This window comes from Lathyrus oleraceus, chromosome 5 (genome assembly GCF_024323335.1).
Source record: "Lathyrus oleraceus cultivar Zhongwan6 chromosome 5, CAAS_Psat_ZW6_1.0, whole genome shotgun sequence".
NCBI lineage: Eukaryota > Viridiplantae > Streptophyta > Magnoliopsida > Fabales > Fabaceae > Lathyrus > Lathyrus oleraceus.
The window spans coordinates 237,287,744-237,431,922 of record NC_066583.1 but is presented as its reverse complement, the minus strand read 5'-3'; positions in this window follow the sequence as shown (position 1 = coordinate 237,431,922).

Here is a 144,179-nt window from a genome sequence, read left to right as displayed (position 1 = left end):
AACTCCTCTACATCTGGGTTAGGGCATCTTCACAAGGATAAGGCATTTTTAACTCCAAAGCTCTCTTCTTCACCCAAAAAATGTAAATTTCCAAAGCTACACAATTGCACGGACCAAGCTCGGATCTTCCTTTCCTATGCACATTATGCCAAGCATGCACAATCTTCTGCTTCAAATGTTGGGGATCTTTACCCTCTTGATAGAAAAGACCTTCTAACAACATGTTATTAGGTTTGTCTCTCAAGGGGAACCCAGGTTAACGATGATCCAAAGCAGGGTTGTAGTTAATTCCTCCTTGTGTGCCAATGAGAGGCACATTAGAGAATTCACCACAACTATCAATAATCTCCAAACTGCCTAAAGACGGATCATACCAAACTATATCATCATTAGTGAGAGACATAAGTCTCTGAGACCACCGTAGACATTGTTTGTTCTCCACAAAAGCAGGCGTCTGAGGCAAGTGTGAAATAAACCACTTGTACATAAGAGGAATGCAACAGAAAATCGTTCCACCACCTTTAGAATTCCTTAGATGCAAAGAGAAATACATATCACCCAACAAAGTAGGCACATGATTTCCAATCAAGAAAAGTCTAATAGCGTTAACATCAACAAAACCGTCAATGTTAGGGAACAAAGCTAATCCATAGATGAGCAATAGAAAGATAGCTTCAAAAGCGTCCATACTACCAGCTTGAGCAAAAGTGGTAGCTTCCTTGGTGAGGAAAACAGATGGCAACCCAAATAATGCTCCTTTCTTCACCCAATGAGCCTCTATCTCAGACTTCTTCAAGTGAAGAGCTTCAACAATAATACAAGATCGGGGAATCTCCTTCAATCCACTAAAAGGCACTCTAATAGAAACAGGTATCCCCAAAAGATGAGAATACTCCTCCAAGGTAGGCACAAGCTGAAAATCTGGGAAAGTGAAACAATGGTAGAGAGGATCATAGAACTGCACTAGCACGCGCAAAAGACCTTCGACCTCATCAGCAGACAAAATGGACAGAAGCTTCCCATGACGATGTTTGAAGTCCAAGGGATCTAATACAAAAGATGCTAGCTTCCTTAACTCTTTCAAGTCGGGACATCTGAAACTGTACTTCTTAGTGTTCCTTCATCCATAATCCATGGTCTGAAAATATTTGCAAATAATACCTTAGTTCCTTGAAATTTTTGTGTGATGAATGTTATGATGTGTATGAATGCATGGATGCAAGAATCACAAATAAGGGATCATACACAAGGCAAACAAAGGTCAAGGGATGAATCAAGTCATTGTCAAGATCAATAATCCATTTTGGTGGATTATGGTTTACACCTTATCAACACCCAAGTTCCATTGATATTGACAAGACTTTATTGGATCAACCAAGAACCAAGGGTTTGTTGCAAATCACGAGCATGGAGTCTGGGTAAGAACCATCCCAAAGGAGTGAACTAAGGATAAAACCTGTAGATCACGTTCTAAAAAGTTCCTAAAGTCTTAATTTCTTCTAACGAATATTACAGGTTAAGATAACTGACTCATTGACCCATAATATTCTCAAGAGAAACTCGTCTGAGTGTAGTATCACATAACAACTGTTATCAAGTCTACACTTGAATAGTGTCTGCACTACGTCCTAAATAGGCCAAGATGGGTTAAATGTGCTAAGGTCCCTAGCTTCTCAGACCCAATTAGAAATAGTAATGCCTAACCACAAATACTTGTGTGACATTTCCAAATCCAAAGGAGTCTCCACTGAGCAGATGGATCTCAAGCAAACTTGTTAAGGACTACTCCACACAAGTCGAACATGACTATACCATCCTCCTATCTTAATTGCACTCAAGTTCGGGTTAAAACTTATCTCACCACTCAGAGATCACCAAGCACAACAAGCAGATTATATCACATATACATATATACAAACATCACATATATACAAATATATTCACACAAAAAGTAGGCTAAACCCACTGGAGACTACTCCCCAGCAGAGTCGCCTCTTAACTTCTGTAGCGGGAAATTCAGGATCATCAAGCTATTGACAAGCTAGAGATCAAATAAAAAGAGTCACCACCGCGCTTTTATTGTTTCCAAGGGAAAAGGGAAAAAAGTATGAACAAAACCCAAAAATTAAGAAGTTTTCAAATAAAAACTAATAAAAGTCAGAGATCACGGGTAAGGGGGTTGGTTACACAGAGGGAAGGTGTTAGCACCCAAAATGTCGTAGGTACTCCTAGGGAGCCCATTTTGTGTGCATATGTACTTGGCATGAAGTGTTGTTTACCAACAAATAGAATGGGGGGATGAGAAAAGAATTCATTAATTGTATTTTTGTGTTTGACAAGACCTTTGGTCTTGTGCCTACGTACCAACATAAAAATGAGGGATCAAAACCTCGTAGTTCGTGATACAAATTTCAAAGTGGATGCATTGATTTTAAGAAAATTTAAGTTTTTAAAGGCATAAAGGCCTAAAAATGGTTTGAATGAGTTAGTTCTTTTTGGCTTTTTGAAAGTTTAAGTCAAATATAGTTTAGTTTATTTACAAGTTTGGTTTAAGAAAAAAAGTTCGAAAATGAAATGGAATAAGGCCAAAGTTTCTATCTTTTTTGCAAAAGTGGTCAAAGTTTAAAACAAAAGTAGTTCACACAAAGAAGATTTTTAAAAATGGAGGGAGAGATTTTGAAATTAAAGAAATAGGGAGAAGATGAAGAGACTACCCTATGTACAAAAATTAAAAGTTTAGAGTTGAAAAGATCTAACCAAATGTGTATTAATCCAATAGACAAGTGTGTCAATAGAAACCCAAATTTCCCTTGGACTTTTTAGAATCAAACAACACACAAATGCACAATTATATCATCTTGAAGAGCAAGGCATCAAATAAAGATGGCCTCATCCATGCTTTATCCATTCCATGATCTTTTTCAAAATGGCCCATGCAACAGATGAATACCACAAGTCACAGATTCAAAATAACAGCTTCACAATGATCATGTTGTAGATGAATCTTAAAGAGATCTTCAAAGGTGTATCAGATGGATTTTAAATTGCAAGCACTTGGTTCTTCAACAAATTGGCATTGGCCAAGTCCATTAGCTTAGGGAGGTTGCCTAGATTCTAAGTCCATTTATCCAAGATCGGGCCAACAATCCACTCAAAAGTTTTTTAGGGTTTTTGTTATTATTATGTGCATTAATAGTCAAAGACCACACAATCAAGCAAAGTATACATAAACAAAATATATCACACAATATGGTCCAAATGAACAAAGTGAAAATTGCATTAACATAAACAATTAGAATGATATGAATAATGGCAAATGAAATAAAGTGCTAGAAGTAAATTGCATCAAAGTAAAAGCTTGAAATTAAAAGTTAATAGTTAGTAAGTTAGAAGTTAGTTTGATTTTACTTTTCATTTCAAGACATTCTTTGGAGAACACTCAACCCACTTATCACAAGCATGGATCCTTGAACCAAAATATCTTCCAAAGGATGGAAAGAAGGCCAAGTTTCCACACAATACCATGAAAGAGGGGAGACTTACAATCTCACTAACTAGAATGCTTAGTAGAAGTCACAACTATTTGAGATCGGGCAATAGAATGTCATAAATTTAGCGCTATGTTAAGCAATCGTAATTTGACTTATGTAGAAGTCACAACTATTTGAGATCGGGCAATAGACTTTTGGTTTTAATACATGTTGGAGACATAGTATTATGAACTATGCTCATGAAATATACCACACACAAAAAATATGCAAAAGGTGTGGTCTAATCTCATCCATACTCATGTCAATTTTTCAATCAACTAGCATTAGGACTTTGAGATGTCATAGGCCAAATGGAAATGAATTAATGAATAAGAGGAATGAGATGAAGTGGGAAGGGTATGCATGAGATCACAAATTGGTCAAAGGAGGACTTTTACCAAATTAATATCATTCATTCATTTTGGGAGATGGAATGTACATTTCATCAAACCCCTAATCCAATTATATTAACTTGACAAAGTCAAATCAACCTTGACCAAGGCCCAACAACAAATAGTAAACCCAAACAAGTCAAATACAAATGGTCAACAAAATTTAATTGGCATTTATTCAATTAGAAAATAATAAAATAATGCATTAAAATCAAATATGTTTTGTCCAATTCCTAAAATCTCATCAAAACACCAAAGAAATGGCCATGAGATTTATCATAGGTCAAACAAGGTCAAAAGACTTTGGAGAAAAAATTTCATAATTTTTGGACACTTAAAAATACTTTTAAACAATTAAAAACAAATTAAAAATCAATTATTTCATGAAAAATATTAATAATGATCCAAAAAATAATTTTAATTAAGAATATGAAAGAGAAAAATATTTGAAATTTTTTGGTGAAAGTCCCATATTTTTTTGGATCAATATTAAATTTAATATGAATTATTGAAGAAAATGCAATTAAAATAAAATTTCAGAAATTCTAAATTATGTGGACCATCAGATCTCCCTCATTAATTGAGGTGGCAAATTTGATGATCCAAAGCATGCGTTCCACATAGACATGATTCAATTGCGTGGCAAATGGGTAATCAACACCAACGCTCAGGATTAAAACATGAGAGAAGGATCATGTGGTTCAGAGGTTGGCCAAGTCATCGCCGGAGCCAGAGTTCTGGTCATCTTCTCCGGTCGACCTCACCGGACTGGTCAACATGAACTATCAACAGAAAGAAAAACAAGGACATGATCTTGAAGAAAAAATGGCACTGAGCTCGAATCTGACCTCCATTCACTCCAATTCCAAATATATTGAGAGATATGTGAAATTGAAATTTGAGGTACATAAACTGAGTTACTTCGATTTGACCTCAAAGCAACTCAATCTTTTTGCCTACATTGGTAGGACTTTAGACAACCAAATAACTAATAGAATTGAGCAAGAAATTTAGAGAATCAAATAGTTTAAAATTTCTACAAATTACCTTCAATGGAGGTCTGAACTCGATGGATCTTGATCTTGCTTGTGCTTGGACTCACTATACTTGCTTGCAGGAGAAGGATTAAGTGGTTTAAAAGCAATGGATTCCTGGAGAATTTAATTCCCAAACAGTGGAGATTCAAGCTCAAATTCAAATAAATTTATCAGGTTTATCCTATCAGAGATGAGGGTTTGCAACGGGGGATAAAATCGGGCTATGGTGTGTGTATTTATGAGTAATTGAAGCTCTATTTATAGCTGAATCATGTGATATTTGCACACTCTCTTTCACTTTCTAAATTTGGCAAATGTGATATAATGCTGCATGTGCGTGCATAGGCCCATGAAATGATGGCTTGGAGTCTATAATTGAAGATCATATGTGTTGAAGTAGGCTTGGATTGCAAGGCACATGTACACTGTTGCTTGAAGATTGATCGATGCCAAATGATATCAGCCTGTCTAAGCCATGCGCAGCCTATGCACTTCTCATCCAAAGTGAATGAATTTGAGCTCTTTGGAAAGGTGAGATCAAGAGGAACAACTTTGATGTTCAACACTTTTTCATTTGGAACTTGGAACTTGGAGAAATTTGAGGTGGAAGTTTGGAAAAATTTGATATATCAAAAATTTTCTAAGTGTCAAGCCATATGTCTCAATATTCCAACTTGCTTAAGTTTTTATATGAGCTTCAAGTGAGAAAAGTGTCTTCATCAAAGTTTTATCTCTCTCAAAGACCTTCAAAGTGGTCACCAATTTCATGTCATTTGGATTTTAAATGATAGAGTTATGCATTTTTGAAGTTTGGAAAAATCACTTGATCAATGGTATAGGTCAAAAGTGACCTATAATGTAAACATCAAAGGTGAAGTAGACACATTGAATTTGATTGTGCAACTTGGAAATCTTTCATCTCATAAAAAATGAGCAAGTTATGGCCTTGGGAAGTTGACTTTAAAATTAGGGTTTAGACAAAATGACCTATAATGTTTCAACATAGAAAATGATTTTTCAAGCAATCTAGCTCTAGGTCTCAACATGAAAGTTGTTTGTAATGTCATTTAGACTAAGTTTGCGCTTGGAATCATTTTCATATGGTGAAAATTGTAGGAGATAGGGTCTAGGAAGACCCATTTTTTATCAGATGAATCTAGGGGTGGCAAAACGGGCTCGGCCCGCGGGGCATGCCCGTTTTGCCCTCACTTTTGTGCGGGGTGGGCCAACGATTTAGGCCCTCACCCTCAAATGTGTCTGCCCCGCCCCGCCCCATTTTTTTCGCGGGCTTTTGCGGGCACGTATATTTACATAAATTTTTGTATTTTTAGGCTTAAATAGTGCAGTGCCCGCGGGCTTTCCCTGCCCCGCCCTCACTTTTTTGCGGGGCGGGTTTAAGTTTTAGGCCCACATCCTCAACTATGACCGCCCCGCCCCGCCCCATTTTTTTGCGGGCTTTTGCGGGGCGGGCCTAAATGGGGCGGGCATGCCCGTTTGTCACCCCTAGATGAATCGATCTGGCCAACCACCATCAACCAACTTGCTAACTTCTAATTCTCTTGACTTTCTTGGCTCATGGTAGATCATATATGCATAAGATGATTAATTTTGAAGTATCCCTTGAGAAATTTGATCAATTGGTGAGATAGCTTTTTGGAGAAGTTACTCAAGATACCCAGTCAAACTAGGATTTCCAAGGCAAATCACCCTCAAACTCTTGAAGAAAACTTGATCAATATAACATGTAGAGATCATTGGGACTCATATATGATGTTAATAACCATTGTTGAATCAATTATTGGTTGTACTCTTTGTTCATGAGGGTCTCAAACCCTAGATGTGATCTTGATGAATCAATGAGATCATGCCCTACCTATAAAAGAGTTAGTCAAATACAAAGACATATTTTGGTATTTTGGTTAGTGAAATGATAAAATACAAGTATGATATAATCACAAAGTGCTTGCTGATCTCTCCTAAATCAAACCCAATGAAAGAGGGGTAAGGAGGATGCAAAGGTATGATCCCAATGCTTATGCTTATGATGGAATTGCATGAGGGATCTTAGGGTCAAAATTGGGGTCTTATAGCTTCACCCAAATCATTGAATGTGAGGATACTTGCACTATTCAAACCCATGTGCCACCTCAGAGGGGCACCAGTCAGACTGTCTTGGAAATAATGAATCAGTAACTGATCATTATCAGTTTGCGTTGACATCTTTCTAGCATACATGACAAGATGACTGAGCGGACACGTGTTCCCCTTATACTTTTCAAAGTCAGGGACTTTGAACTTCATTGGGATTTTCAAATTAGGAGCCAGGCAAAGTTCCGTAGCACTCTTATCGAACAAATCTTTTCCCCTCAAGATCTTCAACTCCTTTTGCAACTCAAGGAATTGGTCTTACATTTCGTCCATATTCTTATACACATCCTGACCCTCAGATGGCTCAGAATGATAGATGGTGTCCTCGACACGGGGTAGAGTGTGAACAACTGGTGGTGGCACAGGCATGGCAGGGCTAGATGTCGGTATGGAAGCGAAAGTAGGCAAAAAACCTTCAGGCATGAAATTGGGCGGCATTCCCCACGGGAATCTGGCAGGCATGGTAGGCGCATAGTGAGCAGCACTAGCATGAATGGTAGAGGTAGCAACCTCTGAAATGACCATCCTCTAAGGAGGAGGAGTTGCAGGCGTTGGAGACGATTGACTTTGAGCAGCTAGGACTGACTCCATCATGGCAGTTAGGCGGGTGATCTTGTCCTTCAAGTCTCTGTTCTCTTGCTCTAGATGTTCCATGATTCTTGAGTGATTGGCGCGGGTATTGTATCGATGAGTCAACTTGGCTGAAGCACAGAAGAATAACCAGTAAGACATCTGGCGAAAGAGAAACCTGTTATGCAAATGATGCATGAAATGTAATGGTTGATTGTTTTTATTTTCAAGGAACTTACTATTTTATTTGCAAATATATATATATAACAACAATTGTAACAACTTGATTGATCATAAAAATCTCTTTTATTTATATAATTGGAAGGATTACATTGAGTACAATTTTAGAAACCAAAATAAAAAATACAAGAGGAAAGGAGACTAGTCATCCTAAGGATCCCTAACAACACTATCAGAAGATCGGGCCGCAGGCACGTACTTCTTTCGGATGCGTCAAATCTCGGACTCAAAAGAAGTCTTCATCCGAGTCTTCTCAAGGACAAGCTGATCAATAATCTTCTTCCAAGCAACAAAATGCTGAGGTATACTAGAGGAAGATGAAACCTTTGGTTCTCTCTGTCTCTTCATTACTCGGTCTTCAAGAATCTCAATAAGTGCATCCTTGTCCTTAGACTCAAGCTACAACTCCTCATGCTTTCAGCACAAAGCATGAAAAGGCTCTTCCCACATATCCTTCCCTTACTTCATCTTGGCGAGTGCATCTTCCAACTCCTCTACATCTTTGTTCGGGAGAGTTAATGGCTCAACCACAACCATAGACATAAGTCTCTCACAAGAATAAGGCATCTTAAATTCCAAAGCTCTCTTCTTCACCCAAAGAGTGTAAGCTTCCAAAGCTACACAATTGCACGGACCATGCTCGGATCTTCCTTTCCTATGTACATTATGCCAAGCATGCACCATCTTCTGTTTCAAATGTTGGTAATCTTTACTCTCTCGATAGAAAAGACCTTCTAACAAAGTGTTATTAGGTTTATCTCTCAAGGGGAACCCAAGTTAACGACGAGCCAAAGAAGGGTTGTAGTTAATTCCTCATTGTGTACCAATGAGAGGCACATTAGAGAATTCACCACAACTGTCAATAATCTCCAAGCTACTCAATGAATAATTGTACCAAACTATATCATCATTAGTGAGAGACGTAAGTCTCTGAGACCACCTTAGACATTGTTTGTTCTCCACAAAAACATGCGTCTGAGGTTAGTGCGAAATAAACCACTTGTATAGAAGAGGAACACAACACACAATAGTTCCACCACCTTTATAATTCCTTAGATGCAAAGAGAAGTACATATCACCCAACAAAGTAGGCACATGAATCCCAATCAAGAAGATTCTAATGGCGTTAGCATCAACAAAACCGTCAATGTTAGGGAACAAAGCTAAACCATAGATGAGCAACACAAAAATAGTAGCTTCCTTGATGAGGAACTCGGAAGTCAATCCAAACAATCCTCCTTTCTTCACCTAATGAGCCTCAATCTCAGACTTCTTCAAGTGAAGAGCTTAAGCTATGATATAAGATATAGGAATCTCCTCCAATCCATTAAAAGGCACTTTGCTAGAAACAGGTATTCCCAAGAGATGGGCATACTTCTCCAACGTAGGCACAAGCTGATAATCTAGAAAAGTGAAGCAACGGTAGAGAGGATCATAAGACTGAACCAACACACTCAACAGTCCTTTAACCACATCAGTAGACAAAATAGACAGAAGCTTCCCATGATGTTGCTTGAAGTCCAAGGCATCTAATACAAAAGATGATAGCTTCCTTAACTCTTTCAAATCTGAACATCTGAAACTGTACTTCTTAGTGTTCCTTCGTCCATAATCCATGGTATGAAAGTATTTGCAAATAAGACATCAGTTCCTTGAAATTATTTCTGGTGTGATAAATGTTATGATGCGCATGAATGCATGAATGCAACAATCACAAAAAAATGATCACACACAAGGAAAACAAATAAAGGTCAAGGGATGAATCAAGTCATTGTCAAGATCAATCATCCATTTTGGTGGATTGTGGATTTCACCTTATCAACACCCAAGTTCCATTGATATTTACAAGACTTGATTGGATCAACCAATAATCAAGGGTTTGTTGTGAGTCACGAGCATGGAGTCTGGGTAAGAACCATCCCAAAGGAGTGAACTAAGGTTAAAAACCTGTAGATCATGTTCTAAAAAAAGTTCCCAGAGTCTTAATTCCATCCATTGGATATTACAGGTTAGGATGACTGACTCATCAACCCATAATATTCTCAAGAGTAACTCGTCTGAGTGTAGTATCGCGTAACAACTATTATCAAGTCTACACTTGAATAGTCTCTGCACTATGTCCTAAATAGGCCAAGAGGGGTTAAATACTATACGGTCCTCAGCTTCTTGGACCCCAAATCAGAGATAGTAATGTCTAACCACAAATAACTTGTGTGACATTCATAACTCCAAAAGGGTCTCCACTGAGTAGATGGATCTCAAGCCAACTTGTTAAGGACTACTCCACACAAGTCAAACATGACTATACCATCCTCCTATCTTAATTTCACTCAAGTTCGGGTTAGAAGTTATCTCATCACTCAGAGATCACCAAGCACAACAAGCAAATTATATCACACAAATAAATATACATACATCAAATATACAATTATATACACACAAAAAAGTAGGCTAGACCCACTGGAGACTACTCACCAGCAAAGTCATAGCTTAACTTCTGTAGTGGTAAATTCATGACCATCAAGTTATGGATAAGCTAGACGTCAATTAAACCAGAGTCGCCACCACACTTTTATTGTTTCCAAGTGAAAAGGGAAAAGTACGAACAAAACCCAAAGATAAGAAGTTTTCAAATCAAAACTAATAAAATGCCAGAGATTACAGGTAAGGGGGTTGGTTACACAGAGGGAAGGTGTTAGCACCCAAAATGTCCTAGGTACTCTTAGGGAGCGCTTTCTTGTATACATATGTATTTTTGTACAAAATGATGTTAGCAATAAATATAGTGGAGGGATGAGAAAAGAATTCATTAATTATATTTTTGTGTTTGACAATACCTTCGGGCTTTTGCCTACGTACCAACATAAAATGAGGGATTAAAAGCTCGTAGTTCCTGGTAACATTTTCAAAGTGAATGCATTGCTTTTAACAAAAAATTAAGTTTAACAAAGGCACAAAAGGGCTAAAAAGGTTTGAATGAGTGTTAGTTCTTTTTGTCTTTTGAAATTTTAAGTCAAGTATAGTTAAGTTCATTTACAACTTTGATTAAGAAAAGATTTTAAAAATGCAATGGCATAAGGCCAACGTTTCTAATTTGCAAAATGGTCTAAGTTTAGAAAACAAACACAAGCAAGAAGATTTTAAAAGGAAGGAGAGATTTGAATTTAAAGAAGTGGGGAAGAGATGAAGAGACTAATCCTAAGCAAACATTAAAAGTTAAGAGTTGAAAAGGTCTGACCAATTGGCTGCAATCCAATAGACATGAATGTCATATAGAAACCCAAATTTCCTTGGACTTTAGAATCAAGCAATATCAATACACAAATAGCAAGGTGAAGAGAAAGGCATCAAATAAATATAGCCACTTCCAAGCTTAGCAACATCATGATATTCTTCATAATTTCCCATGCATCAGATGAATTCAAAGATAGGCACTACGCACAGGTTCAAAGTAACAGCTTTATTCAGACCATGTAGTAGATGAACTCAGAGGGGATCACAATACTTGCTTCAGATAAAGTTTCAAATTACAATCACTTGGTTTCATGAAAGTTGGAATTGGCCAAGTCCTTTTGCATAGGGAGTGTTGCCTAATTCTAAGTCCAATGTCTTAAAGCAAACCAACAATCCACCCACAATGTCTTTCAGGGTTTTTGTTGTTATTATGTACCTTAAGGTCAAAAGACCACAAAAACAAACAAGTAAATACAAACACAATATATTCATAAAGTATGGCTCAATTGAGCAAAGTAAAAATGGCATCAAAGTAAACAAATTAAATGGTATGAATAATGGCAAATGAAATAAGACTTTAAATTAAAGTGCATAAAAGTAAATGGCTTGAAATTAAATGTTAGTTGTTAGTTGATTATAAGTTAGTATTGCTTTTGCTTTTGTTTTGTTTAAGACATTCTTTGGAGAACACTCAACCCACTTGTCACAAGCATGGATCCTTGAACTAATATATCTTCCAAAGAAAGGAAAAAGGGTCGAGTTTCCACACAATACCATGAAAGAGGGGAGACTTACAATCTTACTTACTAGAATGCTATGCCTTTTTGTGTCAACAATTTAGCTCTATGTTAAGCAATCGTAATTGAACTTATGTAGAAGTCACAACTATTTGAGGTCGGGCAATAGAAATTTTAGTGTTAATGCATGTTAGAGACATGGTATTATGAACCATGCTCCTAAAACATACCACACTTAAAAAAGAATATGCAAAAGGTTGGACCTAATCTCATCCACACTCATGTTGATTTTTCAATCAACTAGCCTTAGGATATGGAGATATCATAGGTCCATGACATGAATGAATAGAGAAGGGGATTGAGATGAAGAGGGAGGGGAAATGGAATCAACAGAAATTGGTCAAAGGAGCACTTTTATCAAATTAAAATCATTCATTCATTTTGGGAGATGAAATGTACATTTCATCAATCCCCTAAATCCAATGATTTTAACTCAACAAAGTTAAATCAACCTTGACCAAGGCCCAAAAACACAAGTCAAACTCAACAAGTCAATATCAAATGCTCAACACAATTTATTTTGCAATTAAACAATTAAAATCAATTAAATAACGCGTTAAATTAAATTATGGTTTGTCAAATTCCTAAAACCTCAACAAAACAACAAATAAATGGCCATGAGATTTATCATAGGTCAAACAAGGTCAAAGGATCTTGGAGAAAAAATTCGTAATTTTTGGAAACTTAAAAGTATTTTTAAAAAATTAAAAATACTCACAAAATCAATTAAATCATGAAAAATATTAATAATGATCCCAAAAATAGATTTAATTCAAAAAATGAAAGAGGAATTTATTTAGAGATTTTTGGTGAAACTCTCATATTTTTTGGATCAATATTAAAATTAATATAAATTAATGAAAATAAACCAAATAAAAGTAAAAATTAGAAAATAGAAAAAACGTGGACCACTTGATCTCCCTCATTGATTGAGGCGGCATATCAAGTGGATGCTAGCGCGTATTCCACCATGGTCTTTAGTCAACGCGCAACACAAACGGTAATCCAAACCAATGCTTGAGATTAAATCATTTCAAATGGATCATGTGGTTCTGATGAGTGACAACACATCACCGGAGCCAAAGCTCCAGTCTCCTTCTCCGGTGAGCTTCACCGGACTGGTTCACTTACAACCATCACCAAAATTAAAAATAAGGACATGAATGTAAAGTAAAAATGCCCATGAGCTCGAATCTGGCCTTAATTTATCCTAACTCCAAGTATATTGAGAGATATAAGGAGTTGAAATTTGAGGTGCATGATCTGAGTTGCTTCGATTTAACCTCAAAGCAACTCAATATTGTTGCCTACATTGATAGGACTTCGGACAACCAAGGATCCAAGATAATTATGGAGAATTGAGTGAGAATCGAAGAGATGAAAATTTCTGGAAAATTCCTTCAATGCAGGTCTGTGCTCGATTGATCTTTCTCTTGCTTTCTCTTGATCTTGTTCAGGACACTTGATGGAGTAGAATTGAATGGATGAAAAGCTCATGACTCTTGGAATTTCGATTCTCAAAACAGTGAGATTCAAACTCAATTTCCAATGGAAATTATCAAGGTTATCCTTTGAAATGAGAGAGTTTGAAGATGTGGATTCAAAGCTGGCGCGCAGGGTCCTTCCTTCTGATGCATAAAGCCTCTATTTATAGCACTATGGTTTGATATTTGCACACCTGAAATGAAATCCAAAAATAACAACGTGCATTGCATGGGTGCATGGGCGTGTGCAGGCCCATGAAATCACTTCTTCTAATCCATAATTGAGTACAAGCCTTGCTGAGATCACATTGGAATGTTAGGCAATGGTGCATGGATGTTTCAAGTTCAATCTTGCCAAATGAGGATCCAATGTTCAAGCCATGCACATCCCATTCAAATCTTGTTCAAAATGGATGAAACTAGAGTTTTTGGAAAGTTTAGATCAAGAGGAACAACTTTTATGTTGGACACTTTTTATTTGAAGCTTGGATCATGATGAAGTTTGAGGTGGAAGTTGGGAAAATCAAACATGTCAAAAACATTTCTAAGTGTCAAGCCATATGTTCACTTATTCCACCTTGGCTAACTTTTTGTGTGAGCTTAAAATGAGAAAAGTTCCTTAATCAAATTTTTTACTCTCTCAAAGTTCTTCAAATTGGTCACAAATTTGACCTCATTTGGATTTAATATGAAGGAGTTATGAATTTTTGAAGTTGAGGAAAATCACTTGTTCAATGGCATTGGTCCAAAATGACCTATAATGTATCCTCATATCACATGCACATAAAAGTTGAATTATCTATTCCTACAAACATATAAGTTGTAGTAACCATATTTAATTTTATTGTTCAACTTTGAAATATTTCTTCTCATAAAACTTGAGCAAGTTATGGTCTTGGGAAGTTGCCCTCCAAATTAGGGTTTAAACAAAATGACCTATAATCGTTCACCATAAACAATGACTTTACAAGTAAAACTAGATCTAGATATCAACATGAAAGTTGTTTGTAATGTCATTTAGGGTAACTTTTCTCTTGGAAGAATTTTCATATCACAAAAATTATAGGAGATAGGGTCTATGGAACCCCAATTTTGATTAGATGAATTCCTCTGGTCAACCACCATCAACTAACTTGCTAGCTTGTAATTCTCTTGACTTTTGGGACCCATGGAGGATCATATATGCATAATTTGATGAAATTTGAAGTATCCCTTGAATTTTTGATCAATTGTTGAAGAAGCTTGTTGGGGAAGTTGCACAAGATACCCAAACGAACTAGGGGTTCTAAGGCAAACCAATTCCAAACTCTTGAAGATTTCTTGATCAAAATAACATGTGAAGATCATGGGGATTAATATATGATACTTAGAGCCATAGTAGACCACTTCTTGATTGATCTTCTTGCAATGAGGGTCTTAAACCCTAGATGTGAGCTTGATGAATCAAAGGTGAAAACATGCCCTACCTACAAAAGTGTTAGTGCATACAAAGACATATTTTTGGTATCTTGGTTAGTAAAGATGAGAAAATACAAAGTATGATACAATAAAATGGGTATTGGTGATCTCTCCCAATGCAAACCCAATGAATAAGGGGTAAGGAGGATGCTAAGTTGTGATCCCAATGCTTATGCATATGATGAGATAGCATGAGGGATCTTAGGGTCAAAATTGGGGTCTTACAAGGATTTCTCCTTCCTGAGGGACCAAGGTAACCTTTTGTCAATTGAGTCTAAAATTGTACTTGTTTTGCCTTACCTTGAATCTTTCTTAGAATCTAATATATTCTTGTATGTTTTTTGTAGGGGTTCCCACCAATCCAAAGGTATCGACTATTGGTTCTAAAGACACCAACACTACTAAAATTTCAAAGGTAAAAAATATAACCTTATTTTCTTTTAGTCTTTTCTTGTCAATGCTTTGATCCATCTTGTCATTTCATGGTCAAAAGGCAGCAAATATGTCTACTACTGCAGGACTATCAAGTACAATACAACTAGGCGATGACATCGACAATTCCTATGATGAAAAGATCATGGTTTATACCTTCTACTCTACTATGATATTGTCGAACCGTGTTAGTCTCCTCAGAAAAAGAGTGAGTTCGGTATCAGTGATGATAGCCTACAATCTCCTCCTCCCAATCGTCCAAAACACCAAATAAACATAAACATCCATATTGTTAAGGCTAAAATTACTCATCCAAGGGCAAACAAACCCAACGCCAAAGCTTATGATCTTGGAAAGAAAAAGAGGGTCAGGTGTGATACTGTCATAGTGTTTGAGGACAACGTGACTGAGGAAAGTGAACTTCCACTTATGAACAAGAGAAAAAGAGTGGCAACACCTCTTAAAAACCAACTTAGAGCAATGAGAATGCTTCTTCAAATCCTCTTCCAACCGTTGACAAGGTAACTTCTTTCTTTTGCATTTTTGTCTTTTGAGCTATGCGCTAATCCAAAATACTCCATTTAGGTATCCTGTCGATGCCAACCCTGAAATCCCTCACCATAACCAGAAGCATGATGCAGTCGTGCAGACTACTCAAGCATCAATTACACGACGCCTTCGACAACCACTTCACCATAACTTACATAGTGACACTAGAAATGGTAGACTTGTAGACCTGTCAAACAAGGACAACGATCTAGAGGGGGGGGGGGGTTAATAGATCACAAATAAAATTTTCTTTGATTAAAATTTTGTTTTGAAAATATTTACTAATGCATTCGGAAGTAACTATGGATTGACATTCGTCTATCCCAAACCGTTATCGGAAGAATAAGATATGTATTTAAACTGTAACAAAACGTATACCACTAATGAAAAAGTAAATAAAAATATGTTTTACAAAGAAAGTCGTTTGAACAATGTTACACTTTGCAATAAATTTCCAATTAAATATAATACAAAAATTAACAAAGACAATTTATCAAACACTTGGTGTGCAATAAACACCAACCTGATTTTCCTTTGTTTTGAAGATATGAAAAATCAATTGCATTTGTGTAGATTGCAACTATCTTTACAAAATAGTTTAATTTGTTCAACACAAATATAATTTTCAATTTATCAAATTGCACACTAAGTGTATTATCAAAATGTAAAGAAAGTGTGTGTGTGTGTGTGTGTGTGTGTGTGTGTGTGTGTGTGTGTGTGTGTGTGTGTGTGCGTGTGCGTGTGTGTATGTGTATGTGTATGTGTTCGTGTGTGTAGGTGTGTGTGTATGTGAGTGTGTGTATGTGTGTGTGTGTGTGTGTGTGTGTGTGTGTGAGAGAGAGAGAGAGAGAGAACACAAGGATTTGTTTAGGAAGTTCCCCAATTATCCTCACTATGAGTACGTATGCCTCCAATTCCAAATAGAATTTAGATATGTAATTAACTTTGGAAAAAGTTGGATACAAGAGAAAAAGTAGCAATCTAAACCCCAAACCATATGTTTGATGTTGATCCTAACTTCTTCTCTCCCCTTGATCTTAAGGAAGATCAAGTGACCAAGATTTCCAATTAGATCCTCTGGTTACCGCTACTCCTTTGACATAATATTTTCTTCAAAGCTTTCACTCGGCAGAATCCTCGTTGCAAAATATTGTCTCAAGCCTTTCAAATGATCCTCCGGTTACCTCTACTCCTTTGACTTGCCCCTCGTTCTTCGAAGCTTTCACTCGGATGAATCCAAATGCAAAGACTTGTATAAAACCCCCAAATCAACCTTGATTTTGGAAGAAAACCCCCAAATCAACCTTGATTTTGGAAGAAAACCCCCAAATCAACCTTGATTTTGGAAGAAAACTCTTAAGTGGTTTTATCAATGAAACCTTCCAAGAATAATCAACCCAATTTGATTACAACAATCTTAAATTGGACCTTATCAATCTTATCTTGATGACACTGAACAAAAATGATTATGTGTAGTTTTTAAATGTATGCAAAGAAAGGTTGAAGATGATGAGAAAATTTTATGTGTGTTCTTGCTTTCAATGTTGAGAAATGACGTATGAATGCATATTTATATGTATGTGTGTATTGTAGAAATATAAGAAGCAAAACATATTTTTAGCAAAAATTACAAGTTTTGTAAAATCGAACAGAATGTATTGACTCCAAAAAATTATGATTCAATACATAAGCCTGGGAGTCGATATGTAGACTCTAGGAGTCGATACCTTTAAGGAAGAAACATTTGCTTGAAAAAATATCCAGTAGGAGTCGATTTCAAACACGACAGAGACGACTCATAAACACTATGTATCGATCCATACTACCTATGCATCGATATATTTAAGGAATGATTGTTATTTTGAAAAATATTTTAGTTGGGGTCGTCTCTAAATATGAATGAGTCAACTCATACGCATTATGTATCGACCCATACCACCTATATATCGATACATTGAAGGAATAAATGTAATTTTGAAAAATACTCTAGTACGTATCGACTCATAAATGTGAGGTATTGACTCATTCACATATTTTTCATAGAAAGTCAATTCCTTCAGCATGTATTGGCCCATAGACTTGATGTATCAACTCATAGACTTGGTTTTCATGCAAAATCATAATTTTGACTTGTAATGGCCTATCTAATTTGATTTTACGTGTCCTATTATGATAATTCACATTTATACATAAACAATAAGATCCATTGTGTCGCAACCTGAAAAATATAGTGCGCGAAAAAAAGAACCGGCGAAAGAAAAAGACAGAAGAGTCGCCACCGTGCGTTATTCATCCCAAAGGAGGGAAAGGAAACGCTCGAAGTAAACCTGAAAAGAGGAAAGGAAAAGACAAGGTCTCGCAACCAAATCTTGGGTTCGGGAGTCGGTTATGCGAAGGGAAGGTATTAGCACCCCTACGCATCCATAGTACTCTACGGGATCCACTTTTGTAGTTCTTGTCTAAAGGGTGTGAGTTTATCTTGTGCTGTTTACCAAAAAAAAAAGGTTAAATGAAAATGACTCGCGTGGATGTCGCATCCACTGCATACGTATCTCATCTGAATATGAGAATCAGAGTCTTCGTAGCTCGACTGACCTATGGGTTGGGGGGATGTGTGCTCGCTAAGACATCGCGTCTTATGCCTACGTATCTCATCTGGAATGAGAATCAGAGCAAGCCGTAGTTCGGCTAACTACGGGGTTATGGATTGGGTTTTGGACGAACGACGTCACTACGCAATCTACCGGATGCTCGACCTTTGGAGACTTACTCGCCTGTAGTAGAAGGAGTAAACGTGTTGCTTTGGGTTTTAGGGTTTGGGATGCTCGAGGGCAAACAGGCAGCCCTTGACGAAGGAACCGCGCTACATGTGGGGATATGAATACAAAACACAAAACATGTATCTCAAAGTAAAATGCCACCAAGGGGCTCAAACATTGCCTCCTATCGAGGTCTTCCAGCTAAGAAAGCGATAAAGTATGAGAAAGGGAAAAAATTACCACACGGATAAAGATCCGAAGTTACAGCAATTAAAGGAGTAAGAAACCCAGGGATCTTCCAAGCTAATGCCATCAAAGAAAAGTGAGTCAGTACAGGTAATCAGAATGAACCTCCAGGGGTATCCCACAAATAAAGTGGGAAAACCACGCAAGTTATCCCTGCAAAAGTCATGTGCCTGATTGGAGAGCTTGATTGAAATTGAGTTGCACCCGTGAGGTTTACAAGTTGAGTTCCCTTCAGGGTTTGGAGGCTGCTCTGAACTCTGTTAGTTCTTCTCTCACTATCTTTTTCCTCGGGGTTTTGTTCCAAGGAAACCTCAGAGTACTTTTGCTTCTCTCCCTTTTTCTCAAGTGAATCTCCCAGTGTAACTCCAAGTGTCACTTCTCTACTGAAACTTCAGTATTTATAGACTGTTTTTCGTGGGTAATGGGCTAAAATGAGGGAGACCCAAGTCTAAAATAATTTGTTATATTTTATTTATTTATTTAAATAATTAATTAATTAAAAAAATTTTTTTTTCGTTTTTTTTTTTTTTTCGTTTTTTTTTTTTTTTTTTTTTCGTTTTTTTTTTTCGTTTTTTTTTTGTTTTTTTCAGGAAAAATGAAGGGTAAATTTTGGGGTATTACAGCTGCCCCTATTCAATCAACTGGAGACCCGAAAAGAAGATGACAACTGCTTTCGTGCTTTCGAGGTATCAAGGGATTGAATACAATAAAAGCCCAAAAATTTGTATTGAAGTGAAGTAACGATGCCTGTCAGAATCGACAAAGAGGTGGTCTTGAAAGAAGAATCCGTCTGGTACGGTGAGAGTCAGTCTGAATATCGAAAAAGAATTTTAAACTGGATACCAAAATAAATGGTAACACAAAAATAACCATGGCCTGAATGCCGCTCAGCAGTCTGAATACTAGAAAGGATTTCGATATGAACATCGGAAAATTGGCCTGAATGCCACAAGTCGCATCGACCTGAACGTCGGAAACTTCTTCGATCTGAACATCGGAAAGACTTGGCCTGCATGCCACAAGTCGCATCGACCTGAACGTCGGAAACTTCTTCGATCTGAATATCGGAAAATTGGCCTGAATGCCACTTCGGTCTGGATACCGGAAAACTGGCCTGAATGCCACAAGTCGCATCGACCTGACCGTCGGAAACTTCTTCGATCTGAACATCGGAACACTGGCCTGAATGCCACTTCGGTCTGGATACCGGAAAACTGGCCTGAATGCCACTTCGATCTGTATATCAGAACACTAGCCTGAATGCCACAAGTTGCATCGACCTGAACGTCGGAAACTTCTTCGATCTGAACATCGGAAAACTTCATGTCTGTCAGCATTGGCAGAAATAGGGAATGATAATAGAGGCGGCGCATGGGCCAATGACACTTGCTGGGGATAACAAAGGTAAGTCATGAACAATCTTCAGTCTGAGTACTGGAAACAACTTCTAGCTTATCACTTGGGATACCGAGAATGTTTTATGCTTACATGCGTATGTTTGAATTTTTCAATGGCGTAATGCTCCATGAAAATGGAAATGCTACGCGATTTGGAAGGATGCAATGCAATATGATTCTAATTGCAGGGATGCGAAATGCTGGGTAGAATGCCAAGCTAAGGTAAGGGGATCTGCTGGGGAAGTGATCACCATCTTCTGGACCATGGCAAGGCTGTTGGAGATGCACAGCGCAAAGAATTCTGTGGGGAAATGACCCGCCACACGGTGTTCTAGCAATGACGAAATACCGAGATTCTGACTGGGGAGAGAACGACACTGAACACCTGCTGTTGGGGAAAGCGATAGTGGTTCTGGCAACCACGATCTGTGAGAGATGACTCAACAGGGGAAGCAAACACTGATACGGTACCGAGGTTTTGCTTCAAGGGAAGAAACCATGGATCTGGCATTGGGGTTATCGATCTGGCCTCGAACTCTAAGGAGCAGCCACTTCTGCTGGGAAGATACAGTCTGACACTGTCAACTCCGCTGGGGGTATACAATCTGGCACTGTCAACTCTACTGGGGAGTGTATATTCTGAAACAACCGCTTGGGGAAGTACGGTGGTGAGAACCTGCTAGGGATTGAAGAATCCAACACTCTGATCAGCTCTGCAGGGATAAGACACCGAATTCGTCTGTTGGTGACCTCACTGGGGAAGATATTCACGACCATCTGCAAGGGGATTTTAAGGAAATGCCCCGAGGGTATCTGTTCTGAATAGACGATCCAAAGCACTTAAAATATACAGCAATTTTAAATGTTTATTGAGCATGTACCTGTAAAGCCCTTATGTGTCATGATGCAATGTTTATCAAAAATTCGGACGTCATTTTTGCAAACAAAACAGTAAAATGAAAATGAAAACAGAGATATACTGAATAACATGATTTTATTGATTGAATGGCCTCTGAATAGGCATTTACATTAAGAAGCAATCCCTGGAAAGAGGTAATCGCACAATAGATAAAAATAGAAATTAATCTAATGGCAATGTGAAATGGATTTCTATTGGGTTCCAATTCTGCTATGACTTACCCGTCTTCAAGATCCTCCAGATGATCAGCTTTCTGAAAGAGTGATTGGATTGTTTCCTATCCTTCAAAAATTTCCAGTCATTGGCACGAGATGAGATTCAGAACTACTCAGAACGCAGCCATTCGCTTAATCCCTAACTTTTGCCTAGATCGCCCTTTTCGGGTTTTCGATCCACCGGGATACCCATTTTTGCCTAAGATGCCTTTTCAGGTTTTCAACTTACCGGGTGTACAATCTTTTTTATTTTTGATCCCTAATTTTTGCCCGAACCTTTTTATTTTCTTGGTTCGTCGGGATGCCCATTTTTGCCTGGACTATTCTTTTTACTGTCCAGCGGGTCTATTTTATGCGAAGTATTTTTTAACTGCGTCTGAGTTCACAGGGGAAGTGAAGTTTTCACCATCCATAGTTGCAAGCATTAAGGCCCCACCATCAAAAACCTTGGTGACAATATACGGTCCATCATAGTTAGGAGTCCACTTGCCCCTGTGATCTGTCTGAGGAGGAAGGATCCTTTTCAACACTAAATCTCCGACTTGGAAACAACGAGGACGCACTTTCTAATCAAAGGCTCTCTTCATCCGACTCTGATACAACTGCCCATGACAAATGGCTGTCATTCGCTTCTCTTCGATAAGACTCAACTCATTGAACCTTGTCCGAATCCATTCAGCTTCGTCTAGCTTGACATCCAACAAGACTCTTAGGGAAGGAATCTCCACTTCAACAGGTAGGACTGCTTCCATACCATACACAAGGGAGTAAGGGGTTGCCCCGGTCGATGTACGCACCGAAGTGCGGTACCCATGCAAGGCGAAAGGTAGCATCTCATGCCAATCTCTGTACGTGACGACCATCTTCTGCACAATCTTCTTTATGTTCTTATTTGCCGCCTCAACAGCGCCGTTCATCTTAGGGTGGTAAGGGGAAGAATTGTGATGCTGAATGTCGAAGTTCTGACACAACTCCTTCATCATTTTGTTGTTGAGATTAGAACCATTATCAGTAATGATTCTTTCGGGAATCCCATAGCAACAAATGATTTCTTTCTTGATGAAACGAGCAACCACATGTCTGGTGACATTCGCAAATGACGCTGCTTCGACCCACTTGGTGAAATAGTCGATGGCAACAAGGATGAAGCGATGCCCATTGGAAGCAGTCGGCTCAATCTTTCCAATCATATCAATGCCCCACATGGCAAACGGCCACGGCGAAGACATCACATTCAGAGGATTTGGCGGCACATGCACCTTATCAGCATAAATTTGGCATTTATGACACTTCCGAGCATATTTGAAGCAATCTGACTCCATGGTCATCCAATAATAACCCGCTCTCAACAATTTCTTAGCCATTGAATGTCCGCCGGCATGAGTACCGAAGGAACCTTCATGAACTTCCTGTATTAATATGTTCGCCTCGTGTCTGTCCACGCATCTGAGCAAAACCAAGTCGAAGTTCCTCTTATACAGCACATCGTCTTTGTTCAAGAAGAAACTGCCTGCCAATCTTCTCAAAGTCTTTCTGTCATTGTTGGATGCCCCTGCAGGGTATTCTTGATTCTTCAGAAAGCACTTGATATCGTGATACCAGGGCTTGTCATTGACTACCAGTTCAGCAGCAAACACATACGCGACCCTATCAAGGCGCATCACATCGATCCTGGGAGCATGGTTCCAACGAATTACCTTGATCATGGAGGATAGAGTAGCAAGTGCGTCTGCCATCTGGTTCTCATCACGAGGTATATGATACAATTTTACCGTTGTGAAGAAAGTCAAAAGTCTTCTCGTGTAATCTCTGTAGGGGACCAGAGTGGGCTGGAGAGTATTCCAATCACCATTCACTTGATTGATCACCAGAGCTGAATCTCCGAAGATGTCCAGAGTCTTGATTCTCAGATCAATGGCTTGCTCAATACCCAAGATACAGGCCTCGTACTCAGCTTCATTATTGGTGCACTCGAAAGTCAGACGAGCGGTGAAAGGCATGTGGGCACCTTTCGGAGTTGTAATGACAACACCAATTCCACTTCCTCTAGCATTGACAGCCCCATCAAACAACAAAGTCCACTTTTCGTTTGGATCAGGTCCCTCCTCAACAACTGGCTCTTCACAATCTTTCATCTTGAGGAACATGATGTCTTCATCTGAAAAATCAAACTTCATCGGCTCATAATCATCAATCGGCTGCTGAGCAAGATAGTCTGACAAAATACTCCCTTTGATGGCCTTCTGTGACGTGTACTGAATATCATACTCTGTTAAAATCATCTGCCAACGGGCAACCCTTCCGGTGAGAGCTGGCTTCTCGAATATGTATTTCACTGGATCCATCTTAGAAATCAACAAGGTAGTATGGTTCAACATATACTGCCTCAGTCGGCGAGCAGCCCAGGCCAAAGCACAACAAGTTTTCTCAAGCTGCGAATATTTGACTTCACAGTCGGTAAACTTTTTGCTAAGGTAGTATATGGCATGCTCTTTTCGACCAGACTTGTCATGCTGTCCCAATACACACCCCATCGAGTTCTCGGTCACTGACAGGTACATTATCAGAGGTCTCCCAGGAACTGGAGGTATAAGGATCGGAGGTTTCTGTAGATACTCTTTTATCTTCTCGAAAGCCCTTTGACAATCTTCATTCCACCTGATAGCCTGATCTTTCCTCAGCAATTTGAAAATTGGCTCACACGTGGTTGTTAGGTGAGAGATGAACCTTGCAATGTAGTTCAACCTCCCTAAGAAACTACGGACTTGCTTCTCTGTTCTTGGCTTTGGCATTTCCTGTATTGCTTTCACTTTGTCAGGATCCACCTCAATCCCTTTTCCGCTAACAATAAAACCCAGCAATTTTCCCGATCTCACCCCGAAAGTGCACTTGTTCGGGTTAAGTCTCAGTTTGAATTTCCTCGAACGCTCAAACAGTTTCTGCAAATTCAATAAATGTTCTTCTTCTGTCTGAGATTTGGCAATCATATCATCCACATAAACCTCGATTTCATGATGAATCATATCATGGAACAGAGTTACCATAGCTCGTTGATATGTTGCTCCGGCATTTTTCAGACCAAACGGCATCACCTTGTACTAGAAGGTTCCCCATGGGGTTATGAAAGTTATCTTTTCCATATCTTCTGGTGCCATCTTGATTTGGTTATAGCCAGAAAAGCCATCCATGAAGGAGAATACCGAGAACTGAGCTGTATTATCCACCAAAACGTCGATGTGAGGTAATGGGAAATCATCTTTAGGGCTAGCTCTGTTCAGATCCCGGTAGTCGACACACATCCGTACCTTTCCATCCTTCTTAGGTACTGGGACGATGTTTGCAACCCATGACGGATAATTGGTGACTGCTAGAAACCCTGCATCCAACTGCTTTTGTACTTCTTCCTTTATCTTGACAGCCATCTCTGGTCTTGTTCTTCTGAGCTTCTGCTTGACCGGAGGACAACCTTCTTTGAGAGGCAAGCGGTGTACCACGATGTCTGTGTCCAGCCCAGGCATGTCCTGATAAGACCAGGCGAAGATGTCAACGTATTCTTGCAGCCATTCAATCAGCCCTTTCTTCACATCATCTCTCAAAACAGCCCCTATCTTGATTTCTCTCTTGGCGTCCTCGGTGCCGAGATTAATCACTTCAACAGACTCTTGATGCGGTTGAATGACCCTTTCCTCTTGTTTTAATAACCTGGTAAGCTCTTCAGGGAGTTCACAGTCTTCATCACCCTCTTCTTCAGCTTGAAAGATTGGATTTTTAAAGTCGAAACGAGCCATAGCAGAACCGTTATCAATAGGATCCGGTGATGTGCATCTGCATGAGTGATGGTATGTGCTTATGAGTGTGAACAAGAAGTGAAAACTAAACGAAACATTGCCATTTTTTTATTTTGAAAAACTGCAAAAATAGAAAGACAGGGAACGAAATATTTGAATGCAAAAATACGTCCTTTATTTATGATAAAAAAATGCAAGTGTCACATAGATGGGCCCTACAATGAGTCATTACGCCCTGGGCGGAACGTAAGACTTGGATATGCATGAATAAACAAAGAAAATTACTCTTCAAGAAGAGTGACTTGGATAATCTCTTCAGAAGATCAATTGTTGATGACTTCACCCGGGATCCTCGGACGCACCCAGTTGTCGATGTCACAGTCACTATCCCCATCTTCATTGTTGACCGCAGAGACTAATTTGACTTCTCCTTCAACCATGTTAACGTTGGCTCCACCATGTTGGGGCATGGGATTGTTAACGACATTAGGAGTTGGTGCAAAGTTAACAGCCTTTGAATCAATGAGGTCCTGAGCTACGTGCTTAAAAGCTTTGCAGTTCTCAATATTGTGGCCAGGTGCCCCAGAGTGGAAGCTACATCTAGCGTTGGCGTCGTAACCCACCGGAAGTCTACCAACAGGAGGAGCCAGAGTGCGCAATTGCACAAGTTGTAGTTGTTGAAGACTAGAAAGTAACTGGGCGTACGACATTGGAAGGGTGTCGAAACGCCGATCCATCATCCTTTGCCTCTGTTGATAAGCGGGTCTGTTACCCAGTTGTTGCTGCTGTTGATACTGAGCTGGTTGACGTTGTGATTGTTGTTGTTGTAGTGGTGTTGTAGCTGGAATGGTCACATCCGCAACATACGGTTGCTGATGATAATTTTGAAAGTTATTCCTCCGATTATCCCTGTTCTGATAAGAAGATATGGCACTTGCATCCCCTTCTCTCCTCTTCTGTCCCTGAATGAACGGTTTCTTCACCCCTGATGAGGATCCACCTCCACTCTGGATCTTGTATGTCTTTAGGTAATTCTCCACCCTTTCTCCAGTAGAGACCACATCAGCAAAGTTGGAAGCATTGCAACCTACCAGACGCTCTAAGTAAGGTTCAGGCAGCGTATTCATGAACATGTTGGCCATTTCCTTTTCCAACATAGGAGGCTGAACACGGGAAGCTGTATCCCTCCAGCGTTGAGCGTATTCCCTGAAGCACTCATTGCTTTTAAGAGACAGATTCTGAAGTTGAGTTCTGTCCGGAGCCATGTCTGCATTATACTGATACTGCTTCACGAAAGCCTCTGCCAAATCCCTCCAGCAACGGATGTGGGCTCTGTCCAGCCTCATATACCATTCCAAGGATGCCCCAGCTAGGCTATCCTGGAAGAAGTACATAAGTAGCTTCTCGTCATCAGAGTATGCAACCATTTTATGGAAATAGGCTTGCACGTGAGTTTTGGGGCAAGAGCTGCCATTGTATTTGTCAAATATCGGGACCTTGAATTTCGGTGGCACTCTCACACCTGGGACCAACCCCAAGTCAGCAACATCTACTCCCAGAGGATTCTGTCCTTCCACTGCCTTCAACCTTTCTTCCAATCTTCTAAACATGGGGTCCATGCCAAAGTCTTCCTGAAGCAAGGGGAACTGATCATCCTGACCATCCTGAATGGGTTGTTGACCGGAGGTGACATGTAGGATTGGGATAGGCCCCGGTCCATTGGGACCATTAGCCTCTCCAGCTGGAGGATCAACCAACGTCTCCGGTTGAGTAATAGGGGGATCCCTCTGCACCAATAATCTAAGCTCCTGTTGTCCTTGAGCCACCCCTTGAACCAAATCCATGAATTGATTCATGCGAATCTTCATCTCGGTGAGCTCTGCCTGTAGGCTTTCCATTACTCTCTGTTGGTTCCTCCGGGTACCATATCGGTGAATGCCTGAGTCAGCTATCCTGCTAGTGGGACACCAAACAAACTGAGAACACTGCAGCGGTACCTGTTATGCATGACATGCTAATGGATATGCAAATGCAATGACATGTTTATCAATTCCAAAGGTATTCTACCCCCTTGATTCCAGTCTCTCAATAGATAAACGATGTAAAAAAAAGACTAAGCCGTTGATGAGAACCAAGAAAATTCCGACTAGAATCAAGTAGAAGATATAAACCCCACAGAAATGGATAAACATGTGTGAATGATATGAATGCAGAATGATGTGATGCAATGATGTGAATGCAATGCAGTGGTATGTCAATCAGGATTGCTGTATCTGCTTGAACATCTGTCAGGTTGCACTGTCTGGAGAGAAATTAAGAGTACACCAAACAAAGGTCATGGGGTGGATCATGTTATCCTTAATATCAATCACCCATTTTGGTGGATTATGGTTTACACCTTATCAACACCCGAGTTTCATTGATATTAAGGATACCTGATCGGATTAACCATGAATCAAGGGTTTGTTGCAAGTCACGAGCATGGAGTTTAGGTTAAGAACCACCCAAAAGGAGTGTACTAAGGTTCAAACCTGCCAAACATGTTCTACAAAAGGTTCCCATAGTCATAATCCCATCTTTCGGATATTATCAGAGGAACGACTACTCGTATTCCAACAATATTCTCAAGAGAGACTCTTATGAGTGTAGTATCGCGTAACAATCGTATCAAATCTTACATTTGAACGACTTTCGCACTACGTCCTACGAATAGGCCAAGATGGGTTAGGTAAACTAAGGTCCTTGGCTTCTTAGGTCTATATTGGAACAAGTAATGTCTAACCACAACTTACTTATGTGACATTATTGATCTCAACATGACCTCCACCAAGTGAATGGGCTTGCAAGTCAACTCGCTAAGGAATACTCCACACAAGTTGACAGGACTATGCCATTCTCCTATCTTAAGTGCACTCGAGTTCGGGTATAGAACTCATCTCACAAAGATCACCAAGCAGCCATATCCAACCAACAGATACAACAATGATATGTACACAATGTAACAATGTAAAGCAGGTAAATAAATAACTGTACAAAAGCATGAACACCCAATAAACAAACAAACTACAAAAGCTAGGAGGGACTCGCTTAGGGAAGATGGACCGGCAAGAGGTCAACTTCTTAAAGGTCCCCAGCAGAGTCGCCAGCTGTCGCAACCTGAAAAATACAGTGCGCGAAAAAAACAACCGGCGAAAGAAAAAGACAGAAGAGTCGCCACCGTGCGTTATTCATCCCAAAGGAGGGAAAGGAAACTCTCGAAGTAAACCTGAAAAGAGGAAAGGAAAAGACAAGGTCTCGCAACCAAATCTTGGGTTCGGGAGTCGGTTATGCGAAGGGAAGGTATTAGCACCCCTACGTATCCATAGTACTCTACGGGATCCACTTTTGTAGTTCTTGTCTAAAGGGTGTGAGTTTATCTTGTGCTGTTTACCAAAAAAAAAGGGTTAAATGAAAATGACTCGCGTGGATGTCGCATCCACTACATACGTATCTCATATGAATATGAGAATCAGAGTCTTCGTAGCTCGGCTGACCTATGGGTTGGGGGGATGTGTGCTCGCTAAGACATCGCGTCTTATGCCTACGTATCTCATCTGGAATGAGAATCAGAGCAAGCCGTAGTTCGGCTAACTACGGGGTTATGGATTGGGTTTTGGACGAACGACGTCACTACGCAATCTACCGGATGCTCGACCTTTGGAGACTTACTCGCCTGTAGTAGAAGGAGTAAACGTGTTGCTTTGGGTTTTAGGGTTTGGGATGCTCGAGGGCAAACAGGCAGCCCTTGACGAAGGAACCGCGCTACATGTGGGGATATGAATACAAAACACAAAACATGTATCTCAAAGTAAAATGCCACCAAGGGGCTCAAACATTGCCTCCTATCGAGGTCTTCCAGCTAAGAAAGCGATAAAGTATGAAAAAGGGAAAAAATTACCACACGGATAAAGATCTGAAGTTACAGCAATTAAAGGAGTAAGAAACCCAGGGATCTTCCAAGCTAATGCCATCAAAGAAAAGTGAGTCAGTACAGGTAATCAGAATGAACCTCCAGGGGTATCCCACAAATAAAGTGGGAAAACCACGCAAGTTATCCCTGCAAAAGTCATGTGCCTGATTGGAGAGCTTGATTGAAATTGAGTTGCACCCGTGAGGTTTACAAGTTGAGTTCCCTTCAGGGTTTGGAGGCTGCTCTGAATTCTGTTAGTTCTTCTCTCACTATCTTTTTCCTCGGGGTTTTGTTCCAAGGAAACCTCAGAGTACTTTTGCTTCTCTCCCTTTTTTCTCAAGTGAATATCCCAGTGTAACTCCAAGTGTCACTTCTCTACTGAAACTTCAGTATTTATAGACTGTTTTTCGTGGGTAATGGGCTCAAATGAGGGAGACCCAAGTCCAAACTAATTTGTTATATTTTATTTATTTATTTAATTAAATAATTAATTAATTAATTAATTAATTAAATTTTTTTTTTTCGTTTTTCGTTTTTTCTTTTTTTTCGTTTTTTTTTCGTTTTTTTTCGTTTTTTTTTTTTTTTCAGGAAAAATGAAGTGTAAATTTTGGGGTATTACACATTGTACACACAATACTAATTGTCCTAGTTTTGACATCATTCAAAACATATCTAAGAGGATAGTTCACTCACACACTCCCCCTTTTTTATGATGGAAAAACATATGAAGCATTTGGGGTCTTGATCATAGCTCCCCCTTAATATGTGCATTGAACTTTTGTTCCTTGCATGAACTTCTTCCCCTTTGACAACATTAAAAAGGGGCAAAGAAAATAAACATGAGAAGAATCATGAAAAATTCATAGCAACATATAAATCATTCAGAGGAGTTGCAAAGATCAAAGATTCAATTATCACGTGCACTCAAATAGAATTACGTCAAACTGAAACAATGCATAAACATAAATAGATAACCAAGTTAGAAAAAAGAGATGGAATCCATTATAAATTTGTCACGAGAAGGTCACAATAGAACAACACAATAAACAGAAAAACATGAAAACAGAAAAACATGAAAACAAAAATGCATTCATAAGAAGGTCCACAATGAAGCTCAACTAATTACCACGACCACGACCTCTACGATCCCTAATTCAAGTCTCCTACCCCGGTACTAAGTTACACATACGCCTCCATACTCATAATCCAAGAAATCACACATATCCCTATTAAATTGTTGATAGTTATCATTTGCATACAAACAAGGCCACATCTTGGTCATTCCCCTATCCATCTTTGGTTTGCTTCTTGCAGGGATCACTAGGCACTTCTTTGTTAATGTTTTACCTTTGTGTTTATTTGATCCATTACTTATCTAACCACTAATCAAAATAGAAAAAATATGTCTTGTTTTCTTTAATACTATTGTGAAAGATAGGGCTCCTCAAATCAAGAGCATCTCAAAGTTTTGTGGTTTACTTCTCAAGGAAAGTCAAAAGGTTCATGTGTTTATTTCCATGCCTTCTTCAACAAGCAACTTCAAGCTTTGAGCTATTTAATCAAGAGGAAATCAAGGACACACCATTTTGAGTTCATATGATTACCCATGAGCTTTGAAGTGCAAGAAAAGTCCAAATGCACAAGCTTGTTCTAAGTGGTTTGACCTAAAAGTCAATAACTTGAAGTCAAAGTTCCAAGGATCACAATTCCTTCAATTATCAACATTTTTTGAATGACCTTTTTTTCATCCGACTCTTATCAACATCTCTACAACTTCTCTTTAAATGAAAATATCCAATTATTCTTGGAGGATCATCAAATGTTTGGAGACATTATAGGTCATTTGTGGACATAGTGAAATTTGACCTATTTTTAAGTGACTTTTCCCCAACTTTAAAAGATCATAAATTCTTCAATTTTCAACATATGAAGATGACTATTTTTTCACAATGTCATTTGTGATGCCCTCTACAAGTTTTCTTCAAGGACCAAGGTCAAATTATGCTTGGAAGGCCATGGAATTCATTGGAACATTATAGGTCATTTTCAGCCATGAAGCACTTAAATTTTGCTAAGTTACATAACCAATTTTTCATGCCAACTTTAACATGCCATAACTTTATGCTCAAACATCCAAATGCAACCTTTCTTGTCACATTATAATCTTGGCCATGATGTTAACACATTGCAAAAAAAAATGGGATCAAAAAGCCTCTTGAGTAGGATGTCCCATTGAGTTGAACATGGTGACTTGGAACTGAAGAAATCATCATTGCCCAAAATTTCATCATGACTAACCTCAATTCCGAGCTAAATTAGCATGTGATTTGGACCTAAACATGTTTTAACAAGTCTTCAAAAGTTAATTGACACTTAAAATGCATCATTTGGATGAGTTTTGGTGAGTTGGAAGTCACACTTTTCACACATTCAGATCAAATTCGTTTTGCACAAATTCAGCATCATTCCACATGTATTTGGATCCAAACACATTCCCTATAAATAGAGGAAGTTATTTCCTTAATTTGTAAGCTTTGGAGAGCCAACAAACCTCTACTGCCAGTTGAAATTTTTCCAAAAAATTCAACTATCGTGTTTTGAGTTCTAGCTTGTTTCGATCCAATTTCTTGATTCCATTAGCTTCATCCTTTAAAACATTTGTAACAATTCCCAAGCTCTGAGACCTTCTGAAGTGCTCTAACCAGATCGAGTTTCATCAACTTCGGATCACCATCTGGACAGGGTAGTTTTGAGCATTAGTTAAACTCAAACAAGTTACCACAATGTAGTCCTTCACTCTCTGATGCTTTCCCCTAACTTATCTGGTGTTGATTGATCGTGTTAATCATTTAATTTTATTTTTCATGGCTTGCTTGTTTATGAAACTTCTCTGAAATTCCCTTTGTCCAATTTACATAAATGAATTTGGAGTATGAGGTTGAATTCGATATGAGAAGAGGATCACAATGGTGGTGGTCTTGTGTCCTGAACTTACCAAACTATGAAACTCCAGTGAGAGCTCATTGGATAAGACGACCGGAGTTTTCTCAGGTTGTCTGAGTTTGAATCAGACACGTTGGCAAATTGAAATGTTTTGATTGGTTGGATTTAAACTGGATCCTGTGTTTGGCTTGCAACGCGTTCCACCATGAATCCTAACCTTTAGAGTGTTGGATTTGTAACGTAAATTAATGAGGTGTGATCCAACGCTCCGTGTTTTTTTTCTTCTGATTTTTATTCTTTTTCTTTTATTATTTTTAATTGATTTTTATTTTAAAATTCATAGTAATTTCATTTTGTATCCAAAAAATCCCAAAATAATTTCTAAAATTCTCTTTTATTATTCTTCATCTAATTTTTATTTTTCTATATTTTATTTCATTGATTTCCTATTTTTCATGATTTTTCTCTTTTCTCCTTTGTTTTAATTGGTTTATAAATACTTTTCTGCATTTTAAAATTTTGAAACTTTTATTATATGTTTCTTATTTTATTTCTAACCTTCCATAATTTTCTTGGCCATTTATTTGGTGTTTTGAAGGACTTTATGGATTTTCTATTTTATTTCTATTTTAACAAATCATTTAAAAATACCTTTGATGCATTTTTATTTCATTTAATTGCATTTTATATTTGTGTGACCTTGTGAACTTTGGTTGGCCTTGGATAATGATGGTTTGAACTTCAAGTCTCATAAAACTCAATGGATCTTGGGTGTTGTCGGGGTGAAAACCCTAATCCACCAAAATGGATGATTGATTTCGATGATGACTTGATAAAACTTTTGGTCCAATTTGGGTGTGACTTCTCTTGATTCCTTCTTATTCATCTCATTCTTTTCCCTTTGATCAATTGAATGGTTGGTGTCCATCTTGTTTATGATGTGTGAATTGGTACTTGATGAACTTTCATCATTTCGAATCTACCTTCTAAGTAATCATGAATCATTTAAGGTACTTTGATTTGATGCATAAGTTTGTCCTAAGTGTCATGAAGTTTGGATTGAAGTAATGGACCATCCTCTTAGCCTTTATGCTTTATCATCCCTTTTTTGTGTGTATGGCATGGCTTTAGGAGAATGATTTACATATAATTTCTCTAGCATGTATTAACACAAACATTATTATTGACTGACCTTAGATAGTTGTGACTTCTACATAAGTCCAATTACGATTGCTTAACATAGTGCTAAATTTGTCCCGAAGACAATGACATTTTTATAAGTGAGATTGTAAGTCTCCTATTCCTCATGGTATTGTATGACAATGTTGCTCATTTTCCATTTGTGAGAGTTAGTGGCATACTTGTTGATTTTATCCAAGTTGGAGCCCTTCTTAAAAATGATGTATGGGTTCATATTTTCATGCTTGTGAGTGGACAGTTGAGTGTTCTCCAAAAGACGACCAAAAACATCTTTTCATCTTTACTAACATCCCTTACTAACTCTTCACTTGTATTAACTTCTATTTTAATAACATTTACTTTATGCCTTTATTTTTATGTAATTTACTTTATACTTTATATTTATCATTTCATATCATATTATTGGTGATTATGTCGTTTTGTTCTTTGTCCATTTGGACTTTTCCTTTATATCATTGTAAATAAGATACTAATAAGAAAAACCTAAAAAGAAACTTGTTTCTCATAACTCGTGGACTTATGGTTACTATCTTTGGCATCATTGTCCAGTTATGGACTTAGAATTAGGAAATAGTCCTTTTCTTTGGGACTTATGATTTGAGACCTTGGAATTCATCTGATACATATGACTTTGGACTTCTCTATGAAGACTTGGCTTGGTTACTTTGGTTTCATCTGATACATGGATTATTATTTGCTTATTTTGCTTGCTTGAGGCTTAATCCAAAGGAGGGGATTATTGTTTGACTTATGTCATAAAGTTTTCTATCTCTTGGTTAGATCTCTCCTCTTTAGCTTTTACTTTATGCTCTAGGATAGCCTTTTTTTCTTCTCCCATTCTTTAATTTTCAAAATCTTCCCTCTTTTTCAAAACCTTCTTATTTTTCAAACTTGAATCATCTTTCTCAATAAACCTTGACTTTTGTCAAGTGATTTTCAAAACTTTTTTCTTAATAAATTCCAATTCATCTTAAACATATTTATACCAATTTCAAAAGACTAAAAATTCCTAACTCATTCAAACCATTTTGTGCCCTTGTGCATTTTTCCTTTTAAAACATTTTTTCAAGGCATTAGACATAAGTCATTTCCGTAGTTGAGTTATAATTCTCATATCTCCCTAGTATTGATGATAATTCTTTTCCATCAGTAGGAGCTAGTGTCATACTTTTTGATCCTTATCCAAGTTGGAGCCCTTCTCATGATGATGCAAAGTTCCCATACTTGTGGGTGACTAGTTTAGTATTCTCCTTAAAATGACAAAATGTCTTTTCCATAAAAGCTAAATCAAAATGAACTCCCTTTGTTATTTTTACCACAAACTACGAGGTTTTGATCCTTCATTGCACTTTGTTTATACGTAGGCACGAGACTTCAAAAGTGTTGGAAAACATAAAATAAAGAAAATATACTTCTTTTCCCATCTCTCCAATCTCTTAACAAACAACAACTTTTTTCAAACCAAAATGTACATATTTTCAAATAGGTTCCCATCGAGTACCATGGATGTTTATGGTGTTAATGACTTCCCTTTGCATAACTAACCCTTGGACCCTTGTGTAGCGATAAATTCATGAACATCAAGCTATGGATAAGCTTAACATCAATAAAACCAGAGTCGCCACTACACTTTTATGGTTTCCAAAGGAAAAGGGAAAAGTACGAACAAAACCCAAAGAGAAGAAGTTTTCAAATCAAAACTAATAAAATGCCAGAGATTACAGGTAAGGGGGTTGGTTACATAGAGGGAAGGTGTTATCACCCAAAGTGTCATAGGTACTCATAGGGAGCCCTTTTTATGTGTGCATATGTTTTGGTATAAAAGATGTTTGAAAAAAATGGAGTGTAGGGATGAGAAAAGAATTCATTGATTATATTTTTGTGTTTGACAAGACCTTCAGACTTGTGCCTATGTACCAACATAAAAACGAGGGATCAAAACCTCGTAGTTTATGGTAAAAATTTCAAAGTTGATGAATTGCTTTTAACAAAAATTTAATTGAGAAGGGCAGAAAGGGCCAAAAAAATTGAATGAAGTTGTTACTTCTTTTTGTCTTTTGAAATTATAAGTCAATATGCTTAAGTTTATTTAAAATTTTATTTAATAAAAAGTTTGAAAATCCATTGGCGTAAAGTCAAAGTTTCTATTTGAAGTAAGGTCTAAGTTTGAAATCACAAGCATAGAAAGTTTTTGAAAAGGGGGAGATATTTTGAAATTTAAGAAGTGGGAGAAGATGAAGAGGCTACCCTAAGCATAAAATTAAAAGTTAAGAGTTGAAAAGATCTGATCAATGGGATGCAATCCAACTGACAAGAAAGTCATATAGAAAACCCACTTTCCCTTTGGACTTTGAATAAAGCAATAACCAATAAGCAATTAGCAAATATCCAGACATCATGAAGATTAAGGCATCAAATAAAGATAGACGCATCCAAGCAAGCAAATCCCATAGCCAGTCTTTTTTATCTTCTCATGTACCAGATGAAATAATCCTTGATCAACTCAGAACAAAGCATCAGACACAAGATCAAAATAACAATTAACACCAAGATAAAGTAGCATATGAATTCAAATAAACCCCAAGACTTGCATCAGATGAAGGCTCAGTTCATAATAACTTGGTCTTAAAATGTTGGCATTGGCCAAGTCCTTTTCGCACAGGGAATGTTGCCTAACCCTAAGTCCAAAATTTCAGATCAAGATCAATAGTCCACCAAAATATTGTTTAGGGTTTTTGTTGTTTATTAAGTATTTTAAGGTCCCAAGACCAAAAACAAAAATAAAAAGTGCACCAACAAATATACAATCACAAGATATGGCTCAAATGAGGAAAGTAGAAATGACATAAACATAAATAAATTAAATGAAATGTAAATGGCAATGAATGATAAATGAATGAAAGTTAAATTGCATAAAGTAAATGACTTGAAAGTAAAGCAATATTAACAAGAATTAGTCAAATGTTAGTCAAAGGTTAGTCAAGGGTTAGTCAATTATTTTTAATTGTTAAAGTCATTCTTTGGAGAACACTCAACCCTTCTTTCACAAGTGTGGATCCTTGAACTAAGACATCTTCCATGAGAAGGGCTCCAACTAGGATAATTCACAAGTATGGCACTAGCTCCCATGAAAGGAGAAAAGGACAAGGCTCCAAATAATTCCATGAAGAAGGGGAGGCTTACAATCCCACTTACTAGAATGTTATGCCTTGAGGGTCAAATTTAGCTCTATGTTAAGCAATCGTAATTGGACTTATGTAGAAGTCACAACTATATGAGGTCGGGCAATAAAAATTTGGGTGTTAATGCATGTTAGAGATCTGGTATAATGAACCAAACTCCTAAAACATACCATACACTAAAAGAAAAGATCAAGAGGGATGAACCTATCTCATCCATACTTGTATTGGTTCATCTGAGACAAGGTCATTGATAAACCAGTGAGCCTTAGAATAGGGATGAAGATGAATGGGGAAGGGAATGCCAGGATTAGAACACGGGGAGAAGATCTGATGGTTTAGGACATTGCCAACACATAATCGGAGCTAGGGCTCCAGTCTTCTTGTCCGATTGACGTCACCGGACTGGTCCACCACCAACCACCATGGAAATGAAAAACAAGAACATGGATTTAAAGAAAAAATGCCCAAGAGCTCGAATCTGACCTCAATTTTCTCCAATTCCAAGTATATCAAGAGATATAGGGATTTGAATTTTGAGGATCATGAACTGAGTTGCTTCGATTTGACCTCAAAGTAACTCAATCTTGTTTCCTAAATTGGTAGGACTTCAGCTTTTAATTGACCTCAAGAATTGAGAGACAATCGAAGAGATGAAAATTCTGAAAAATTACCTTCGAATGAGCTTCAAACTTTCTTGATCTTGCTTTTAATTGTCCTTGGCTTGGCTTAAGAAGCTTGTAGGAGGTGAATTGGGTCAAAGAAAAGCTTGGACTCTTGGAGTTTCAATCTCAAAATAGAATGATATTTGAAGCTCTATTTTTCAAATAAAAACCTTCAAGCTTATCTGTAGCGGGAAATTCATGATCATCAAGCTATTGACAAGCTAGATATCAATTAACAAGAGTCGCCACCGCGATTTTATTGTTTCCAAGGGAAAAGGGAAAAAATGCGAACAAAACCCAAATAGTAAGAAGTTTTCAAATAAAAACTAATAAAAGTCAGGGATCACAAGTAAGGGGGTTGGTTACACAGAGGAAAGGTGTTAGCACCCAAAGTATCCTAGGTACTCCTAGGGAGCCCTTTTTGTGTGCATATGTATCTTGTACAAAGTGATGTTTACAAACAAATAGAATGGGGGGGGGGGGGGGAGAAAAGAATTGATTAATTATATTCTTTTTGACAAGACCTTCGGTCTTGTGCCTACGTACCAACATATAAATGAGGTATCAAAATTTCGTAGTTCGTGCTAGAAATTTCAAAGTGAGTATGTTGGCTTTTAACAAAAATTAAGTTTGAAAGGCACAAAGGCCTAAAATGGTTTGAATGAGTTAGTTCTTTTTGGCTTTTTGAAAGTTTAAGTCAAGTATAGTTAGATTCATTTTACAAGTTTGATTTAAGAAAATAAGTTTGAAAATACAATGGCATAAGACCAAAGTTTCTATCTTTTGCAAAAGTGGTCAAAGTTTAGAACAAAATAGTTCACATAAAGAAGGTTTTGAAACTGGAGGGAGAGATTTTGAAATTAAATAAATGGGGAGAAGATGAAGGGACTAACCTATCCATAAGAATTTAAAAGTTAAAGTTAAAAATATCTGACCAAATGAGAGCAATCCAATAGACAAGTATGTCAATAGAAACCCAGAATTCCCTTGGACTTTTTAGAATCAAGCAACACAAAAATGCACACTTATATCAATCTTGAAGAGCAAGGGCATCAAATAAAGATCGCCTCTTCCAAGCTTATCCACTTCAATGATCTTCTTTAAAATAGCCTATGTTGCATATGAATTCCATAAGTCACAGGTTTAATATAACAACTTAACAAGGATCAATGTTGCAGATGGTTCTGGAGAGATCTTGAATGATGTAACACATGAATTCAAACTTGTAAGTTCTTGGTTCTTCAACAAATTGGCATTGGCCAAGTCCATCAGCAAAGGAATGTTGCCTAAATTCTAAGTCCAATCGGGGAGATCAAAATAACAGTTCATTCAAATTGTCTTTTAGGGTTTTTGTTATTATTATATGCATTAATGGTCAAAGACCAATCAAACAAACAAAGCAACAAAGTATATTACACAATATGGTCCAAGTGGACAAAGTGAAAATTGCATAAACATAAACAATTAGGATGATATGTACAATGACAAATGATAATAAAGCAATAAAAATAAATTGCATCCAAAGTAAAAGCTTGAAAGTAAAAGTTAATGGTTAGTAAGTTAATAGTTAGTTTTATTTTACTTTTTGATGTTAAGACATTCTTTGGAGAAAACTCAACCCACTTGCCACAAGCATGGATCCTTGAGCCAAAACATCTTCCAAAGGAAGGAAAGAAGGCCAAGTTTCCACACAATACCATGGAAGAGGGGAGACTTACAATCTCACTAACTAGAATTCTTATGCCTTTTGTGTCACAGATTTAGCGCTATGTTAAGCAATCGTAATTTGACTTATGTGGAAGTCACAACCATTTGAGGCGGGGCAATAACCTTTTGGTGTTAATGCATGTTGGAGACATAATATTAAGAACTATGCTCATTAAACATACCACACACAAAAGAATATGCAAAGGTGTGGCCTAATCTCATCCATACTCATGTTAATCTTTCAATCAACTAGTATTAGGATTTTTGAGATGTCATTGGTCAATTGAAATGAATAGATGAAGACGGAGAATTAGATGAAGAAGGAAAGGGATGAATGAGATCACAAATTGGTCAAAGGAGGACTTTTATCAAATTAATATTATTCATTCATTTTGGGAGATGGAATGTACATTCCATCAATCCCCTAAATCCAATAATATTAACTTGACAAAGTCAAATCAACCTTGACCAAGGCCCAACAACAAATGAGAAACTCAAATAAGTCAATCCAAATGGTCAACATAATTAAAATGGCATTTATTAAATTAAAAGTATTAAAATAATGCATTAAATTCAAATATGTTTTGTCCAAATCCTAAAATCACATCAAAACACCAAATAAATGGCCATGTGATTTATCATAGGTCAAACAAGGTCAAAGGACCTTGGTTAAAAAAATTCATAATTTTTGGACATTTTAAAATATATTTAAACAATAAAAAAAAGTGAAAAATCAATTAATTCATGAAAAATATTAATAATGATCCAAAAAATAATTTTAATTCAGAATATGAAAGATAAAAATATTTGAATTTTTTTGATGAAAGTCCCATATTTTTTGTATCAATATTGAATTTAATATGAATTATTGAAGAAAATGAAATAAAAAGGAAAATCAGAAATTACAAAAATACGTGGACCATCAGATCCCCCTCATTAATTGAGGTGGCAAATTTGATGATCCACAGCGCGCGTTCGACCAATGCACGAGTACAGTGCGTTGTAAACTTGGTAATCACAATGCACGGCTAATATTAGAACACAGGAGTTGGATCACACGGTCTAGACCTCAAACACATAATCACCGGAGCCAAAGCTCTGGTTGTCTTTTCCGGCAAGCCTCGCCGGACTGGTCATCATCAACCATCCCCAAAATTTCAAACAGAGACATGATTTTAAAGAGAATACATCACTGATCCCGAGTATCACCTCCATTTCTTCCAATTCCAGCTATATTGAGAGATATGTGGAATTGAAAAATGAGGTTCATGATCTGATTTACTTCGGTTCAGCATCAAAACAACTCAAACACCTTGCCTACATTGGTAGAACTTCAGCCAACACAATAATCAAGAGAATTGAGCAAGAAACAAAGAGAATCGAAGAGATCAAGTTTTCTGCAATTTACCTTCAATGGAGGTCTGAGCTTGCTAGATCTTGATCTAAATCCTGCTTTCCTTCACTCCAATTGCTTGAAGAAGAGGAATGGAATGGCTTAGAATCAATGGACTCCTGGAGAATTGAATTCCAAAACAGTGGAGATTCAAGCTCAAATTCAACAGAATTTTTCTGGTTTATCCTCTCAATATGAAGGGTTTTCGGTGGGGAATCAAAGTTGGCACAGTGTGTGTATTGATTCTGAGCAATTGAGCTTCAATTTATAGAGAATTCAAATGATAATTGTACACTCCTTCAAGTTTCCAAAATTGGCAAAGTGATGTAAGCAAGATGCATGGGTGTGCATAGGCCCATCAAATGATTCTTTAAAAGTGCATAATGAAGTTCAGATGCATTGGAGGTGGATTGGATTGCAACGAAATTGCACATTGTTGTTTGAAGTTTGATCTATGACACATGATACCAGCCTGTTTAAGTCATGCACAACCTATGCATTTCTCATCCAAATTGCATGAATTTTAGCTCTTTGGAAAGGTGAGATCAAGAGGAACAAGTTTAAGGTTGAACACTTTTTCATTTGGAGCTTGGAACTTGAATATATTTGTGGGGGAAGTTTGAAAAAATTTGACATATTGAAAATTTCCTAAGTGTCAAGCCATATGTCTCAATATTCCACCTTGCTTAACTTTTTATAGGAGCTTCAAATTAGAAACATGTCTTCATCAAAGTTGTATATCTCTCAAAGAACTTTAAAATGGTGACTAATTTCATGTCATTTGGATTTGAAATGATAGAGTTATGCATTTTTGAAGAATGGCAAAATCACTTGATCAATGGTATAGGTCAAAAGTGACCTATAATGTAGCCTCATATCACATGTGCAAAGAAGTTGAATTAGCTCCCACTCCAAACATAAAAGTTGAAGTAGACACATTTAATTTGATTGTGCAACTTGGAAATATTTCATGAGGGTCTCAAACCCTAGATCTGATCAATGAATCAAGGAGATCAATGCCTACCTACAAAAGAGTTAGATAGATACAAAGACATATTTTTTGGTATTTTGGTTAGTAAAATGATAAAAATACAAGTATGATATAATCACAAAGTGCTTGGTGATCTCTTCCAAAACAAACCCAATGAAAGACGGGTAAGGAGGATGCCAAGGTATGATTCCAATGCTAATGCTTGTGATGAAATGTATAAGGGATCTTAGGGTCAAAATTGGGGTCTTACAGCTGCCTATATTTAAGGACATTCTAACTGAGGAGGTGAAGGTTAAAATCTTTGGCTCGACTCAGTAGAATGGGCTTAAATAACAACATAGAGAAACAAATTTTGGTGCCTATGAGACCTCATGATGCATATGATATGAATGCAGAAGTTAATTCTTTGTGGGGAAATATTGCCACAAAGGAAAAAGAAACCAGAGGGATCGAAAATCCGCAGGAGCACAATGCATTCCATAAGGGAAACTCACTAGGGAGACAGAGACTCTATGGGATAAAAGAAGTTATGCGTAGGCCAGGCTACGACTTAAAACTACTGGGGGACTTGAGGGGATCCATATAAAATGGAAAGACTCAGCTGGGGAAACAAACATCTACAGGGAAAAGCGATTTCACTAAGGAAATGCGCACTCAACTCGACTGGGGAGAAAATAAAATTTCAACACAGGAGGAGCAGACATCTATTATCTACTACCTGTTACTAGGTAAGGGGATAATAAAGATTTGACAGAGAGAACATTCGTCATCGGTTAGGATGAACATATCAAGGATGATTCGCCGAGGAAAAGGCCAGGAGGGAGTACTCATTACCGGTTACTGGGTAAGAATAGCCTTGCTGGGGAAAAATGCAGAAAAAAGGATTTACAACTACCAGTTACTGGGCAGAAGACCAAAGGGTGAGAGTATTCGTCATCAGTTAAGATGAACATATCAAGGATAAACTCAACAGGGAAGCAAATCCTTCACCGGTTAAGATGAACATATCAAGGATAGACTTGCCTGGGGATGTCAAGGAGGATACCCGTCATCGGTTAGGATGAACATATCAAGGATATACCAACTGAACAACAAAATGGGAATTACATCTATCAAAAACTAGATAGAAAACCATCGGAGATAGAATCCGTCACCAGTTAGGATGAACATATCAAGGATTAAACTCTGCGAGGGGACAAAGTAGGATTTACACTACCGGTTACTGGGTAGAAGACCAATCAAAGAGAAAATCCGTCACCGACTAAGATGAACATATCAAGGATAGACTCTGAAAGGGGAGAAAGTAGGGATTACATCTATCAGTTGCTGGATAGAATACCAAAGAAGAGAAAATCCGTCACCAGTTAAAGTGAACATATCAAGGATAGACTCCGCTCAGGGGAACAATAGGATTTACAACTACCGGCAACTGGGTAGAAGACCAACAAGGAGAAGAAAACCCGTCATCGATTAAGATGAACATATCAAGGATTAACTCTCTAGGGAAACAAAATAGGGATTACAACTACCTTTTTACTGGGTAGAATACCAAAGGAGTACTTTTGCCGGGTATTAGGGCAAAAAGTAACAAACCACAAACTAAGAAGAATATTACCAGTTACTGGGTAATAGACTCTTAGGGGACCAAAATATATATCTAGATAAGAGCTAGAAAGAAACGGTCAATCAAGACTCAACCCAATGAGGAAATAACTCAAGGGGAGTAATTCCATCCAAAAAATTTGCTGGAGAGGAAACTGAAATAACAATCATCCACGAGGAAACAAACTCAGTGGGGAAACATAGAAAGGTTAAAGTCTTTTCTACTTAGGGGCCGACACTCTACAATTGAAGGAGGACAGAGACCAGGTTTGGTATGGGGATAAAGTACCACCATAATAGAGAATGAAAATCTCAAACCAATCAAATATGTAGGATATGCAAAGTCATGAAATTATATGAATATATATGTATATGTATATATGGTGATTATACTGACAAGACGATCATGAAGGATACAAAGGTGTCACAAAGAAATTGAACCACCGGTACAATCCTCGGTCAATCCACAAAAATCATGGAGACAAACTAATGATAGAACAGAGAGATCAACATCCTAGGGCAACCCTAGCTGGGGAAGGAGGAGATCTGCTGAGAATAAAACACATCCTACTGTAGGGAATTTTAGGTCAACACCATAAAAATGGGAGACAACCCTATTAGGGAGAGATCAAATATCTACTGATGACGATCTACCTGCTGAGGAAAAATGAACTCCGCTGGGAAGGCCGAAAAATGACGATCTACGCCGCTGGGGATTTGAATCAATCACCAGCTAGGGAACAAAAAAGAAATTCCACTGGTGTATCAAATACTCCACCGGGGAACTGAATCCGCTAGCTGAGGATAACAACACTCTACTGAGGACATGAATCAACACTGATGTCTAGAGATACCTTAAGAGTTACTGCTTGGGGAACCTCGGATGCTTCACACTTAAGGACTTGCTATTCACTGAAATGATGTTGATATTACTATACTTGCTTTGGAAAAGTTTTTGCTTTTATATTTTAAAGAAAATTTGATTTTGATTTAAAAATTTTATTTCAACATGATCATAATAAAAATTTAAAACTATTGGCTGAAGTAAATAAGAGTAGAAACAATTGGATAAAAGCATAACTTTATTTATAGAATGGTAGTTTGTAAATGACAAGACTCCATAGATTTTACAAAGTTGAAAAATGGTAATTTACATGGAAAGGGGTTACACTAAATACAAATGATCCTCAATCCTTCTACCAAATCTTGATATCCATTGTGTTTTTTACTGCTGCTGAAGATGAACCGATGTCAACTCTTGTGCTCAAACAAGTCTTCAAAATCACTGAAGATCAGCAGAATGCAGTTACTTGCCATAATCCCTAATTTTTGCATAAGTTGCCCCAAGGTGGGGTGCTCAACTTATTGGGAAATTATTTTCTGTTTTTTATGTCTCTAATTTTTGCCTGGATCTCCCTTTCGGGTTTTCAATCCACCGAGACGCTCATTTTTGCCTAAGCCGCCCTTTCGGGTTTTCAACTTAGCGAGTCGTTCTTTTCTTTTTTAGGCAATGCATTTCTTGACTGCATCTGCGTTCACAGGACGAGTGAGCTCTTCACCATCCATAGTTGTAAGAATCAATGCTCCGCCTGAAAAGGCTCTCTTGAAACATATGGGCCTTCATAATTAGGAGTCTATTTTCCTCTGGAATTTGGCTTGAACGATAAAATCTTCTTGAGCACAAGGTCACCTTCTCTGAACACACGAGGTTTGACCCTCTTATCAAAAACTTTCTTCATCATCTACTGATACAACTGACCATGACACATGGCAGTCAATCTCTTCTCTTCAATCATATTTAACTGATCAAACCTGGTCTGACACCATTCAGCTTCAGTCAACTTGGCTTCCATAAGCACACTCAATGAAGGAATCTTAACCTCTACGGGGAGTACTGCTTCCATACCATACACGAGAGAGAAAGGGGTTGCCCCTGTTGAAGTGCGGACGGATGTACGATACCCATGTAAAGCAAATGGGAGCATCTCATGCCAATCCTTATACGTGACAACCATCTTCTAGATGATCTTCTTGACGTTCTTATTCGCAGCTTCAACAACCTCATTCATCTTGGATCTATAGGGAGAAGAGTTATGATTTGCAATCTTGAAGTCTTTGCAAAGAGCTTCCACCATATTGTTATTCAAGTTCGATCCATTATCAATAATGATCTTACTTGGCACACCATAACGATATATAATTTGATTCTTGATAAACCTTACAACGACTTGCTTGGTTACATTCGCGTACGATGCCGCTTCTACCCATTTTGTGAAGTAGTCAATTGCCACCAAAATGAAACGATGTCCATTTGAAGCTTTTGGCTCAATCATATCAATTCCCCACATGGAGAAAGGCCATGGGGAAGAGATAACATTCAATAGTGTCGGAGGAACATGAATCTTATTAGCATAGATTTGACACTTGTGGTATTTCTTCACAAATTTGCAATAGTCAGATTCCATTGTCAGCCAATGGTAACCTACTCACAACATCTTCTTCTCCATTGCATGTCCATTGGAATGAGTACTAAAGGAACCTTCATGCACTTCGGTCATCAACAAGTCTGCTTCGTGTCTATCCACGCATCTGAGCAAAACCATGTTGAAGTTTCTCTTGTATAGTACATCCCCATTCAAATAGAAATTGTTGGCTAATCTTCTCAAAGTCTTCTTATCTTTCAAAGAAGCCCCAGGCGGGTAAATCTGTCTTTGAAGGAAACATTTGATGTCGTGATACCATGGCTTCTCGTCTTTGATCTCTTCAACAGCGAACACATGAGATGGCCTATAAAGACGCATCACAGATAAATTGGGAACTTCATTCCAATACTTCACTACAATCATTAATGCCAACGCTGCAAGAGCATCTGCCATCCGGTTTTCATCTCAAGGGATATGATGAAACTAAACCTTTGTAAAAAAAGTTGAAATCCTCCTCGCATAATCTCTACATGGAATCTGTAATACCCCAAAATTTACCCCCCATTCATGCATTCATTTTTTAGGTTATTTAACATTTCATATTGCATTTCATCATGACAATCAAAATTAGCTCCAAGAAGCTTGAATATCATCCAAGACAAGGGAATGACGTGAGTTACTTCTAACATGTTCAAATGGGGTCTATTCACCATTCAAAACGCTAATCTCGAAGGAGCAAAAAGCAGAGCCTGAGCTGTCATGCTCTCTAGGCGAGCAGCATGGTTCGCTAAGCGAAGCTGAACTGTCATGCTCGCTAGGCGAAGCTCACTCGTTTTCAAAATGTAACAGAAAATCCTGGACTTGGACCTCTCTCATTTAAGCCCACAAAGCCACGAAAATCTGGTTATAAATTCTAAAGTTTCAGTGAAACAAAACCCTGGGAGAGAGAAGGAGAGAAGAGCTGACAGAATTCAGAGCAACCTCCAGAGACTGAAGGGAACTCATCTGCAAAAAAAAACCAATTCCCTCTCATATAAACCCTAAGATTGTTCTGCGAGCCCCAACGGTGCAATTCAATTTCATTCGATCTCTCCAGTCAGGTTTACCTTATTCCCATTACTTTATGCTTTTAATTTGAATACTCTGAATGTATGAGGTATTATCGTGAAGTTTCACATGTGGTTTTAGACGTACATGAATGTGTAAAACAATGCCTTGAATGTTTGATCACTTAATTTCTTGAAGGATAGCATAGGGTTTGGAGTCCCTGAAATCATGTTGTTACCATGGAAAATCCAAAACCCGCAGGCGTTCGCTAGCATCATCGCTAGGCGAGCCCGTAGCGAGGCTTCGCTAAGCCTTCGCTAGGCGAAGCAGTAGCGAGCGTGACAGAATTTGTTTTTTTTTTTTGCTCTTCAATCTATTTGGCGATTGTTATGACATGCTTTCTCTTACCTCCGTGCACTGTTTACCTGACGCTTTATTGTCATGTTTCCTCTGTTTGGTGCAACTCTTGATTGCACCCTATCTTATTTCTCTAACATGTTTGTTGAGTTTTTGTGAGGGCTCACATGACTCTTGAAGGGATAGCTTGCCTGACATTCCACTTTATTTGTGGGATACCATTTGGAGATTTATTCCGATTACCTGTACTGACTTGCTTTCTTTGGTGGTGTCAGCTTGAGAGATCTCTGGGTTTCTTGTCTCTGTAGTTATTATTACTTCGGGTTTTTATCCGTGTGGAAGATCTCTTGATCCCTTTATCTTCCCCGCATTTTACCGCTTTCTTAGCTGGAAGACCTCAATAAGAGGCAATGTTTTCTTTTGTTTGTTTACTTTTGTGCCCAAAGACCTCCAAGAAGAGGCACCAGTGCTAAAGACCTCCATAAAGAGGTGTCGCATTACGCAAAAAAACCGGCGGGAAAACAAGAACAACAGAGTCGCCACCGTGCGTTATTTATCCCAAAAGAGGGAAAGGAAACGCTCAGAGTAAACCTGGAATAGACGTGGTCTCGCGACCAAAGAGAATGGGATCGGGAGTCGGTTATGCGAAGGGAAGGTATTAGCACCCCTACGCATCCGTCGTACTCGACGGGATCCGCGCATAATAGGAAGGAAAATGGTTGCTAAAACACTGCTCACACACACACACACTGGCTGAAAGAGTCACAAGAAAACAGACTGAAACTGACTCGGCAGGATGTCGCATCCTGGGCCTACTTAGTCTATCAGGCATAGACATCAGAGTCGAAGTAGTTCGGACTGGGGAAACGACACATGCTCGCTAGGATATCGCATCCTATGCATACGTATCTTCTTGGATGAAGAAGAGTCAGAGCATTCGTAGCTCGGCTCACGCACGCCAAACAAACTCACACAAACACGGGCAAACATGGGACCCGAATGCCAATCACTGGACTTATATCAGCGCCCGAACCAAAACACACACAAAGAGGCAAACGTGGAGCCCGAATGCCAATCACTGGACTTACATCAGCATCTGAACCAAACAAACCCACACTGGAACCCGAATGCCACTCGATGGACTTACATCAGCTTCCAAGCACACAACAACACACACAGAGGGGTTGAAGACAAAAAGGTTGAAAAAGAAAAAAGGGCGCCCAGAGAGATCAGCTCATCTCCTGCCTACGTACCTCATCTGGTATGAGGATCAGGGCGACGTAGTTCCCCTACGGAGGGACACAGGACTAGCCTAACCAGATAACAGAGGGAGACACAACTAGGGAGACTACGACTCGAGCCTAGATGTTATCATGCAAAATCATCCCTAAGTTAAGGTTGCTATCTAACTTGCATAGGGAGCAAGCCTATCCTAAACATGACTTGCACAGGAAGCAAGCCAAACCAAACCTAACTTGCACAGGAAGCAAGCCAAACTAAACCTAACTTGCACAGGAAGCAAGCTAAAGCAAACACACAAGCACAAATAGCACACACTATATGCAAGCAATGGGCTCAATCAGGGTTAGGTTTTAGTCAAGGGGTCATGTCAACCTCGACAAACAAACCTCTGTAACAGGGTAATGTTAGCTCTTAACCCTAACATTGAGAGTTAGGGTGAAGCTGATGAAAGGTGAGTGAAGATGAGACTTCACAGCTCTTATCCCTGGCCTGGGAGAGCTTAAGACAAGAATGTGTGGGTTCAGAAAGTGGGAACCCTTCTACACATATGACACTGACTCAACTGTACAACTGTACAAGATCTTGGGTTAGTATCTGCAATGCATCAACACAGTGGTGTGAGCAAAGCAGATGACACACAGAATAGCAGGGGATGGATTGCACATCCCTTGTATCTGCCAATGCCTCTTCACTTAGGGGGTCTTTGAACAAGTGCAAGGACAAAGGTAAACAGTCACAAACATTGCCTCTTAAGGAGGACTTCAGACAGGTGCCTGGCCAAGTAACAGGCCAGGTCTTCCAGACTACATGAGGTAAGGAAGTTATACCTCAATGCAAATGCTATCAAGCAAAGCAAAGCAAAGTTCTCAAAGAACTATTAGCAACTAATGTACCTAATTTAAAGAACATTGTGGATTCTGGGGTTCTTTGGCCGTGATTAGTTGAAAATGCAGTGCCTTGATACTCCAGGAGGTGAAGGGATGAGTATTGGAAGCTCACTCTTGCTCAATCATGCTCGAAAGTTCCACTGCCATGTGAGATATTCAATGGAACAGTAGTGGTTCTAGCTCTACAGTTATGAATCTATCCTTGGAAAAGCTTCAAAAAGGTTTGTAGATGATGGCACAATGGACAAGAGCACGAGTCCTTTGAAGATTTTCAGCAAAATTCCAAGTGAAGAATTGAGTGTTTTTGAGAGAAAATGAAGTTCAGATCTGATTTGTCAATAGTGGCTAGGGTTTTTCAGTCTGAAATATGCAATATATACTCTGATTAACAATGCCTAAGCTTGGTTAGTGAAATGGTAAATCAAATTAGCTCAAATGAAGGTGTTTTGGTCAATTAGTGAAATTACTCAAGTTACATGTGCATGGCATGCTACAGTGCGAAAATGGGCTTAGACATATCCAAAATGTAATTTCTGAACATTGGCAATTGGTAAAAAGTATTGGAAATGGTTAATTTGAAAAGTCACTTTTTCACCTCTCCTTTTTTAATTCAATGCACTTGAAAAAAGTTCATTTTGATTGGATGATTTTTGGTGAATTGTGATGAAGGATTTGGATAGAGCATATCAAATGTGACTTGTAGCAAAAAACCTCACCCAATTTGGCCAAATGGTTTGGAAGATATGCCACTTTGAAGTTCAAAAATTCTTGAGAATGATTTGATCATAACTTGCCAACCACAAATTAGAAATGAGTGTTCTTGGACTTTTTGGAAAGTTGAGAGCAAGATCTTCAACTTTCATGTTGGACAAAATTTCATTTGAAGCTTGTATGATGATGTAAATTTGAGGAGAAAAACTTTCTATTATTGGCAATTTCCAAATACAGGTCACCTGCCATTTTGGGAAACTTTTTGTCTGACTTCAAATTCTTCAATCTTGATCTTTGAAATGTCAAATGAGACTTGTATGGACATGAATGAAACCTTTCAAACCATCTCCCACCTTGAAATCCATAAAATCAGGCACAGTTGACCACAGTTGACCATAGTTGACTTTCTAGGGTTTCTGGTGGACTGAACAATGACTGATGACTTCTGAGCACCCAATCCTTGACCAAACCACTTCAAAAGGACCCCTAGGTCATGTGAACATGTTGGACCAACCCTAGGGCCTTGTCTCAAAGGAAATTGCACTTGCTTGCTTGATTGACTGATCTCCTGACCAGTTTGACCTAATTTTGTCAGAGGACCTTGCACTTGGGCAAAGGACAATGCAATGTTATGCAATGGACTATGTTATGTTAATGACCTAATATGAGAATGTATGTACAAGAGGTAGGTGCAAATTTGAGGTGCTACAGCTGTCCCTATTCAATCAATTTGGAACCCGAATGGATGAGAGCAACGACTGTCAGACTTTCAGGGTAAACATGGATTGAATACCAAGGACCGTAGAAATTTGCACTCTGCTGGGTATGATACAAGACAAACCAAGTCATTTACCGATGACGGCTGTACGACAATTTCAGGAAAGCGAAACCATTTACCGATGGTTAAATACTAGAAACTTGATATTTACCGATATCAACTTCAGCGAGACCATTTACCGATGGCTGCTGGGAAACATTTTGATATTAAAAGGAAGCAAGACCATTTACCGATGGTGGCTTCAAAGCAACTTGACATTTACCGATATCAACTTCAGCAAAACCATTTACCGATGGCTGCTCCAACTAGGGACTCGATATTTACCGATATCGAAGTAAACGGGGCCATTTACTGATGACGTCTCCACTTGGGGAAACAAAGATATATTTGTAATGGGATCAGACAAGACGTGTACTGACGACTCTTGGGGATCTCGATTTTATCAACAAGAAAGTAACGCACGACCAGACATTTACCGATGACTGGGATGAGACTCGATGTTTACCGACATCGAAAGATGATGTTTACCGACATCCAAAAACGACCAGACATTTACTGATGACTGGGGAAATACTTGAGAGGCTCGACATTTATTGACACCAATGGAGAGGTGAAAACTTTACTGGGGACGGAAAAACAAATATTTGCAACCGGAAACCAGACAGGACGTTTACCGACGACTCTACTGGGGATCTCTAGCTGGGGATTATCAGACATTTACTGATGACTGGAAAATAAACTTGATGTTTACCGACATCGAAAAATGATGTTTACCGACATCAAACAAAGATGACCAGACATTTATCGATGACTGGAGTGAGACTCGATGTTTACCGACATCGAAGGATGATGTTTACCGACATCCAAAAAAATGACCAGACATTTACCGATGACTGGGGTGAGACTCGATGTTTACCGGCACCGAAAGATGATGTTTACCGACATCCAAAAAAATGACCAGACATTTACCGATGACTGGGGTGAGACTCGATGTTTACCGACACCGAAACAATGGTGTTTACCGACACCAAACAAAGAACACACGCGGGTGCTGATATGACACCTACTGGTATCACAAGAACGACATCTTAGGTACGTCAAGGCAGAGCTGACCACTTACTGGGGTCTCACTGAGGAGAAACAAACTTTCCGTTCGTGGACGGGTGAGGAAATAAACCTCTGTGGGGATATCAATCCTGAATGCTGTCAGGAGCAACTGTAGCAAGCGTGCTGCGCCGATGTTGAACAAAATGATCCGCCTCTGCCGGGGATACGGTCTGATTGGGTTAACTCATGAATGCATATGTTTGAATTTTTCTATGGCGTAATGCTCCATATGGAATGGAAATGCTACGCGTTTTGAGGATGCAATGATCACTACATGCAAGATGCAAAATGATGAAAACTCCGTCGGGGAACACACAGGACGACTGCGCTGAGAAACCAATAATACAACTCCGCTAGGGGAATACACAAGACGACTGTGCTGAGAAACCAATAATACAACTCTGCTAGGGGAAAAACAAGGCGACTCGCTGGGGATTAATGAAGCAACTTGCTATGGACAAAACCGGGAACTTCACTGGGGAGAGCCCCAACCAATCCACAAGTAGGATGAACTCTGCTCTGGGAAATAACTGCTGGGGAATGCTCACAGATGACGACCTGCAAAACGGAACAACAAATGCCCCCAGGGGATACATGGACAAGATACGCTCAAGTGTCCTCAACATTCAAAAGGATTTTCAAATGTTTTGATCTTTCGCACGTTATTGTTCAGCCTTCATGTTCTTATATGCAATGTTTATCAAAAATTCGGACGTTTTTGCAAACAAAATAGTAAAAAATAAAAACAAGAGAGCAATTTATTTGAATAACGACTTTATTGATTGAAAGTGTGCCTGAAAAGGCAAATACATTGGGAAGCAATTCCTAGGATGAGGTAATTGCGCACAAAAGGAAAATAAACTATCCTAATGGCAATGTGAACACGGCATCCACTGTTTTCCAACTCTGTTATAACTCATAGATCATCAACTTTCCTCCCAACTTCCTTGCTTTTTGAGAAGACTGACTGGACCGATCACATCTTTCGAGATGGCAGCTGACGAAGCGCGACGAAGTACAGATAACTCAGACTGTAGTCTTCGCTTTAATCCCTCTTTTGGCTGGATCGCCCTTTCAGGTTTTCAATCCCCCAGGATACCCATTTTTGCCTAAGCCGCCCTTGCGGGTTTTCGACTTACCGGGTGTACAAATTCTTTTCATTTTTATCCCTAATTTTTTCCCGAACCTTTTCTTTCTGTTTTTTGGTTCGCCGGGATGCCCTTTTTTGCCTAGACTCTTTTGTTCTTTTTGTCCAGCGGGTCAATTTATGCGAAGTATTTTTTGACTACATCTGACTTAATAGGGGACGGAAAATCTTCACCGTCCATAGTTGTAAGCATCAAGGCTCCACCGGAGAAGACCTTCTTCACAACATATGGACCTTCGTAATTAGGAGTCCACTTGCCCCTGTTATCTGTACCGGGAGGAAGGATCCTCTTCAAAACCAGATCACCAGTTTGAAATGTCCGAGGACGCACTTTCTGATCAAAGGCTCGCTTCATCCTTCTCTGGTATAACTGCCCATGGCACACAGCCGCTAACCGTCTTTCTTCGATAAGGCTTAACTCATTAAACCTTGTACGAATCCACTCGGCCTCGTCCAGCTTGACATCCAATAATACCCTCAGCGAAGGGATCTCCACCTCAACTGGTAGGTCTGCTTCCATACCGTACACAAGGGAGTACGGGGTTGCCCCGGTCGACGTACGCACTGAGGTACGGTACCCATGCAAAGCGAAAGGCAACATCTCATGCCAATCCTTGTACATTACGACCATCTTCTGCACAATCTTCTTGATATTCTTGTTCGCCGCCTCTACAGCACCATTCATCTTTGGTCTGTAAGGAGAAGAATTGTGATGTTCGATCTTGAAATCTCTGCAAAGCTCTTTCATCATCTTGTTATTGAGATTCGAACCATTGTCAGTGATGATTCTCTCAGGGACTCCATAACGACAGATGATTTCTTTCTTGATGAACCGGGCAACCACTTGTTTGGTAACATTAGCATAGGAAGCTGCTTCTACCCATTTGGTGAAATAATCAATCGCAACCAAGATGAAGCGATGTCCGTTCGAAGCAGTAGGCTCAATCTTCCCAATCATGTCAATGCCCCACATGGCAAACGGCCAAGGCGAGTTCATGACATTCAACGGGCTTGGTGGTACATGCACCTTATCAGTATAGATTTGACATTTATGGCACTTCCGAGCGTACTTGAAACAATCGGATTCCATAGTCATCCAGTAATAACCGGCTCTCAACAGTTTCTTCGACATTGCATGACCACCAGCGTGGGTACCAAACGAACCCTCATGCACTTCTTGCATCAACATGTCTGCTTCGTGTCTATCCACGCATCTGAGCAAGACCATGTCAAAGTTCCTCTTGTACAACACGTCATCCTGATTCAAATAAAAGCTTCCAGCAAGCCTTCTCAGGGTTTTCTTGTCATTCTTCGATGCACCTTCAGGATACTCCTGAGTCTTGAGGAAATTCTTGATGTCATAGTACCACGGTTTCTCGTCAATCATAACAGACTCGGCTGCGAACACATACGCAGGCCTCTCGAGTCGATTTACCGCAACATGTGGCACATGATTCCACCAATGAACTTTTATCATGGACGATAAAGTAGCCAAAGCATCAGCCATCTGATTCTCGTCCCGGGGGACATGATACAACTTCACCTTCTTGAAGAACGTCAGTATTCTTCTGGTGTAATCTCTATACGGAATCAAATGCGGCTGGTTCGTATTCCAATCTCCATTAACCTGATTGATCACTAGAGCGGAATCCCCATAGATGTCAAGAGTCTTGATTCTCAAATCAATGGCTTCTTCTATCCCCATGATACAAGCCTCATACTCAGCTTCATTGTTGGTGACGTCAAAAGTCAATCTGGCAGAAAAAGGCATATGAGCACCTTTGGGATTGATCAGCACTGCCCCAACACCGTTACCATTCATATTCACAGCCCCATCAAACATCAGTGTCCACTTGTCATCAGGATCCGGTCCTTCCTCGACAAGCAGCTCTTCACAATCTTTCATCTTCAGATACATGATGTCTTCATTAGGGAATTCAAACATCATCGGCTGATAATCATCAATCGGTTGCTCGGCAAGATAGTCTGACAGAATACTACCTTTGATGGCCTTCTGTGACGTGTACTGAATGTCATACTCTGTTAAAATCATCTGCCATCGAGTAACGCGCCCGGTGAGAGCCGGCTTCTCAAAGATGTACTTGACTGGATCCATCTTAGAATTCAATAAGGTAGTATGGTTCAACATATACTGCCTCAGTCGGCGAGCAGCCCAGGCCAAAGCACAGCAAGTTTTCTCGAGCAGTGAATATCTTGTTTCACAATCGGTAAACTTTTTGCTAAGATAGTATATGGCATGCTCTTTTCGACCAGACTCGTCATGCTGTCCCAATACACACCCCATCGAGTTCTCGGTTACTGATAGGTACATTATCAATGGTCTCCCTAGAACTGGAGGTATAAGGATTGGAGGTTTCTGTAAATACTCTTTTATCTTGTCAAAAGCCTTCTGACAATCATCATTCCACCTGATTGCTTGATTCTTTCTTAGAAATTTGAAAATTGGTTCATATGTGGCAGTTAGGTGAGATATGAACCTTGCAATGTAGTTCAACCTCCCTAAAAACCCACGGACTTGCTTTTCCGTTTTTGATTCAGGCATCTCTTGAATAGCTTTGACTTTCGCTGGATCAACCTCAATCCCTTTCTCACTGACAATGAAGCCTAACAACTTCCTTGATCTCACCCCAAACGTACACTTGTTCGGATTCAGCCTTAGTTTGAACTTGACCAACCTGTCAAACAACTTCTTCAAATTAACCAGGTGCTCCTCTTCTGTCTGCGACTTCGCAATCATATCATCCACGTATACTTCAATCTCTTTGTGCATCATGTCATGAAAGAGAGTCGTCATTGCCCTCTGATAGGTAGCACCGGCATTCTTCAGCCCGAATGGCATCACTTTATAGCAGAACGTGCCCCAAGGTGTAATGAATGTCGTCTTTTCCATGTCCTCTGGCGCCATCTTAATCTGATTATAGCCCGAGAAACCGTCCATGAAAGAGAATACCGAGGATTGAGCCGTATTATCCACCAATACATCAATGTGAGGTAATGGGAAATCATCTTTCGGACTCGCCCTGTTCAGATCCCGGTAATCGACACACATTCTGACTTTGCCATCCTTCTTCGGCACGGGCACGATGTTGGCTACCCACGGGGGATACCTTGTAACGGCCAGAAAACCCGCATCCCACTGCTTTTGAACCTCTTCCTTGATCTTGACAGCCATATCAGGACTAGTTCTGCGAAGCTTCTGCTTGACCGACGGACACTCCTCTCTAAGGGGTAATCGATGCACCACAATGTTTGTATCCAACCCAGGCATATCTTGATATGACCAGGCGAATACTTCCACATATTCTCTCAGCATCTCAATCAGCCTCCTCTTGACAGAGTCCTCTAAAGAAGCCCCAATCTTGATCTCTCTTCTGGCGTCCTCAGTACCCAGATTAACAACCTCCAACTCCTCCTGATGAGGTTGGATGACCCTTTCCTCCTGCTTCAGCAATCTGACCAATTCTGCGGGGAGTTCACAGTCTTCCTCACTCTCCTCTTCGGCTTGGAAGATGGGATTATCAAAATCATACTGAACCATAACAGAATTGTTCACAGTGGATTCCATGAGGTCACTTCTGCATGTTAATGCCTTGTTTTAGAAAAAGAGTTCAAAAAAAGTCACAAGAACAAAAAACATTGCCATTTTTATTGTTTTGAAAAATGAAAAACAAAAAAGTAAAAAGACAAGGATCAAAATTTGATTGCAAAACGTCCTTTATTTATGATAATCATTAAAACATGATGAGGCCCTACAATGAACCACTACGCCTTGGGCAGAACGTAGGGTTTTCATGCAAAATGAAAAAAAACAAAGGAAAATTACTCTGTCTGAAGAGTAACTTGAACCACTTCTTCAGCCGTCCAGTTGTTGATAGACTCCCCTGGCGCACACGGGCGAACCCAGATGTCTAGATTGCAATCACTGTCACAGTCTTCACTACCAGTTGCAAAGACGTCGCGATGATTCATCAGCCCGACGCTGGTAAAGGTACTCGGATCCATCGGCACACTCTGCTCTGCTTGGAGAGGCTCATAACCAATGCCGAATTTATCTTCCTTGACAGGCAAGTCTACCATCTTGCCCCAGCCCTCAGCTTTGCCGGAATCAACAACCTCCTTGGCCTACTTGTACGAAGCCATCGAAGCACCCGACTTCCTCTGATCAGCATAGGCTACCTTCTCAAGAGCCACGGTCTCAAATGCCTGGCATAATGTTTCGTGGATCTCGCCATCCACCTCGACATATTTGAACGAGGATAGGTGACTTACCAGAATCTCTTCTTCGCCACACACGGTCACAATCTGACCGTTCCAGACATACTTGAGTTTTTGATGGAGAGTCGACGAGACTTCCCCTGCTGCGTGAATCCACGGACGCCCCAGCAAACAACTATAGGCGGGTTGAATGTCCATAAAATAAAAAATGATGTCGAAGACCTCCGGACCTATCTTCACTGGCAAGGTAATTTCACCAAACACAGAACGTTTGGATCCATCAAATGCGCGCACAATAAGGTCACTAGGAGTGAGCACAACTCCTTCAACATCAATCTTCTTCAGAATCTGCTTCAGCAAGACATTCAATGAAGACCCGGTGTCTACCAATACGTGAGACAAAACTGCCCCCTTACATTCCATAGTGATATGCAAGGCTTTGTTATGATTACGACCCTCAGGCGTTAAGTCTAGGTCAGTGAAACCTACACCATGCCTGGTGCTCACGTTGGCCAACACACCCTCTAGTTGGTTGACGGAAATCTCTTGAGGTACGTAAGCCATGTTCAGCATTTTCAACAAGGCATCACGATGTTCCTCAGAGCACAGCAGCAAAGAGAGAATTGAAATTTTGGACGGAGTCTGGTTGAGCTGATCTACGATCTTGTAGTCACTCTTCTTTATGATTTTCATAAATTCCTCGACGTCCTTTTCAAATGAACCCTCAGCCTCCTTCTGAGCCGGTTCTTTGTCAACAACAACCTGTTTGCCCTTTGCCCTAGAAGATGCCTCAGCATTGGCATCTCTCAACGGCTGAGGAGCAAACAGTCGTCCACTCCAAGTAAAACCTCCTGGTCCACCCATGTTGTCCACAACGGGACTCACAGCCACAGGAGTTTTGACTGGTGCACTGATCGTCACAGGCGCTTGACTTACTGGCCTCGTCTGATTATCAGCCCTTCTGTTGCTGCGATAGTCGTTATCATATCTCCATGGCACAACCCTACTATTCTCAACTGGTCTTCTTCCAGACGCAACGATAGTAGTTGGAGCATTGATGGTTACCGGAGTGGAAATGGTAACTGGGGTACCACTTGCTGCAGATGTACTGACAACTTGTCCACGTCCTTCAGACGGTTTAAAGTAGATGGTGATAGTTGACACCGACCCATTATCTTTGACAACCCGACTGAACTGGACACAACCTTCGTCAATCAGCTTTTGAATACCAGCCCTCAATTGGTCACAACCATTATCAGCTTCAATACAACCCAAACAACCCTCATTACAGCCCGGGTAGATACCCTCATTCAGCAGACGGCCCTTTACCACCAGTAGAGAAGTTTGAACATCATCAACACTATCAACTAGATTTTCAGCTTCTTCCCCTTCAATATTGTTTACCCTATGCCCACCATGCTGAGGCATAGGATTGTTCACAACGTTAGGTACCGAAGCAAAGTTGATCGCCTTGGCATCGATCAAATCTTGGACTTTGTGCTGCAAAGCCCAACATTTTTTAGTGTGGTGCCCTGGTGCCCCGGAATGAAAGTCACAGCGGACGTTGGCATCGTATCCGGGAGGTAATACTGTTGGTGGAGCCATTGTACGCAGCTCAACAAACCCCAACCTGAGTAGTTCGGGCAATAGTTCGGCGTACGACATTGGTAGCGGATCAAAACGTCGATCAACCATTCTTTACCTGGGCTGATACGGACGTTGTTGTTGTTGTTGTTGTTGCGGTTGTTGAACGCTTGGTTGTTGTTGTTGACGAGGTTGAGGTGCAGGAATGGTCACTGCAGCAACCGGGCGATACTGATCTCTATTCACACTTCCTCTGTACACATTCCCTCGGTGTTGTACATCATTGGTTTCTCCTTCTCTATGGCGAGGTGCCCCAGAGAAAGGTTTCTTTGATGACGAAGAAGAACCCACATCTTGAATTTTGCCGGCCTTGATCAGGCTTTCAGTTCTCTCGCCACAGATGACGACATCAGAAAAACTACCGAATGGGCAGCTTCCCATCCGGTCCATAAATACACCTTGAAGAGTGCCTATGAACATGTCGGTCAACTCCCTTTCCAGTATAGGGGGTTGAACTCTCGCAGCAAGCTCACGCCACCTCTGGGCGTACTCTTTAAAGCTCTCGTTGTTTTTCTGGCACAGACTCTGCAGCTGAGTCCGGCTCGGTGCCATATCCATGTTATGTTTGTACTGTCTGAGGAACGCTTCTCCCAAATCCCTCCAGCATCTGATCGAATCTCTTTTTAACTCCATGTACCAGTCCAAGGATGCCCCAGACAGGCTATCTTGGAAAAAATACATCCATATTTTCTCGTCGTCAGTATACGCCGAGATCTTTCGATAGTATGCCTGCACGTGAGTGAGAGGGCAAGAAGTACCGTTGTACTTGTCGAAGGATGGTGCTTTGAACTTATATGGGATCCTCAAACCTTCAACTAACCCCATATTGGTAACATCAAAACCGAGAGAATTTTGACATTCCATAGCACGGATCTTCTCAGCAAGGGCCTCAACTTTATGATCCCTCTCATCAACCCTTCCCAGAATGTCTTCGTCTTCACTGAGCAGAGTGAACATATCCTCTTGTCTGTCAACAATCGGAGCTTGATTACGGGCTGGAGCACGGACCACTCTGGCATTAGCAGTTTCTGGAGCAATAGGTTGACCGTTGACTCGAATACCCCTCAACTCTTCCCCTACAACAAAGTTGTTGATGGGCACAGCCGCAGTAGGGTCATTGATCGGGCCTCCCTCTTGCAGAGGTGGATTGACTGGTGGAACTGTAGCTTCTTGTCTCTGAACTAGAGCTCGGAGTTCTTCTTGTCCTTGCGCAACCCCTTGCATCATGTGCATGAACTGGGCCATGTTAGCCCTCATCTCAGCTAACTCAGCTTGCACTTGATCCATGTTCCTTTGATGGTTGAGTCTCGTTGAGTAGCGATGCGGTCTCTGATAAGCTATCCTGCCTAAACACAGGAACCAAAGTGAGAAGTCACGAACAAGAACACCTGTTATGCAAAATGATATGAGTATGATGTTAATGATGCGTATGATGCACATGATATGCCCATTTCTCAAGCATTCAAAGAGCCGGATTCATCCTCAAAAGATGGCAACCTGCAGCAACAAAGGAACAACACAATACAAGGTAAATGAGAACAACAGGAAACACCAACAACCTTATCTATAAATAAGAGCAATAAGATCATGCAACCAAGTCAACAAATCCAAATAAACGGAGTACAACAATGAATCCCATCCAACAAGCCTGGAGGTGATTCTCAACATGAACATCAAAGATACAATCTAAGACAAACGGTCTTCCGGAATGAGGGTCTTCAGGTACTGGCACTGGTCTATCAACAGTGTGCATTCTGAACATTCTGGTAGAGGGGTGATCTTCTCCTTCAATTGTCTTCTAAGCTCCATAACTTCTCCTCCAAGATAGTTCTCTGATGCCTGTCTCAAGTCTAGGCCTCTGAGTTGCTTCTCTAGGCCTCTGATCTTCCTCTGATAACCGGCTTCAGCCCTCTGCAGTCTCAAGCACTCCCGATGTTCTGCATCTAACATAGATTCCATCTCCTCGTAGGATCTCTTCTTGCTTCTTGCTCTGCTAGCATCCTCTCCTTGCACTTCCCTGAGTTGATGGGCCAAGTTCAACCTATCAGCTTTGGCTTTGTAAAGCTCCATCTGGGTATCTTGCTCCTTCTCTCTCAACCGGCGATTCTCCATCAGAGCTTGCTTATAGTGCTCAGCAGGCACACTCTCAGCGAGGATCAAAGGTGGTTGCTCCTGCAATGGCTCCATCCTATCGTAGGGTAGCAACAAAGTTTCCACTCTCTTCTTTACCCAATCAGTATAATCAGGCATTGCAATGGCAAACTTCTTCCCTAAGACAGACCCATCCTTCACTCCAACAGACCTCCAAGCTCTTCCTATCTGCTCCAATCTAGTCGGGTCACTCTGCTTCTCAAAATACACACTTTCAGCTACCTCAGCCTCAAGTGGTTTTCCCTTCATTACAAACCCTAACTGACGAAGAGAAAGAACTGGATTATAATTTATGCAACCCTTGGTCCCCACGAGTGGCACGTTCCGGAATTCTCCACAACTCATAATAACATCCCTCACGTCCATCCGGTAAGATTGCCATCTGATGTCATAGGAGGTAAACGACATGACCCTCTGAGTCCACTTATGAGTGCTCTGAGCATCCACAAAGGGTCCACTAACTGGCAGGAGAGACATGAACCATCTGAGCAAGAGAGGTAGACAGCATCTGATAGCTCCACCCTTACCATGCCTACTGTGAATGGCATAATAAGTGTCAGCTAACAGGGTAGGAACTGGATTCCCTCCAATAAAGATACTGATGGCAGCATGGTCAATAAAGTTGGGCATACTCGGGAATAGGACGATCCCATATATCATAACAGCAAGTTGGGCATGAAAAGCTTCCCAATTCCCCTTCTCTGCTTCATCTCTAGCAACCCTCAAGAGAAACTTCAACGGAAGGCCCACAACACCCCCACTGGGCTTCCAGTTATCACAAACTTCTTTGACACTCAACCGGAGAGCTCTGGCAACAACTCTGAAGTTAACCTCTTTTGGTACGTCCAAGAAAGGAACCTGATGCTGAATCGGGACACTCAGCAGAATAGAATACTCCTCAAGAGTAGGCGCCAACTGATAATCTTGAAAGGTGAAACAATGAAGCTCTGGGTCGTAGAACTGAAGAAGAGTCTGCAACGGCACCGGATCTACTACCATCTTCAACAACGTCAGAATATCTCCATACTGGCCAACAAAACCCCTCAGATGATCACTAGCCACAAGGCTACCCAACTCTATTAATGAAGTCAACGGCTCACGATGAAAGCTGTAGGAACAGGTCTTCCGCTTCGGTCCTGGGACTGTTGCCATCTCTATCAGTGAACCAAGCTCTGGAATGTACCTGAGAAATGATATGCATGCAGAGATTAGTTTTTTTTTCTTTTCTTTTTTTTCATTTTTTCATTTTTTTTTTGGGTTTCTTTTGAAAAATAAATATGCTATGATGCACATGATGCAGACAGGACTGGCTGGCTGTGCATCTCTGATCACAAGGTCGAAGCTTCGGTTTAACTCAGAACCCAAAATCCATTTGAAACCCAAAGTCAACTGAGACACTGTCGTCTGAACCCAAAGTCACCAACAAGATCACAAGTCACCAACGGTACCTGTAATAATGATCAAACCCTTCCCCACTCACGGGTGTCGTCTAGGCCAGGGTAAGGTCGAGAGAAACGCAGCATAAATAACCTTTCGCAGAATACCATCATATACACACCTGAAGTATGTAACGACAATATCCCACCAGGGTCTGAACTGCTCGTGATATCAATGTTCCGCTAAGTGGCGCAATACCACTCGCTTCCCATGAATCACTCTATTCCTAATTATCCTAGATTTCACTCATGGCCTGGGTATTGGGCCTTTTACCTTAAGTAACTCCCACCCCAACAGAGAGAAACAGACAACCAGCCAGATGAACAATGAATATGAATGAATGCAAACATAAATGCAAACATAAATGCAAACAATAAATAATGAATGCAATAAAAAACAGCAAACAGCAACCAAAACCCTAACCTAGAAAGCGCTAGGAGAGACTCGCTTAGGGAAGATGGACCAGCAGAGGTCAACTTCTCTATAGTCCCCAGCAGAGTCGCCAGCTGTCGCATTATGCGAAAAAACCGGCGGGAAAACAAGAACAACAGAGCCGCCACCGTGCGTTATTTATCCCAAAAGAGGGAGAGGAAACGCTCAGAGTAAACCTGGAAAAGACGTGGTCTCGCGACCAAAGAGAATGGGATCGGGAGTCGGTTATGCGAAGGGAAGGTATTAGCACCCCTACGCATCCGTCGTACTCGACGGGATCCGCGCACAATAGGAAGGAAAATGGTTGCTAAAACACTGCTCACACACACACACACTGGCTGAAAGAGTCACAAGAAAATAGACTGAAACTGACTCGGCAGGATGTCGCATCCTGGGCCTACTTAGTCTATCAGGCATAGACATCAGAGTCGAAGTAGTTCGGACTAGGGAAACGACACATGCTCGCTAGGATATCGCATCCTATGCATACATATCTTCTTGGACGAAGAAGAATCAGAGCATTCGTAGCTCGGCTCACGCACGCCAAACAAACTCACATAAACACGGGCAAACATGGGACCCGAATGCCAATCACTGGACTTATATCAGCGCCCGAACCAAAACACACACAAAGAGGCAAACATGGAGCCCGAATGCCAATCACTGGACTTACATCAGCATCCGAACCAAACAAACCCACACTGGACCCAAATGCCACTCGATGGACTTACATCAGCTTCCAAGCACACAACAACACACACAGAGGGGTTGAAGACAAAAAGGTTGAAAAAGAAAAAAGGGCGCCCGGAGAGATCAGCTCATCTCCTGCCTACGTACCTCATCTGGTATGAGGATCACGGCGACGTAGTTCCCCTACGGAGGGACACAGAACTAGCCTAACCAGATAACAGAGGGAGACACAACTAGGGAGACTACGACTCGAGCCTAGATGTTATCATGCAAAATCATCCCTAAGTTAAGGTTGCTATCTAACTTGCATAGGGAGCAAGCCTATCCTAAACATGACTTGCACAGGAAGCAAGCCAAACCAAACCTAACTTGCACAGGAAGCAAGCCAAACTAAACCTAACTTGCACAGGAAGCAAGCTAAAGCAAACACACAAGCACAAATAGCACACACTATATGCAAGCAATGGGCTCAATCAGGGTTAGGTTTTAGTCAAGGGGTCATGTCAACCTCGACAAACAAACCTCTGTAACAGTGTAATGTTAGCTCTTAACCCTAACATTGAGAGTTAGGGTGAAGCTGATGAAAGGTGAGTGAAGATGAGACTTCACAGCTCTTATCCCTGGTCTGGGAGAGCTTAAGACAAGAATGTGTGGGTTCAGAAAGTGGGAACCCTTCTACACATATGACACTGACTCAACTGTACAACTGTACAAGATCTTGGGTTAGTATCTGCAATGCATCAACACAGTGGTGTGAGCAAAGCAGATGACACACAGAATAGCAGGGGATGGATTGCACATCCCTTGTATCTGCCAATGCCTCTTCACTTAGGGGGTCTTTGAACAAGTGCAAGGACAAAGGTAAACAGTCACAAACATTGCCTCTTAAGGAGGACTTCAGACAGGTGTCTGGCCAAGTAACAGGCCAGGTCTTCCAGACTACATGAGGTAAGGAAGTTATACCTCAATGCAAATGCTATCAAGCAAAGCAAAGCAAAGTTCTCAAAGAACTATTAGCAACTAATGTACCTAATTTGAAGAACAGTGTGGATTCTGGGGTTCTTTGGCCGTGATTAGTTGAAACAGCAGTGCCTTGATACTCTAGGAGGTGAAGGGATAAGTATTGAAAGCTCACTCTTGCTCAATCATGCTCGAAAGTTCCACTGCCATGTGAGATATTCAATGGAACAGTAGTGGTTCTAGCTCTACAGTTATGAATCTATCCTTGGAAAAGCTTCAAAAAGGTTTGTAGATGATGGCACAATGGACAAGAGCACGAGTCCTTTGAAGATTTTCAGCAAAATTCCAAGTGAAGAATTGAGTGTTTTTGAGAGAAAATGAAGTTCAGATCTGATTTGTCAATAGTGGCTAGGGTTTTTCAGTCTGAAATATGCAATATATACTCTGATTAACAATGCCTAAGCTTGGTTAGTGGAATGGTAAATCAAATTAGCTCAAATGAAGGTGTTTTGGTCAATTAGTGAAATTACTCAAGTTGCATGTGCATGGCATGCTACAGTGCGAAAATGGGCTTAGACATATCCAAAATGTAATTTCTGAACATTGGCAATTGGTAAAAAGTATTGGAAATGGTTAATTTGAAAAGTCACTTTTTCACCTCCCCTTTTTTAATTCAATGCACTTGAAAAAAGGCCATTTTGATTGGATGATTTTTGGTGAACTGTGATGAAGGATTTGGATAGAGCATATCAAATGTGACTTGTAGCAAAAAACCTCACCCAATTTGGCCAAATGGTTTGGAAGATATGCCACTTTGAAGTTCAAAAATTCTTGAGAATGATTTGATCATAACATGCCAACCACAAATGAGAAATGAGTGTTCTTGGACTTTTTGGAAAGGTGAGAGCAAGATCTTCAACTTTCATGTTGGACAAAATTTCATTTGAAGCTTGTATGATGATGTAAATTTGAGGAGAAAAACTTTCTATTTTTGGCAGTTTCCAAATACAGGTCACCTGCCATTTTGGGAAACTTTTTGTCTGACTTCAAATTCTTCAATCTTGATCTTTGAAATGTCAAATGAGACTTGTATGGACATGAATGAAACCTTTCAAACCATCTCCCACATTGAAATCCATAAAATCAGGCACAGTTGACCACAGTTGACCTAGTTGACTTTCTAGGGTTTCTGGTGGACTGAACAATGACTGATGACTTCTGAGCACCCAATCCTTGACCAAACCACTTCAAAAGGACCCCTAGGTCATGTGAACATGTTGGACCAACCCTAGGGCCTTGTCTCAAAGGAAATTGCACTTGCTTGCTTGATTGACTGATCTCCTGACCAGTTTGACCTAATTTTTTCAGAGGACCTTGCACTTGGGCAAAGGACAATGCAATGTTATGCAATGGACTATGTTATGTTAATGACCTAATATGAGAATGTATGTACAAGAGGTAGGTGAAAATTTGAGGTGCTACAAGAGGCAATTGACGGATAAAAGGGATTAGTAGTCAATCCCCCGTTATTCAGTGTGTCGTTCTTTATGCTCGCACTACGTGTCGAGGATTCAGAACAAAAGCCCAAGATCTTTTGTCCGGTCAGTCAGTGGAGAGGGTTCCACCTTTCTGAATCCCCACTTTTTGTCATGAGCTCGCCCTGTCCAGGGTTAACAACTCTGAGGTCTTATCCTCATTACCCTTTTGATCTGCTCACCCTGACGGTCAATGTCAGTGGTTAAGAGCCCATTTGATTACCCTCCCATGGCTTGTTTGTCGAGGTTGATATGACCCCTCTTGACTAAAGCCCTACCCATGTATGTTTGAGCCCCTTGTTGGCGTGTTTACTTTATGCATGTCTGTTTGTGATCGTCTCCCCATTGGATTGCTAGGCTACGTATAGTCTCCCGTATGCATGTTAATTAAGGTAGCACTGTTCCTTCGTCTAGGACTTCCTTTTGCATGAGCATTACTAAAACACAAACAAACTCATTGATTTTTCTTCTCCTAAGAACACGTTAACTCCTTCTACTACAAACGAGTGAGTCTCCAAAGGTCGAGCATCCGGTAGATTGCGTAGTAACGTCGTTCATCCAAACCCTTAACCCGTAGTTAGCCGAACTACGACTTGCTTTGATTCTCATTCCAGATGAGATACGTAGGCATAAGATGCGATGTCTTAGCGAGCACACTCCTCTTTAACCCCTAGGTAGCCGAGCTACGAAGACTCTAATTCTCATATTCAGATGAGATACGTATGCAGTGGATGCGACATCCGTGCGAGTCATTTTCTTTAAACCCCCTTTTAGTAAATAGTACATTAGATAAACCCACACCCTTTAGACAAGAACAACAAAAATGGATCCCGTAGAGTACTACAGATGCGTAGGGGTGCTAATACCTTCCCTTCGCATAATCGGCTCCCGAACCCAAGATTTGGTTGTGAGACCTTGTCTTTTCCTTTCCCTTTTTCCAGGTTTACTTCGAGCATTTCCTTTCTCTCCTTTGGGATAAATAACGTACGGTGGCGACTCTTCTGTCATCTCTTTTCTCGCCGGTTGTTTTTTCGCATTTCCCTTTTCAGGTTGCGACAGCTGGCAACTCTGCTGGGGACCTTATTTTCCCTAGTGGGCCTTTCCTAGCGTTTGTTTGTTTATTTTCTATTGTGTGTTATTTATTTATTGCTTTGCATACTTATCTGCTTGCATTGCATCCTATGTGTGCTTTACTGTTTCATGCATACTGTGTTGGCTGTGTTTCTTTTTTGCTGTCGGGTGGGAGTCACAAGAGGTAAAAGGCCCAATACACAGGCTAAGAGCGAACTTTAGGACACCTGGGAATAGAGTGATTCATGGTAAGCGCGTGGTATGGCGCCACTTAGCGGAACATGGTATCACGAGCAGTTCAGATCTGATGGGGTATTATCGTTGCATACACCTGGTGTGCATATGGTGATATTCTTGAAAGGATTGTTTATCCTGTGTTTCTCTTGACCTTACCCTGGCCTATATTACACCCGTGAATGGGGCGGGAATGAATCATTTACAGGTACTGATGGTGACTTGTTCTGTTGGTGACTTTTGTTTGGTTCTTGTTGGTGACCGTTGGTTCTGAAGCATGGGTTCTAAGTTGATGAATGTGTTCTATGGTTCCCGGTTCCGAATTCAGGATGAAGTTTTGATCCTGTGCCTTGTGATACACAGCCAACCAGCCATTGTTTCATCATTTTGCATTCATATCATTTAACACGTGTTTATCCATTACTAGGGGTTTACATCTTCTTCTTGATTCCAGTCGGGGTTTTCTTCTTACACTGTTTATCAAATGTGAGACTGGAATAAAGGGGGTAGAATGCCCTTTGGAATTGATAAACATGTCATTACATTTACATATCCATCAGCATGTCTTGCATAACAGGTACCACCGCAGTGTTCTCAATAATTTGGTGTTCCACTAGTAGGATAGCTGACTCAGGCATTCACTGCGGTACCCGCAGAAATCAACAAAGAGCAATGGAGAGCCTACAAGCAGAGCTCGCCGAGATGAAGATCCGCATGAACCAATTCATGGACGTAGTTCAAGGGATGGCTCAGGGACAGCAAGAGCTCAGCCAGATGATGCAGAGGAATCCCGCCACTACTCAACTAGAGACGTTGACTGACCCTCCAGCTGGAAAGGTTAACGGACCCAGTGGACCGGGGCCTACCCCGATCCTACATGTCACCTCCGATCAACAACCCGTCCATGATGACCAGGAGGATCAGTTCCCCTTGCTTCAGGAGGACTTTGGTATGAATCATGGTATGCACCCTATGTTTCGGAGACTGGAAGGTAGGCTGAAGGCAGTGGAAGGACAGAATCCTCTAAGAGTAGACGTTGATGACTTGGGATTGGTCCCAGGCGTGAGGGTGCCACCGAAATTCAAGGTCCCGATATTTGACAAATACAGTGGCAACTCTTGCCCCAAGACCCATGTGTAAGCCTATTTCCGTAAAATGATCGCATACTCTGACGATGAAAAGTTGCTTATGTACTTTTTCCAGGATAGCCTAGCTGGGGCATCTCTGGAATGGTATATGAGGTTGGACAGAGCCCACATCCGCTGCTGGAGGGATTTGGCTGAGGCTTTCGTGAAGTAGTATCAGTATAATGCAGACATGGCTCCAGACAGAACTGAACTTCAGAATTTGTCTCTTAAAAGCAATGAGTGCTTCAGGGAATACGGTCAACGCTAGAGGGAGACAGCTTCCCGTGTTCAACCTCCTATGTTGGAGAAGGAAATGGCTAATATGTTCATGAACACTCTGCCAGGACCTTACTTGGAGCGCCTGGTGGGTTGCAATGCCTCCAACTTTGTTGATGTAGTCTCTACCGGAGAGAGAGTGGAGAATTACCTGAAGACATACAAGATCCAGAGTGGAGGTGGATCTCCATCAGGGGTGAAGAAGTCGTTCATTCAGGGACAAAAGAGAAGAGAAGGGGATGCAAGTGCCATATCTTCTTATCAGAACAGGGGTAACCGGAGGAATGACTTTCAGAACTATCATCAACAACCGTATGTTGCGGCTATGACCATTCCAGCTGCAGCACCACTACAACAACAACAACCACAACGTCAGCAAACTCAGTACCAACAACAGCAACAGGGTAACAGACCCGCCTATCAACAGAGGCAAAGGACGATGGACCGGCATTTTGACACTCTTCCAATGTCGTACACTCAGTTGCTTTCTAGTCTTAAACAACTACAACTTGTGCAGTTACGCACTCTGGCTGCTCTTGTCGGTAGGCTTCCGGCGGGTTACGACGCCAACGCTAGGTGTAGCTTCCACTCTGGGGCACCTGGCCACAATATTGAGAACTGCAAAGCTTTTAAGCACGTAGTTCAGGACCTCATAGATTCAAAGGCTATCGGCCTTGCACCGGCTCCTAATGTCGTCAACAATCCCATGCCACAACATGGTGGGACAAATGTTAACATGGTTGAAGGAGAAGCCAAATCATATGGCCAGGTCTCTGCGGTCAACGATGAAGATGGGGATAGTGATTGCGACATCGATAACTGGGTGCGTCCGAGGATCCCGGGTGAAGTCATCAACAATTGGTCTTCTGAGGAGATTGTCCAAGTCACTTTTCTGGAGGAGTAATTTTCTTTGTTTATTCATGCATATCCAAGTCTTACGTTCCGCCCCGGGCGTAATGACTCATTGTAGGTCTCATCTATGTGGATACTTGCATTTTTTTATCATAAATAAAGGACGTCTTTTTGCATTCAAATATTTTGTTCACTGTCTTTCTATTTTTGCAGTTTTCAAAAACAAAAAAATCAAAATAAAAATACATTTGGCAATGTTTTGTTTAGTTTTCACTCCTTGTTCACACTCATAAGCACATACCATCACTCATGCAGATGCACACCACCGGATCCTATTGATAACGGTTCTGCTATGGCTTGCTTCGACTTTGAAAATCCAATATTTCAAGCTGAAAAAGAGGGTGATGAAGATTGTTAACTCCTTGAAGAACTTACCAGGTTATTAAAACAGGAGGAAAGGGTCATTCAACCGCATCAAGAGTCTACTAAAGTGATTAATCTCGGCAGCGAGGACGCCTAAAGAGAAATCAAGATAGAGGTTGCTTTGGAAGATAATGTGAAGAAGGAGCTGATTGAATTGCTGCGAGAGTATGTTAATATCTTTGCTTGGTCTTATCAGGACATGCCAGGGCTTGACACAAACATCGTGGTACACCGTTTGCCTCTCAAAGAGGATTGTCCTTCGGTCAAGCAGAAGCTCAGAAGAACAAGACCAGAGATGGCTGTCAAGATAAAGGAAGAAGTGCAAAAACAGTTGGATGCAGGGTTTCTAGCAGTTACAAATTACCTGGCATGGGTTACAAATATTGTTCCAGTACCTAAGAAGGATGGAAAGGTACGGATGTGTGTTGACTACCGGGATCTGAACAGAGCTAGCCCTAAAGATGATTTCCCATTACCTGACATTGACGTTTTGGTGGATAACACGGCTCAGTTCTCGGTATTCTCCTTCATGGATGGCTTTTCTGGCTATAATCAAATTAAGATGGCACCAGAAGACATGGAGAAGACAACATTCATAACCCCATGGGGCACCTTCTGCTACAAGGTGATATCGTTTGGCCTGAAAAATGTTGGGGCAACATATCAACGAGCTATGGTGACTCTTTTCCATGATATGATTCATCATGAAATCGAGGTTTATGTTGATGATATGATTGCCAAATCTCAGACGGAAGAAGAACATCTAGTGAATTTGCAGAAACTGTTTAAGCGTTTGAGGAAATTCAAGCTGAGGCTTAATCCGAACAAGTGTACTTTCGGGGGTGTGGTCTGGAAAACTGTTGGGTTTTGTTGTTAGTGAAAAAGGGATCAAGGTGGATCCGGCCAAAATAAAAGCGATACAGGAAATGCCTGAGCCAAGAACAGAAAAACAAGTCTGTGGTTTCTTAGGAAGGTTTAACTACATTGCAAGGTTCATCTCTCACCTAACAGCCACGTGTGAGCCAATATTCAAATTGTTGAAAAAATATCAGGCTATCAGGTGGAATGATGATTGTTAAAGGGCTTTCGAGAAGACAAAAGAGTATTTACAGAATCCTCCTATCCTCATGCCTCCAGTCCCAGGGAGACCGCTGATTATGTATTTGACAGTACTTGACAATTCTATGGGTTGTGTTCTCGGTCAACACGACGAGACATGTAGGAAAGCGCATGCCATCTACTACCTAGGTAAGAAATTCACAGACTGCGAGTCGAGATACTCAATGCTTGAAAAGACATGTTGTGCACTTGCATGGGCTGCTAAGCGTTTGAGACAATACATGCTGTCTCACACAACCTCACTGATCTCCAAGATGGGTCCTGTCAAGTATATATTCGAGAAGCCAGCTATCACCGGAAGGGTTGCTTGTTGGCAAATGGTACTAACAGAGTACGATATCCAGTATACATCCTAGAAAGCCATCAAGGGGAGTATTCTGTCAGACTATCTTTCTCAGCATCCGATTGATGATTATGAGCCGTTGAAGTTTGATTGTTACTCAAGATGAAAGACTGCGAAAAGCCATTTGTTGAGGAGGGACTTGACCCAGATGAAAAATGGACTTTGATGGGGCTGTCAATGCCAGAGGAAGTGGAATTGGTGCTGTCATTACTACTCCGAAAGGTTCCCACATGCCTTTCACCGCTCGTCTGACTTTTGAGTGCACCAATAATGAAGCTGAGTATGAAGCCTGCATCTTGGGTATTGAGCAAGCCGTTGATTTGAGAATCAAGACTCTGGACATCTTCGGAGATTCAGCTCTAATGATCAATCAAGTGAATGGTGATTGGAATACTCTCCAGCCTAATCTGGTCCCTTACAGAGATTACACGAGAAGATTGTTGACTTTCTTCACAACAGTGAAGCTGTATCATATACTTCGGGATGAGAATCAGATGGCAGATGCTCTTGCCACTCTATCCTCCATGATTAACGTGATTCGGTGGAACCACGCTCCTAGGATCGAGGTGATGCGCTTCGACAGGGCCGCATATGTGTTTGTTGCTGAACTGGTAGTTGACGACAAGCCCTGGTATCACGACATCAAGCGCTTTCTGAAGAATCAAGAGTACCCTGCATGGGCATCCAACAATGATAGAAAGACTTTGAGGAGATTGGCAGGCAATTTCTTCTTGAACAAAGACGATGTGCTGTATAAGAGGAACTTCGACATGGTTTTGCTCAGATGCGTGGATAGACACGAAGCAGACATGTTAATGCAGGAAGTTCATGAAGGCTCCTTCGGTACTCATGTCGGCGGACATGCAATGGCTAAGAAATTGTTGAGAGTGGGTTATTACTGGATAACCATGGAATCTGATTGTTTCAAATATGCTCGGAAATGTCATAAATGTCAGATTTATACTGATAAGGTGCATGTGCCGCCAAATCCTTTGAATGTGATGTCTTTGCCGTGGCCGTTTGCTATGTGGGGCATTGATATGATTGGAAAGATTGAGCCGACTGCCTCCGATGGGCATCGTTTCATCCTTGTTGCCATTGACTATTTCACCAAGTGGGTCGAAGCAACGTCGTTTACGAATGTTACCAGACATGTGGTTGCCCGATTCATTAAGAAAGAAATCATTTGTCGCTATGGGATTCCCGAAAGAATCATTACTGATAATGGTTCTAATCTCCATAACAAAATGATGAAGGAGTTGTGCCAGAACTTCAACATTCAGCATCACAATTCTTCCCCTTATCGCCCTAAGATGAACGGTGCTGTTGAGGCAGCAAATAAGAACATAAAGAAGATTGTGCAGAAGATGGTCGTCACGTACAAAGATTGGCATGAGATTCTACCCTTCGCCTTGCATGGGTACCGTACTTCGGTACGTACGTCGACCAGGACAACCCCTAACTCCCTTGTGTATGGTATGGAAGCAGTCCTACCCATTGAAGTGGAGATTCCTTCTCTAAGAGTCATGTTGGATGTCAAGTTAGACGAAGTTGAATGAATTCGGACAAGGTTCAATAAGTTGAGTCTTATCGAAGAGAAGCGAATGGCAACCATTTGTCATGGGGAGTTGTATCAGAGTCGGATGAAGAGAGCCGTTGATCGGAAAGTGCGTCCTCGATGCTTCCGAGTCGGAGATTTAGTGTTGAAAAGGATCCTTCTTCCTCAGACAGATCACAGGGGCAAGTGGACTCCTAACTATGATGGACCGTATATTGTCACCAAGGTTTTTGATGGTGGAGCCTTAGTGCTTGCAACTATGGATGGTGGAAACTTCGCTTCGCCTATGAACTCAGACGCAGTTAAAAAAAATACTTCGCATAAAATAGACCCGCTGGACAGTAAAAAGAATAGTCCAGGCAAAAAATGGGCATCCCGACGAACAAAGAAAATGAAAAGGTTCGGGCAAAAATTAGGGATTAAAAATGAAAAGATTGTACACCCGGTAAGTTGAAAACCTGAAAGGGCAACTTAGGCAAAAATGGGTATCCCGGTGGATTGAAAACCCGAAAAGGGCGATCCAAGCAAAAGTTAGGGATTAAGCGAATGACTGCGTTCTGAGTAGTTCTGAATCTCATCCCACATCGATAATTGGAAACTTCCAAAAGTTAGGAAACATTCCAATCACTCTTTTGGAAAAGCTGATCATCTGGAGGATCTTGAAGACGAGCGAGTCATAGCAGAGTTGGAACCTGATAGAAATCCATTTCACATTGCCATTAGATTAATTTTTGTTTTTTATCTTTTGTGCGATTACCTCTTTCCAGGGATTGCTTCCTGATGTAAATGCCTATTCAGGGGCCATTCAATCAATAAAATCATGTTATTCAGTATATCTCTGTGTGCATTTTCATTTTACTGTTTTGTTTGCAAAAAATGACGTCCGAATTTTTGATAAACATTCCATCATGAAACATAAGAGCTTTACAGGTACACGCTTAATAAACATTTAAAATTGCTGTAAATTTTAAGTGCTTTGGATCGTCTATTCGGAACAGGTATACTCAGGGCATTTCCTTAAGGCACCCAGCAGATGATCGCAAATGTTTTTCCCCAACATTTAGTATTTGGTATCTTATCCCTGCAGAGCTGGCTGAGCATTGGATTCTTCAATCCCCAGCAGACTCTCACTACTGTGCTCCCCCAAGCGGTTGTTTCAGAATATACACTCCCCAGTAGAGTTGACAGTGTCAGACTGTATATCCCCAGCGGAGTTCACAGTGTCAGACTGTATCTTCCCAGCAGAAGCGACTGCTCCTCAGAGTTCGATGCCAGATCGATGATCTCGACGCCAGATCCATGATCCCCCTCCTTGAAGCAGAATCTCGGTATCGTATCGGTGTTTGTGTCACCGACTGAGTCGTCTCTCTCGCAGATTATGGTTGCCATAACCACTGTCGCTTTCCTCAACAACAAGTTCTCAATGCCATTCTTTCCCCAGTCAGAGTCTCGGTATTTTTTTATTTTCCAGAACACCGTGTGGCGGGTCATTTCCCCACAGAGTTCTTTGTGTTGCGCATCTCCAACAGCATTGCCAGGATCCAGAAGATTGTGATCATTTCCCCAGCAGAATTCCTTGTCACGGCTTGACATTCTACCCAGCATTTCGCATCCCTGCATGTAGAATCATATTGCATTGCATCCTCCCAAATTGCGTAGCATTTCCATTTTCATGGAGCATTACGCCATTGAAAAATTCAAACATACGCATATAAAGCATAAGGCATTCTCGGTATCCCAAGTGATAAGCCAGAAGTTGTTTCCAGTACTCAGACTGAAGATTGTTCATGACTTATCTTTATTATTCCCAGCAGAGGTCGTTGGCCCACGCGCCGCCTCAATTATCATTTTCCCTATTCCTGCCGTTGTTGACAGGCATGAAGTTTCCGGTATACAGACCGAAGTGGCATTCAGGCCAAGTTTCCGGTATTCAGACCGAAGTGGCATTCATGCCAAGTTTTCTGTATTCAGACCGAAGTGGCATTCAGGCCAAGTTTCCGGTATTCAGACCGAAGTGGCATTCAGGCCAAGTTTCCGGTATTCAGACCGAAGTGGCATTCATGCCAAGTTTCCGGTATTCAGACCGAAGTGGCATTCATGCCAAGTTTCCGGTATTCAGACCGAAGTGGCATTCAGGCCAGTTTTCCGGTATTCATACCGAAGTGGCATTCAGGCCAAGTTTCCGGTATTCAGACCGAGGTGGCATTCAGGCCAGTTTTCCAGTATTCAGATCGAAGAAGTTTCCGACGTTCAGGTCGACGCAGCTTGTGGCATTCAGGCCAGTTTTTCGGGTACTCAGACCAAAGTGGCATTCAGGAGAGCCTCTCGGTGTTCAGACCGGTATTAATAATCTCATATCTTCCGATGCTCAGATCGAAGCCATTTCCGGTATTCAGACTGATGAGCGGCATTCAGGCCATGGTAATTTCTGTGTTACCATTTATTTTGGTATCCGGGTTAACATCCTTGTCTTGGTATTCAGACCGACTCTCACCGTACCAGACGGATTCTTCTTTGAAGACCACCTCTTTGCCGATTCTGACAGGCTTTGTTACTTCACTTCACTTCGGTGCAAATTTTCAGGTTTATTGTATTCAATCCCTTGATACCTAGAAAGTGCAAAAGCCGCTGCTATCTTCTTTTAGGGTCTCCAATTGATTGAATAGGGGCAGCTGTAATACCCCAAAATTTACCCCCTATTCATGCATTCATTTTTTAGGTCATTTAACATTTCATATTGCATTTCATCATGTCAATCAGAATTAGCTCCAAGAAGCTTGAATATCATCCAAGACACTTTGTGGGTTCTATCTGGGTGATCGGTCAACACAAGGGAATGACGTGAGTTACTTCCAACATGTTCAAATTGGGTCTATTCACCACTCAAAACGTTAATCTCGAAGGAGCAAAAACTAGAGCCTGAGTTGTCATGCTCACTAGCCGAGCAGCATGGTTCACTAAGCGAAGCTAAACTGTCATGCTCGCTAGGCGAGCAAATCCTTCGCTAGGCGAAGCTCACTCGTTTTCAAAATGTAACAGAAAATCCTGGACTTTGACCTCTCTCATTTAAGCCCACAAAGCCACGAAAATCTGGTTATAAATTCTAAAGTTTCAGTGAAACAAAACCCTGGGAGAGAGAAGGAGAGAAGAGCTGACATAATTCAGAGCAACCTCCAGAGACTGAAGGGAACTCATCTGCAAAAAAAAACCAATTCCCTCTTATATAAACCCTAAGATTGTTCTGCGAGCCCCAACGGTGCAATTCAATTTCATTCGATCTCTCCAGTCAGGTTTACCTTATTCCCATTACTTTATGCTTTTAATTTGAATACTCTGAATGTATGAGGTATTATCGTGAAGTTTCACATGTGGTTTTAGACGTACATGAATGTGTAAAACAATGCCTTGAATGTTTGATCACTCAATTTCTGGAAGGATAGCATAGGGTTTGGAGTCCCTAAAATCGTGCTGTTACCATGGAAAATCCAAAACCCGCAGGCGTTCGCTAGCACCATCGCTAGGCGAGCCCGTAGCGAGGCTTTGCTAAGCCTTCACTAGGCGAAGCAGTAGCGAGCCTGACAGAAGTTGTTTTTTTTTGCTCTTTAATCTGTTTGGCGATTGTTATGACATGCTTTCTCTTACCTCTATGCACTGTTTACCTGACGCTTTGTTGTCATGTTTCCTCTGTTTGGTGCAACTCTTGATTGCACCCTATCTTGTTTCTCTAACCTGTTTGTTGAGTTTTTGTGAGGGCTCACATGACTCTTGAAGGGATAGCTTGCCTGGCATTCCACTTTATTTGTGGGATACCATTTGGAGATTTATTTCGATTACCTGTACTGACTTGCTTTCTTTGGTGGTGCCAGCTTGAGAGATCTCTTGGTTTCTTGTCTCTGTAGTTGTTATTACTTCGGGATCCCTTTATCTTCCATGCATTTTACCGCTTTCTTAGCTGGAAGACCTCAATAAGAGGCAATTTTTTCTTTTGTTTGTTTACTTTTGTGCCCAAAGACCTCCAAGAAGAGGCACCAGTGCTAAAGACCTCCATAAAGAGGCAATTGACGGATAAAAGGCATTAGTAGTCAATCCCCCGTTATTCAGTGTGTCGTTCTTTATGCTCGCACTACGTGTCGAGGATTCAGAACAAAAGCCAAGATCTTTTGTCCGGTCAGTCAGTGAAGAGGGTTCCACCTTTCTGATTCCCCACTTTTTGTCATGAGCTCGCCCAGTCCAGGGTTAAGAGCTATGAGTTCTTATCCTCATTACCCTTTTGATCTGCTCACCCTGACGGTCAATGTCAGTGGTTAAGAGCCCATTTGATTACCCTCCATGGCTTGTTTGTCGAGGTTGATATGACCCCTCTTGATTAAAGCCCTACCCATGTATGTCTGAGCCCCTTGTTGGCGTGTTTACTTTATGCATGTCTATTTGTGAATGTCTCCCCATGGGATTGCTAGGCTTCGTATAGTCTCCCCTTTGCATGTCAATTAAGGTAGCACTGTTCCTTCGTCTAGGACATCCTTTTGCATTAGCATTCCTATAACACAAACAAACTCATTGATTTTTCTTCTCCTAAGAACATGTTAACTCCTTCTACTATAGGCGAGTGAGTCTCCAAAGGTCGAGCATCCGGTAGATTGCGTAGTAACGTCGTTCATCCAAACCCTTAACCCGTAGTTAGCCGAACTACGGCTTGCTCTGATTCTCATTCCAAATGAGATACGTAGGCATAAGACGCGATGTCTTAGCGAGCACACTCCTCTTTAACCCCTAGGTAGCCAAGCTACGAAGACTCTGATTCTCATATTGCGATGAGATACGTATGCAGTGGATGCGACATCCGTGCGAGTCATTTTCTTTAAACCCCCTTTTAGTAAATAGTACATTAGATAAACCCACACCCTTTAGACAAGAACAACAAAAGTGGATCCCGTAGAGTACTATGGATGCGTAGGGGTGCTAATACCTTCCCTTCGCATAATCGGCTCCCGAACCCAAGATTTGGTTGCGAGACCTTGTCTTTTCCTTTCCCTTTTTCCAGGTTTACTTCGAGCGTTTCCTTTCCCTCCTTTGAGATAAATAACGCACGTTGGCGACTCTTCTGTCATCTCTTTTCTCGTCGGTTATTTTTTCGCATTTCCCTTTTCAGGTTGCGACAGTTGGCGACTCTGCTGGGGACGTTATTTTCCCTAGTGGGCCTTTCCTAGCGTTTGTGTTTTTATTGTCTATTGTGTGTTATTTATTTATTGCTTTACATACTTATCTGCTTGCATTGCATCCTATGTGCACTTTACTGTTTCATGCATACTGTGCTGGCTGCGTTTCTGTTTTGCTGTCGGGTGGTGTCGCATCCGCGAAAAACAACCGGCGGGCAGAAACAAAAACAACACAGAGCCGCCACCGTGCGTTATTTATCCCAAAGAGGGAAAGGAAACGCTCGAAGTAAACCTGGAAAGGAAATGGTCTCGCGGGATCCACGCTCAAAGAAATAGAATAAGGTTGCTAAACAAACACTGCTCAAAGAATACATACACGCACACATACTAACAAAACAGATGGAAGACGGAGGAAGGTAACTCGGCAGGATATCGCATCCTGGTCCTACGTAGTTTGTCAGAAACAAACATCAGAGTCAACGTAGTTCGGGACAAGGGGGATCGTGCTCGATAGGATATCGCATCCTATGCCTACGTATCTCATTTGGAATGAGAATCAGAGCTACCGTAGTTCGGCTCACGCACGCCAAACACAAACAAAACGCACACAGGAACCCGAATGCCAATCGCTGGACTTATGTCAGACTCCACACAAAAAGTGGCAAACATGGGACCCGAATGCCAATCACTGGACTTATATCAGCGCCCGAACCAAACAAACCCACACTGGAACCCGAATGCCAATCACTGGACTTATATTAGCTTCCAAGCACACAACAACCAACAAGTTAATAGGGAGTCGGGAACTCGAGCCTATAACTGTCAAGCACACACAAGAAACAAACAAACAACAAGTTACTAAGGAGTCGGGAACTCGAGCCTAGCAACTGTCAAACAAACACACGCAAAAAAAGAAAAGGTTTTGCCCGGAGAGATCTCGCACGACCTCCTGCCTACGTACCTCATCTGGTATGAGGATCAGGGCAACGTAGTTCCCCTTAACAGGGGAGAAACTATCTCCTAACCAGAGACTGGGAAATGACCAACTAGAAGGGAGCTGACTCGAGCCTAATAGTTATCATGTATTCCACAATGGTCCTAGGTTGAGTTTTCTATCTACTTGCACAACAGCAAGCTAATCCTATCCAGGAAAAGCAAGCATGCAAGCATAAGCAAATCAAAGCAAATATTCACAGTTAGCACACACTATATACAATCAAAGCGGGCTCAAACAAAGGGTTAGACTGCCAAAGCAAGTCATCTGTACAAGGGTGGTGTTAGCTCTTAACCCTGACATTGAGAGTCAGGGTGAAGCTGATGAAAGGTGAGTGAAGATGAGACTTCACATCTCTTATCCCTGGCCAAGGAGAGCTTCAGACAAAGGAGTGTGGGTCGAGAAAGTGGGAACCCTTCTACACTCATGACACTGACACAACTGTACACTGTACAAGATCTTGGGTTAATATCCCAATGCATCAACACCAGTTATGTGAGCAAAGGGATGACTCAACAAGAATAGCAGGAGATGGATTGCACATCTCTTGTGTTCTGCCAATTGCCTTATCAAAGGTCTTTTCCTGCTTGGCACAAATATAAACAATCACAAGCATTGCCTCTTAAGGAGGACTTCAGACAGGTGCCTGGCCAAGTAACAGACCAGGTCTTCCAGACTACATGAAGTTAGAGTGTTCTACCTCTATTGGTTAAACAACCAAGCCACAGCAAAAGCAAGTTCTCAAGGAACTATGAGCAACTAATGTACCTGAAATCAATCCAATACCATTAGTACTCAGACAAACCAACAGTAAACAGCAAAAGTCAACAGTCAATCTGTACAGTCAAACACAAGTCAATGCACACAAGTGCAAGCCATGAGCTCAAACTCAAGCATCAAACCCTACAAAAAAAAGTCAAGGTTAGTCATAAACAATTCACAAGTCAACTCAAATTGAGTGCACATCCTTAAGCATTAGCCTTTTGTGCTATTAACCTGAAACACAATTCAAAAGTGAGAGCACAAACCACTAGTCCAAGACTAGGGCCAAAATGAGATCAAATCATCAAAACAGAACATGAAACTTATCAAAATTCAAGATTAAACAATTATGAATCAAATCCAATTTGTTTCATGTTCATATCATTCATCAATATCATTTCATGAACAAAATAGCACAAAGCAAGTCATATGGAACCTCAAAGGTCCAAACAGAATGATCACAACCAAATCCATACCAAAACAATTCAATAAATCCTCAAATAATTCATGATCAAACACCATCCCTAACATGATAAGCATACCAAATTTTAGCTCATTTGGATCAAGGGAAATAGGTCAATGAAAATCAGAAAGTCAACACAAATTTACTCAAGCCAACACAAAGCATCAAAACAAGCATCAACTTCCATCAATCATAAAACAGTGACAAAGCATGATAAATGAATGGGATCAAAGCCAAGATGACCTATAATGTGTCTAGAATACACATATCAAATTTCACATCCATCCAATAAACCATGAGAATTTCACAAATCAAACACAAACATGTGTCACAAAAAGATCACCAAATTACCACACAGGGGAGAAAATTCTAATCAAATAGAAAATGCCATCAATAAATCCAGAAAAATTCACATGTGATCTCAACATAGCTATGCTCAATCATGCAAAAATTTGGCTCAATCCAATGTACCTAAGCACATCAAATAAAATCATGAAGTTCATCAAGCATGGTGTGACACAAATTGTCACACCTCTAATCAAAAAATCACATCTCATCAACCAGGGATCCAAAAATTGCAAACTATACATCAAAATCACCAGAAAAGAGCCAAGAACATGCACAAAAAACTTCATCAATTTCTATGGAAGCATCAAGATTTCACAAGCAAAATGGCATGGTATACACAAATTGGACACATCCAAACAATCCCTAGGCATTTTTATTTTTCACACGTGCACAAAAATATTAAAATTCATCATAAAAAACTACACATCACAAGGAGAATAATTCAAAAAGTCTCATCAAATTTGGACAAAAAATGAAGAACCTATGATTTTTTGAAGTTCATGGATCAAAATGGAATGAAAAAATGAAAAAAGAATGAAATAAAATGAAATTAAATAGGATAATAGCATATTGGTAAATATTCACAACGAAGCCCAAACGCGGTCGTTTAAATTAATGCAGTGGCACGCTATGATTGGCCTAGGCTAGCGGGAAACATGAATTTGAAAAGGAAATGGACAAAAGCGGATCAAACGCATGCTGTAGAGTGTTCTTGCTCAAGAATAACAACAAATTTCCAGAAAATTCGTGATGAACAAAAATTCACCAAATGCAACAAATCATATATGGTTGTGTTCATCTTTCAACCTAGATCATGAATACAAACTCCATTTCTCCTAATTCAAACTATGTTGCACGGATCGAACAAAAGAATATTTGCACATCAAACTTAGATTCAAGATTTCTCACTCGATACTCAACCAAATCCAAAACCACAAGTTGCATGATAACCTATGATCAAAGATCTACCATAACCACATCATGATTTGAGCAATTAAGGAGATCGAAATCTGACCTTATGGAGATGGCAGATGTTGAATCGTGCTCTTCAAGGTCCAAATCACCAAAACAGATGCAGTTCAATGCTGTGGAAAGTGATTGGAATGAATGCCTTAGCTCATTTGTGCTTCAGATCCAAGAATCATGAAAATGCCATGGAAGAGTGAAGTTGCAACAGTCCAAATTCTTCTATGTTCTGGCCTTGATCTTATGAAACAGTCGTGCATCAACACTTGTAGAGTGTGGATCAAACAAGAACCAACAAGATTGATGAAGAATTTGATGAGAAATGATGAAAAAAGTGTGGAAAAAGTTTGGAGAATTGAGAGGTTTTGGAGGGAAAGTTTGTTAGATCTGAAAATGTGAAGTGTGATTATGATTTTTCTGTTACAATTAATGTTTTATACCAATGCTTAATCCACTTACAAATCACAATTAGCAAATTGAAGTGGATTAGCACAAATGAGTTTTCATGTGAAATGTCCAAAATGGCCTTTTGCAAATTAGGCAATGTAACAGTGCAATGACAGTTCAAGCAAGTCACTTTGATCATTTGTGATGTGTTGGAATAGGCTTTGTATGCAAAAACCATGTATTTCACAAAATCACCTATTTTCCCACCAATTTTCAAATAGATCACTTGAAAAATGTCATTTTGCCATGATGATTTTCAATGAAATATGATGATGCATCATGAAAGTACATGTGAAATGTGGTTTGCTCAAAGAAAGATCACCCAATTTGGCCATTCCATGTGAAAGTTATGCCACTTTGAATTTAGGCATTTTTGGAAAATGATTGGACCATATCTTGCCAACCACACATGGGAAATTCATGTTCTTGGACTTTTTGGAAAGGTGAGAACAATATCTTCAACTTTCATGTTGGACAAAATGCCATTTGAAGCTTTTAGGATGAAGTAATTTTGAGGAGAAAAACTTTCCATTTTGGGCAGTTGAAATTACAGGTCACCTACTATTTTTGGAAACTTTTTGTCTGACCTCCAAATCTTCAACCTTGGTCTTTGATATGTCAAATGAGACTTATATGGACATGAATGAAGTGTCTCTTGCCCTCTCCCACCTTCCAATCCACCAATTCAAGCACAGTTGACCACAATTGACTTTTCTGATTGATAGATGAATTTGGCCATGCACTGATCAAGTTGAACCCCAATTCTCTGATGAAATGGCTCAAGGATGAAACCCTAGATTCCATAAGCTCAATATAACCACATGATGATCCCCATATCCATTGTAGACCCCATCTCCTAGACAAGCCCTGATTGGCCCAATGCAGATGATTAGGGTTGACCAGTGGTCAAAACCCTAATCTCAAGGTGTATGATCAATCACTTGGATGATATCAAGACCATGATGATGATGATGTATCATTTCCACCAAGATGAAGCTCAACTCCCTTGAGAATCAAGAAACCCTAATTTGGACCCCCACATCCTCAGATGATTAGTGATCCATTCAATGAAACCCTAGCTTGCATCACGACCTCTTTGCCTCCTGACCAAGACTTATGAGGATGACTTGCACAATGTAACCACATGATACGCAATATGCAATGCCTAATGACCTAAAAATGATATGCAATATGTTAAGCTAGTCCCAAAAGAGGAGGGCAAATTTTGAGGTGTTACAGCTGCCCCTATTCAATCCACTGTGAACCTGTCGATGTGAACAGCCTCGGCTTTCAAATGATCAGGATGAAGAGTGATTGAATACCAAGAACAGACGAACAATTTGCACTCTGATGGGAAAATAATTAACAACGCCTGTCAGAATCGGCGAAGAAACAATCTTGAAACAAAAATCCGTCTGGTACGGAGAAAGTCGGCCTGAATACCGAAACAGAATATCGACCTGGATACCAAAATAAATGGTAACGCAGGGATAACCATGGCCTGAACACCACATCCGCTGGGGATTATTGTTCCTTCTTTTTGTGCTTTTCTTGAACCCCGAAATTTTTTCTCTCCCTTTTTTTTATTTTCTTGAACCCCGAAATTTTTCTCTTGCGCAAATGATCCCCGATCACTGCATTTGAACCCCGACATCCTGTTTGCCAAATAATGAACCCCATTCTCCAGTTTGAACCCCAGTCGCCTGACGATAACTTGTGATCGCCATTGTGAACCCCGCTCTCCAGAAAATGCCGCAACATTTCCCTTTCTCCATTTGAACCCCGATCTCCAGAAAATGCCTCAACATTTCCTTTTCTCCATTTGAACCCCGCTCTCCATTCTCTTGTGATAATTCCGCTGGCAACGTCGGAAATAACACCAAACACCACTCTGAGGGCGACATATCAGAGGGTACACCTTCACAAAAGGAAGGCAACATGTGCAATTCTTCCTCAAAAGACACCTATAACGACCTCTGTTGGCCTCAGCCAAAGTCTAAGGTGACACATGAACAGAAGATAATCCTGAGGACCTCATCGCGGACATAATCTTCAACTCCATCTCCATTTGGACCCCAGAAAATTCCTCAACATCTCCTTTTCTCCATTTGAATCCCATAATTGCGCTGATCGCGTAACGTCCTTTGATTTCATTTCCATCTCCGTTCGACGGAAAAATTTCCTCCAGTATCGCACTACTGGAGAACATTGCTGATCTGACGTCGTGATGCTAAACTCCTTAGAGTAACATCTTCACCATCCGGTGAAACCAAATCCCAAGCGGTAACCACGGCCTGAGTCGCGCTGATCGCGTAACATTTCCATCTCTGTCCGACGGAAAAATTTCCTCCAGTATCGCACTACTGGGGAATACCTTTGATCAAATCATGAGGCTAAACTCCTTGGAGTAACACCATCGTTTCCTGGCAAAACCACCTCTCAAACGGTAACCACGGCTTGAGACTAGCCTATGCTTGCAATAATGATGCATGATTGATTTTTCTGCGTAATGCTCCATAAACATGGAAACGCTACGCAATTTATGCAGTATGCTATGCTCATTCTACATGATGAATGTATAAAAAGGTATCCCCCTCAAGGGACTCTTCTGGGGAGCTCGAGACACTCTGCTGAGGAACTCGACAACACTCCAATCTCCACCCCGCTGGGGGAATAGCACTGCTGCTGGGAAATAGGAAACCCTTGCTGGGGAAAGCCTCCTTTGCACCCAATCCCCTTGGGGAATTGCTGGGGATAAGAACCACTAACACTCTGTGGGGATACAACAGTCTTTGACTTGCTGGGAATATAAATCCCGACTCTGCTTCAGGAAACCCTCACAGATACCTCCGCTGGGGAAACAACAACCTTCAGGCCTGGCGACTGGGGAAGCATCGATCGACAACCTGCTGGGGATAACCATCCTGACCCTGCTAGGGAAGTCACAGACCTTGGATCTGCTGGGGAATTGGTCCTCACGACTCTGCTTGGGGATACACATCCCGACTCGTCTGGACCTTTTCTGCTCCATCATCTTGTACTCCTAACCGTTCCGCGCTCGACGGAGAGCGTACTCCTGGGATTATACAGACTTTTCAATCTTCCGACTTTGAAGAGTCTTCTTGATTAATTCCAAGGGTCGTCGTACGCCCTTTCGTCACTCCACCGTTCTCCAACTCGCTTGTCCCTGATTGGACTCTGCGGGGAATTTCTACAGACTTTCCAATCTTCAAATTTTGAAGAGTCTTCTTGATTATCATTCAAGGATCGTCGTACGCCCTTTCGTCACTCCACCGTTCTTCTATTCATTCGTCCCTGATTGGACTCCCTGGGGATTTGTTTTGTCAAAGCTTCCACATCACAACCTGCAAGTGAATGAAAATATCTAACAGTACCTGCAAAAGAGATCGTTAGATAAAACCGTGCCCCAACCGTGTCAAGATTTCAACACTTGGGCCACTCAACCTTCCAAATAAGATTTCAAATTCTCAATCGTATAAACATGCATTGGAAGGGACCTGTATGTCTTAAAATGCAAGATTCTTTATCAAAAATAATCGGATGTTTTTGCAATCAAAGCGGTAATGAAAAACAAAAACAAAATTATTTGACTGAATGTGCATTTTATTGATTGAAAAGTGTGTGGCTCAATTTGAGCAATATAAAGGAAAGCAATTCCTGAAAAGAGGTAATTGCGCACAAAAGGAAAAATCTATCCTAATGGCAATGTGAAACCCGTAATCTCATCGAGTTCCAACTCGGTTACACCCCCTATGTCCTCAGACTCTCCGTGCTTTCCGCCTTCTGAACAAGACGATTCCGATTGATCCCTACCGGGTATTATCCATGATGCTTTAACCAAAGCGCAAACGATCATGCCAGACGCAGTTGTTCGTTTCAATCCCTCTTTTGCCTGGACCGCCCTTTCGGGTTTTCAGTCCACCGGGATACCCTTTTTTTCCCAAGTTGCCTTTTCAGGTTTTCGACTTGCCGGGTGCACATTTTTCATTTTATCCCTAATTTTTGCCCGAACCTTTTTTCTGTTTTTGGTTCGCCGGGATGCCCATTCTTGCCTGGACTATTTTATTCTTTTCGTCCAGCGGGTCCTTTATACGAAGTATTTTTTAACTGCGTCAGCATTCATAGGGGATGGAAAATCTTCGCCATCCATGGTCGTTAACAACAAGGCTCCGCCAGAGAAGACCTTCTTGACCACGAATGGACCTTCATAATTCGGTGTCCACTTGCCCCTACGATCGTTTTGAGGAGGAAGGATCCTTTTCAGCACCATATCACCGACGTGATATACCCGAGGTCGTACCTTTTTGTCAAAAGCACGCTTCATCCTTTGCTGGTACAACTGCCCATGACAGATGGCTGCCAGCCTCTTTTCCTCAATCAGGCTCAACTCCTCGTACCGGGTCCTCACCCATTCAGCCTCTTGCAATTTCACGTCCATCAGGACTCTTAAAGAGGGAATCTGAACCTCAACCGGTAGCACCGCTTCCATTCCATATACCAACGAGAAAGGCGTTGCCCCAGTAGACATGCGCACCGACGTTCGATACCCATGCAATGCAAACGGCAACATCTCATGCCAATCTTTGTAGGTTACCACCATTTTCTGCACAATCTTCTTAATATTCTTGTTGGCTGCCTCAACCGCCCCATTCATCTTCGGACGATAAGGAGAAGAATTGTGATGCTCGATCTTGAATTCCCGACACAGTTCTGCCATCATCTTATTGTTCAAATTAGAACCATTATCAGTAATGATTCTCTCGGGAACCCCATATCGGCAAATGATGTCTCTCTTGAGAAATCGGGCTACTACCTGCTTTGTCACATTCGTATAAGAGGCTGCTTCTACCCATTTGGTGAAGTAATCAATAGCCACTAATATGAACCTGTGCCCATTCGAAGCCGTAGGCTCTATCCTTCCAATCATATCAATGCCCCACATAGCAAACGGCCATGGAGACGACATTAAGCTCAACGGATTTGGAGGCACGTGCACCTTATCAGCATAAATCTGGCAGTTATGACACTTCCGCACGAAATTAAAATATTGGGCCTCCATTGTCATCCAGTAATAACCTGCTCTCAGCAACTTCTTCACCATCGCATTCCCACTGGCATGGGTACCGAACGATCCTTCGTGAACCTCTTTCATCAATTGGCTTTCTTCTCTGTCATCGACGCATCTGAGCAAGACCCAATCAAAGTTCCTCTTATACAAAACCCCATCCTTATTCAGGTAGAACACCATGGCCAACCTCCGCAGAGTCTTTCGATCCTTCTTAGATGCTCCTTCAGGATACTCCTGCGTCTCAACATAGCGCTTGATATCGAAATACCACGGCTTCTCATCATCAGGCGCTGTATCAACAGCAAACACATAAGCCGGTCTATCCAGACGTCCTATCTCCACACTGGGGAACTGATTCCACCTCTGTACCTTAATCAAGGCAGCCAGAGTAGCCAAAGCATCTGCCAGAGGATTCTCCTCTCTAGACACATGATGCATCTTCACCTTGGTGAAAAACGTCAACAATCTCCTCGTATAATCTTGATACGGAACTAAATGAGATTGATGCGTATACCATTTTCCGTTAACTTGATTTACAACCAGAGCTGAATCTCCATATATGACAAGGTTCTTGATCCTTAAATAAATCGCCTCTTCAATCCCCAATATACAAGCTTCGTACTCAGCTACGTTGTCGGTGCACTCAAATGTTAGCCGGGCAGCAAAAGGAATGTGGGATCCTTTCGGCGTAACCAAAACAGCACCAACACCGCTTCCATTCACGTTAACAGCCCCATCAAACATCAGAATCCATTCGGATTCAGGGTCAGGCCCCTCCTCCGGGATTGGTTCCTCGCAATCTTTCGATTTGAGAAACATGATGTCCTCATCAGGGAATTCAAACTTCATCGGTTGATAATCCTCAATGGGTTGCTGGGCGAGGTAATTAGACAATACACTCCCCTTTATCGCTTTCTGAGAGGTGTATTGTATATCATATTCAGTCAAAATCATTTTCCACCTCGCAACCCGTCCGGTCAATGCTGGCTTCTCAAAAATGTACTTGATTGGATCCATCTTGGAAATCAATAGAGTGGTATGAACCAACATATACTGTCTCAGTCGGCGAGCAGCCCAGGCCAAAGCACAACAAGTTTTCTCGAGCAGTGAATATCTTGTTTCACAGTCGGTAAACTTTTTGCTAAGGTAGTATATGGCATGCTCTTTTCGACCAGACTCGTCATGCTGCCCCAATACACACCCCATAGACCCCTCGAGGACTGTCAGGTACAGAATTAACGGTCTTCCCTCCACATGAGGCATCAGAATCGGAGGCTCCTGCAAATATTCTTTTATTCTTTCAAAAGCCGCTTGGCAATCATCATTCCACCTGACCGTTTGATCTTTTCTCAACAACTTGAATATCGGTTCACACGTGGCTGTTAGATGAGATATGAACCGTGAAATGTAGTTCAATCTACCTAAGAAACCGCGAACCTCTTTCTCCGTTCTCGGTTCAGGCATTTCTCTTATCGCTTTTACTTTTGCAGGATCAACCTCAATCCCTTTCTCGCTTACAATAAACCCCAGCAATTTACCGGACCGCACTCCGAACGTGCACTTATTCGGATTCAACCTCAGTCTGAACTGTCTCAGCCGGTCAAACAACTTGGCCAGATCCACCAAATGCCCCTCTTCTGTTTGGGACTTTGCTATCATGTCATCAACATAGCATTCAATTTCATGATGAATCATATCATGAAACAAAGTCACCATGGCTCTCTGATAAGTAGCACCGGCGTTCTTGAGACCAAACGGCATCACCTTATAACAAAAAGTGCCCCACGGTGTAATGAACGTTATTTTCTCCATATCATCTGGCGACATTTTGATTTGATTATAGCCAGAAAAGCCATCCATGAAGGAAAACACCGAGAATTGAGCTGTATTATCTACCAACACATCAATGTGAGGTAACGGAAAATCATCTTTCGGACTAGCTCTATTCAGATCTCGGTAGTCCACACACATTCTCACCTTCCCATCTTTCTTCGGGACTGGCACAATATTCGCGACCCATGGCGGATAATTTGTGACAGCAAGGAAACCAGCATCCCACTGCTTCTGCACTTCCTCTTTAATCTTCATCGACATATCAGGTCGAGTTCTGCGCAACTTCTGCTTCACTGGAGGACAATCTGCTCTCAACGGTAGCTTGTGCACAACGATATCGGTATCCAACCCTGGCATATCTTGGAAAGACCAGGCAAAGATGTCGACATACTCTTTCAACAATGCCACCATTCTGCTCTTGACACTTTCCTCCAAAGCAGCCCCGATTTTCACCTATTTCTTCATCTCGTCGGTACCCAGATTCACTACCTCAATCGGATCTTCGTGCGGCTGAATCACCTTCTCCTCTTGTTTTAACAACCTGGCTAATTCCCCTGGTAGTTCACAATCTTCTTCGTCTTCTTCTTCAGCAAGATAGATCGGATTGTCGAAGTCATATGAGGGTGTAACAGGTTTGTTATCAATGAGATCCGGAGAATGATCGCATCTGCATGAATTTTGATTCATGCATTGCTTTAGAACCGGAACGAGACAAATTGAAAAGAAAAATGAAAACATTGCCATTTTTATTTGTTTTTATTTTTAAACTGCAAAAATAAATGAAAAACAGGGAACACCGCTTTTAACTGAAAAACATCCTTTTATTGATGATGCAAAATTTTGCAAATATGAACATGAGGTGGCCCTTACAATGAACCATTACGTGTCGGGCAACACGTATGGCTTTCATGCAGATAAAAATTGAAAAACAGAAATCATTACTCTTCCAGGAGAGTGACCCGGATGATCTTTTCAGCCTTCCAATTCTGGATTCCCATCCCTGGTGCGCACGGCTTTATCCACCGGTCCAATTCACAGTCGCTATCAGCATCGTCACCCACCATGCAGATGTGATTCGGATCCAGCATTCCGGCACTAGTGAACGTGACTGACGTACGGCGTCCTCTGCCTTGTCCTGAGCCTATGCCTGGCTTATAACCCACTCCGAAGCGGTCTTTCTTTGCAGAGATATCCATCATTCTGCCCCAACCGGGAGCCTCTCCACTCTTCACCACCTCAGCGGCCTGTTTATATGAAGATATGGACGGTTTCTCCTCTTCCTTAGCAAATAGAGCATTCTCTACCTTGACGGTTTCGAAAGCTTGACTGGGCGTCTCCCATATCTCACCGTCCATCTCAACATACTTGAAAGATGAAAGGTGGCTGACAAAGATGTCCTCCTCTCCGCAGACGGTGACAACCTGTCCTTCCCAGATATACTTCAGCTTCTGGTGTAAAGTCGAGGTTACTGCCCCAGCAGCATGAATCCATGGGCGAACCAACAGGCAAATGTATGCCGGCTGAATATCCATGACATAGAAATTCGACTTAAACACCTCCGGGCCTATCTTCACCGGAAGCTCAACCTCTCCAAACACGGCCCGCTTCGACCCGTCGAATGCTCGCACTATCAGATCAGTGGGAGTCAGAATCAGCCCGTCACAGTTCAACTTTGCCAAGGCTTTCTTCGGCAACACATTCAATGAGGAGCCGGTATCGACCAGCACATGCGAAAGCACGGCCCCTTTACACTCCATTGCGATGTGTAATGCCCGGTTATGATTCCTCCCATCCACCGTCAGGTCCATGTCTGTAAAACCCAGCCCATGGCTGGCATGCACATTAGACACTACCGTCTCCAACTGGTTGATCGTTATCTCCTAAGGAACATAGGCTTTCTTCAAGATTTTCAACAGAGCCTCTCTATGCCCCTCAGAGCTTAACAGCAACGACATAATCGATATTTTAGAGGGAGTTTGCTGCAAATGGTCCACCAGCTTGTACTCACACTTCTTGATGATTCTTAAGAATTCCTCTGCATCATCATCAAGCTTCTCTTCCGACCCAATCGGCGCCGGTGTCACCACTGGAGTACCATCACTCACCACTGCTTTCCCTTTTGCCCTGGCTAAAGCCTCGGCCTTTTCTTTTTTCTCTTTTTCTCCTTCTCCTCCCCTCAGGGCATCCGGAGCAAACAATCTACCACTGCGAGTGAAACCGCTGGGACCGGCATTATCCACCTTTGACACGGTGGTTTCCCCTGCAGCTTGCTCTTCTACCTTCTCTCCGTTACAGTACACTTATCCCCCATAATGCCATGGCACGGCATCATCTTTGTCATACGGAATTGGCCCAAGTACCGTGATGGTAACTGGAGCCGCCTCCGCCAGAGTTGACAAATCCACCGGGTCAAAGTAAATCGTTATGGTGGAGACCTCATCTTTTCCCTTATCAGCCTTCTCAATCAAAATACTCCCATCGTCCATCAAACCCTGGACAGTCCTTCGCAACAATTCACACCCATTCTGAACAACAGTGCACTCAACACAATCAATCCCGCAGCCCGGGTAGACCCCATTCTTCAACAAATGCCTCTTGACCTCAGCCAGAGGAGTCTTCAACTGTTCAACAGTAGACAGCCCAATCCTACTCTCCTCCGAGATAGCATTCACCCCCCTTTGACCATGCGCGGGCATGGGATTAACATTAAAGTTGGGAGATGGTGCGAAGTTGATAGCTTTTGAATCCACCAGGTCCTGAACCACGTGCTTAAAAGCTTTGCAGTTCTCTATGTTATGTCCGGGAGCACCCGAATGGAATTCGCACTTGGCATTTTCATCATAGTTGGCTGGCCTTTGATCAGGTCTCAAAGGTGCCAAAGTCCTTGTTTGTGCCAACCCCAAGTCCTGCGATTTCTTCAACAAGAAAGAGTAGGTCACAGGAGGCCTATCAAACTGCCTGTCATTCACTCTCCCCCTCACCTGATAACCAGCCCTCTGGGGCCTCTGCTGAAAGGGTTGTCTCTGCCGTTGTTGTTGCTGCGGTTGCGGTGCAGGCTGATGCTCAGCAGGAATAGTTACTGCAGCAGTGTGCTGGAAGTAACGTTCCCTACTAGGTCCCCTCTGTGCGTATACCGCACTGGTATCACCCTCCTTCTTCCTCTGGCCATTGCCAAAAGGCTTCTTCAGTCCTGACGATGAAGCAGTACCCCCTTGGATCTTCCCAAGCTTCAGCCAGCTCTCTATCCTTTCTCCCGCCACAACTATATCAGAAAAGTTGGTCACTGGACAACCAACCATCCTATCAGCATACGCCCCCTGCAGGGTCCCCATAAAGAGATCAGACATCTCCCTGTCCACCAAAGGAGGTTGCACTCTGGCAGCCAACTCCCTCCACCTTTGGGCATATTCTTTGAACCCCTCGTTGTTCTTCTGAGACATACCCTACAGCTGGGTACGACTCGGAGCCATATAAGCGTTGAACTGATACTGTTTAAAGAACGCGTCCCCAAGATCTTGCCAGTTCTTGATATCTGAGGACTTGAGCTTGGTGTACCACTCCAAGGAGCCTCCGGACAGACTGTCCTGGAAGAAGTACATCCACAACTTTTGGTCCATAGTGTAAGCTGAGATCTTACGGACAAATGCCTGAAGATGCGTTTCGGGGCAGGAACTCCCATTATACCGATCAAACACGGGCGCTTTAAACTTCTGTGGGATCACAATCCCCTCTACCAGCCCCATGTTTGACATATTAACCACCCTGGGAGTGGCATAGCTTTCAAGAGCTCTGATCTTTTCAGCCAGCAGCTGAATCTCCTTGTTCTGAGGCGGGGCACCGTACTGGCCAAACGGTTCGTTGTGCATAGAAAATTGATCGGCCTCCCGGTCTTCATCTCTGTCATTATCCGCCCCAAAGAACGGAGGGAATAGACTATCCTTCAAATTCTGCCCCAGACCGGGCCCACCACCAGCACCAAAACCTCCAGCATTGTTCACCATACCGACAGTTGCTCTTTTACCGCCATCTCTAGACCCACCAATCCCCTGGTTGGAGACACCATCTAAGTTCACACCACTGTTTGCCGCTGAAGCCCGCTCGAGCTTCTCAACCTTATCAGCTAGAGCTTTCTGACCAACTGCAAAACCTTGCATAATGTTGATCAACTCGTTCATTTTGTCCTTCAGCTCGAGGATATCAGTGTTTGGGAGATCCATCAATCTGGGAGTGTTGCGTCTGATAAAGTATCTGTGAGGGCGTGTTGAGTGCAAAGGTACAACTCTGCGAGCACGAGCAATGATTCCTGAAACAATCAAGCACGTTAGCAACAGATACCTGGAAAATAATAAACAGGTTATTATGTATGAATGCACCGTCTATCCACATGAGGAAGATTCTATCTTTCGATCCTGGTTTCATCGAGACAGATAATATTTTTACATCCATATTCTGACATTCAAAATGTCTCTCAACCAGATTCTCAATCCATAATACTCCCCATATGGCTAGACACAGGTTTGATGCAGATGAATGCAAAAATGGGGAATGATGCTGATGAATGCATGCAATGCATTGTGCCATCCTCCAAGTCATCTGATCATCTGTTGCACTGAGCCTGATCTCTGAACTGATCACAACCATCTGAGGTACTAAGCAATCATAAGTCCGACTTAAGGGTTCCGAAATAAATGGAACTGAAAGATACACCATCATCATCATCACACAGTCTCTGAGCAGACAACCAGGAAAACCTCTGAATCGGCCCGGGGAATCCTGAAATAAACGGATCCCCACTGATAGAATCGGCCCTGGGAATCCTGAAATAAACGGATCCCCACTGATAAATACCACGGACAGCACTCCGGCATCTCGACAATGAATGACCATAAATCTGACTCATAAATATGACTCTGATCCATGGAACCAATAGTCACCATCAAAGTCACCATCTGAACATGCATCTGACAGAATCACCCTCCCCTCACTGGTAAATTCTAATCAGGTCATCCTAAGGCGGATAATAGTCTCGACAATCGGGCAAAGATACTCAATGGGTTTGCCCTCTCGGGTGTGCCATTGTAGCTCTCTTAAGATCGTCTGAACCAAAGATCCGAGAATGATCGGTCACCAGAGTCAATAGCTCAAAAGAGATAACCCGACCTAAGCGGAATAACTCCACCCGGTAGGACTCTCTCAAATGAACCTCATCCGGCTGTGGTGACATGTCTCCTCTTCATGTCGTACAACATGTGAAGAAACATGAGACCACACTAATCCTAGATGTACACTCAGGCCTGGGTATTGGGCCTCACTCAGAACACCCACCCCATAACAGAGGAACCACCTGTACAGAGGACGACAACATGAAAGTATGATGCATGCAAATATTTATGCAAATATATACAAAAGAATAATAATAAATGCAATAAATAGAGCAACAAAAGCAACCTAAACTATCCTAGGACGCTAGGAGAGACTCGCTTAGGGAAGATGGACCAGCAATAGGTAAACTTCGAAGTCCCCAGCAGAGTCGCCAGCTGTCGCATCCGCGAAAAACAACCGGCGGGCTGAAACAAAAACAACACAGAGCCGCCACCGTGCGTTATTTATCCCAAAGAGGGAAAGGAAACGCTCGAAGTAAACCTGGAAAGGAAATGGTCTCGTGACCAAAGAGAAAGGGTACGGGAGTCGGTTACGCAAGGGGAAGGTATTAGCACCCCTCACGTCCGTCGTACTCGACGGGATCCACGCTCAAAGAAATAGAATAAGGTTGCTAAACAAACACTGCTCAAAGAATACATACACGCACACATACTAACAAAACAGATGGAAGACGGAGGAAGGTAACTCGGCAGGATATCGCATCCTGGTCCTACGTAGTTTGTCAGAAACAAACATCAGAGTCAACGTAGTTCGGGACAAGGGGGAACGTGCTCGATAGGATATCGCATCCTATGCCTACGTATCTCATCTGGAATGAGAATCAGAGCTACCGTAGTTCGGCTCACGCACGCCAAACACAAACAAAACGCACACAGGAACCTGACTGCCAATCGCTGGACTTATGTCAGACTCCACACAAAAAGTGGCAAACATGGGACCCGAATGCCAATCACTGGACTTATATCAGCGCCCGAACCAAACAAACCCACACTGGAACCCGAATGCCAATCACTGGACTTATATCAGCTTCCAAGCACACAACAACCAACAAGTTAATAGGGAGTCGGGAACTCGAGCCTATAACTGTCAAGCACACACAAGAAACAAACAAACAACAAGTTACTAAGGAGTCGGGAACTCGAGCCTAGCAACTGTCAAACAAACACACGCAAAAAAGAAAAGGTTTTGCCCGGAGAGATCTCGCACGACCTCCTGCCTACGTACCTCATCTGGTATGAGGATCAGGGCAACGTAGTTCCCCTTAACAGGGGAGAAACTATCTCCTAACCAGAGACTGGGAAATGACCAACTAGAAGGGAGCTGACTCGAGCCTAATAGTTATCATGTATTCCACAATGGTCCTAGGTTGAGTTTTCTATCTACTTGCATAACAGCAAGCTAATCCTATCCAGGCAAAGCAAGCATGCAAGCATAAGCAAATCAAAGCAAATATTCACAGTTAGCACACACTATATACAAACAAAGTGGGCTCAAACAAAGGGTTAGACTGCCAAAGCAAGTCATCTGTACAAGGGTGGTGTTAGCTCTTAACCCTGACATTGAGAGTCAGGGTGAAGTTGATGAAAGGTGAGTGAAGATGAGACTTCACAGCTCTTATCCCTGGCCAGGGAGATCTTCAGACAAAGGAGTGTGGGTCCAGAAAGTGGGAACCCTTCTACACTCATGACACTGACACAAATGTACACTGTACAAGATCTTGGGTTAATATCCCAATGCATCAACACTAGTTGTGTGAGCAAAGGGATGACTCAACAAGAATAGCAGGAGATGGATTGCACATCTCTTGTGTTCTGCCAATTGCCTTATCAAAGGTCTTTTCCTGCTTGGCACAAATATAAACAATCACAAGCATTGCCTCTTAAGGAGGACTTCAGACAGGTGCCTGGCCAAGTAACAGACCAGGTCTTCCAGACTACATGAAGTTAGAGTGTTCTACCTCTATTGGTTAAACAACCAAGCCACAGCAAAAGCAAGTTCTCAAGGAACTATGAGCAACTAATGTACCTGAAATCAATCCAATACCATTAGTACTCAGACAAACCAACAGTAAACAGCAAAAGTCAACAGTCAATCTGTACAGTCAAACACAAGTCAATGCACACAAGTGCAAGCCATGAGCTCAAACTCAAGCATCAAACCCTACAAAACAAAGTCAAGGTTAGTCATAAACAATTCACAAGTCAACTCAAATTGAGTGCACATCCTTAAGCATTGGCCTTTTGTGCTATTAACCTGAAACACAATTCAAAAGTGAGAGCACAAACCACTAGTCCAAGACTAGGGCCAAAATGAGATCAAATCATCAAAACAGAACATGAAACTTATCAAAATTCAAGATTAAACAATTATGAATCAAATCCAATTTGTTTCATGTTCATATCATTCATCAATATCATTTCATGAACAAAATAGCACAAAGCAAGTCATATGGAACCTCAAAGGTCCAAACAGAATGATCACAACCAAATCCATACCAAAACAATTCAATAAATCCTCAAATAATTCATGATCAAACATCATCCCTAACATGATAAGCATACCAAATTTTAGCTCATTTGGATCAAGGGAAATAGGTCAATGAAAATCAGAAAGTCAACACAAATTTACACAAGCCAACACAAGGCATCAAAACAAGCATCAACTTCCATCAATCATAAAACAGTGACAAAGCATGATAAATGAATGGGATCAAAGCCAAGATGACCTATAATGTGTCTAGAATACACATATCAAATTTCACATCCATCCAATAAACCATGAGAATTTCACAAATCAAACACAAACATGTGTCACACAAAGATCACCAAATTACCACACAGGGGAGAAAATTCTAATCAAATAGAAAATGCCATCCATAAATCCAGAAAAATTCACATGTGATCTCAACATAGCTATGCTCAATCATGCAAAAATTTGGCTCAATCCAATGTCCCTAAGCACATCAAATAAAATCATGAAGTTCATCAAGCATGGTGTGACACAAATTGTCACACCTCTAATCAAAAAATCACATCTCATCAACCAGGGATCCAAAAATTGCAAACTATACATCAAAATCACCAGAAAAGAGCCAAGAACATGCACAAAAAATTTCATCAATTTCTACAGAAGCATCAAGATTTCACAAGCAAAATGGCATGGTATACACAAATTGGACACATCCAAACAATCCCTAGGCATTTTTATTTTTCACACGTGCACAAAAATATTAAAATTCATCATAAAAAACTACACATCACAAGGAGAATAATTCAAAAAGTCTCATCAAATTTGGACAAAAAATGAAGAACCTATGATTTTTTGAAGTTCATGGATCAAAATGGAACGAAAAAATGAAAAAAGAATGAAATAAAATGAAATTAAATAGGATAATGGCATATTGGTAAATATTCACAACGAAGCCCAAACGCGGTCGTTTAAATTAATGCAGTGGCCCGCTATGATTGGCCTAGGCTAGCGGGAAACATGAATTTGAAAAGGAAATGGACAAAAGCGGATCAAACGCATGCTGTAGAGTGTTCTTGCTCAAGAATAACAACAAATTTCCAGAAAATTCGTGATGAACAAAAATTCACCAAATGCAACAAATCATATATGGTTGTGTTCATCTTTCAACCTAGATCATGAATACAAACTCCATTTCTCCTAATTCAAATTGTGCTGCACGGATCGAACAAAAGAATATTTGCACATCAAACGTAGATTCAAGATTTCTCACTCGATACTCAACCAAATCCAAAACCACAAGTTGCATGATAACCTATGATCAAAGATCTACCATAACCACATCATGATTTGAGCAATTAAGGAGATCGAAATCTGACCTTATGGAGATGGCAGATGTTGAATCGTGCTCTTCAAGATCCAAATCACCAAAACAGATGCAGTTCAATGCTGTGGAAAGTGATTGGAATGAATGCCTTAGCTCATTTGTGCTTCAGATCCAAGAATCATGAAAATGCCATGGAAGAGTGAAGTTGCAACAGTCCAAATTCTTCTATGTTCTGGCCTTGATCTTATGAAACAGTCGTGCATCAACACTTGTAGAGTGTGGATCAAACAAGAACCAACAAGATTGATGAAGAATTTGATGAGAAATGATGAAAAAAGTGTGGAAAAAGTTTGGAGAATTGAGAGGTTTTGGAGGGAAAGTTTGTTAGATCTGAAAATGTGAAGTGTGATTATGATTTTTCTGTTACAATTAATGTTTTATACCAATGCTTAATCCACTTACTAATCACAATTAGCAAATTGAAGTGGATTAGCACAAATGAGTTTTCATGTGAAATGTCCAAAATGGCCTTTTGCAAATTAGGCAATGTAACAGTGCAATGACAGTTCAAGCAAGTCACTTTGATCATTTGTGATGTGTTGGAATAGGCTTTGTATGCAAAAACCATGTATTTCACAAAATCACCTATTTTCCCACCAATTTTCAAATAGATCACTTGAAAAATGTCATTTTGCCATGATGATTTTCAATGAAATGTGATGATGCATCATGAAAGTACATGTGAATTGTGGTTTGCTCAAAGAAAGATCACCCAATTTGGCCATTCCATGTGAAAGTTATGCCACTTTGAATTTAGGTATTTTTGGAAAATTATTGGACCATATCTTGCCAACCACACATGGGAAATTCATGTTCTTGGACTTTTTGGAAAGGTGAGAACAAGATCTTCAACTTTCGTGTTGGACAAAATTCCATTTGAAGCTTGTAGGATGAAGTAATTTTGAGGAGAAAAACTTTCCATTTTGGGCAGTTGAAATTACAGGTCACCTGCTATTTTTGGAAACTTTTTGTCTGACCTCCAAATCTTCAACCTTGGTCTTTGATATGTCAAATGAGACTTATATGGACATGAATGAAGTGTCTCTTGCCCTCTCCCACCTTCCAATCCACCAATTCAAGCACAGTTGACCACAGTTGACTTTTCTGATTGATAGATGAATTTGGCCATGCACTGATCAAGTTGAACCCCAATTCTCTGATGAAATGGCTCAAGGATGAAACCCTAGCTTCCATAAGCTCAATATAACCACATGATGATCCCCATATCCATTGTAGACCCCATTTCCTAGACAAGCCCTGATTGGCCCAATGCAGATGATTAGGGTTGACCAGTGGTCAAAACCCTAATCTCAAGGTGTATGATCAATCACTTGGATGATATCAAGACCATGATGATGATGATGTATCATTTACACCAAGATGAAGCTCAACTCCCTTGAGAATCAAGAAACCCTAATTTGGACCCCCACATCCTCAGATGATTAGTGATCCATTCAATGAAACCCTAGCTTGCATCATGACCTCATTGCCTCCTGACCAAGACTTATGAGGATGACTTGCACAATGTAACCACATGATATGCAATATGCAATGCCTAATGACCTAAAAATGATATGCAATATGTTAAGCTAGTCCCAAAAGAGGAGGGCAAATTTTGAGGTATTACAGGTGGGAGTCACAAGAGATAAAAGGCCCAATACACAGGCTATGAGCGAACTTTAGGACACCTAGGAATAGAGTGATTCATGGGAAGCGGGTGGTATGGCGCCACTTAGCGGAACATGGTATCACGAGCAGTTCAGATTCTGATATGGTATTATCGTTGCATACACCTGGTGTGCATATGGTGATATTCTTGAAAGGATTGTTTATCCTGCGTAGGGATTTTCTTCTTACATTACTAGGGGTTTACATCTTCTTCTTGATTCCAGTAGGGATTTTCTTCTTACACTGTTTATAAAATGTGAGACTGGAATCAAGGGGGTAGAATTCCCTTTGGAATTGATAAACATGTCATTATATTTGCATATCCATCAGCATGTCTTGCATAACAGGTACCGCCGCAGTGTTCTCAATTATTTGGTGTTCCACTAGCAGGATAGTTGACTCAGGCATTCACCGGTACGGTACCCACAGAAATCAATAGAGAGCCTACAAGCAGAGCTCGTCGAGATGAAGATCCGCATAAACCAATTCATGGACGTAGTTCAAGGGATGGCTCAGGGACAACAAGAGCTCAGGCAGATGATGCAGAGGAATCCCGCCACTACTCAACCAGAGACGTTGACTGACCCTCCAGCTGGAGAGGTTAACGGACCCAGTGGACTGGGGCCTACCCCAAGCCTACATGTCACCTGCTATCAAAAACCTGTCCATGATGACCAGGAGGACCAGTTCCCCTTGCTTCAGGAGGACTTTGGTGTGAATCATGGTATGGACCCTATGTTTCGGAGACTGGAAGGTAGGTTGAAGGCAGTGGAAGGACAGAATCCTATAGGAGTAGACGTTGCTGACTTGGGATTGGTCCCAGGCATGAGGGTGCCACCGAAATTAAAGGTCCCGATATTTGACAAATACAGTGGCAGCTCTTGCCCCAAGACCCATGTGCAAGCCTATTTCCGTAAAATGATCGCATACTCTGACGATGAAAAGTTGCTTGTGTACTTTTTCCAGGATAGCCTAGCTGGGGCATCAATGGAATGGTATATGAGGCTGGACAGAGCCCACATCCGCTACTGGAGGTATTTAGCTGAGGCTTTCGTGAAGCAGTATCAGTATAATGCAGACATGGCTCCAGACAGAACTCAACTTCAGAATCTGTCTCTTAAAAGCAATGAGTGCTTTAGGGAATACGCTCAACGCTGGAGCGAGACAGCTTCCCGTGTTCAACCTCCTATGTTGGAGAAGGAAATGGCTAATATGTTCATGAACACTCTGCCAGGACCTTACTTGGAGCGCCTGGTGGGTTGCAATGCCTCCAACTTTGCTGATGTAGTCTCTACCGGAGAGAGAGTGGAGAATTACCTGAAGACATACAAGATCCAGAGTGGAGGTGGATCTCCATCAGGGGTGAAGAAGCTGTTCATTCAAGGACAAAAGAGGAGAGAAGGGGATGCAAGTGCCATATCTTCTTATCAGAACAGGGGTAATCAGAGGAATGAGTTTCAGAACTATCATCAACAACCGTATGTTGCGGCTATGACCATTCCAGCTGCAGCACCACTACAACAACAATAACCACAACGTCAGCCAACTCAGTACCAACAACAGCAACAGGGTAACAGACCCGCTTATCAACAGAGGCAAAGGATAATGGACCGGTGTTTCGACACTCTTCCAATGTCATACGCTCAGTTTCTTTCTAGTCTTCAACAACTACAACTTGTGCAGTTACGCACTCTGGCTCCTCCTGTCGGTAAGCTTCCGGCGAGTTACGACGCCAACGATAGGTGTAGCTTCCACTCAGGGGCACCTGGCCACAATATTGAGAACTGCAAAGCTTTTAAGCACGTAGTTCAGGACCTCATAGATTCAAAGGCTATCGACCTTGCACTGGCTCCTAATGTCGTCAACAATCCCATGCCACAACATGGTGGGGAAAATGTTAACATGGTTGAAGGAGAAGCCAAATCATATGGCCAGGTCTCTGCGGTCAACGATGAAGATGGGGATAGTGATTGCGACATCGATAATTGGGTGCGTCCGAGGATCCCGGGTGAAGTCATCAACAATTGGTCTTCTGAGGAGATTGTCCAAGTCACTTTTCTGGAGGAGTAGTTTTCTTTATTTATTCATGGATATCCAAGTCTTACGTTCCGCCCCAGGCGTAATGACTCATTGTAGGGCTCATCTATGTGGATACTTGCATTTTTTATCATAAATAAAGGACGTCTTTTTGCATTCAAATATTTTGTTCACTGTCTTTCTATTTTTGCAGTTTCAAAAACAAAAAAATCAAAATAAAAATACATTTGGCAATGTTTTGTTTAGTTTTCACTCCTTGTTCACACTCATAAGCACATACCATCACTCATGCAGATGCACACCACCGGATCCTATTGATAACGGTTCTGCTATGGCTCGCTTTGAATTTGAAAATCCAATCTTTCAAGCTGAAGAAGAGGGTGATGAAGACTGTGAACTCCCTGAAGAACTTACCAGGTTATTAAAACAGGAGGAAAGAGTCATTCAAACGCATCAAGAGTCTACTGAAGTGATTAATCTCGACACCAAGGAAGCCAAAAGAGAAATCAAGATAGGGGCTGCTTTGGAAGATAATGTGAAGAAGGAGCTGATTGAATTGTTGCGAGAGTATGTTGATATCTTTGCTTGGTCTTATCAGGACATGCCAGGGCTTGACACAGACATCGTGGTACATCGTTTTCCTCTCAAAGAGGATTGTCCTCCGGTCAAGCAGAAGCACAGAAGAACAAGACCAGAGATGGCTGTCAAGATAAAGGAAGAAGTGCAAAAACAATTGGATGCAGGGTTTCTAGCAGTTACAAATTACCCGTCATGGGTTACAAATATTGTTCCAGTACTTAAGAAGGATGGAAAGGTACGGATGTGTGTCGACTACCAGGATCTGAACAGAGCTAGCCCTAAAGATGATTTCCCATTACCTGACATTGACATTTTGATGGATAACACGGCTCAGTTCTCGGTATTCTCCTTCATGGATGGCTTTTCTGGCTATAATCAAATTAAGATGGCACCAGAAGACATGGAGAAGACAACATTCATAACCCCATGGGGCACCTTCTACTACAAGGTGATGCCGTTTGGCCTGAAAAATGTTGGGGCAACATATCAACGAGCTATGGTGACTCTTTTCCATGATATGATTCATCATGAAATCGAGGTTTATGTTGATGATATGATTGCTAAATCTCAGACGGAAGAAGAACATCCAGTGAATTTGCAGAAACTGTTTGAGCATTTGAGGAAATTCAAGCTGAGGCTTAATTCGGGGGTGAGGTCTGGAAAACTATTGGGTTTCGTTGTTAGTGAAAAAGGGATCGAGGTGGATCCGGCCAAAATAAAAGCGATACAGGAAATGCCTGAGCCAAGAACAGAAAAACAAGTCCGTGGTTTCTTAGGAAGGTTGAACTACATTGCAAGGTTCATCTCTCACCTAACAACCACGTGTGAGCCAATATTCAAATTGTTGAGAAAAGATCAGGCTATCAGGTGGAATGATGATTGTCAAAGGGCTTTCGAGAAGACAAAAGAGTATTTACAGAATCCTTCTATCCTCATGCCTCTAGTCCCAGGGAGACCGCTGATTATGTATTTGACAGTACTTGACAATTCTATGGGTTGTGTTCTCGGTCAACACGACGAGACAGGTACGAAAGTGCATGCCATCTACTACCTGAGTAAGAAATTCATAGACTGCGAGTAGAGATACTCAATGCTTGAAAAGACATGTTGTGCACTTGCATGGGCTGCTAAGCGTTTGAGACAATACATGTTGTCTCACACAACCTTACTGATCTCCAAGATGGATCCAGTCAAGTATATATTTGAGAAGCCAACTCTCACCGGAAGGGTTGCTCGTTGGCAAATGGTACTGACAGAGTACGATATCCAGTATACATCCCAAAAAGCCATCAAGGGGAGTATTCTGTTAGACTATCTTGCTCAGCAGCCGATTCATGATTATGAGCCGAGGAAGTTTGATTTTCCGGATGAAGACATCATGTTCCTCAAGATGAAAGATTGCAAAGAGCCAGTTATTGAGGAGGGACCTTACCCAGACGAAAAATGGACTTTGATGGGGCTGTCAATGCTAGAGGAAGTGGAATTGGTGCTGTCATTACTACTCCGAAAGGTGCCCACATGCCTTTCACCGCCCGTCTGACTTTTGAGTGCACCAATGATGAAGCTGAGTATGAAGCCTGCATCTTGGGTATTGAGCAAGTCGTTGATTTGAGAATCAAGACTCTGGACATCTTCGGATATTCAACTCTAGTGATCAATCAAGTGAATGGTGATTGGAATACTCTCCAGCCTAATCTGGTCCCTTACAGAGATTACACAAGAATATTGTTGACTTTCTTCATAACAGTGAAGCTGTATCATATACCTCGGGATGAGAATCAGATGGCAGATGCTCTTGCCACTCTATCCTCCATGATTAACGTGATTTGGTGGAACCACGCTCCCAGGATCGAGGTGATGCGCCTCGATAGAGCCGCGTATGTGTTTGTTGCTGAACTGGTAGTTGACGACAAGCCCTGGTATCACGACATCAAGTGCTTTCTGAAGAGTCAAGAGTACCCTGTAGGGGCATCCAACAATGATAGAAAGACTTTGAGGAGATTGGCAGGTAATTTCTTCTTGAACAAAGACGATGTGCTGTATAAGAGGAACTTCGACATGGTTTTGCTCAGATGCGTGGATAGACACGAAGCAGACATGTTAATGCAGGAAGTTCATGAAGGCTCCTTCGGTACTCATGTCGGCGGACATGCAATGGCTAAGAAATTGTTGAGAGCGTGTTATTACTGGATGACCATGGAATCTGATTGTTTCAAATATGCTCGGAAGTGTCATAAATGCTAGATTTATGCTGATAAGGTGCATGTGCCGCCAAATCCTTTGAATGTGATGTCTTCGCCGTGGCCGTTTGCTATGTGGGGCATTGATATGATTGGTAAGATTGAGCCGTCTGCCTCCGATGGGCATTGTTTCATCCTTGTTGCCATTGACTATTTCACCAAGTGGGTCGAAGCAGCGTCGTTTACGAATGTCACTAGACATGTGGTTGCCCGATTCATTAAGAAAGAAATCATTTGTCGCTATGGGATTCCCGAAAGAATCATGTCACTATGGGATTCCCGAAAGAATCATTACTAATAATGGTTCTAATCTCAATAACAGAATGATGAAGGAGTTGTGCCAGAACTTCAACATTCAGCATCACAATTCTTCCCCTTATCGCCCTAAGATGAACGGTGTTGTTGGGGCAGCAAATAAGAACATAAAGAAGATTGTGCAGAAGATGGTCGTCACGTACAAAGATTAGCATGAGATGCTACCCTTCGCCTTGCATGGGTACCGTACTTCGGTACGTACGTCGACCGGGGCAACCCCTTACTCCCTTGTGTATGGTATGGAAGTAGTCATACCCGTTGAAGTGGAGATTCCTTCTCTAAGAGTCATGTTGGATGTCAAGTTAGACGAAGCTGAATGGATTCGGACAAGGTTCAATAAGTTGAGTCTTATCAAAGAGAAGCAAATGGCAGCCATTTGTCATGGGCAGTTGTATCAGAGTCGGATGAAGAGAGCCTTTGATCGGAAAGTGCGTCCTCGATGCTTCCGAGTCGGAGATTTAGTGTTGAAAAGGATCCTTCCTCCTCAGACAGATCACAGGGGCAAGTGGACTCCTAACTATGATGGATCGTATATTGTCACCAAGGTTTTTGACGGTGGAGCCTTAGTGCTTGCAACTATGGATGGTGAAAACTTCGCTTCCCCTGTGAACTCAGACGCAGTTAAAAAAAATACTTCGCATAAAATAGACCCGCTGGACAGTAAAAAGAATAGTCCAGGCAAAAAATGGGCATCCCGACGAACCAAGAAAATGAAAAGGTTCGGGAAAAAATTAGGGATTAAAAATGAAAAGATTGTACACCCGGTAAGTTGAAAACCTGAAAGGGCAACTTAGGCAAAAATGGGTATCCCGGTGGATTGAAAACCTGAAAAGGGCGATCTAGGCAAAAGTTAGGGATTAAGCGAATGACTGCATTCTGAGTAGTTCTGCATCTCATCCCACATCGATAACTGGAAACTTCCAAAAGGTAGGAAACATTCCAATCACTCTTTTTGAAAAGCTGGTCATCTGGAGGATCTTGAAGACGAGCGAGTCATAGAAGAGTTGGAACCCGATAGAAATCCATTTCACATTGCCATTAGATTAATTTCTGTTTTTTATAATTACCTCTTTCCAGGGATTGCTTCCTGATGTAAATGCCTATTCAGGGGCCATTCAATCAAAAAAATCATGTTATTCAGTATATCTTTGTGTTCATTTTCATTTTACTATTTTGTTTACAAAAAATGACGTCCGAATTTTTGATAAACATTGCATCATGAAACATAAGAGCTTTACAGGTACACGCTTAATAAACATTTAAAATTGATGTAAATTTTAAGTGCTTTGGATCGTCTATTCAGAACAGGTATACTCAGAGCATTTCCTTAAGGCACCCAGTAGATGATCGCAAATGTTTTTCCCCAACAGTTGGTATTTGGTATCTTATCCCTGCAGAGCTGGTCCGAGCATTGGATTCTTCAATCCCCAGCAGACTCTCACTATTGTGCTCCCCCAAGTGGTTGTTTCAGAATATACACTCCCCAGTAGAGTTGACAGTGCCAGACTGTATATCCCCAGCGGAGTTGACAGTGCCAGACTCTATCTTCCCAGCAGAAGCAGCTGTTCCACAGAGTTCGATGCCAGATCGATGATCTCGACGCCAGATCCATGATCCCCCTCCTTGAAGCAGAATCTCGGTACTGTATCGGTGTTTGCGTCCACAGTTGAGTCGTCTCTCTCGCAGATTATGGTTGCCATAACCGTTGTCGCTTTCCTCAACAGCAAGTTCTCAATTCCATTCTTTCCCCAGTCAGAGTCTCGGTATTTTGTTATTTTCCAGAACACCGTGTGGCGGGTCATTTCCCCACAGAGTTCTTTGTGTTGCGCATCTCCAACAGCATTGCCAGGATCCAGAAGATTGTGATCATTTCCCTAGCAGAATTCCTTGCCTCGGCTTGACATTCTACCCAGCATTTCGCATCCCTGCATGTAGAATCATATTGCATTGCATCCTCCCAAATTGCGTAGCATTTCCATTTTCATGGAGCATTACGCCATTGAAAAATTCAAACATACGCATATAAAGCATAAGGCATTCTTGGTATCCCAAGTGATAATCCAGAAGTTGTTTCTAGTACTCAGACTGAAGATTGTTCATGACTTATCTTTATTATTCCCACCAGAGGTCGTTGGCCCACGCGCCGCCTCAATTATCATTTTCCCTATTCCTGCCGATGCTGACAGGCATGAAGTTTCCGGTATTCAGACCGAAGTGGCATTCAGGCCAAGTTTCCGGTATTCAGACCGAAGTGGCATTCAGGCCAAGCTTCCGGTATTCAGACCGAAGTGGCATTCAGGCCAAGTTTCCGGTATTCAGACCGAAGTGGCATTCAGGCCAAGTTTCCGGTATTCAGACCGAAGTGGCATTCAGGCCAAGTTTCCGGTATTCCGACCGAAGTGGCATTCAGGCCAAGTTTCCGGTATTCAGACCGAAGTGGCATTCAGGCCAGTTTTCCGGTATTCAGACCGAAGTGGCATTCAGGCCAAGTTTCCGGTATTCAGATCGAGGTGGCATTCCGGCCTGTTTTTCGATATTTAGATCGAAGAAGTTTCCGACGTTTAGGTCGACGCAGCTTGTGGCATTCAGGCCATTTTTTCAGGTACTCAGACCAAAGTGGCATTCAGGCCAGCCTCTCGGTGTTCAGACCGGTATTAATAATCTCATATCTTCCGATGCTCAGATCGAAGCCATTTCTGGTATTCAGACTGATGAGCGGCATTCAGGCCATGGTAATTTCTGTGTTACCATTTATTTTGGTATCCGGGTTAACATCCTTGTCTCAGTATTCAGACCGACTCTCACCGTACCAGACGGATTCTTCTTTGAAGACCACCTCTTTGCCGATTTTGACAGGCATTGTTACTTCACTTCACTTCGGTGCAAATTTTCATGTTTATTGTATTCAATCCCTTGATACCTCGAAAGTGCGAAAGCCGCTGCTATCTTCTTTTCGGGTCTCCAGTTGATTGAATAGGGGCAGCTGTAATACCCCAAAATTTACCCCCCATTCATGTATTCATTTTTTAGGTCATTTAACATTTCATATTGCATTTCATCATGTCAATCAGAATTAGCTCCAAGAAGCTTGAATATCATCCAAGACACTTTGTGGGTTCTATCTGGGTGATCGGCCAACACAAGGGAATGACGTGAGTTACTTCCAACATGTTCAAATGGGGTCTATTCACCATTCAAAATGCTAATCTCGAAGGAGCAAAAAGCAGAGTCTGAGTTGTCATGCTCGTTAGGCGAGCAGCATGGTTCGCTAAGCGAAGCTGAACTGTCATGCTCGCTAGGCGAGCAAATCCTTCGCTAGGCGAAGCTCACGCGTTTTCAAAATGTAACAGAAAATCCTGGACTTGGACCTCTCTCATTTAAGCCCACAAAGCCACGAAAATCAGGTTATAAATTCTAAAGTTTCAGTGAAACAAAACCCTGGGTGAGAGAAGGAGAGAAGAGCTGACAGAATTCAGAGCAACCTCCAGAGACTGAAGGGAACTCATCTGCAAAAAAAAACCAATTCCCTCTCATATAAACCCTAAGATTGTTCTGCGAGCCCCAACGGTGCAATTCAATTTCATTCGATCTCTCCAGTCAGGTTTACCTTATTCCCATTACTTTATGCTTTTAATTTGATTACTCTGAATGTATGAGGTATTATCGTGAAGTTTCACATGTGGTTTTAGACGTACATGAATGTGTAAAACAATGCCTTGAATGTTTGATCACTTAATTTCTGGAAGGATACCATAGGATTTGGAGTCCCTAAAATCATGTTGTTACCATGGAAAATCCAAAACCCGCAGGCGTTCGCTAGCACCATCGCTAGGCGACCCCGTAGCGAGGCTTCGCTAAGCCTTTGCTAGGCGAAGTAGTAGCGAGTGTGACAGAAGTAGTTTTTTTTGCTCTTTAATCTGTTTGGCGATTGTTATGACATGCTTTCTCTTACCTCCGTGCACTATTTACCTGACGCTTTATTTTCATGTTTCCTCTGTTTGGTGCAACTCTTGATTGCGCCCTATCTTGTTTTTCTAACCTGTTTGTTGTGTTTTTGTGAGGGCTCACATGACTCTTGAAGGGATAGCTTGCCTGGCATTCCAATTTATTTGTGGGATACCATTTGGAGATTTATTCCGATTACCTGTACTGACTTGCTTTCTTTGGTGGTGCCAGCTTGAGAGATCTCTGGGTTTCTTGTCTCTGTAGTTGTTATTACTTCGGGTTTTTATCCGTGTGGTAGATCTCTTGATCCCTTTATCTTCCCCTCATTTTACCGCTTTCTTAGCTGGAAGACCTCAATAAGAGGCAATGTTTTCATTTGTTTGTTTACTTTTGTGCCCAAAGACCTCCAAGAAGAGGCACCAGTGCTAAAGACCTCCATAAAGAGGCAATTGAAGGATAAAAGGGATTAGTAGTCAATCCCCCGTTATTCAGTGTGTCGTTCTTTATGCTCGCACTACGTGTCGACAATTCAGAACAAAAGCCCAAGATCTTTTGTCCGGTCAGTCAGTGGAGAGGGTTCCACCTTTCTGAATCCCCACTTTTTGTCATGAGCTCGCCCTGTCCAGGGTTAAGAGCTATGAGGTCTTATCCTCATTACCCTTTTGATCTTTTCACCCTGACGGTCAATGTCAGTGGTTAAGAGCCCATTTTATTACCTTCCCATGGCTTGTTTGTCGAGGATGATATGACCCCTTTTGACTAAAGCCCTACCCATGTATGTATGAGCCCCTTGTTGGCGTGTTTACTTTATGCATGTTTGTTTGTGAACGTCTCCCCATGGGATTGCTAGGCTTCGTATAGTTTCCCGTTTGCATGCCAATTAAGGTAGCACTGTTCCTTCGTTTAGGACTTCCTTTTGCATGAGCATTCCTAAAACACAAACAAACTCATTGATTTTTCTTCTCCTAAGAACATGTTAACTCCTTCTACTATAGGCGAGTGAGTCTCCAAAGGCCGAGCATCCGGTAGATTGCGTAGTAACGTTGTTCATCCAAACCCTTAACCCGTAGTTAGCCGAACTACGACTTGCTCTGATTCTCATTCCAAATGAGATACGTAGGCATAAGACGTGATGTCTTATCGTGCACACTCCTCTTTAACCCCTAGGTAGCCGAGCTACGAAGACTCTGATTCTCATATTCAGATGAGATACGTATGCAGTGGATGTGACATCCGTGCGAGTCATTTTCTTTAAACCCCCTTTTAGTAAATAGTACATTAGATAAACCCACACCCTTTAGACAAGAACAACAAAAGTGGATCCCGTAGAGTACTACGGATGCGTAGGGGTGCTAATACCTTCCCTTCGCATAATCGTCTCCCGAACCCAAGATTTGGTTGCGAGACCTTGTCTTTTCCATTCCCTTTTTCCAAGCGTTTCCTTTCCCTCCTTTGGGATAAATAACACACGGTGGCGACTCTTCTGTCATCTCTTTTCTCGCCGGTTGTTTTTTTGCATTTCCCTTTTCAGGTTGCGACAGTATCAAACCGGGTTGATTTGTCTCCCATTCTCCTTTGATCTGATTTACTACCAAAGCTGAATCAGCGAAGACATCCAAATATTTGATTCTGAGATTCATGGCCTCTTCAAGCCCCATAATGCAAGCTTCATATTCTGCCATGTTGTTTGTACACTTGAAAGTTAATCTAGGTGTAAATGGTAGATGCGTGCTTTGAAGAGTAATAATCACTGCCCCAATGCCATTTCCATATTGATTAACAACTCCATCAAATACCATGCCCCAACGGGAACCAGGTTTTGGCCCTTCTTCTAGCAATGGTTCATCACAATCTTTCATTTTCAAGTACAAAATCTCTTCATCAGGAAAATCATACTGCACTGACTAGTAATCTTCAATTGGTTGGTGAGCCAAATGGTCAGCCAAGATACTACCTTTAATCGCTTTCTGAGATCAGTATTCTATATCATACTCTGATAACAACATTTGCCAACGGGAAATTCTCCTAGTTAAAGCAGGCTTCTCAAATATATACTTAATTGGATCCATTTTGGATATCAACCAAGTTGTATGATTCAACATATATTGACCCAGAAGCTTAGCACCCCAAGCCAATGCGCAACAAGTCTTCTCAAGCATTGAATATCATGTTTCATAGTCGGTGAACTTCTTACTGAGGTAATAAATTGAAAATTCGTTCTTCGCAGTCTCATCTTACTGACCAAGAACACAACCCATACTATCTTCGAGCACAGTCAAATACATGATCAACGGTCTTCCCTCAACAGGTGGAGACAAAATCGAAGGTTCAAGCAAGTATTCCTTGATACTATCAAAAGCTTTCTGGAAGTCTTCGGTCCAATCACAAGATTGATCTTTCCGAAGAAGCTTGAATATAGGCGCACATGTGTGAAATGAATCTGGAAATATAATTCAAGTGGCCATGAAAACCACTTGTACAGAAGAGGAGTGCAACAGACAATCGTTCCACCACCCTTAGAATTCCTTAGATGCAAAGAGAGATACACATCACCCAATAGAGTAGGCACAGGATTCCCAATCAAGAAAAGTCTAAGGGCGTTAACATCAACAAAACCGTCAATGTTAGGGAACAAAGCTTATCCATAGATGAGCAACACAAAGATAGCTTCAAAAGCGCCCATACTACCATCTTGAGCAAAAGTGGTAGCTTCCTTGATGAGGAAAACAGATGGAAATCCAAATAACCCTCCTTTCTTCACTCAATGAGCGTCTATCTCAGACTTCTTCAAGTGAAGAGCTTCAACAATAATGCTAGACCGGGGAATCTCCTCCAATCCACTAAAAGGTACTCTACTAGAAACAGGTATCCCCAAAAGACGAGTATACTCCTCCAAGGTAGGCACAAGCTGAAAATCTAGGAAAGTGAAACAATGGTAGAAAGGATCATAGAACTGCACTAGCACACTCAAAAGTCCTTCAACGACATCAGCAGACAAGATGGACAGAAGCTTCCCATGACGTTATTTGAAGTCCAAGGGATCTAATACAAAAGATGCTAGCTTCCTTAACTCTTTCAAGTCGGGACATCTGAAACTGTACTTCTTAGTGTTCCTTCATCCATAATCCATGGGTTGAAAATATTTGCAAATGATACCTTAGTTCCTTGAAATTTTGTGTGATGAATGTTATGATGCGCATGAAATGCATGAATGCAACAATCATAAGTAAGGGATCACACAAAAGGAAAACAAAGGTCAAGGGATGAATCAAGTCATTGTCAAGATCAATCATCCATTTTGGTGGATTATGGTTTACACCTTATCAACACCCAAGTTCCATTGATATTGACAAGACTTGATTGGATCAACCAAGAATCAAGGGTTTGTTGCAAGTCACGAGCATGGAGTCTGGGTAAGAACCATCCCAAAGGAGTGAACTAAGGATAAAACCTGTAGATCATATTCTAAAAAGTTCCTAGAGTCTTAATTCCATCTATCGAATATTACAGGTTAAGATGACTGACTCATCGACCCATAATATTCTTAAGAGATACTCATCTGAGTGTAGTATCGCATAACAACTGTTATCAAGTCTACACTTGAACAATTTCCGCACTACGTCCTGAATAGGCCAAGATGGGTTAGGTGTTCTAAGGTCCTTAGCTTCTCAAACCCAATTAAAAATAGTCATGCCTAACCATAAATACTTGTGTGACATTTCCAAATCCAAAGGAGTCTCCACTGAGTAGATGGATCTCAAGCCAACTTGTTGAGGACTACTCCACACAAGTCGAACATGACTATACCATCCTGCTATCGTAATTGCACTCAAGTTCGGGTTAGAACTTATCTCACCACTCAACGATCACCAAGCACAACAAGCAGATTATATCACACATACGTATATACAAACATCACATATATACAAATATATTCACACCAAAAGTAGGCTAAACCCACTGGAGAATACTCCCCAGCAGAGTCGCCATTTAATTTCTGTAGCGGGAAATTCATGATCATCAAGCTATCGACAATCTAGAGATCAATTAACAAGAGTCGCCACCGCGATTTTATTGTTTCCAAGGGAAAAAGGAAAAAATACGAACAAAACCCAAATAGTAAGAAGTTTTCAAATAAAAACTAATGAAAGTCAGAGATCACAGGTAAGGGGGTTGGTTACACATAGGGAAGGTGTTTGCACCCAAAGTGTCCTAGGTACTCCTAGGGAGCCCTTTTTGTGTGCATATGTATTTTCTACAAAGTGATGTTTACAAACAAATAAAATGGGGGGGGGGGGTGAGAAAAGAATTGATTAATTTTATTTTTGTGTTTGACAAGACCTTCGGTCTTGTGCCTACGTACCAACATATAAATGAGGGATCAAAACCTCATAGTTTGTGCTAGAAATTTCAAAGTGAGTATGTTGGTTTTAAACAAAAATTAAATTTGAAACGCACAAAGGCCTAAAATGGTTTGAATGAGTTAGTTCTTTTTGGATTTTTGAAAGTTTAAGTCAAGTATAGTTAGATTTATTTTACAAGTTTGATTTAAGAAAATAAGTTTGAAAATGCAATGGCATAAGACCAAAGTTTCTATCTTTTGCAAAAGTGGTCAAAGTTTAGAATAAAATAGTTCACACAAAGAAGATTTTGAAAATGGAGGGAGAGATTTTGAAATTAAAGAAATGGGGAGAAGATGAAGGGACTACTGTAACACCCCGATAATAATATAATAATTATTTAAATTAAGTTAATAATATGTTTATTAATTTAATTAGATAATTGAATTATTATTATTATTATTTTGGAATAATAATTATTGGGATAATTATTTATTGGAATAAAATAAGTTGGAATAATAAAAAGTCCCATTTTTTGGTAAAAAGGGTTTGCACGTGAAAAGGAAAACACAGAGAAGCGGTTGAAAGTGGAAAAAGGGCAAAAAGGCAGAGCAAGAGAAGAGGAAAAGCTTGGAGCTCAGAGATTGCTGGATTAACTCAGGTAAGGGGGTTTTATCATCGATTAACGGGTATTATGGGATGATATGTACTGGGTAGTAAGAAACTATTGTTTTACCTCTGATTAGATTGATGCATGATGAATTGTGAACCCTTTGGATGAACGAAATTGGGGTATAATTGAGAAAGAATTCGTAGGAATTAGATGTAAAAGTGTCAAATTTTGTGTAATCGAATAAGATACGAATTGTGTTGAAAATATGAATGATTTCTGTGTAGAAATTGGACTGTGGAAGGTTGGATTGGGTAGATCTCGTAGCAGAGAAAGCCATGGCAGATCTGAGAGTTCTGGTCTCTGGTCATACGCGTATGGCACTAGGCAATACGCGTATGAAATGGCTGGTACGCGTATGGCACTAGGCAATACGCGTATGGATGAGAAAGATGAAATTTTGAACGTGAAATGGTCTCTGGTGGTACGCGTATGGGGAAGTGATACGCGTAGCATACGCGTATGAGACAGGTGATACGCGTATGGGTTGGGCGAGGAAATGCGCAATACGCGTATGAGAGTGGGCATTACGCGTATGGATTTGGTCAGGAGTGGGCAATACGCGTATGGGCATAGGCAATACGCGTATGGGCAGAATTGTGTATTTTCTGTGCTATTGTTGTGCAGTTTTGGTTGTTTAGGCTGAGTGTTGTAATTCAGCTGATGTATGACATATTAGGGATCATTTCCCGTGGCTTTGAGTAGTATAGGTATTAGTAGAGTGTACTAATACTGTGGTTGTTGTTTGTCATGATCTGATATGCTTATGTGATAAAATATTGAGGATGTCTGATGATATGCATATCGTTGTGAATGTATATATTATGCATGGCATAGCCTTTGGGGCTGTAGCTAATTCCCATGGTGAGGAATTAGTGAGTGAATCATTGTGGATTTGTTGTTGATGTTTGCATGCTAGATGATTAGTGTGCATAGTCTAGCCTTCGGGGCTGTAGCTAATTCCCACGGTGAGGAATTAGTGAGTGAGTCATTAGATCTCAAATGAGTGGGACTAGTGAGCTTAGTAGCCGTATCTGGATTTGATCGGTGAGCTTGAACTGTATGTTCAAGATTAGTCGGTACCGCATATGTTGAGTCTCATTGCATAATGAATGTATGACATGTAATATGAATGGATGTATTCCAGTATTATATGTGTGTTGTGTGTGGTGCTGCTGATGTTGAGTATGGTTGAGATTGTACATATGCTATATGTTACTGTTGAATATGATGTTTGAATGGATATTGCCGTTGCTGAGTGCGTAGTCTGATTAGGGTGAATTGATGTGTTATTTACTTAGCATTACATGTTGTTCTATAATGCTTATTATATTGATTGAGGAACTCACCCTTACATCTATTTTTCAGGTAACGAGCAGTGAGTTGAGTAGAAGCTAGGGCTATGGAGTCTAGTGTCGTCCTTAGTGGGTCGTGCTCTGGTAGATGTAACATCGGGAGGGAATGTTTGACTATGTTTTAATTTAGTTGTTGATTCAACTTTACATGTAATGTAGTACATGATTTGAATGTCGATGTTTGTACCCGCTGCGAATTATGCAAAAGAGTCTTATTTTGATTTAATAAATGAGCATGACAGGATATTTTGATAAATGTTGTGAAATGATTGTGTGACACCCTTCGGGGCATAATTACTCTGATTGATATGTTATTATTTTAATTTAATATTTTGGGGTATTTAGAAGGGTGTTACATTAGTGGTATCAGAGCATAGTCGGTCGAGTCGAGTCATAATTATTCTGTTTCCCCTGTACGGGATAGGCGTTGTGTAACCCTATCAGTACTAATTGTTTTAGCTTGTTGGGTTTTCAGAATAGAGATGGCTGGAAGAGGTAAAGATGATACTGCAATTGCTGAGGCTCTGGGTATGCTAGCTGGAGTACTTGGAGGGAATCCAAATGTTGTGGGAATGGGAGCTGCTCGTCAACTGAGTGAGTTCCAGAAGAACAATCCTCCAATGTTCAAGGGAGCATACGATCCAGATGGTGCTCAGAAGTGGTTGAAGGAGATTGAGAGGATCTTCAGAGTAACTGAGTGTGCCGATAACCAGAAGGTCAGGTTCGGTACGCATATGCTATCAGAAGAAGCTGATGATTGGTGGGTTGCTACCCGCACTGAGTTGGAAGCTGCTGGTGGTGCTGAGATCACTTGGGCTGTGTTCAGAGAGAGATTTCTGAGGAAGTACTTTCCAGAGGATGTCAGAGGGAAGAAAGAAATAGAATTCTTGGAATTGAAGCAGGGTAACCGGTCTGTTACTGAGTATGCTGCTAAGTTCACAGAGCTGTCAAAGTATTATACTCCCTACAGTGAGGCTACTGGGGAATTTTCCAAGTGTGTGAAGTTTGAGAACGGGTTGCGTCCCGAGATCAAGCAGGCGATTGGATATCAGCGGATCAGGGTGTTTTCTGACTTGGTTGACTGTTGCAGGATTTTTGAACAGGATTCCAAAGCCAGAGCAGAGAGCTATCAGCAAAGGGTTGATAGGAAAGGCAAGAGTCAGAATGACCGTGGAAAACCGTATGCAGCTGGCAAAGGTTTCCAGAGGCAGAGTGGGATGAAGAGGCCTAGTGGGGGAGACTCTAGTGCTCCTGTTAAGTGTTACAGATGTGGTCGGGCTGGACATCGTGTTCATGAGTGTACCAGTGCTGAGATGAAGTGTTTCAAATGTGGAAAAGGTGGTCATTTAGCTGCAGATTGCCGGTTGAAGACTGTGACTTGTTTCAACTGTGGAGAGTTGGGTCATATCAGCCCACAGTGTCCTAAGCCGAAGAAAGAGAATCAGTCAGGAGGCAAGGTCTTTGCTTTATCGGGTTCTGAGACTTCTGCAGATGATCGTTTGATCCGAGGTACGTGTTATATTAATGGCTTTCCTCTTGTAGCTATTATTGACACCGGTGCTACTCATTCCTTTATATCTTTGGATTGTGCTGTGAAACTTAAGTTAGAGATATCTGAGATGCGTGGTAGTATGGTAATTGATACTCCTGCGAAGGGTTCAGTGACTACTACTTCAGTTTGTTTAAATTGTCCTTTGAGTATTTTTGGTAGAGACTTTGGGATAGACCTTGTGTGTCTTCCACTAGTGCAGATTGATGTGATCTTGGGAATGAACTGGTTGGTGTTTAACCGAGTTTCTATTAACTGCTTTGATAAGACTGTGATCTTTCCCGAGATTGAGAGAGAAAAGAGTTTGTTTCTATCAGCAAGGCAAGTGAATGAGGAAGTAGCTGGTGGGGCAGAGTTGTTTATGCTGTTAGCAACTTTGGAGGCTAAAGATAAACTGGTGATTGGCGATTTATCAGTGGTGTGTGATTTTCCTGATGTGTTTCCGGAAGTAGTGAATGAATTACCACCAGAGCGTGAAGTTGAGTTCTCGATTGATTTGGTACCTGGTACTAGACCGATATCGATGGCTCCGTACCGTATGTCTGCTGTTGAGTTAGCTGAATTGAAGAGTCAGCTGGAAGACCTGTTGGATAAGAAATTTATTCATCCGAGTGTGTCACCGTGGGGTGCACCAGTGTTGTTGGTTAAGAAGAAGGAAGGTACTATGAGGTTGTGTGTGGACTATAGGCAACTGAATAAAGTGACGATCAAGAATCGGTATCCTTTGCCGAGGATTGATGACTTGATGGATCAGTTGGTTGGTGCGAGTGTGTTCAGCAAAATAGATTTGAGATCTGGGTATCATCAGATACGTGTGAAAACTGAAGATATTCAGAAGACTGCTTTCAGAACAAGGTATGGACATTATGAGTATTCTGTAATGCCGTTTGGTGTGACTAATGCGCCTGGAGTATTTATGGAGTATATGAATAGGATTTTCCATCCGTATCTAGATCAGTTTGTCGTGGTGTTTATTGATGACATTTTGGTGTATTCGAAATTTGAAGAAGAGCATGCTGAGCATTTGAGAGTGGTTTTAGAAGTTCTCCGAGAAAAGAAGTTATTTGCTAAACTCTCTAAATGTGAATTTTGGTTAGAAGAGGTTAGTTTTCTTGGTCATGTGATTTCAAGAGGTGGTGTTGCTGTTGATCCTTCTAAGATAGAAGCGGTATCTAAGTGGGAAGCTCCGAAATCTGTTGCTGAGATTCGAAGTTTCCTTGGATTGGCTGGTTATTATAGGAAGTTCATTGAGGGATTTTCTAAGTTGGCGTTACCGTTGACGATGTTGACTAGAAAGGGGCAAGCATTTGTTTGGGACTCAAAATGTGAAGAAGGTTTCCAAGAGTTAAAGAGAAGGTTAACTACTGCTCCTATCCTGATATTACCGAGTTCGTCGGAACTATTCGAGGTTTACTGTGATGCTTCATTGTTGGGTTTGGGTGGTGTGTTGATGCAGAATAAGCAGGTTATAGCTTATGCTTCGAGACAGCTGAGGGTTCATGAGAGGAACTATCCGACACACGATTTAGAGTTGGCAGCTGTGGTGTTTGTTCTGAAGTTGTGGAGGCATTATTTGTACGGATCAAGATTTGAGGTTTTCAGTGATCATAAAAGTTTGAAGTATTTGTTTGATCAGAAAGAGCTAAATATGAGACAGAGGAGATGGTTAGAATTTCTGAAGGATTATGATTTTGGTTTGAATTACCATCCGGGTAAAGCAAATGTAGTGGCTGACGCATTGAGTAGGAAATCATTGCATATGTCTATGTTAATGGTTAAAGAATTGGATTTAATTGAGCAGTTTAGAGATTTGAGTTTGGTGTGTGAAAGTACTCACAATAGTGTTAAATTGGGAATGTTGAAGTTAACGAGTAATATTTTGGATGAGATCAGAGAGGGTCAGAAATCCGATATGCTTTTGGTTGATAAATTGACTCTAGTGAATCAAGGTCAAGGTGGTGAATTCAGAGTTGATGAGAATGGTGTTTTGAGATTTGGTAATCGGGTGTGTATTCCGGATGTTACTGAGCTTAAGAAGAGCATTCTTGAAGAAGGACATCGTAGTGGTTTGAGTATTCATCCTGGAGCTACGAAGATGTATCATGATTTGAAAAAGTTATTTTGGTGGCCGGGAATGAAGAAAGAAATTGCGAGTTTTGTTTATTCTTGTTTGACTTGTCAGAAGTCAAAGATTGAGCATCAGAAGCCGTCTGGGCTAATGCAACCGTTGGCTATTCCAGAGTGGAAGTGGGATAGTATCAGTATGGATTTTGTTTCTGGGTTGCCGAGGACAAGTAAGAATTTTGAGGCTATTTGGGTGATTGTGGATAGATTGACGAAGTCGGCTCATTTCATTCCGATCAGAATGGATTATCCGTTAGAGAGATTAGCCGAGTTGTATATTGAGAAGATTGTAAGTTTGCATGGTATTCCGTCGAGTATTGTTTCGGACAGAGATCCTAGATTTACATCGAAATTTTGGGAAGGTTTGCAGAGAGCTTTGGGAACTAAGCTGAGATTGAGTTCTGCATATCATCCGCAGACTGATGGTCAGACTGAGAGGACGATTCAGTCATTAGAGGATCTTTTGAGAGCTTGTGTTTTGGAAAAGGGAGGTGCTTGGGATTGTTATTTACCTTTGATTGAGTTTACCTACAACAATAGTTTTCATTCGAGCATTGGTATGGCACCGTTTGAAGCCTTGTATGGTAGGAGATGTCGGACACCTTTATGTTGGTATGAGTCCGGTGAGAGTGTTGTGGTTGGACCGGAGATTGTTCAACAAACTACGGAAAGGATTAAGATGATTCAGGAGAAGATGAGAATTGCTCAGAGTCGTCAGAAGAGTTATCATGATAAGAGGAGGAAGTCACTTGAGTTCCAAGAGGGAGATCATGTGTTTCTTCGTGTTACTCCGATAACTGGTGTTGGTCGAGCTTTGAAGTCAAGGAGGTTGACACCTCGATTTATTGGTCCTTATCAGATTTTGGAGAGGATGGGAGAGGTAGCCTATCGTATCGCTTTACCGCCGTCGCTTGCGAATTTGCATGAGGTTTTTCATGTGTCTCAGTTGAGGAGGTACATTCATGATCCGTCGCATGTAGTCCAAATAGATGATGTACAGGTGAGAGATAACCTGACTGTGGAAACATCACCTATGAGGATCGAGGATCGAGAGTTGAAGCAGTTGCGGGGTAAAGAGATTGCCTTGGTAAAGGTAGCTTGGGGAGGACCAGCAGGTGGCAACGTGACTTGGGAACTGGAGAGTAAGATGAAGGAGTCTTACCCAGAGTTGTTCGCTTGAGGTATGTTTTCGAGGACGAAAACTCTTTTAGTGGGGGAGAGTTGTAACACCCCGATAATAATATAATAATTATTTAAATTAAGTTAATAATATGTTTATTAATTTAATTAGATAATTGAATTATTATTATTATTATTTTGGAATAATAATTATTGGGATAATTATTTATTGGAATAAAATAAGTTGGAATAATAAAAAGTCCCATTTTTTGGTAAAAAGGGTTTGCACGTGAAAAGGAAAACACAGAGAAGCGGTTGAAAGTGGAAAAAGGGCAAAAAGGCAGAGCAAGAGAAGAGGAAAAGCTTGGAGCTCAGAGATTGCTGGATTAACTCAGGTAAGGGGGGTTTTATCATCGATTAACGGGTATTATGGGATGATATGTACTGGGTAGTAAGAAACTATTGTTTTACCTCTGATTAGATTGATGCATGATGAATTGTGAACCCTTTGGATGAACGAAATTGGGGTATAATTGAGAAAGAATTCGTAGGAATTAGATGTAAAAGTGTCAAATTTTGTGTAATCGAATAAGATACGAATTGTGTTGAAAATATGAATGATTTCTGTGTAGAAATTGGACTGTGGAAGGTTGGATTGGGTAGATCTCGTAGCAGAGAAAGCCATGGCAGATCTGAGAGTTCTGGTCTCTGGTCATACGCGTATGGCACTAGGCAATACGCGTATGAAATGGCTGGTACGCGTATGGCACTAGGCAATACGCGTATGGATGAGAAAGATGAAATTTTGAACGTGAAATGGTCTCTGGTGGTACGCGTATGGGGAAGTGATACGCGTAGCATACGCGTATGAGACAGGTGATACGCGTATGGGTTGGGCGAGGAAATGCGCAATACGCGTATGAGAGTGGGCATTACGCGTATGGATTTGGTCAGGAGTGGGCAATACGCGTATGGGCATAGGCAATACGCGTATGGGCAGAATTGTGTATTTTCTGTGCTATTGTTGTGCAGTTTTGGTTGTTTAGGCTGAGTGTTGTAATTCAGCTGATGTATGACATATTAGGGATCATTTCCCGTGGCTTTGAGTAGTATAGGTATTAGTAGAGTGTACTAATACTGTGGTTGTTGTTTGTCATGATCTGATATGCTTATGTGATAAAATATTGAGGATGTCTGATGATATGCATATCGTTGTGAATGTATATATTATGCATGGCATAGCCTTTGGGGCTGTAGCTAATTCCCATGGTGAGGAATTAGTGAGTGAATCATTGTGGATTTGTTGTTGATGTTTGCATGCTAGATGATTAGTGTGCATAGTCTAGCCTTCGGGGCTGTAGCTAATTCCCACGGTGAGGAATTAGTGAGTGAGTCATTAGATCTCAAATGAGTGGGACTAGTGAGCTTAGTAGCCGTATCTGGATTTGATCGGTGAGCTTGAACTGTATGTTCAAGATTAGTCGGTACCGCATATGTTGAGTCTCATTGCATAATGAATGTATGACATGTAATATGAATGGATGTATTCCAGTATTATATGTGTGTTGTGTGTGGTGCTGCTGATGTTGAGTATGGTTGAGATTGTACATATGCTATATGTTACTGTTGAATATGATGTTTGAATGGATATTGCCGTTGCTGAGTGCGTAGTCTGATTAGGGTGAATTGATGTGTTATTTACTTAGCATTACATGTTGTTCTATAATGCTTATTATATTGATTGAGGAACTCACCCTTACATCTATTTTTCAGGTAACGAGCAGTGAGTTGAGTAGAAGCTAGGGCTATGGAGTCTAGTGTCGTCCTTAGTGGGTCGTGCTCTGGTAGATGTAACATCGGGAGGGAATGTTTGACTATGTTTTAATTTAGTTGTTGATTCAACTTTACATGTAATGTAGTACATGATTTGAATGTCGATGTTTGTACCCGCTGCGAATTATGCAAAAGAGTCTTATTTTGATTTAATAAATGAGCATGACAGGATATTTTGATAAATGTTGTGAAATGATTGTGTGACACCCTTCGGGGCATAATTACTCTGATTGATATGTTATTATTTTAATTTAATATTTTGGGGTATTTAGAAGGGTGTTACAACTACCCTATGCATAATAATTTAAAAGTTTAAAGTTGAAAAGATCTGACCAAATGGGAGCAATCCAATAGACAAGTATATCAATAGAAACCCAGAATTCCCTTGGACTTTTTAGAATCAAGCAACACACTAATGCATAATTATATCAATCTTGAAGAGCAAAGGCATCAAATAAAGATGGCCTCTTCGAAGCTTATCCACTTCAATGATCTTCTTTAGAATAGCCTATGTATCAGATGAATTTCACAAGTCACAGGTTCAATATAACAGCTTAACAAGGATCAGTGTTGCAGATGGCTCTGGAGAGATCTTGAATGATGTAACAGATGAATTCAAACTTGCAAGTTCTTGGTTCTTCAACAAATTGGCATTGGCCAAGTCCATTAGCAAAGGAATGTTGCCTAAATTCTAAGTCCAATTGGGGAGATCAAAACAACAGTCCATTCAAATTGTCTTTTAGGGTTTTTGTTATTATTATATGCATTAATGGTCAAAGATCAATCAAACAAACAAAACAACAAAGTATATCACACAATATGGTCCAAGTGGACAAAGTGAAAGTTGCATAAACATAAACAATTAGGATGATATGTACAATGAAAAATGATAATAGAGCAATAAAAATAAATTGCATCCAAAGTAAAAGCTTGAAAGTAAAAGTTAATGGTTAGTAAGTTAATAGTTAGTTTTGTTTTGCTTTTTGATGTTAAGATATTCTTTGGATAACACTCAACCCACTTGCCAAAAGCATGGATCCTTGAGCCAAAACATCTTCCAAAGGAAGGAAAGAAGGCTAAGTTTCCGCACAATACCATGGAAGAGGGGAGACTTACAATCTCACTAACTAGAATGCTTATGCCTTTTGTGTCACAAATTTAGCGCTATGTTAAGCAAACGTAATTGGACTTATGTAGAAGTCACAACTATTTGAGATCGGGCAATAAACTTTTGGTGTTAATGCATGTTGGAGACATAATATTAAGAACTATGCTCATTAAACATACCACACACAAAAAAAATATGCAAAGTTGTGGCCTAATATCATCCATACTCATGTTAATCTTTCAATCAACTAGCATTAGGATTTTTGAGATGTCATTGGCCAATTGAAATGAATGGATGAAAAAGGAGAATTAGATGAAGAGGGAAAGGGATGAATGAGATCACAAATTGATCAAAGGAGGACTTTTACCAAATTAATATTATTCATTCATTTTGGGAGATAGAATGTACATTCCATCAATCCCCGAAATCCAATAATATTAACTTGACAAAGTCAAATCAACCTTAACCAAGGCCCACCAACAAATGAGAAACTCAAATAAGTCAATCCAAATGGTCAACACAATTAAAATGGCATTTATTCAATTAAAACTGTTAAAATAATGCATTAAATTCAAATATGTTTTGTCCAAATCCTAAAATCATATTAAAACGCTAAATAAATGGCCATGTGATTTATCATAGGTCTTATAAGGTCAAAGGACCTTGGATAAGAAATTTCATAATTTTTGGACACTTTAAAATATTTTTAAACAATTAAAAACAAGTGAAAAATCAATTAATTCATGAAATATATTAATAATTATCCAAAAAATAATTTTCATTCAGAATATGAAAGCGAAAAATATTTGAAATTTTTTGGTGAAAGTCCCATATTTTTTGGATCAATGTCGAATTTAATATGAATTATTGAAGAAAATGAAATAAAAAGGAAAATAAAAAATTGCAAAAATACGTGGACCATCAGATTCCCCTCATTAATTGAGGTGACAAATCTGATGATCCACAACGCGCGTTCCACCAATGCACAAGTCCATTGCGCTGTAAACTTGGTAATCACAATGCACGACTAAGATTAGAACATAGGAGTTGGATCACACGGTCTAGACCTCAAACACATCATCACTGGAGCCAAAGCTCCGGTTGTCTTCTCCGGCAAGCCTCGCCGGACTGGTCATCATCAACCATCACCAAAATTTCAAACAAAGACATGATTTTAAAGAGAAAACATCACTGAGCACGAATATCACCTCCATTTCTTCCAATTCCAGCTATATTGAGAGATATGTGGAATTGGAAAATGAGGTTCATGATCTGAGTAGCTTCGATTTAGCATCAAAACAACTCAATCACCGTGCCTACATTGGTAGGACTTCAGCCAACACAATAATCAAGAGAATTGAGCAAGAAATAAAGAGAATCGAAGAGATCAAATTTTCTGCAATTTACCTTCAATGGAGGTCTGAGCTTGCTAGATCTTGATCTGAATCGTGCTTTGCTTCACTCCAATTGCTTGCAGAAGAGGAATGGAATGACTTAGAATCAATGGACTCCTGGAGAATTGATTTCCAAAACAGTGGAGATTCAAGCTCAAATTCAACAAAATTTTTCAGGTTTATCCTCTCAATGTGAAGGGTTTTCTGTGGGGAATCAAAGCTGGCGTAGTGTGTGTGTTGATTCTGAGCAATTGATCTTCAATTTATAGAGAATTCAAATGATAATTGCACACTCCTTCAAGTTTCCAAAATTGGCAAAGTGATGTAAGCAAGCTGCATGTGCGTGCATAGGCCCATCAAATGATTATTCAAAAGTCCATAATAAAGTTCAGATGCATTGGAGGTGGATTGGATTGCAAGGCAATTGCACATTGTTGTTTGAAGTTTGATCCATGACACATGATACCAGCCTGTTTAAGCCATGCGCAACCTATGCATTTCTCATCCAAAATGCATGAATTTTAGCTCTTTGGAAAGGTTAGATCAAGAGGAACAAGTTTAATGTTGAACACTTTTTCATTTGGAGCTTGGAACTTGAATATATTAGAGGGGGAAGTTTGAAAAAATTTGACATATTGAAAATTTTCTAAGTGTCAAGCCATATGTCTCAATATTCCACCTTGCTTAACTTTTTATAGGAGCTTCAAATTAGAAACATGTCTTCATCAAAGTTGTATATCTCTCAAAGACCTTTAAAATGGTGACCAATTTCATGTCATTTGGATTTGAAATGATAGAGTTATGCGTTTTTGAAGTTTGGCAAAATCACTTGATCAATGGTATAGGTCAAAAGTGACCTATAATGTAGCCTCATATCACATGTGCAAAGAAGTTGAATTAAATCCCACTCCAAACATGAAATTTGAAGTAGACACGTTGAATTTGATTTTACAACTTGGAAATCTTTCATCTCATAAAAATTGAGCAAGTTATGGCCTTGGGAACTTGACTTTCAAATTAGGGTTTAGACAAAATGACCTATAATGTTTCAACATAGAAAATGATTTTCCAAGAAACACTAGGTCTAGGTGTCAACATGAAAGTTGTTTATAATGTCATTTAGAGTAAGTTTTCTCTTTTAATAATTTTCATATGGTGAAAATTGTAGGAGATAGGGTCTAGGGAGACCCAGTTTTGATCAGATGAATCCATCTGGCCATCCACCATCAACCAACTTGCTAATTTCCAATTCTCTTAACTTTCTTGGCTCATGGTAGATCATATATGCATAAGATGATGAAATTTGAAGTGTGCCTTGATAAATTTGATCAATAGGTGAGATAGCTTGTTGGAGAAGTTACTCAAGATACCCAGTAAAACTAGGGTTTCCAAGGCAAATCACCCTTAAACTCTTGAAGCAAACTTGATCAATATAACATGTATAAGCAATTGGGACTCATATATGATGTTCATAACCATTATTGAATCAAGGAGATCATGTCCTACATACAAAAGAGTTAGATAGATACAAAGACATATTTTTTGGTATTTTTGTTAGTAAAATGATAAAAATACAAGTATGATATAATCACAAAGTGCTTGGTGACCTCTTCCAAAACAAACCCAATGAAAGAGGGGTAAGTAGGATGCTAAGGTATGATCCCAATGCTAATGCTTGTGATGAAATGCATGAGGGATCTTAATGTAAAAATTGGGGTCTTACATTATCCTTTAATGGTGAGGGTTTGGATTATAGGTTCAAATCTTGGGCACGAAGTCCTCAATTCTGAGCCACGAGGGTTGTATTTATAGCCAATGTAATTCATTTCCACACACTTCCAAAATTTGCCAAATTTAGCAATTTGCCTTGCATGCTTGCATGGGCGTGTGATAGGCCTATCAAGTGATGTATTCAAGTCCAAAATTACTTGAGTTCAATGCTGAAATCATGTCATATGGCCATGCATTTGATATTGGAAAGTGAAGGTGAAATTTATCCAAATGGACCTTTGAGAAGAACCCATGCGCAAGTCCTTCATTTCTTGGCCACATGAGATGATCTTGGACTTTTTGGAAGGGTAAGATCAAGGGGAAAACCTTTCATGTTGAACACTTTTTCATTTGAAGCTTGGATCATGATGAATTTTGAGGTGGACGGTTGAAAAATCAAACATATTTGAAAATTTTCTAAGTACCGAGTCAAATGTTCACTTCTTCCACCTTGAATAACTTTTTCTATGGACTTAAAATGGAAAAAATGTATTCATCAAAGTTGTATCTACTTCAAACCTATTTAATCTGGTCACAAATTTGAACTAATTTGCATTTGTCATGAAGGAGTTATGCATTTTAGAAGTTGAGGAAAATCACTTGTTCAATGGTAATGGCCCAAAATGACCTATAATGTTTCCTCTTGGAAAATGTATTTGCAAGTTGAATTTGAACTTCTTATTAACATAAAAGTTTAAAAGGACGTCTTGAGTTTGATCATGGAACTCGAATGGATTCCATATCATAAAAATTGAGCAAGTTATGGTCCTTAGAATTTGACCTCCTAACTAGGGTTTAGACAAAATGACCTATACTCTTTCACCATAAAAAATGACTTTCCAATCAAACGTAGATCTTGACTTCAACATGAAAGTTTTTTGTAATTTCATAAGGAGTAACATTTATCTTGGAAAAATTTTCATATGACAAAAATTGTAGGAGACAGGGCCCAGGGAACCCCCGTTTTGATCAGTTGACTTTCTCTGATCAACCACCATGAACCAACTTGCAAACATGACATTCTATTGATATTTGGGACTCATGGAGGATCATATATGTATAATGAAGTATCCCTTGAAATATTTTATCAAATGATGAAGAAACTTGTTGAGGAAGTCACACAAGATACCCAAATGAATTGGGGCTTCCAAGGCAAACAAGCTTCAAACTCTTGATGAGTTCTTGATAAAAATGATATGTGAAGATCATGGGGATCCATATATGATGTCTAGAGTCAACGTGAACCATACATTGATTAGTCTCCTTGCATTTAGGGTATCAAACCTTAGATATGAGCTTAATGGAGCATGGATGATCACACATACTACCTACAAAAGCAACAAACTATACATTGACATATTTTTGGTATTTTGGTTAGTAAATAATGAAAACCCAAGTATGATACAATCTAATGTGCTTGGTGACCTCTCCCAATGCAAACCCAATGAATGAGAGGTGAGGAGGATGCCAATGTGTGATCCCAAAGGTAATGCATATGATGAGATAGCATGAGGGATCTTAGGGTCAAAATTGGGGTCTTACAGCTAACCTTATTTAAGGACATTCTAACTGAGGATGTGAAGGTTAAAATCTTAGTGTCAACTCAGTAGAATGGACTTAAATAACAACAACAGAAATAAATTTTGGTCCCTAAGAGACCTCATGATGCATATGATATGAAATGTTAAAAACAATATTTGTGGGGAAAATATTGCCACAAAGGAAAAGAATCTGGAGAGACTAAAAGTCCATAGGAGAAAAATGCATTCCACAAAGAAAACTCACTGGGGAGACAGAGACTCTAGGGGATAAACAGTTGTCTGTAGGCCAGGCTACAACTTTGAAAACTGTTGGAGACACGAGAGGAATTCCATGAAAATAAATCAATGGAAGGACTCGGTTAGGGATAAGGGAAATCTATAGGGAGGAGTAAATCAGAACAAGGCTGAAATACGCAAACCAAATAGGGGATTGGCGACTTTACTGAGGAAATACGCACTCAAACTGAACTGGAGAAGGATAAACTTCAATGCAGGAGTATCATAAGTGTATTATCTATTACCGCTTACTGGGTAAGAAGATAATGTACTCTAACAGAGAGACACCCGTTATCAATTAGGGTAAACATATCAAGGATGACTCGCTGAGGAGAAGGATGTATGTTCATTACCTGTTACTGGGTAAGAATAACCTGCTGGGGAAAATAGGGTTTACAACTACCTGTTACTGAGCAGAAGACCAAAGAGAGAATACCCGTCACTGGTTACAATGAATATATCAAGGATAAACTCGAAGGAAGAATATCCGTCTTCGGTTAGGATGAACATATAAAGGATAGACTGCCAGGGAAAAATAGGAATTATATCTATTAGTTATGGGATAGAATATAAAAGAGAGAATATCTGTCACCGGTTAGGATGAACATATCAAGGATAGACTCAGCAGGGGAAAGCAAGATTTATAACTACTAGTTACTAGGCAGAAGACCGCAAAGAGGAGGAAATCTGCCATCGGTTAAGATGAACATATTAAGGATTAACTCTCTGGGGAATGAAATAGGGATTACAACTACCTTTTTACTTGGTAGAAAACCATAAAGGGAGAATATCCGTCATCAGTTAGGATGATCATATGAAGGATAGACTACCTGGGGAAACGTGAAAACGAATCCGCTGGGGAAAATAAAGGAAGTAGATTACTTTTTACCGGGTATTGGGCAAAAGTTATGTACTCAAAAATTTGAGAAGAATATTAGCATTTACTGGGTAATGGACTCTCAAGGGACCAAAATATCCATCTAGGTAGTAACTAGAAAGAAACAATCAAATAATAACTCGGCCCAATGAGGATATAACTCAAGGGGAGTGATTCCATCCAGATAGTTAACTCGGGAGGAAACTGAAGCACTAATCATCCACGAGGAAATAACTCAGTGGGGAAATAAGAAAGGTTAAACTCTTTCTGCTTAGAGAGTTGACACTCTACAATTGAAGGAGGACAAACACACCAATCCTGTATGGGGAATAATATCACCGTAGCAGGGGATCAGAAATAAGGAATCAAATGCGATAAAAATGCATAATGGAATATCTTATGTTGCATTTTATGTATGAATATGATTATGATTATACTCGACTAATCTCAAGAAGATGGAAACACCAATCGGAGCAAAATGCTGGGAATAAACACAAATCATCTGACTCTAAATAACTTAATTTTGGCTGGGGAGAGAGAGAAAAAATTCGTTGAGGATTCAACTCTGCAGGGAATTTTATGTCAACACCATATCAAATGGGATACAACCTTGCAGGGGCTCAAACATTGCTCAAAATCAAACACTGTTGGGAATAAGAGATCTTCAATATCTGAAGATAAACTCTGTCGGGGAATACAAGAGATAAAACTTTATATAGGGTCTGAGCCATTTACTAAGGGTGAGACCCTACTACTCAGCTGGGGGAAATGGTTTCCAAAAGGGACTGATCTCCAGCTCAACTCTACTGGGGATAAATGAAGAACTTCTTGGGGAAGACCAACAAGGCTTCGTATTTCAAGACTTACTTATTCTCAGTCTGTTGTTGATATTCCTTGCTGAAATTGATTATTCTTAAAGTAATTGCTTTTATATTCTTAAGAAAAATTATCTTTATTTATTAATTTATTTCAAAATTATCATCATAAAAATTCAATTTGGTTTACCTGAAAATAAATAAGAGTAGAAACAATTTGGAGAAAAAACTCAACTTTATTTAATAGGATGGTAGTCTGTAAATGACAAGACTCCATAGATCTTTAAAAAAGTTGAAAATGGTAATTTACATGTAAAATGGCTACATTAAATACAATGATCACTAATTTCCCTACCAACTTCAATATCCAACTTTGCTCTTGGCTTCAGTTGAGAATAATGAATCAAAACCAAATGACTGGCTCAAAGCTGCCTCCAATGATCAGGACCAACCGAATGCAGTTACTTGCCATAATCCCTAATTTTTGCAGAGGTTTCTCCAAGGTGGGATACTCAATCTATCGGGATTAATTTTCTGTTTTATGTCTCTAACTTTTGCCTGGATCACCCTTTTGGGGTTTCAATCCACCTAGGCGCTCATTTTTGCCTAAGCCTCCCTTTCATTTTTTCAATTCAGCGAGTTGTTCTTTTCCTTCTTTTGGACAAAGTATTTCTTGACTACATCGGCATTCACAGGACATGTGAACTCTTCACCATCCATACTTGTAAGAATTAAAGCATCGCCTAAGAAGGCTCTCTTAACAACATATGAGCCTTCATAATTAGGAGTCCATTTGCCCCTAGCATCAGGTTTGAAAGATAGAACTTTCTTGAGCACAAGGTCACCTTCTCTAAACACCTGAGGCCTGACCTTCTTATCAAACGCTTTCTTCATTCTTTGTTTATATAACTGATCATGACATATGGCAGTCAATCTCATCTCTTCAATTAAGTTCTGCTGGTCATATCTGGTCTGGCACTATTCAGCTTATGTCAACATAGCTTCCATCAAGACACATAATAATGGGATCTCAACCTCCATGAGGAGCACAACTTCCATGTATAAACAAGAGAGAAAGGGGTTGCCCATATTTAAGTGCGGACGGATGTACGGTACCCATGCAAAGCGAATGGGAGCATCTCATGCCAATCTTTGTACGTCACAATCATTTTTTTGAATGATCTTCTTGATGTTCTTATTTACAGCTTCAACAGCCCCATTCATCGTGGGTCTGTAGGGTGAAGAATTATGATGTGTAATCTTGAAGTCTTTGCAAAGAGCTTCCACCATGTTATTGTTCACGTTAGATCCATTATCAGTAACGATCTCACTTGGCACACCATAAGGGCATATAATCTGATTTTTGATAAACCTTATAACAACTTGCTTGGTTACATTTGCGTACGATGCCGATGTAACCCACTTTGTGAAGTAGTCAATAGCCACTAGAATGAAACGGTGTTCGTTTGAAGCTTTGGGTTCAATCATGCCAATCATATCAATTCCCCACATGGAGAAGGTCTATGGAGAGGAAATGACATTCAACAGTGTTGGAGGAACATGAATCTTATCTGCGTAAATTTGACACTTGTGGCATTTCTTCAAAAACTTGCAACAATCAGATTCCATTGTCATCCAATAGTAACCTGCTCTCAACATATTCTTAGCCATATCATGTCCATTGGAATGAGTTCCAAAGGAACTTTCATGGATTTCATTCATCAATAAGTCTGCTTCGGGTCTATCCACGCATCTGAGCAAAATCATATCGAAGTTTCTCTTGTAAACCACATCACAATTCAAGTAGAAGTTTCCAACTAATCTTTTCAAAGTCTTCTTATATTTCAAAGATGCTTCAGATGGGTAAATCTGACTTTGGAGGAAACATTTGATATCAAAATACCAAGGCTTTTCATCTTTAATTCCTTCAACAGCAAATACATGAGTTGTCCTATCAAGACGCATAATAGTCAAATTAGGAATTTCATTCCAAAAGAGCGTCTGCCATCCAGTTTTCATCTCGAGGGATATGATGAAACTCAACCTTTGTAAAGAAAGTTGAAATCCTCCTCGCATAATCTCTATATGGTATCAGACCGGGTTGAATCGTCTCCCATTCATCTTTAATCTGATTCACAACCAAAGCTGAATCTCCATAGACGTCAAGATATTTAATTCTGAGATTAATGGCCTCTTCAACCCCCATAATGCAAGCTTCATCCTCAGCCATGTTGTTTGTTCACTTGAAAGTCAATCTAGATGTAAACGAAAAATGAGTTCCTTGAGGAGTAATAATCACTTCCCTAATGCCATTACCATATGAATTAACAGCTCCATCAAATACCATTCCCCAACGGGAACCAGGTTCTGGCCCTTCTTCAAGCAATGGTTCATCATAATCTTTCATCTTTAAGTACAAAATCTCTTCGTCGAGAAAATCATATTGCACTGACTGATAGTCTTCAATAGGTTGATGATCCAAATGGTCAGCCAAGATCCTACCTTTAATAACTTTCTAAGATAGGTATTCAATATCATACTTAAATAACAACATCTGCCAACAGGCAATCCTCCTAGTTAAAGAAGGCTTCTCAGAGTTGTACTTGATTGGATCCATTTTGGATATCAACCAAGTAGTGTGATTTAACATATACTTACGCTGATGTTTAGCAGCCCAAGCCAATGCGCAACAAGTCTTTTCAAGCATAGAATACCGAGTCTCACAGTCGGTGAACTTCTTACTGAGGTAGTAAATTGTGTATTCTTTCTTTCCAGATTCATCTTGTTGACTAAGAACACAACTCATACTTTCATCAAGCACATTCAAATACATGATCAAGGGTCTTCCTTCAATAGGCGGACACAGAATCAGAGGCTCAAGCAAATACTCTTTGATATTGTCAAATGCTTTCTAGAAATCTTCAGTCCAATCACAAGACTGATCTTTCCGAAGAAGCTTGAAATAGGCGCATATGTGGCAGTCATATGCAATATAAATCTTGAGATATATTTTAAGCGGCCAAGAAAACCTCTGACTTGCTTCTCAGTTTTGGGCGCAGGCATTTCTTGTATTGCTTTGACCTTGGCAGGATCAACTTCAATACCTTTCTGACTGACACTAAAGTCCAACAACTTACTAGAACGGACACAAAAAGTACACTTATTGGGATTCAAGCGGAGTTTGTACTTCCTCAAATGCTGGAATAGCTTCAATAAATGCTCAACATGTTCTTCTTCGTCGCTTGATTTGGCAATCATATCATCAACATAAACTTCAATTTCTTTGTGCATCATCATATCATGAAAAAGAATGGTCATAGCTCTCTTGTATGTTGCACTAGCGTTCTTTAAACCGAAAGGCATCACTCTATAAGAAAATGTTCCCTAGGGTGTATTGTCAGTCAGAAAGACTTAGAATTTAACTGTATTGTTTACCAAGATGTCAATGTGTTGCAGAGGAAAATCATCCTTTGGGCTAGCTTTGTTCAAGTCTCTATAATCAACACACATGCAGACTTTTCCATCTTTCTTAGGAACAGGTACAATATTTTCCACCCACTGTGGATATTCAGAGGTAACAAGAAAACCATCATCAATCTGCTTCTGCACTTCCGCTTTGATCTTAACTTCCATATCAGGATGAGTTCTTCTCAACTTCTTCTTGATTGGCGGGCATTCTGCCTTCAACAGCAATCCATGCTCCACAATCTCAGAATCCAACCCAGGAATGGCATGATAGGACCAAGCAAACACATCAGAATAATCTCTAAGAAGATCAATCAAGCCCTTCTTAACTTCTGGACACAGTTGAGAGCCAATCTTAACTTCCTTCACATCATCTTCGGAACCCAAGTTGACCAGTTCAATCTGCTCTTCAAACGACTGAATGGCTATTTCCTCGTGCTCAAGTAAATGAGATAATTCATCAGATACTTCTTCATTATTAGTCTCTTCCTCAGCTTCAAACACAGGGAAATCAATGTTTGGAGAGGGGTGGTGTAGCGGGAAATTCATGACCATTAAGCTATGGATAAACTTAACATCAATAAAACCAGAGTCACCATTGCGTTTTTATTGTTTCCAAAGAAAAAGGGAAATGTACGAACAAAACCCAAAGACAAGAAGTTTTCAAATCAAAACTAATAATATGCCAGAGATTACAGGTAAGGGGGTTGGTTACACAGAGGGAAGGTGTTAGCATCCAAAGTGTCCTAGGTACTCCTAGGAAGCCCTTTTTTATGTGTGTATGTGTTTTTGGTATAAAATATGTTTGCAACAAATAGAGTGTGGGGATGAGAAAAGAATTCATTTATTACATTTTTTTGTTTGACAAGACCTTTGGACTTGTGCCTACATACCAACATCAAAATGAGGGATCAAAACCTCGTAGTTCGTGGTATCAATTTCAAAATGAGTGGGTTTCTTTTATCAAAATTTCAGTTTAAAAGAGGCACCAAGGACCTAAAAGTTTGAATGAGTGTTAGTTCTTTTTGTCTTTTGAAATTTTAAGTCAATATGGTTAAGTTCATTTACATGTTTGATTAAGAAAAGAGTTTAAAAGTTCATTGGTATAAGGACAAAGTTTCTAATTTGAAATAAAGTCTAAGTTTTGAAATCACAAGCAAAGAAAGTTTTTAAAAAGGGGGGAGATATTAGAAATTTAAGAAGTGGGAGGAGATGAAGAGACTAATCCTAAGCATAAAATTAAAACTTAAGAGTTGAAAAGATCTGACCCATAGGATGCAATCCAACATACAAGAATGTCATATAGAAAACCCATTTTCCCTTTGGACTTTGAATCAAGCAATAATTAGCAAGCAATTAGCAATATGTAGATAAAGGCATCAAATAAAGATGGCCACATCCAAGCAAGCAGACCCATAGCTAGCATTCTTCTTTTCCTTCTCAGAATAAGGCATTAGGAATGAGATCAAAATAATAGTTGCAACAAGACAATGTAGCAGATGAATTCAAGTGGATCCCAATAATTACATCAAATGAAAGCTCAAATCTCAATAACTTGGTCTCAGAAAAGTTGGCATTGGCCAAGTCCTTTTGCATATGGAATGTTGCCTAATTCTAAGTCCAAAAGCTCATATCAAATCCAACAGTCTGCACAAACATTTTTTAGGGTTTTTGTTGTTTATTAAGTATTTTAAGGTCCTAAGACCATAAACACAAACAAAATACACAAACAAATATATACAATCACAATATATGGCTCAAATGAGCAAAGTGAAAATGACATAAACATAAGCAAGTTAAATGATATGTAAATGACAAATGAATGGTAAATGACTTGAAATTAAATTGCACAAAAGTAAATGACTTGAAAATAAAAGTAATATTAATACAAGTTAGTCAAATGTTAGTGGATTAGATGTTAGTGGAGTTTTGCTTTTTAATTGATTAAGTCATTCTTTGGAGAACACTCAACCATCTATTCACAAGCATGGATCCTTGAACCAAGATATATTCCAAAGGAAGGAAAAAAGATCAAGTTTCCACACAATACCATGAAATATGGGAGACTTACAATCTCACTTACTAGAATGTTATGCCTTTAGGGTCAAATTTAGCTATATGTTAAGCAATCGTAATTGGAATTATGTAGAAGTCACAACTATCTGAGGTCGGGCAATAAAAATTTAGGTGTTAACGCATGTTAGATATTTGGTATAATGAACCAAACTCCTAAAACATACCACACACTAAAAGAAAAAAGGATAAAAGGATGGACCTATCTCATCCATAATTGTATTGGTTCATCTAACACAAGGTTATTGATGAACCAATTCTCCTTAGGATATGGAGATTTTATTGATCAATGAAAAGGGTGGGAGAGAATAGGATTGGAGATGAAGATGGAGGGGAGATGAGAGAAACACAAATTAGTCATGAAAGGAATTTTATCAAATTAAAGTCATTCATTCGGTTTGGGAGATGAAATGTACATTTCATCAATCCCCTAAATCCAATAATTTTAACTTAACAAAATTCAAATCAACCTTGACCAAGGCCCAAACACATACTCAAACATCACAAGTCAATTAAAATGGCTCAACATAATTTCTATACAGTTAATCAATTAAAAATCAAATTAAGAATGCATTTTAATTAAAATTAGTTTGGTCAAAACTAAAACCTCTTCAAAACACCAAATAAATGGTCAAGAGATTTATCCTAGATCAAACAAGGTCAAAGGACCTTATACTAAAAATTTCATAATTTTTGAAAAGTCAGAAGTATTTTTAAACAATTAAAAATATGCACAAAAACCATTAATTCATGAAAAATATCAAAATTAATCCAAAAAATAAATTTAATTTAGAAAATGAAAGAGAAAAATATGTAAATATTTTTGGTTAAAGTGCCATATTTTTTGGATTTAAAATGAAATTAATATGAATTAATCAAAATCGCACAATTAAATGAAAAATCAGAAAATATGGAAAATCAGGGGTCATCAGATCTCCCTCATTAATTGAGGTGGCATATCTGATGGGCACACGCACTCGTTCCACCATGCACCAAGTCAAATGCGTTATACGTGTGGTAATCAGAACCAAGGGCTAAGATTAAAACATTTTGAATGTATCTTGTGGCTGAGAGGTAGGACAACACATCACTGGAGCTAGGGCTCCGGTCATCTTCTCCGGTGGACATTACCGGACTGGTCCACCATCAACCATCACCAAAATGAAAAACAAATACATGGACTTAAAGAAAAAATCCTCAGGAGCTCGAATCTAGCCTCAATTTTCTCCAATTCCAAGTATATAAAATGATACAGGGATTTGAATTTTAAGGATCATGAATTGAGTTGCTTCGATTTGACCTAAAAGCAACTCAATCTTGTTGCCTACATTGGTAGAACTTCAGCCAACCAAAAATCACAAAGAATGATGAAAAATTTACAGATAATCGAAGAGATCAAGTTTCTACAAAATCACCTCCGAGTTGATCCAATTTCACTTCATCTTGATCTGGATTTGCTTGCTTTCTCTTGCTCTTGCTTGCAGAAGTCAATTGAGATGAAAAAGGAAGTGAATTTATGGAGTTTGAACTTCCAAATAGAAATGAAGTTCAAGCTCTATTTCAAGATAAATCTTTAGAAATTCTATGGTAGTGAGGGTTTGGATCAGTCTAGCAAAGCTTGGGCAGGGTGTGTGTGACGTTCTGATCACAATGCACTTATATTCATAGCCAATGTAATTCTTTTCTACACACTTTTTTTTTCAATGTTCAAAAATAGCAATGATCAACATGAGCTTGCATGGGCATTTACAAACCCCAATTAATGATTGGCAAAGGTCCAAAAGTCTGCACATGTCATGCTAAAGGTGTTGCATTAAGCCGTGCATTGTTGGATTGAATTGAATCATGAGATTTCTCCAAATGGTACCTCACATTGCACCCATGTGCAAATCCTTCATTTTTTTTGGAAAAATGAGGTGATCTTGGACTTTTTGGAAAGGTGAGAATAAGGGGAACAACTTTCATGTTGAACACTTTTTCATTTGAAGCTTCGATCATGATGAATTTTGAGGTGGATGTTTGGGAAATCAAACATATTTGAAAATTTTCTAAGTCCCAAGTCAAATGTTCACTTCTTCCATATTGAATAACTTTTTCTATGGACCTAAAATGAAAAAAAGTTCCTTCCTCAAAGTTTTATCTCTTTCAAACCTCTTCAATTTGGTCACAAATTTGACTTCATTTGGATTTGGCATGAAGGTGTTATGCATTTTAGAAGTTGAGGAAAATGACTTGTTCAATGGTACATGCATTTTCAAGTTGAATTTGAGCTTCCGACAAACATAAAAGTTGAAGTAGACATCTTTAATTTGATCATGGAACTTTAATGGCTTTCTTCTCATAAACATTGAGCAAGTTATGGTCTTGGGGAGTTGACCTCGAAACTAGGGTTCAGACAAAATGACCTATAATCTTTCACCATAAAAATGACTTTCCATGCAAAACTAGATCTTGACTTCAACATATAAGTTGTTTGGAATGTAATTTTGATTAACGTTTCTCTTGGAATCATTTTCATATAACAAAAATTGTAGGAGATAGGGTCTAGGGAACCCTAGTTTTGACCAGTTGACTTTCTCTAGTCAACCACCATGAACAACCTTACTAGATTGATATTCTCTTGACTTTTGGTACTCATGGAGGATAATATATGGATAAGATGATGTAATATGAAGTATCCTTTGAAATATTTTATCAAATCTTGAAGAAACTTGTTGGAGAAGTCACACAGGATACCTAGATGAATTAGGGTTTCCAAGGCAAACAAACTCCAAACCCTTGGTGATTTCTTGATCAAAATGATATGTTAAGATCATGAGGATCCATATGTGATGCTTAGAGCCAATGTGAACCATTTCTTGATTGAACTTCTTGCATTGAGGGTTTCAAACCCTAGATATGAACTTGATGGAGTATGGTGAGCACACACAATAACTACAAAAGCAACAAATTATGCATTGACATATTTTGGTATTTTGGTTAGTAAATAATGAAAAACAAAGTAGGATACAATCAAAAGTGCCTGGTGATCTCTCCCAATACAAACCCAATGAATGAGAGGTGAGGAGGATGCCAAGATGTGATCCCAAATATAATGTATATGATGAGATAACATGAGGGATCTTAGGGTCAAAATTGGGGTCTTACAAATGGGTTTGAGGACCAACCTGCATAATGATTTGATATTTTGATTTTGGAGAAGTGAATTGTGACCAAATATCATGTAGATGGGAGATTATTATTTATTTATGTTGTTTGTGATTATCATTTTCAGAAAAGTAAAAAGTAAAAACAAAACATCATAGATGTGGATGAATAAGATTGTATTTTATTGATGATAATAGAAATGCTCAACAATGTTCACTTCTCCCTTAGGCATAGAAGAAGGATTTTTCTAAAAAAATGAAAACAAATTACTTAGAGCAATGAATAACAGTAGGAACATCAACAACAACCCAATTGTTGCAAGTCTGACCATGCATCACAAAGTTGGCGCAAGCTTCGTCTTCGTCACCACTGTCTTCAATTACAACAGTTGAGTGTTGATCATTCCCATGAATGAACCCTCCATTATGGAAACTTGGTTGCACACTTTCAGCTTTAACATTGAACGACCCTGGTTGAAATCCTAATCCAGCCCTATTCTTGTTCTCAGCGATCTCTATCATACGGACCATTGATCAATGTTGCCATCTTCAATATCCTTTTGTGCATCCTTTAAAGAGGACATGGGTGCCCCAGTTTTCTTCTCTTCATAAATATACAAGGCTTTAAATGGAGTTCTAACCTCCTCCTTAGTTTTGTAGCGGTAAGTTCATGACCATCAAGCCATGGATAAGCTTAACGTCAAACAAACAAGAGCCGCCACCACGATTTTCTTGTTTACAAAGGAAAAGGGAAAAGTATGAACAAAACACAAAGATAAGAAGGTTTCAAATCAAAACTAATAAAATGCCAGAGATTACAGGTGAGGGGGTTGGTTACACAGAGGGAAGGTGTTAGCACCCAAAGTGTCTTAGGTACTCCTAGGGAGCCCTTTTTTATGTGTGTATGTGTTTTTGGTATAAATGATGTTTGAGAAAAATAGAGTGTGGGGATGAGAAAAGAATTCATTGATTATACTTGTGTGTTTGACAAGACCTTCATACTTGTTCCTACGTACCAACATAAAAATGAAGGATCAAAACCTCGTAGTTCGTGGTAACAAATTCAAATTGAGTGGATTGCTTTTAATCAAAAGTTAAGTGAAAAGAGGCACAAAGGACCAAAAAGTTTGAATGAGTGTTAGTTCTTTTTGTCTTTTGAAATTTTAAGTCAATATGATTAGATTTATTTACAAGTTTGATTTAAGAAAAGGTTTGAAAGTTCATTGGTGTAGCGGTTAATTCATGACTATCAAGCTATGGATAAGCTAGACGTCAATTAAACTAGAGTCACCACCGCGCTTTTATTGTTTCCAAGGGAAAAGGGAAAAGTAAGAACAAAACCCAAAGATAAGAAGTTATCAAATCAAAACTAATAAAATTTCAGAGATTACAGGTAAGGGGGTTGGTTACACAGAGGGAAGGTGTTAGCACCCAAAGTGTCCTAGGTACTCCTAGGGAGCCCTTTTTTGTCTGCATATGTGTTTTGGTATAAAATGATGTTTGCAATAAATAGATTGTGAGGATGAGAAAATAATTAATTAATTATATTTTTGTGTTTGACAAGACCTTCAGACTTGTGCCTACGTACCAACATAAAACGAGGGATCAAAACCTCGTAGTTTGTGGTATCAATTTCAAAGTGAGTGAGTTGCTTTTAACAAAAGTTTAAGTTTAAAAGAGGGACAAAAGGCCAAAAAGAGTTTGAATGAGTGTTAGTTCTTTTTGTCTTTTGAAATTTTAAGTCAACATGATTAGATTCATTTACAAGTTTAATTAAGAATTATGGTTTAAAAATGCAATGGCATAAGGCCAAAGCTTCTAATTTGCAAAAGAGTCTAAGTTTAGAAATCACAAGCAAAGAAGATTTTTTAAAAGAGGAAGAGATTTTATATTTAAGAAGTGGGAGGAGATGAAGAGACTAATCCTAAGCAAAAATTAAAAGTTAAGAGTTGAAAAGATCTAACCAATGGGATGCAATCCAACAGAGAAGAATGTCATATAGAATCCCATTTTTCCTTAGACTTTAGAATCAAGCAATACCAATACATAAATAGCAAGATGAAGAGCAAGGCATCAAATAAGGATAGCCACATCCAAGCTAGCAACTTCATGATCTTCTTCATAATCTCCCATGTATCAGATCGACTACTCCTTTGAATGGCTCAGAATCATGCATTAGACACAAGTTGAAAGTAACATCTTCATTAAGAACATGTAGCAAATGAACTCAAATGGATCTCAACACTTGTATCAGATGAAAGTTCACTTCTTAAGCACTTGGTTTTAGGAATGGTTGGCATTGGCCAAGTCCTTTTACATAGGGAATGTTGCCTAATTCTAAGTCCAATGTCTCATATCAAAACCCAAAGATAAGAAGTTTTAGAATCAAAACTAATAAAATGCCAAAGATTAAAAGTAAGGGGGTTGGTTACACAGAGGGAAGGTGTTAGCACCCAAAGTGTCCTAGGTACTCATAGGGAGCCCTTTTTTGTGTGCATATGTGTTTTTGTATAAAATGATGTTTGCAATAAATAGAGTGGAAAGATGAGAAAATAATTCATTAATTATATTTTTGTGTTTGACAAGACCTTCGGACTTGTGCCTACGTACCAACATAAAATGAGGAATCAAAACCTCGTAGTTCGTGGTATCAATTTCAAAATGAATGATTTGCTTTTAACAAAATTTTAAGTTAAGCAAATGAACCAAATGCCTAAAAAGGTTTGAATGATTGTAAGTTCTTTTTGTCTTTTTGAAATTTTAAGTCAAGTATAGTTAAGTCTGTTTACAAGTTTGATTAAGAAAAGCTTTAAAAATGCAATGGCATAAGGCCAAAGTTTCTAATTTGCAAATGGTCTAAGTTTTGAAAACAAACACAAGCAAACAAGATTTTAAAAGGAGGGAGAGATTTGAAATTAAAGAAAATTAGGAATAGATGAAGAGACTAATGCTAAGCACAAATTTAAAAGTTAAGAGTTGAAAAGATCTGACCAATGGGCTGCAATCCAATAGACAAGAATGTTCATATAGAAACCCAAATTCCCTTGGACTTTAGAATCAAGAAATATCAATATACAAATAGCAAGATGAAGCGTAAGGCATCAAATAAATATATCCACATCCAAGTTTAGCAACTCCATGACCTTCTTCATAATCTTCCATGTATGAGATGACTTCAAAGATAAGCATTAGGCATAAGTTCAATGTAACAACTTCAATATGATCATGTTGCAGATGAACTCAAATGGGATCACTATACTTGCATTAGAGGAAAGTTCACTTCACAAGCACTTGGTTTCATGAAAGTTGGAATTGTCCAAGTCCTTTGCACAGGGAGTGTTTCCTAATTCTAAGTCCAATGTCTTAGAGCAAACCAACAATCCACACAAAATTTCTTTTAGGGTTTTTGTTGTTATCATGTACATTAAAGTCAAAAGACCACAAACACAAATAAGTATATACAAACACAATATATTCACAAGATATGGCTCAAATGAGCAAAGTGAAAATAATATTAAAGTAAACAAATTGAATGGTATGAATAATGGCAAATGAAATAAGACTAGAAACTAAAGTGCATAAAAGTAAATGGCTTAATTAAATGTTAATCGTTAGTTGATTAGAAGTTAGTATTGCTTTGCTTTTTTTTAAGTCATTCTTTGGAGAGCACTCAACCCACTTGTCACAAACATGGATCCTTGAACCAAGACATCTTCGAAAGGAAGGAAAAAAGGCCAATTTCCACACAATACCATGAAAGAGGGGAGACTTACAATCTCACTTACTAGAATGCTATGCCTTTTTGTGTCACAAATTTAGCGCTATGTTAAGCAATCATAATTGGACTTATGTAGAAGTCACAACTATTTGAGGACGGGCAATAGAAATTTTAGTGTTAATGCATGTTAGAGACATGGTATTATGAATCATGCTCCTAAAACATACCACACTTAAAAAGAATATGCAAAAGGGTGGACCTAATCTCAGCCACACTATAGCACCTCAAATTTGCCCTCCTCATTCATGCATTCATTTTAGGTCATTTAACATTTCATATTGCATTTTATCATGTCAATCAGAATTAGCTCCAAGAGTTTGTCGTCCAAGAAGCTTGGATATCATCCAAGTCACTTTGTGGGTTCTATCTGAAGGATCAGTCAACACAAGGGAGATTGCGCATCAACTAGAGGTTTTCTTTAAAGGATCAAGCTTAATGGGCTCAGTATGATTCAAAATTCAACTATGAAGCCATAAGTCAACTATTGGTCAACTGAAGAGGAAATGGTCAGGGAATGACTTGAGTTACTTTCAAAATGTTAATCTTGAAGGAGCAAAAGTTTGTTCATGAGTTGTCATGCTCGCTAGGCGAGCAGAATGGATCGCCTAGCGAGTCCCAAGAAAAGCCACCAGAATCACCTGCGCTCAGAGGAATTTCCTGAACTGTCATGCTCCCTAGGCGAAGCCCACGCGTTTTGAAAATGAAAAAAAATTTAAATAAATTAAATAAATTAAAAAAATTAAAAAATTAAAAAATTAAAAAATTAAAAAAAAATTAAAAAAAACGAAAAGAAAAAAACAATAATATATATATATATATATATATATATATATATATATATATATATATATATATATATATATATATATATATATAAATAAAATAACAGAAAAATCTTGGACTTGGACCTCTCTCATTTGAGCCCACAAAGCCAAGAAAATCAGGTTATAAATTCTAAAAAAATTCAGTGGAAAAAGCTAGAGAGATTCTAACTAATTCAGAGCAACCTCCAGAGACTGAAGGGAACTCATCTGCAAAGAACCAATTCCCTCTCATATAAACCCTAAGATTGTTCTGCAAAGCCAACCGTGCCATTCAATTTCAATCGATCCTCCCCAATCAGGTATGCCCTATTTCCACTACCTTATACTTTTAACCTGAAATTTCTGAATGTATGAGGTATTATGGGTGAATTTTGAAGAGTGGGTATCGTTAGGTTTTGCATGTGGGCACATGTTTTAGTATGTATGTCATGTCTTGATGTGTGGATCCTTGCCCCTTGACTTTGAGTTTTGATACCCTTTTAATGCATTTGTTTGACAAGAGGTTTAGGCCTCCTACCCTTGGTTGCTTTTTGTGAGCTTTTTGTGAACTTTAATGGGATGATTCATGTGATTCTCTTATTTGGTGCAACTCTTGATTGCACCCCATCTTGTTTCTCTAACCTGTTTGTTGAGTTTTTTTTTGTGAGGGCTCACATGACTCTTGAAGAGATAGCTTGCTTGGTATTCCAGTTTATTTGTGGGATACCATTTGGAGATTTATTCTGATTGCTTTGCTGACTTGTTTTCTTTGACGGTGCTAGCCTGAGAGATCTCTGGGTTTCTTATTTCTTTAGTTGCTGTTACTTCGGATCTTTATCCGTGTGGTAGATCTCTTGATCCCTTTTACATCTTTTTTCAGCATTTTACCGCTTTCTTAGCTGGAAGACCTCGATAGGAGGCAATGTTTTTGTGTGTTTACTTTTGTACCCAAAGACCTCCAAGAAGAGGCACCAATGCTAAAGACCTCCATGAAGAGGCAATTGACGGATAAAAGGGATTAGTAGTCAATCCCCCGTTATTCAGTGTGTCGTTCTTTAAGATCACACTACGTGTCGATGCTTCAGAACAAAAGCCCAAGATCTTTTGTCCGGTCAGTCAGTGGAGAGGGTTCCACCTTTCTGAATCCCCACTTTTTGTCATGAGCTCACCCTGTCCAGGGTTAAGAGCTATGAGGTCTTATCCTAATTACCTATTTGATCTGCTCACCCTGACGTTCAATGTTAGTGGTTAAGAGCCCATTTGATTACCTTTCCATGGCTTGTTTGTCGAGGTTGATATGGCCCCTCTTGACTAAAGCCTTACCCACGTATGTTTGAGCCCCCTTGTTGGCGTGTTTACTTTATGTATGTTTGTTTTGTATGGTGTGATCGTCTCCCCATAGGATTGTTAGGCTTCGTATAGTCTCTCGTTTGCATGTCAATTAAGGTAGCACGGTTCCTTCGTCTAGGACTTCCTTTTTGCATGAGCATTCCTAAAACAAACAAACTCATTGATTTTTCTTCTCCTAAGAACACGTTAACTCCTTATACTACCGGTGAGTAAGTCTCCAAAGGTCGAGCATCCGGTAGATTGTGTAGTAACGTCATTCATCACAAAAAACCAACACATAGGTTAGCCGAGCTACGGGGCTCTGATTCTCAATCCTTCTTGAGA